The following is a 144,179-nucleotide window of genomic DNA, read 5'->3' on the forward strand; positions in this document are numbered from 1 at the left end:
TGAAGCCAGATTTGAACTCAGGTCTGAATCCACGTCCGGTGTTCTATCCACTATGCCACCTTGCTACCTCCATGGTCACATATAAATGTATGGAAAATAAATACAAGATAATGTGTGCCAGGGAGGCCTTAGCAGCTGGAGGGGGAGGCGTAGGAAGGATGAGGGGGAAGAATGAAAAGAGAATCAGGAAAAGGAGCTTGCCAGGAATGGCTTCTTCAGCACTTCAGAGACTTTGAAAAGACTTGTGACATCATCAGTTTGGTACTCCCTTGACACATGCAAATTGCAACCCCTTCAGACCTTAGTGGATGATTTCATGAGTTATTGTAGCCAAAATATTCATTACCTGGTGGCCAGCCTTCAGATGACAGATGTCATCCATCATCAGATCCATACTTGTCCAGCTTGGCTGGTACTGCCAAAGATGACATCTCCTTGGTATAGTCTTTAAAAAAACCCAGGCTCACCTCCATCCTAAAATGAGACACCTGAAAATGACTTCTTTTCCCCTTCTACTTAATATATTTGTTTTCTTTATAAACCAAGAAGAGAGGCAGCTAGATAGAGTGGATACAATATTGGACTTACAATCAGAAACAGCAGGGTTCAAATTCTTTGATGCGTATAGATTGTGTGGCTTTGGGCAAGTCATTGGACTTCTCTGTGTCTCAGGCAACTCCTTGGTACTTTTCTACTAAACCATAATGGGTTGTTATGATCTGCATTGGTGGAGGAAATTCCCACACTGGGAAGTCCCCAGAGTTCAGGAGACTGTTCCAAACTTCTCTCAACAAACAGCTCACAACTCTTCCCCCTGCCGCCCCAGCCAGGTCCATTCCCTCCCCTCTCAGCTGAAAACTACTGATAAAATGGAAGCTATTCCTAGTAAGCTCCTTTTCCTGATTCTTTTTTCATTCTTCCCCTTATCCTTCCCACCCCTCTTCCTCCAGCTTCTAGGGCCTCCCCAGCACACATTATCTTGTACTTATTTTCCATACGTTTATATGTGACCATGGGGGTAGCTGGGTGGCACAGTGGATAGAACACCTGACCTGAGTTCAAATCGGGCCTCAGGCATGTACTAGCTGTGTGACCCTGGGCAAGTCACTTAATGCTGTTTGCCTCAGTTTCCTCATTTGTCAAATGAGCTGGAGAAGGAGATGGCAAACCACTCCATTATCTTTGCCAAGAAAAACCCAAAGGGGGTCATAAAGAGTTGGACACGGCTGAAACAACTGAACATCAGTAAAAGCAATAACAACCTGTGTGACCATCTAACTTCCCTCTATAGAATATTAGCTCCTTGAGGCTCAGGGGTTGTTCTTTTTTGTTTGTTTTTGAATCCCTGGTACCTAGCACATAGTGGGCGCTTAACAAATGTTTGCTAGCTGCTTGACTGACCTCACAATTTGCTCAGGTCCAGACTTGTCTGTGGCTGAAACCTTCATGGGGGGCAGGGGATCGTTCACCTTACACTTATCTTTTTGCTGTTTCTTCCTTAAGCAGGTTCATAGATTTCAAGCTAGAAAGGCTCTTGGAAGACATCTAATCCAGTTGTGTCAAACTCAGGAAGAAAGGAAGGAAGGCTACTAAACCATGCATAAGGATTCCTGATCTTGACTTGTTGCTGATCATTTGTGTTCGACCCTTGGTGACCCCATTTGGGGTTTTCTTTAGCAAAGATACTGGAATGGTTTGCCATTTCCTTCTCCAGTCTTTCTATTAATTCTAGGCAACATTGTTCAATTCCCTTCCCAACCTCCCCATTGGTTCCATACCTGGTGTGTCAACCATTGGCCCTCTGGCCGTATGTGGTCCACAACATTCCCTAAGTGTGGCTGAACCAGATTAAAATATAGTTCCTGTCTGATTTTAATTTGTTGATATATTAATAAAAAAGGAAAAAAGAACATGTATAGTTTTTTTTTAAGTCAATATATGTAGCCTGCAAGGATACTTATGTATGCATAGGTTGGTGGCCTTCATTTCTATTTGAGTTCAACACCATGGTCTGCACCATGTACATCAGCTCTTGATTCTACATTTTCTTACACTCTTCTTTTGTTGTTTCATGTGTCCTCTTCCCAATTAGATTGTAAGCTCTTTGAGAGCACTGATTCTAAGTCACACGTTTAAAGTCAAATTCAACATCTTCCTCCCCAGTTTTCGGCTACTTGTAGATGACCCATGTAATTTACCAAACTCTATCCTCTTCTCTCCACCTATCCATGTTGTGCCCATTCTTCAAGGCCTATCCCTCCATACCACCTAGTGCAGTGCTGACCAGGCTTCAGGGCCCAGTCCGCCTCCTTCAGGAAGCCTTTCCTGACCATCTCAGCCCACACACATTTCTCCTTCTTCCGATCTTTTCTTTTATTGTTCCCCTCATTTGGCACTTTGCATATTCTGCCTGATGCTATTAGTTAACTTTTCGTGGGTTCAAACCCTGGCTCCAAACCCTGGCTCCACCACCAAGGACAAGGATAATTTTTATGCTCCTCTGCATATCTGACAATGCCAACTGCTGTAATAATGCCGGACACTTTGTAGATGCTTAGCTCATTGGTGGATTCGTTATCTATCTTGTATCCCCTGTGATTGTTGGTGTAGTTCTGGGCATGCTACAGATCCTCCATAATTACTTCTTGAATTGATATTGGGCAAGACAATTCTTATTTCTACATCTCAGTTTCTTCCTCTGGCAAAAGAGGGGGTTATATTAGATGATCTCTGAGATCACTCCTGGTTCTCAATTCTCTGATCCTCCAAATTTGATAAAAAAAAAAAAAACAAACAAACCAGGAGGTAAAGCAGACAGGTCCTTCCTGAGCTGATCAGATGGTGTGGATGTCGGCCCTGGAGCTGATGAAATTCATACTGGGTCTCCAAATGTATTCAGAATCAGGGAATTAGGAGACAATGGAGGAGGCTGCCAAAAAGAATTTATCTCGGAAGTGGAGCTCAGGGAATAGCACTAATATTTTCGGAAATTGAAGCCCCAGCCATGAAATTGCCTATCATTTATCATACACGGCTTCACAAAGGGGAAATGGAGAAGTATTCAGTCTTATTGCTTTTTAAACACATGATCTCAGAGCACCCAGATCCGGGCTGAGTTTTTCAGATATGTATCTCCTGAAAGGGACTGTCTGAGTGGGAATGATGAGAACAGTTCCCCCAAGCTGCTTTTTGCTCAACGCTGCTCTCTAAAGGATGGAAGAGCTGGGGAGCTGGGTTCTTCAGGAAAGCTTGTGACCCTGGGATCAGGACTGACTGGTTTGATATAAGCAAATTAGGAGACCACTCATGTGGTATGGTGTCAGTGACGTCTGGAAGAATCTAGGCCTTTCTTCTGCCCCGAAGCCTTAGCAGTGGCTGACTGGTGTCTGAAATGGGACAGTTAAAGAAGCATCCCTTTAGATTAAGCCTTGGATACCCGTTAAGAGGCTTGTCTCCATCCCTGCCTCCAACTGCTTCAGGTGTTCCATTTAAAGTAGTTATTGTTTGTATTTTTGTGTAATTGGAAATTGAAATAACTAGGGATATTTATCTTGAAGAAAAGACTAAGGCATGGGGGGTGGGAGGAATGATAGCTTTCTTCAGTATTTGAAAGCAGGAGTGGACATGATCTAGAGCTGCAAGGAACCTCAGTGGCCATTAGTCTGACTCCTTCCCCACCCCCAATTTACAGCTTTAGAAACTGAGGCCTAGGGCGTTTAAATGAATTGTTCAAGGCCACACAGGTAGTAAGCAGGAGTCAGAGCTGGGAGAAACCTTGCGATAATACCCTCCACATATTTTCTGACTTTATCCTCACAAGGATATCCTTGTGAGGTAGATGTTATTATAGTCATCCCTACTTTACAGATGGAGAAACCAAGGTTAAATGACTCGCCCAGGAAGGCAGCCTGATACAGTGGGAAGAGAGTAAGCTCTGGAGTCAGAGGACCTGGATTCAAATCCCAACTCTACAGCTTACTACCTTCTGACCAAGCACTTCACTTCCCCAGGTTTCAGATTTCTTGTCTATAAAATGAAGGGCTTATACTAGATGGCCTCTAAGGACCTTTTAAGCTCTACATCTATGATCTTTGTTGTTCAGTCATGTCTGACTCTCCATGACCCCATTTGGGATTTTCTTGGCAAAGATCCTGGAATGGTTTGCCATTTCTTTCTCCAGCTCATTTTACAGATGAGGAAACTGAGGCAAACAGGGTGAAGTTACTTGCCCAGGGGCACACAGCTAGTAAGTGTGTGAGGCCAGATTTGAACTCAGGAAGATGAGTTTTCCTGACTCCAAGCCCAGCACTCTATCCATTCTGCCACCTGGCTGCCCAATGACCAAGTAAATCTCTGAGGCAACATTTGAACCTAGGACTTCCAGATGCTGAGGCTTGCGTTCTACTCTCTGTCATGTTGCCTTGTGACTACTTGGGTGGCTCAAGTCCTGGAAAGGGATGGTCAGAGCAAAGTTTAAATTGCATACAGTTGGGGACAATTGTCCTGGGCCTTACTGCCCCTGGGAAGGACCCATTCTTGGAAAGAGGCCACCAGAGGGAAAAACCTTTTTTTTGTTTCCAAACAGTGGTTTAAGAGTCAAGATAACAAATGCAAAAGCAACTCATATTTCCAGAAACTTTAACATTTACTGGTCATTTTTCCCTGCAACAACTCTCTAAGGTAGGTTGAGTAAGAGTTATTATTCCCATTTTATGGGTGAAAAACTGAGACTCCTAGTGCTAGAACAACTTTCCCAAGATTGCATAGCTAGTAAATGACCAAGCTGGAATTTCAACCCAGGTCTTCCTCTCTCTGAAGTCCAGGGGTAGAATCACGTTTTACTCAGGTGTTCGATTTCAAGTGCTTAGGGTGAAAACGATATTAAAAACACCCTTGAGAACGTCTTAAAGAGCTCATAAAGGATATCATGGTATCTTTAAATGGTTCTAATTGGGAAGGGGGTGGGGTCTGTATCAGAGAGCAGATGAATCTGAGATATTTGCTATGAAGATAATGAAATACAAATTTTATTTTTCATAATAATCAAACTATTGATTAGGAGGAAGGCACGAATCAAAACTTCTACTCAAATGGAAGAAAATAGAAACAGATAAAGATTGAGCTGGCAGGAAAACTTGGGACTAGGAAAAAAATGATCTTGAAAAGACTTCATATTTAAGTGTGATTCTATTAAAGTGTGAACATACCACCAAATAACTGTTTCTTTTTCCTGTTTCACCATGAAATCAAGAGAAGAGGATAGGAAGAAGTCAAAGAGAACACCAAAAGGGCCTTCTAGGAAGGTCCACTTAAGGTTTTCCCTATCATTAACTCTCCCAGCCTAATCAGAGAGTTTATAAGCTATGAGGGCCACTTAGCAAGGGAGAAGAGACTCCCTTAGTGAAACAGAACAGTAAAAGGTGTTGGTGTTGTTGATAAAATGCTTAGCTGTGTGATATGGAGTATAGATGCCAATGGAAATCCTTAGAGACTGAGATCAGTGTGACCCAGTACAATCTAGGAGGGTTCCGTAGAAGTGACAGGATTTCAGTTGGTCCTTGAGTGACAGAGGTTTGGATAAATGGAGGGGACAGGGAAAGGTTGCTTGGTTAAAAGTTACAGAGAAGGAAATAAGCATGGCAGAGGACCTTGAGGAGACCAGCCAACACAGAAGGAGTAGAGGTTGGGTGTTGGGAAGGAGAAAAGAAGGGTAGGGTAGCTTTGAAAGTCAGGCAGAGGAGTTTGTTTTTATGATATAAGCAATGAGGAACCACTGTTTATTCTTGGGTAGGGAAGTGATATGATACAAGTGATGTTTTAAGAATATTAGTTGGGCAAAGATATGTAGGACAGATTGGAGAGAAGAAAACATCATGCAATATACTGCATGTGGTCTCTCTATCTGGTTATCCTGTTTTTGGAAGCAATGTTAATAAATCAGTTTATTCCCTGGCTTTTATTTATTTATTTTTTGGTTTCTAGTCCTGTAATAGGTGCTGTTGGTGACACACTAGAAGGAGCCATCATGATCCTTGTCCCCAAGGAGTTTTATACAGATAGCCTAAGATCAGATACTCTCTCCTATAATAATAAGTACTATTTGGTGCTCCCATCAATCAAGTTCTCCCCCTCAATGTTCCATCATGAGCCAGAGATGGCCCTGAGCTCCTGCAGGCTATGTCAACTCTCTGGTTCTGCCAAATGTTTAAAGTGCAGTCCTGGTAATAGAGAAAGCATGATATATGAGGATTAACCTAGCTAAGTGCAGAAAGGTTCAGTCCCCTCTTGTAGTTTGGCAATTAGGTGTTGGATTCATTGGTCATGGTGACCACTTCACAGATGAAAATACAACATGTCCCTCAGCCCCAAGTGAACGTGTTCTTGGATCTGCAGAGATGGTGTCAGAGTGGCAGAAGGGACTGAGAGAAGGCTCCCCAAATCACAGTTTTTAGACTATCTGCAAGAATCACTTAACTGTTGATACTTTGAATGTTGATACTCTGAAGCTTAAATACTTTGCCCACATCATGAGAAGATGGGACTCATCGGGAAAGACCCTGATGTTGTGAAAGATTAAATGGGGATGGCAGAGAATGAGATGGATAGACAGCATCATGGAAACAAGGAACGTGAACTTGGAGAGACTTCTAGAGTTAATGGAGAATAGATGAGCCTGGCGTGCTATGGTCCATGAGGTCATGAAGAGTCCTACAGGACTGAATGACTGAACACCAAACAGCACCATTCTCAATGTGAGTGGCCATGGAGGTGATATACTCCTGGAGGAAATGAGCCACATCTGTCTTGATATTCTTACTATAAATAAAACCAGAAGATATAACAAGCTTGAAACGGAAAGGAAGGGTGATTTACAGGTCCTCTTTGGAGAGGAGGATAAAGGCAAGGAGAGTAAGTTTCATTATGTGCCCAAGGGCACAGGAAACATAATTTCATAAGACACATGGTTATCTCACCTTGCCACGCTCATGATGAGTGTAAACACACAAATGCCCTAACAGGATGAAGAAATCGAAAAATCCTGTGAATAAGCTGAGAAACTCCTCCAAATTGAGTCAACATATACTTTGATACTTGGTGACACTCCTGCAGACATAGGTAGAGGGGAGGATGGTGGAAAATGTTAGAGATTATGTCTCAGGATTAAGAAATGAAAGTGGCCCAAGGCTTATAAATTACTCAGAAGGCTGATGTCTGTACATCATGAATAATTTATTCATGAAGAGAGTTGGAAGGCACTAAATGTTGCAAGCATGGAATAATATCACACAAACAAAATAATTCACTCTATCTTTTGGTCTGTGATTTTTATCAGTGTAGGAAACTCCCTTGTGTGGAAACTTCCTCCACTAATGCAGATCAACAACTTCTCTGGAATTTATAGGCTTAAAGAGTTGCCTGGGAGTGTGAAAGGTTAAATGGATAGCTCATAGTCAAATGGCTGGTATATACCAGAACCCAATTGTTCTTTACTGCAGGCCCAGCTCACTATCCCTTACCCTATGATGCCTCTTAGCTGTAGCTTAATAAGAAATGGATGGTTACCCAGACAGTAGTCATTTCACAATCGGCTGTCTGTGCAGTCAAATCACTAGTGTTCCAGGTGTGCCTAGCCACATCCTAATGCTTCCCCAAAAAAGAGTGGCTTTTCATTTTAATTTAATTGCATGATACACTCTATTAATTTTAAAATATGGATTGTTATATTATACAAAAGGCATCAAATTGTATAATATAGATGTTGTAGAAATGTATAAAAAGCCTGTCTTCCCTGGGAGGATGCATGCTGGGGCGCTGATACTGCTCATTGGCCGGTGGGATCAGGAAAGTGGTTTACTGAGGTAATCATGTGGTGGACAATTCATTTATTGGATTCAATTGCAATGAACTAATTGTTAATTTTTCTCTTTTTAAAAATTAATTGATTTTTAGTTTTCAACATTTACTTTTATAAGTAATTTTTCACTTTTTAAAAAAATAAAATTTAGTTAGGCTTTAATTTCTTTAGTTTGATGAATAAAAGTATTATCCTTTATCACTGAGTATTCAATGAATGTTTGCTCTTGGTGCACACATTAATGAAATATTTTGTCCTCACCTATGAGTCAAATCATGGACTGATTAGAGCAAAGGTCGGAAATCAAAGCCAAATTAGAAGTAAGGATAAAGATAACAAGAAGATACTGCATGCAATTTCAATAGTTTCAGCCCAATCTTTTAGATTGAGCCGTTAACTAAAAAATGGGAATGAGATAAGTCACTGACTCAGGATCATTATTTCTTAAGGAAGTTTAATTGATGTAAAACACTATCTACTAGGAGGGGGTCAAAAGAGCTCATAAACTAAGTTAAGGAACACTTGATTTCCCGACAAGGGGAGAGAAATGGCAGCCTAAGGAAATACCAGTTTATCACATGAGCTCATTTATAAGACATTATAGAGGAGAATGCTGTGAGCTTATGAATGATATTGCCTCACAAAATAACACAAAGGAGCACAGGAGAAACTGAGCTTATAGAATAATTCACTGGCTTTGATATTTAAGTAGAATGCCGTGCAGGAACTTACGTGACTCACTTCTTCTTTCTCCGGTGATCTTGCTGTATCAGGAAATCACCTTCTTTCTCTAAAAGGTCCAATACCCAAACTCTTAAATGTGGGATCTCTCAAAGCTAGTGCTGTAAAGGAAATCCCCCTTCTTTGACTAATAGGCTAGATTCGAGGATCAGGCTGCTGAAGGAATTCAAAATTCACTGTCCTCCATGTAGAATTTTGGGGTTCAAGAATATTATCCATGTTCTAGCCTTTAAGGCCTTGTGAAAGCACGTGTCCATTTCTGCCATGTGCTTTACTGTGCACTCCCCTACTGATGGATTGGGTAGGAAACTTCACATGGGTACCAGTTCCTCTCTCCCTTTTCCTCCTGACCACAGGATATGGGTTTACTCTGCTTCGTACTGCTCTGTTTTCTCAAAGAAACCAAGAGATGGAGGACGCATGAGCTGCTTTTATAGCTCACAACGTGGGGCGGCTCCTCTGACAAGAATCTGTCTTCTTGAGTTCCAGTCAACAAATCATCTCGATAATAATACTAGTCACAGGATTTATATATGTCATCTAAGCAGGACATAAATGGGCTTGTCCACTTTAGTTGGGAAATGCCCCCCTCAGAGTTTTTCCAACAAAAGGTCATGCCCTGTCGTCTCATCAGGTTGATTGAAGGAGAAGCTAATAGGATGATAGCTTTAGTTATTGATTAGAAACTCTTCCTTTACAATTATAATCAATGAATTGGGAATAGAATTCAGAACAGGCAAGGTGGGGATAGAAATAAGCAGGACAAAGCAAATGAACACTTTTTAGAAAAGGGAGTCATAAATGAACTTATTCAAAAGTGTGCATGGCAGGTGGGGAGAAGGAGGACTTTGAACTGTTTGGGTAGGGTGAGAAAGGGGTAGGAAATGGGAAATGGATGAGATCAGTCAGTGACTCATAGTCAGTATTTCTTAAGGAAGTTTTTTCACTTTTTAAGGGGTAGGAAGAAAGGAAGGAGAGGGAAAAAAGGAAAGAAGTGAGACAGTAAGAAAAAAGAGAAAAAAACCTAGTAATTTAAGCAAACTCAGGGAATCTGGGATATATGAGTTAATGGAAGTGGAGGGGAAGGCTTTGAGAAAATACTAGGATCAAATTAGTATAGGCAAAACTAATCAGAGGGACACTGTAGAACAGTAGAATAAACACTGCCTTTGAAGTGAGAAGACACGAATTGGGAGCTCAGCTCTGCTGATTTGCTACTTGTGTGAGCCTGGGTAAATGCCTTTACCTCTCGGGGCCCCATTTTCCTCATCCCTAAGATTAAGGGGTTGGACTGGATGACTGCTGAGGTCCTTTCTAGCTCAGAATCTGTGACCTAATAACCCTTCTACCCAAAATGATATAGGGAATGTATATGTTTATGTGTGTGTATGTATATCTATACATATACATACATACACACACATATATGTGTATATATATATATATATAATATATATATGACACTAAATATTGAAACAGGAATTGTCAAGTGATCCCGCCAAATACATGCAGAAGAAATCATTGCTGAACAGAACACACTTTTAAAGGCAATTAGAGATGACTTTCAAGAGATCTCAAAGAGGGAGGAGATTCTCCCAAAGTGGAAAAGATCATTGATGGTATTGATGTCATTCTTCAAGGACTCCTTGATGTCATCAATATTTAGAGTACTGCATTTGGAACCAGAAGAACTGAGTTTGAATCACTTGGCTCTACCACTTAGTTTCCTTGTGACTTTGGGCACGTCACTTAAATTCTGTGAGCCTCAGTTTCTGTAGCTATAAAATAAGATATTTTAGACCAGGTGACCTTTAAGATTCCCACACCTCCACTCTATCCCACTGATTCCAGCTTTAAAACCATTCTTCTATGATCCTCTTTGTATATTTTTTGCACTAATGGAGTACAAACCCCTCTTACCTGTTCATTGCATGTTATTTTTGTCTGTGTTGTTACATAAATCCTTCTTAGAGAATTTTTCCAACGTTCTAAAGGTCTCCCCCTGGGTTTTTGATATTTTATAGATACCAGTTCAACATTTGGATTGGCCATATGGTGCCCATCCCTCTTACTCCATGATGGGACTACCTCCTTTCCTAGTCCAGTGTGCCTTTGATGATATATTTTATAACACTTGTTTGTAAATCATTGTTGACAATATGCCACATACCCGCACCCCAGCTGTGGGTCACCTGCAATTTTGATTCTTTCAAGATGTTGTTGCTCCTTGGTTCATAACCATTTAGCATCACTGAAATAGACTGTGAACATTTCAAAAGATGCTTGGGTGTCAGGGAGCAGCTCAGTATCATTGACAGTGTGGTACAATTTCTCACATCTGTTCCGGGCTACTTTTCTCCTCCTATTCAATTCTGGGCCCAACTGATTGTTTATCTGCAGTTCCTGTCCAAGATGGATATGCTGATGGGATAAGCCAATGGGCTACAAATCCAACTGGTCATGGACAATATAATAATAATTGCTATGGTTTTTCCAGTAGTAATGTATGGCTGGGGGGTGGGACTATAAGGAGAGCCGAGCACCACAGACCGAAGCTTTCAAATTGTGGTGCTTGGAGAAGACGTTGGAGAGATCCTTGGACAGTAGGGAGATCAAAGCAGTCGATATTTAGAGAAATTAATTCAGGCTATTCATTGGAAGGTCAAATACTGAAGCTGAAACTTAAATACTTTGGCCATATAATGAGAAGACAGGACTCACTGGAAAAGACCCCAATCTTGGGAAAGAAAGGTAAAAGGAAAAGGAAACAGCAGAGGACAAGATGGATAGATAGAGCATGGACAGACGTCAGGAGATAGTGGAGGACAGAAGGGCCTGGTGTGCTATGTATGGTCCATGGGGTCACAAAGAGTCAAACATGACTAAACCACTGAATAACTGAACAACAACATTTGCATAGTGCCTTCAAGTTTACAAAGTGCTTTGTACAAGTTATCTCATTGGAGTCCACAATCACAATCTTGTGAGGTACATGCTATCTCCACTTTACAGATGAGGAAACTGAGGCTGAAGGAGGTAAAGTGACATATCCAGGGTCACACAGCTTGTAATTCATTATCTAATGTAGGATCTGAAGTCAGGATTTTCTGACTCCCATCAACTGTGCCACCTCAATGCCTACAGACCTAGCAAGAGTATCCTTGATGAACATAAGAGAATGGAATTGGCAAGCCTCTGTAGATACCGTTCTATAGCAGAGTACATTTTCAATCACTGAAAGGGATATTCCAGTGCCTCTATGTTACTTGTAAGATCAAATAGAAAATCCTCTATTTGGCATTCAAAGACCTCAATAGCCTGGCCTACCTTCCCATCTTCTTACATTTTCCTCTCCTCTGTATAGTGTGCTATCCAATGACACTGGCCTCCTTGCTGTTGTATGAAAAAGATGCCCCATTTCCCAACTCCAGGCATTCCCAGTGTCTGTCCCCCATGCCTGGAATGCTCTCCTCCTCATCTCTCCCTCCTGGCTTCCCTGGCTTCTTTCAAGTCTCAGTTAAAGCTCTATTTTCTGTTCGAAGCTCTCCTGATCACCCTTGATGTTAGTGCCATCTCTCTGTTGATCATCTCCAATTTTCCCTGTGTACATCTTGTTTGTACATGGTTATTTTCATGTTTTCTCCTCCGTTGGAATGCGAGCTCCTTGAGAGTGGTGACTGTCTTCTGCCTTTCTTTGTATTCCTAGTGCTTTGCACAGTGTCTGGCACCCAGCAGGTGCTTAATAAATGCTCATTGATGGACAGATAAAATATGGATATTATATCATAATGATATGATTTTCTTTTTAATTCCAAAAAAAGTACTGGCTTTGGTAGAGTAAGACTCTATGTTAAAGGTTCTCTTCCAGTTAGTCTACCATATGATAACATCCAAGATGTGTTGCTAGAAGCAAGCACAGAGATATTTTGTTAATGATCCTCTGCGAATCAGTATCAAGTTGGGCATAAAACGGGAAGATATATGCTTGGCAAAGGTGTTTGCCAGTATCATCGAAGACGTGCTGCATAAAGTATGAATGGGAGAGAAATTCTCAATTGTTTGTGAAGACCTAAAGATCTTCTGTTTGCAGATGATACACTGATTATATAAAGCTCCTGGAAACTATAGGACAGGGGTTGATAACCTGGGATCTGTGAACTTAAAAAAAAGTTTTAATAACTGTTTCAATATAAGTGAATTCCCTTGTACTCCTTTATATTTTATGCATTGAAAACCATTATTCTGGGGAGTCCATAGGCTTCATTAGACCACTAAAGGTTAAGGACCCTTACTATAGGACCTCCTAAAAAAGAACTATGGCTAATCGAAAGTCTCCTGCCTAGTAATCCACTCAGTGAAATAAGTGGTTGAAAAATGAATATTACCCAAATTATGACACACAGTTGAATGAGGTATTCCATTAGTACCCATATCTTGGGCAGATGTTACAGGCAGACAATAGCCTAGTATCAGAATTGACTAGAATGAGATCATTCTATATTTCAGAACTTCTGCAGGGCTTATGATGATCCAAACTCGATCCCTCTCTCAAAAGACCATTTAAAAAAAGATTGACCAGTGTCCTCTCAGTGATACTCTCCACTTACACATGATGAAACACCATGCTCTCTGGAGAATCTCAATCATTGTAGACCCAGAGGGCAAAGAAAGATTCAGTGCCACCATTGGTACAGAAAATGCATTTCAGTCTACCCCCTTGTGGCTTTACTCACTATTCCATTAACTTTTCCCTCTATTAGAATCTATGCTTCTGGAGGGCAGGGATTGTCTTTGCTTTTGTATACATACACACACATACACATGTACATACATACACACACACATACACATATATACATATCCACATGCATACACGCACATATAATACATGCACATACACACTTACATATATGCATATGCACATATGTATACATATGCACCAACACAATGCATATATATGTGCACAACACAATACATATACACACATGTACATACAACATACAGAACAATGCATATATACATGCACGTATGTGTATACAATACAGGCATATACATACATATACATAAATACATGTGTGCATTCATATATACACATGCACACACATATATACACATGGACATATACATACACACAATACAGACATATACACATATACATATGTACATATACACAAATACATATGTACATACATATATACACAAGCATACACATATACAGACATATATACATACACACATGTGCACAATACAGACATATACACATATATACATACATACACAAACACATATATACAGACATATATACACATTCGCATGCATACATACATGCATGCATATATAATGTGCGTGTATTTAGTAGTTATCACAGCGTTTGGCTCATTGTGTTGAATACACTTTTTCGTTCATTCGTGTTGGATGTGAGTAGGTCATAAGAAGTTACCACTGAAGAAGTGCTTTCCAGAAGTGGGATTAAGACTTTAGAGATGATCTTGTCCAGTTCTCTCTTTTTAAAGATGATGAAGCTCAGGCCCACAGAGGTTATAGATATAAAAAGTGGCAAATCAGGGAACCGAACCTGGGTCCTCTGCCTCCTCCCGAGCTGACTTTAGTATATGACATGGCGTCATCGAGGACACAGACACCTGGGAAAGATGGTGGGCCGGTCACATAGTGTGAGCAAGGGATAAAAGATGAACAACCCGAGTGTTTTGCTGGTACCTATGAATTATTAAAAGACAGAGAGGAAGGCCTGCAGCTGGTTGGGCAAATCCTCTGTGCAGGATTTATGGAAGAAGATGGAATGATACGCACAGGATGATGAAGCATAGGTGTACTGTTACTGGCACTGGTGGAAGAAGGCCCATGGGGTAAGACTGGATCCATCTACCTGCGGTAGTTCCCCAAAAGGGCATCTCAGGGTGATCTGGCAGATGCTGGCAGAGGCTTTACAGAGAAGGTAGGGCTTGAATTGGGCTTTGAAGGACAGGGTTAATTTATAGAGGAGGATTGCATTGATTTTATCTTTGTGGGCTCTGTATAGAGCCCAAGACTTACTTTGTTTCTCATCTCTCTAAAACGCTAGTCATACAGTATAATGTACTGTGTAGGACAGTTTTATTGTTGGTGTGTTTTTCATTAGCTCCACTCTCCCACTAGCTTGTGAGCTCTATAGAGGCAGGGACTATACTTCACTTAGAATTTGTAGCTCTCATATTTGCCTTTTGCTTCCAAATCACAAATTCACATCTAAGATCCAAGATCTTGTATTCAAAGCTGAAATCCTCCCTAGGCCTAGAGCAGGTATGGCCTGGAGGCCACAGGTTCCCCACCCCTGGCCTAGGGTATCTTCTCTTCTCCTATAGAATTCTCTCTTTCCCACCCCACCCCACTTTTCAAAACCTGTTTTAAAAGCTCATAGGCCAGTAGATAACAAGTCCCCCACCCCTATCCAGGCCTTTGATTTGTATCTCTACTGCTCTAATTACATACCACTGTATATTAGAATCATGTCTATGTATCATATTCACCCAGTAGACTGTGAGCTCTATGAGGACGACCATGTTTTTCCCCCCTGAACTTTGCTTCTTCTCCAGTGCTCTGCACACAGTTGCTGCCTGACAAATGTTTGCAGAATGAATGCAAGCTCAGTCCATGTCAGAGGGTGGTTGGAGGGCTTAGTTTCCATGGAGCATCAGTCCTGGTATCCTCAAGGTCACCCTCCTAGCAGGATCCCAGCATAGCAGGTGGGAGCAGTGCTGGGTTCTAGGGTAAGGAGCCAGTGGGCGGTTAATTTCCAGGCATCACATCCCTAACAGTTGGCAGGCTTTGTGTTTGATCGGCCACCCAGAGTTGTAGCCTCCGCCCTCCACTCTGTTGATCATTTCTGCAGGTAAGAAATTAAAAATTTCGAGGGCTATTGAGCACTGGAAACATGTTTCATGGCTTGGCACAAGACTTCTGAGTGCAGGTGTTTCAGTAATTGTGATACATGGGGAGGATTTAGCCTGTGGCTGGGGTCCTTGGATTTCTGCATGGGTGGCTGGTGGAGGAGGTACGAATATTCTGGTCCCCGGGAGGAGAGCAGACAGGAGATATGAGCAAAGGTCATGGAGGAAACTGAAATCCTCAGAGATTAGGTGACTTGCCCAAGGTCACATGGGTAATAAATAGCGGAGTCAGATTTCAAATCTAGGTCTTCTGCCTGGTGCCTTTTCCACTCTACTGTACTATATTTCAGGACCCCTGGAGATGACTCTATCTAGACCTCCCTATCTTCAGGAAGGTTATTTTTTATTATCTCTATTTTACAGTGAAGACAACTGAGGCCCATTGAGATTAAGTGATGTGCCAACTTTCACAAAGCTAACAATGGAAGGGTGCAAGAACTCAGGTCTCCTATTTCCAGTCACACAGTTCTAAACAAGTGTCCCAAATGTGTAGATACATGGGCCAGGGCTGGTTAGGAAGGTGAGAGATCAGTGAGGGCAGGAGTTCTCAGTTAAGGCTTCTTGGAGGAGCTGGGAATTTAGCTGGGCTCTGAATGATGGATAGGCTTAAATAGAAGCAGAGGAAGAGAGAGGAGAACAGCATAGAGGGAAAAGGAATATTGTGAGCAAAAACATGAAGTCTAGGATGAGGATGGCCTTTTGAGGGGAGCAGTTTAGAGAATGGCCCCTTTACTTTGGGGGATCAGTGTGAACTGGCCCCTTTACTTGGGGGGGGTCAGTTTGGACTGGCTGCTTTTCTTGGGGGATTGGTGTGAACTGTCCATTTACTTGGGGGGAGTCAGTTTGGACTGGACACATTACCTTGGAGGATCAGTGTGAACTGGTCCCTTTACTTTGAAGGGTCAGTGTAGACAGGCCCCTTTACTTTGGGGGAACAGTGTGGACTGACCACTTTACTTAGAGGAACATATTTTTTAATCCTCAAAATATTATAAAAGTGAGATACGGAACTTTGTCTTGGGCATACTTTGTGTGTTGTCTTAATGCAGGTCTATTTGCCCTCCATATTTAGATCAGAAAGTCCTCAAGGGCAGGGGCTATCTCTTCTCCTTTGTCCCTTCAACTTCTCCTGTGATCAAGGTCAGTATATTTGTTGTTATTCAGTTGTGTCTGACTCTTCGTGATCCCATTTAGAGTTTTCTTGGCAAAGATACTGCCATTTCCTTCTCTAGTTCATTTTATAGATGAGGAACTGAGGCCAACAGGGTTAAGTGACTTGCCCAGGGTCACATAGCAACAAGTGTCTGAAGCTGGATTTGAACTTAGGTCTTCCTGATTCCAGGCCTGGCTCTCCATCCACTGTACCACCTACCTTCTCATGCTCTCTACATAAGGACCTTCAATTGAAGTCTCTGATCAGCTATCTGTTGCATACAAAGAGGTGGGAGAGTTAGTTCCTGCAGGGACCACGTAGGAGAAAAGAGTGACCCTTGGGACCCTGGAGAAAGTGATAATTGCAAACCTTATTTGATCATTCAGCTTTACAACCTGAATGTATGAGCAAGTCATTTCTCTTATGTTAGCCTCAGTTTCCTCATCTGTCAGATGGATGGGTTGTCCTAGGTGATCTCCAAGATTCCTTCCGATTTTAATGTTTTATGATCTTAATGCCCTAGATTTCAATTCATGATTGAGGCTTGGAGATACACGAACTCAAGGTTAGTTTTATACAGAGAGTACAAAAAATGACAATAGCTTTTATTTACTGATACAGATAAATATGGATGTATAGATACAGATATTTATGAATGTGGCAGTTATTTATAGAGTGCTTTAAGGTTAACAAAGCACTTTCCATTACAATGATTGTCACCCCCATTTTATAGGTGAAGACCAGAAAGGCCGCATGATGTGATGGAAAGGCATTGGATTTGGAGTCAAGAGGAACTGGTTTGGAATCCAGGCCTTAATAGGAACTGGCTGAAGGGCAGCTAGGTTGCACGGTGAGTAGAGTATCTGCCCTGGGGTCATGAGGACCTGAGTTCAAATCCAGCCTCAGACATTTACTAGTTGTGTGACCCTGGGTAAGACACTTAACCCTGATTGCCTCCAGAAAAAAAATTATTTAATTTCAATCTAGTGCTTCATTTCTTCCTCCATACAATTAGAGGGTTGGACTAAATGATCCCTAAGGTCTCTTTAGGTTCTAAATCCTACAGTCCCAAGTGACTTATCCAAAATTATAGAGTTGGCGCTGGTGAAGGCAGGATGTGAAGCTAGGTTTTCTGAACCCAAACCTGAAAGGCTGTACCCATTCACCATACCACATGGCCTCTCCCTACCATTGGAGAGAGGTCAGAATCACCTCCAGCATCTTGAAAGTGCCTGAAATTGCCTATTGGAAATGGATGTTTGGTATAAAGGATCATTCCTTTGTCCTGAAGTTCTCGAATATTTCCATTCCTAGTTCTATTCCAAATGAGTTGTCTGGCAATGGGCCTTCTGCTTAACTTTTCCTCAGTTTCCACATCTGTACACTGGGGATACTATTGAACACTGTTTACCTGCTTACCAGGTCATGAAGATGAAAGGAAAGAATCGAGGTTAAAGTGTTATAAGAAACATTAACCGTGGCAGGAATCCAAAACGGTGCCATTATAAAAATGCAAATTTTTTTCGAGGGGTTAACACATTAAGGTTATTATTAGTCGTTAACATATTAATACGAATTAATCTATCGGCTCAATTTCCAAGCATAACAGCTGGCTAGGGGTATCTTTTGATGGGGGTTTGGGGAGAGAACAGAAAGGATTCCAGGAGGTCAGGTCTTTGTGGGGTACTGCCAGGGAAGGGGTATTTCTGGAGTTAGCAGGGGAGATGGGAAAACAGGAAAATACTCTTTGCCTCCCTGACAATGTGTTCTGGGAAGAGGCATCCTTACTAATCCCTCTTATTAAGCATTACTTTAGGAATCAGAAGGTAGGAGAAGGTTTGCCTGTTAACAAAGGAGACCCAGGCATCCTCTAGAGTCAGAGGTTCATAGATTTAGAGCTAAAAGGGATCTTGGAAGGTATTTTTTCCGACTGACCCATTTCACAGATGACAAAACCGAGGTCCAGATGAGGACCATCCTAACTGATATCAAGATCATCTACCTTCAGTTAAATCCAGCGAGATGCTCATAGTTTTCCTCCACTAACCACTAACCTCTTCCTCTGAAGGAAATCTCTGAATCTGTCTATTCCATAAAAACTCGGCTCAAGCCTCATGTGCTCTGTCAAGCCTTCCTTGACTGCCCCCGCCCAAAATGATCTAACTTCCATTGACTCCCATACTCATCTCTCGGCACTTAGTACTCGCAGCTCGCACTTACTACCCAGCCAGACTATAAGATCTGTGAGGTCAGTGCCCTGAGACACAGCTCTCTATCTCTCTTGCACTAAGCATGATGCTTAATGAGAATTAGCAGCTTGAGGGGTGATAGGGAATTTGTTTCTCCAGCAAACCCAGGTTTCATAACGTATGGTGTGGTATGATGGAAAGAAAGCCCTGTATTTTGGTTCCAGGGACCCAGGCTTGAATCCCAGCCCTGACACTTTCTACCTGTATGACCTTGGCTAAGACATCTCACCAATTTGGGCCTCAGTTTCTTTACTTGGAAAATGAGGGAGGTGGGCTACTTGGGCAGCTAGGTGGTACAGTGGAGAGAGTGCCAGGCCTGGAGTCAGAAAAACTCATCTTCCTGAGTTCAAATCCAACCTCAGACACTTACCACCTGTGTGACCTTGGGCAAGTCCCTTAACCCTTTTTGCCTCAGTTTCTTCATCTGTAAAATGCGCTGGGGAAGCAAATGGCAAACCATTCCAGTATCTTTGCCAAGAAAACCCAAAATTGGGTCAGAAAGAGTCAGATGTGACTTAAACGACCGAACTAAAGAAGTACACAACCTCTAAGGCCCTTTTCAGCTTTAAATCTGTGATCTGATGAAATTACAACACAAATACACACTTGCACAAAATAACTAGATGAGCTCTAAGGTACCCTCCAGTTCTAACATTCTGTGATCTGTATCTGATCTCTCTTGATATAGTAGACTAAGAAAAGGTCATCTTGAAATAGGGTCACCTCCTCTGTCCCAGCCCCGCCCAGTTTCCTATGCCCAATGTCATGTTATTTATTGTTCTGCATCCCTGACATGGCAAGCATGGATCAGAATTATCTGTTCCTTAAGAGCAATCTAGTCTAACCATCTTGCTTTACAAATGGGGAAACTGAGGTCCCAGGAGATTAAATAGCTTGACAAAGGTCACAGGTAATAAATGTCAGAGGTGAAGTTTGAATCTGGATCCTCCCACTCCAAATCAGTGATTATTTTATACTCTACTGTTCTGGCCATGGGTAGGCCCTCTGAAAGACTGATGAACGCAACGGGGGATGGCAATTTTTAAAAACTTTGCTTTTTTGCATTGCTGAGACTTAAAGAGGTCAGGAAGGGAGCAAGAACCTTGGACCTCCTACTGGTCCATCCTGAGAAGAACTTTGCTACATATATGATTTTTGAAAGTCCTCTCCTCTTCGATGATCCGGGGGCATAAATTATCCAGCGCTGGCGAGGAGCAGGAGTGTTGCATGGTCCCTTAGCAGCATCAGGCTGAATAGCTGATGATTAGTTAAATCATAACATCGCTCATGCCATGCATAAACGATGAGCCAACTGGTAGAGATGCCCCAATGAGATGCACTGTACTCGGCTTCTGACGAGTCCCACTTTGTAGCCCCAAAGAAACCAGCTCATCTCTGCCTTCTCTCTCTCTCTCTCTCTCTCTCTCTCTCTCTCTCTCTGTGTGTGTGTGTGTGTGTGTGTGTGTGTTATCTGGCGCATCAAGCAAGGCGACAATGAATATATATTGACCTTATTATAGCAGCCGGCTGCTTGTGCCAGAAGCATCCAGGCATACTTTGCACAAATTAAAGCTGTCAGCGTGTAATTTATGGTTCATTGGGAAAGAGGAGCCCAGCTTGGAGGGGGAACAGCGAGGCTGGGGGGAGCAGGCAGGTAGGCAGTGAAACTGTATGATAAAATATCCCCGCTAATGATGTGATGCTAAAGCCGAAGTATCATTTCCATTCTGCTTGGCACATTCTTTGCTCCTCCTTACTGTAGAAGCCACTTCTCCTCCCCCCCCCCCACCCCCGAAGTCCCCCTGCCTTCAGCTGTAGGTTTTTTTTTTTTCCTTCTGAGGCAAAATTACTGGTTATACCTGAAAAGCATAGAGTAGGTATGCTTATTCCTGGCCCAGGAGAGAAAGCAGCCCTGTTCTGAGCTGTCTCCCAAGCCTATAATGCGACATCATTTTCCCAACACACCCGAGAACGACTTGACACCTCGAGTTGTGTGTGTGATTAAAGTTTTACTCCTTTTTCTGCCCCCCCTCCCCTTCCTAGCGTGGAGAACAGATTAAACCCTAAGTAATAGATCTCGGTTTTCGTGCCAGCCTATTGATATACACAGTACACAATTTGACACAAAGAGTAAGTTAGACATCACAAACAACAGGCTCCGCTCTCTGCCGCTCTGAATTCATTTGCAGTTCACTAAAGCGTCTCTGCCTCCTCCAGGCCCATTTTGATCTTTTTTTTTTTTAATTTTGCAGAGAGGAGGGGGCGAGGTACATGGGAAGAACTCATCCAGAAGGCAGGAAGGGGGGAGGTAAGTGAGTGGGCAGTGCACCGAAGCCTGGGTGGGGCTAGTGGGACCTAGGCCAGCTCTAGGCTCCCTGAATAGCGGTTCAATTCAATTCACAGCATCCTAGATTTTTTTGTGCTGGAAGGGGCCTTGGAGATCATCTGGTTCAACCTCTCATTTTATAGATGTTTAGTCACGTGAGCACTCCCAGGTGCTCGGTCCAACGCCCAGAGCTGAGGGAGACACAGAAGGGGAAGAAGGCCCGGTCCCTACCCTCAAGGAGCTACAGAGTCTGGCTGCAGTTCATCGGTCATGTCTGACTCTTCATGACCCCGTTTGAGGTTTTTCTGGCAAAGAGGGGTTTGCCATTTCCTTCTCCAGTTCATTTGACAGATCAGGAAACTGAAGCAAACAGGGTTAAGTGTCTAGCCCTGGGTCACACAGCTAGTAAGTGTCTGAGGCTGGATTTGAACTCAGGTCTTCCTGACTCCAGGGCCGGCACTCTATCCACTGGGCCACCCATCTGCCCCTTTGGCTGCAGAGGCAAGATATAAACATATGAAATAATCCCTTTATATTCTGCATCATGCTCTCATATCCATTAACTGCTCTGATCCTTACAACAGTTACATGATTGTAGATACAGAACTGGAAGGGACCCTTGATGTTATCTAGAAAATTTTACAGATGAGGAAACTGAGGCCAGAAAGCTTCACTGAATCGTGGATTTAGAGATTAAGCAACTTGGCAAAGGTCACACGCGGCAGAGTCAAGACTCGAACCTGGGTCTTCTGACTCCAAATTCAGGGCTATTTCCCCTGCGCTGCGCTGCTTCACGCGTGAGTTACGTGTATTATCATTCCTGTTTCATGGCTGAGGAGACAGGGCCTAGAGAGGCGAAAGGGACTTGGCCAATGCCCCAAGGATGTTGAATAAGCAAGGCCAACACTGGATCACTCCTGCCTGAGACACATAGGCTAGGAGCTAGAGCATGGGGGCACCGTCAGGGAGGACGACCATGAAACTGGGGCAGGGGGAGGCATGTAAAGAAGAAAGTAGGGGCAGCAAGGTGGTGCAGCGAGAAGAGCACTGGCCCTGGAGTCAGGAGGACCTGAATTCAAATCTAGCCTCAGACACTTGACACACTTATTACTAGCTGTGTGACCTTGGGCAAGTCACTGAACCCTAATTGCCCTGCCTTCCCCCCTCCAAAAAAAATTTAAAAAAAAGAAGAAAAGCAGTTGAAGGAGCACCTGGATCCAACTTCATGCACTTTGGTGGATCCCAGGGACTTTCTTCCACCGCTTTATAGCTGGTTCCTCTACCTCAAGGGCTCCTCAGAGGCCCTTGATAAGTGTTCATTGCTTCTGCTACAGCTGAAGATGACTCGGGGCTTGCCAAGGACCAGGTGGGAAGCGATTGCTTGCAGCATTCCTAAATGATCAGCTCTCAGCCCACCTCTTTCTCCTGTCCCCCGCCCCTCACCCCAATGCTTCCACCAGCAGCTGCTCCTCAAGATGGCAAGCTGCGAGGTGGGTGAAGGTGATGATGAAGGGATAACATTCCTGGAATAATGTGACATTTGGAAGTCTGCATCAGCTGGTTAATGGCTCTTTTTTTTTTTTTGGCTTACTTCCCCCTTCCCTCTACTGTTCTTTACAAGAGTTACCAAAAAAAAAAAAAAGACTAGGACTTACCACTCATTTGGTTCTGGGGATTTGAGCAAGAAGAGAACAAGATTTAGAGCTGGAAGAAACCTTAGAGAGGACCTAGTCCAGTCAAGGGGTAGCTACATGGCCTAGTGGATAGATCACTGGGCCTGGAGTCAGTAAGACCTGAGTTAAAATCCAGCCTCAGATACTTACTAGCTGTGTGACCCTGGGCAAGTCTCTTTACCAACCCTGTTTGCCTCAGTTTCCTCATCTGTAAAATGACCTGGAGAAGGAAATGGCAAATGATTCCAGTATCTGTACCAATGGATGTAAAGGCAGTAAGACAGAAGATAATATGACAAGTTCAGGGAATAGTTAGTAGGCTGGTTTGGTTGTGATACAGAATGTATAAAGAAGGAAGTAATGTGAAAAAAGACTGGAGAGATAGGTGAGAGCCATTTTGTGGAGGGTTTTAAAATGCTAGGCTGAGGAGATTGTATTTTTGTCCTTGGGGTAATAGGCAGCCATTGAAGATTTTGAGTGATAATGGAGTGATCTGGTCAGACCAGTGCCTAAGGAATATTAATTTATAGGAGGGAGAGTGCCTAGAAACCAGCAAGGAAGTTGTAATAGTCCCTGACGGAGGTGAGAAAAGACCCATTCTGCTCTTTTTCCACTGTATTATAGGGCCTCCTGCAAATGCCCCTGGAAAGGGCTTCACAAATTTTCTATTATCCAACGACCAGAATACTTAAACATTTGCTGAATTAGAGTAAATTTAATGATGAGACACTTTAGGGAAATTTAGTTGGCTCCTAGATAGTGGAAAGGTCCTCTAGGAATGAGATACAGGAGAAATCTTAGGCATCTTAAAGGGGCCAGGGAACACCAGTAGAGGACAGAGGGGGACTCTGAAAGGGGTGGAGTGGGAAGTTGCCAAAGGTGCAAGTTGCCTCCTCCCCCTTCCATTTTGCCCTGAGCCAGTCAGTCTTGCATACACATCTCTGCCCAGCAGGATGCCTGTCAGGGCAGAGTAGCAGACAGGGGTGCCATCAGCAGCATGAGTTCAGAGTAGAGAGCTGCAGATGCTTGTCTTGGTCATCAGCTCACTCTTTCATGCTTCTGTGAATCGAGAGCAAATGAATCAGAAACACAGAACCGACACATGCAGCCTCCAGCTTGACTTGGGTTTAAAAATAGGTGGGGAGAGAACTTGGCAAACTGCAATTTGGGGGCTGGTATTTATTTATTTCTCCCCCAGAAGCCCATAAAGGTGTGAAAAGTAGATAATGGCCTTTTCCTAGATCCAGCAGGGAGAGCCACCTATGACTATGTTTGGCTAAATTACCTAGAGGTCGCTGGGCGAACATATCTACCATAGGCTACCCTGTTGGTTATCTTCATTTCCCAAACTAGAAATGGGGTGTATGTGTGTCAGGGGTAGGATGGAAGGGCAATATTATCAACTGATGACTGAGCTATTGTCAGGCAACCTTGCTGCCCTTCATAATCAAGGCCCTTCCAACTCATGGGGAGCCAAGCTAGCTCAGCATCTTCACTAGGGGATGGTCACTTAGATTAGAGCCTAAAGGAAATTTCGTCTGAGTAGGTGGGAAGGAGGAAGGGACTGAAAGCCTTCAAGAAAGTGCTCCATTTCAGGGGCCAGGAGGAAAACAGCAATGGAGCTTCTACTGAGACAATACAACACTAGAAGTCAGGATCCTGGGTTCAAGTCTCAGCTTTGCCATTTAATAGACGTATGAGTTTAAGCAAGTAACTTTAAGGCTTAGTTTCTCTAGCTATAGAATGAGGAGGTTGGACCAGACTGTCCCATCCCCCACCTCCTTTTAGCTCTGACATTCTTGGATTCAGAATTGAATCAGAAGAACCTTCTTGGAGGACATATAAGGTATGTTTGGGGAATGGTTGTTACTTTAGTTGACTAGAGGATCATGTGTATAAAGAGAGGCAGCAAGAGTTGAAGTTGGATGGGTAGATTGGGGCCAGATTGCAGAGGGCTAAGGAGTTTGGTCTTCATTTGGTAGCCAATCAGGAGCCATTAAAGGTTTCTGATGATATGACTAGGCTCGTGTATTAGAACTGTTAATCTGGCGGTAGGATATAGGATGAATTAAAGAGGAAATAGATTAGGAAGGCCCTTTGGGTCTCATTTCCCTTTCACTTCTAGACCAGAGTGCAGTAAGGGATTGGGGATGGAGCAGGATGGAGATGAGAGGACTTCTTTCTCCCTTCTCCTAGCAGTAATGGTACCTTCCAGTGAAAGCACATGACAACGTGCTTGCCCAGATAAGTCTGACATTCAAGTCACTAAACTTCCCAATTTGGAAGAACCATCTTCTGCCTTTCTATTTCCTTCTCTGAACAGAGATCAAAGGCTAGATTCTCAGAATGGGTATTTCCATCCTTGGGATTTACCTTATAAGTAGTCCTGAGTTCAAGAGTTCCTGAATCTGAGAACTGGGAACCAGCTGCCCAGTGGGAGAAAATTCCTGTGAGAAGGTGCTTTTCAGAGGAGAAGCAGATCAACCAATAAAAGAATCCTGTAACTGCTCCTTACCGCTATCTGGCTGTTATCCTCATCTCCTTCCCAGTGTCCCTGGGTGTCAGCTATGAGAGGCAGCTTTCTTTTTTTGCCTTCATGCCACTTTCTGATCATTTCCACGCCATGTTACCATATAAGCATCCATTCCCCTCCCCCTTCTAGCTCCCCTTTCTAGATTATCTGTCCCCTTAGAATGTAAGCTACTTGAGGGAAGGCACTAGATGCTTGCTTGTATTTGTCTTCCATCTGCTTAGCACAATTCTTGACACATAGTAAGTGCTTAATAAATGCTCTATATCTGTATGTATGTATGTGTCTGTCTGTTTATCTATCTGTCTGTCTGTCTATCTACCTATCTGTTTCTCTCTCTCTCTCTCTCTATTTACCTACCTATCTATCTGTCTATCTGTCTCTCAGTCTGTCTGTCTGTCTTTCTATCTATATCTATCTATGGCAGGAAAAGCCATTAGGAAGCCACTGAAATAGGCTAGTAATGATGGCCTGAACAGGGTGGTAGCCGTATGAATGATAATATAGTGACAAATGAAGGAGATTGTGGAGGTAGAATCAGCAGGACTTGGCAACTGGATGGCCTTGGAGATGAAGGAAAGTTTTTAATGGGTTTGGAAGGTAAGGAAAATGGTGGTGCCACTGACAAGTCTCCCCTCCCTCCATTCAAAAAGTAGTCACTGAGCCCCTACTTTGTGCAAGCCACAGGGGTAGGTTGTAGGGATACAAAGAGAAAAGGAGGAAAAAAAGACACTTGTGCTTTCAAGTGGCTTACATTCTGCTAGGAGAGGCTATGACCTGTATATTACGTGACAGCCAAGATTGGCTCAGAAAAGGAAATATAATTAGCTTGTCATAAACAGATGAATTCTTCTTTTATAACTGAGAATACTCCACCTAGTATTCAAACTAGCCTCAATATATGACTGGTTAAATATACAGGTATTTTAACTATGCAAAAAAACCAAATAGAATTTGAAGTGAATAATAGTTTTTAAAAAAGAAATGTAAACAGAGAATGAGGATGTTAATGAGATTCTATCTTAATTAAACAAGACCAGCCTCCACCAACTTTGGTCACTGTGGCCACTCAGGGCATGCATCTCCATTCTAGGGAGCAGGACTTGGGAGCAAGAGTGAGGAGCCCTTGGAAATGGGAGTATCATTTGAAGGTTGGGAGGGAAGGGTGGAAACTTTTCCATTGCTATTAAAAGTTCTTGATTTATCTTGGTGTTTTCCTGGACGCCAGACCAGGCCAGGAAGAAAGAAAATTAGAAGCAGAGATGGCATGCTCCTGCTCTCTCAGCAGCCCATAGGCAGGAGAACAACAAGAGTCAAAGTCAAGAACTCATCTTCTGGATGTCTCGCCTACTGTTTCTGGTCCAATTAGATCACATGCTCATGCTCTGGTCCCCTTAGCACCACCTCCCTGGAGGGGATGCATTTATCTACATGGAAAGCTGGACCAGAAAAGATAGTTCTTGTGGAAGGACTATTAAGCAAACAGAGATCCATTTCCTTCTACTGCATTAAATCAAAAGGGCTCTGCCATAAGTTAATATTTTAAAATAGATTTTTATTGGTGTCTTTTTTGTTATTTATATCACCATACTCACCCTTAGTATTTCTACTCCTTACCTGCTCCCTTCCAGAGAGCCATTGCATTTGACAAAAAGTATTTTTTGAAGATAAGAAAAGAAGGGAAAAAAATGAGAATATTTGATTAATACCATGAAAAAGTCTGCAAATGTGTGCAATGTGCAACACATATGAACCTCCCACCTCTGCAAAGGGGTGAGTTAAGAGTGTCTTCTTATATCTCCTCTTTCGAGCCATGCTTGTCTATCATAGTTTTTCAACATGCACTTTTGATTTGGGGGTGTGGTTCTTTCCAATGACATTGTTGTAATCATGGTATATATGGACTTCTTGGTTCTGCTTATTTCACTCTGCATCAGCTCATATAAGTCTTCCCATGTTTCTTTGACATCCTCCTTCTTGCCTCCTCTCTTAAAGCACAATAATATTTTGTTGCATTCATATACCATAATTAGCCATTCCCCTCTCAATGGGCACTCACTTTTTTCTACCACGAAAAGTGCTGTTCTGAATATTTTGGCATAGTCTATCTCTGGCATATTTCTGTCTTTGACCTCTGTGGGTTATATGCTCAGAGAAGGACCCCTGGGTCAAAGGGCATGAATAGTTTAGTCACTTCTTTCACACAATTATTGTTTTCCAGAATGAATGGACCATTTCATAGCTTTACCAACAGCATATTAATGTGACTCTATTTCTTCAGTTCCCCCCCTGCAACACTGACTATTTCCATCTTTCACTCCTTTTGTCATCTTTGCAATTTACTGGGTGTGAGGCGCCATTGACCACTCGTGGGATGGGGAATTCAGTCAAGAAAAAGGGAAGGTGTGGATATGGAGTTGGGGAGGTGGGAGAAGATGATTAGTGTATTTGTAATATGTAGAGGGGGAAGTGGCAGTGAAACATCCAGGTAGAGAAGTCCCTTAGGTCATTGGAAGTGTGGTTCTGGAACTTGGAAGAGAGATTGAGGCTAGAAGATAAATGGATCTGGGAATCACGTGTATGGAGAGGAAAGAGTTGGAACTGTGTAGATAAACGAGATCACCAAGAAAGAGGGATTAGATGATCCCAGGGGTAGCTTTCATCTCTAACACGGTTTTATGATTTGTACCTACACTCATAGGGTCATACATTTAGACTTGGAAGGAAGCTTCAAGTCCAATTCCTTCATTTTTACAGATGAGGAAACAGGGGCCCAGAGACAGCCTCTCTTGGTCAAATGTCCAAGGCCATACAGGCAGGCCTGAAAGTTTTTGTCCCATGGTAAAGGAAGGAAGGCCAGGAAGCAGTTGGAAGGTATTTACTTATTTCCATTTTAGGGATGCAAGGAAATCACTCCTTTTAGGCAACTAAGTGACACAACAGATAGAGTACTGGACATAAAGGCAGGAAGATCTGAGTTCAAATCTGCGCTCAGGCACTAATTAGCTGGCAAGTCACTTAACCTCCATCTGCATTATAGGGGGTTCCAAATACACGTAGAAGAAATTTCTTACTGGAAGGTCCTTACAGAGCTTGAAATAACAGGTCATCAGTAAATCATACTACCTTTTCTCCCCCGTTTCCCCCAGCTCCCCCCTCAAAAAAAAGCAAAATTCATCCTGACTACCTACCACAAAGTATGATTGTGACGATCAAATAAGAAATTTGAACCAAAGTCTTCCTGACTTCATTTGTCTGCCTACTACACCGTAGTCAACTCTGAAGTATGAGATGAAGTTCTATATTTGTTTATGCTTTATCTCCACAACTAGACTATAAACTCCTTGAGGGCAGGGACTGGCTCTCATACTTCTTTGTATCCCCCACAGACCCTAGGAGAAAGTCTTTAACATAATAAGCACTCAATAAATGTGTTGAATGGATCCTTGAATGGATGGCAACCTCTTCAGGTCTTATCTTCACTCTGTAAAACAGAGATAACAACTCCTGGACTGGTTATATCTCAGGGATATTTGGAGGGCTTCAGTGATGTGACGGTTATAAAAACCCTTTGAAAAATCCTAGGGCTCTGCAGAATGGCCTTGTCTCTGAATCTGCCTGCCTGCTAGTGAAAATAGGGAGGATTCAGGAAGGCTGGGGAAGGCATCAGTAGTTTCTTCTAAATTCCCCTCCATCGCCACCCTCCCCCATGCCTTCCACCAGCACTCTAAGAGGGATACGCGGGCTCTGTGGCCTGAAGAAACACAGAAGCTCCGGAAAAACCCATCAATATGTTATCAAGCACTGGGCTGTTCAATAATTAATCTTCATCTGGGAGTGGAGCTTCTATTTCAATAATGGAACGCACCTCAAGGAGAACTATTGACAGGCTGGAGCCAACCATGGGGTGAAGGGTGAGCAGGGAAAGTGCCTTCTCTCCTGCTTCGGCATTCAAGCTAGAAGGGGCCTGAAGGAATGCCAAGTTCAATCCTGTGCATTTGACAGTTGACAGAAGCGAGATTTAGAGAGGAGCGATTTGCTTAAGGTGATACAGAGCATATTAGCAGAGGTGGATTTAGGACCTGGGTCCTCTGGCTCTCAATTTACTGTCTTTCTCATCATATACCATGCCATCCTTTAGGTAAGAGTTAATTGAATTTTCATGTGATACACGAGAAGCAATCAGAGACCCTCAGACCAGCTTCTTTAGACTGTAGATTTGCCCATCTATCTCTTTGGGACAGAGACTCCTCCTTTCCTCCATCCTGGGTCAGAAGAGCTCTAGTGTTGTGCCACTGTGTAAAATTGTAGGCCAACTATCATGTTAATTCCTGCGTCTTTTCCTTGTGTTTTCTCCCATGGCTAAAATGCTTCCCAAAGGCCCTAATGGTCTCTCATGGCATTCCCCCTCAGGTCACTGAGGTTTGCTGCTCTACCATACTTACATGATATGGTGTTCTGTACTTACATATAGGGGCAGCTAGGTGATGCAGTGGATAGAGTGCCAGCCCTAGAGCCGAGAAGATTCATCTTCCTGAGTTCAAATCTAGCTTCTTACTAGCTGCGTCACCCTGGGCAAGTCACTTAACCTTGTCTGCCTTAGTTTTTCATGAGCTGGAGAAGGAAATGACAAACCACTCCAGTATCTTTGCCAAAACCTCAAATGGGGTCACTAAGAGTCGGACACAAATGAATAACAACAAAAATACTTACATGTGTCCGTGTCCTGGCTCCTCACCAGACTAGGAAGGGACTGGGTCTTATTTAAAATTTGCATGTTTCTCAATAACTTGATCTGAGATCAACAGACATTTATTAAGCGACAACTATCTGAGAGGCGGCATGGAGAAGTTGGAGAGCAACTATGTGGTTTCTTTCCAGCTCCATGTTTTCTTTGGGTTTCTCTTTTTTATCAGTCATCCTGTTGTGACCTTTCTAGAACATTTTCCCTGGTAGAGGAAAGAGAAACAAAGGAAGAATTCAGTAATCCTGTCTTCTCTTCATTACCTTCAATCATCGTCCCACCTATTGGCCATTGTAGTCCCAGCTCTTCTCCAGTGTCTCTTTTCTCCGTAATAACTAGAACAAAACATTGCGGCTGAGTAGAAAGAATTTGATTCTGGAGTCAGATAATGTGGGTCCAGATCTTGGCTCTTCTACTTTCTATGTGTGGAACCTTAGAAAAGGCCCCTAAACATTCTCCATTTCAGTTTTCTTATCTGCAAAATGAGGGAATTAGACTATATAGTCTCAAAAATATCTTTAACAGTTCTGAGTCTTATTTTTTTTTTTAGAAAAAAGCTGTTTGTTTTCCTTATCATTTATTATCAGCTTCTGTTCATTCTGAGTTTGAATGTCCCTGATTTTATTCTTTTTTTTATTTTGGAGTTAAGTGACTTGCCCAGGGTCCCACAGCTAACAAGAGTCAAGTATCTGAGGGCAGATTTGAACTCAGATCTTCCTGATTGCAGGACATGTGGTCTAACCACTGCACCACCTAGCTACCCCTCCTGTCTTTATTCTTATATATTTTGTGTTCATCCTCAGCTACTTGTCTTTGCCTCTATCCTCTCTACAAGTCTTTTTTTTTTTAATTTAATCTAAGCTAGCTGCTAAGGTCTCCGTGCATCTGCATCTATGTGTTTTTTCTTCCTCATCAAAGTAATTTGTTTGTTTCCAGGGAATTCCATTCTTGTTAGTATCTTGGTCTTCTTGGGCTGACATCCTTTGTAGAATTCAGGCCATGGAATCCCATCTATCTTTCCTCTGAATTCTTAACAAAAAAGTTTATTCTTTTAAAATCTGAGTCTCACAGAGAACATCTCTAGAATTCTCTCCCTTTATCTATTTATCACCTGCTTTAAGTTTAAGTGGTTACTTCCTCCTAAGGCTTGTGTCATTTCTGTCACCGTCAAGGTCAGACTCATGCCAAAAATAGCAGTTTTCCTCATCTTTCCTGAAGCCCGAATCAGATTAAAATGTAATTGTGAAATACTTAACAAAAGAAACAAAAATATGGTAATGAATAGATAATGTGTGGTTTTCTAAGTCAATGTGTTCCCTCTCAGGCAGGTTTCCATTTGAGTTTGACTAGTCTAGGCAACTCTCTAAAACTATGAAGTTGCAGAGAAGGTGCCAACCTGTGTTGGTAGAAGGGGTTTCTTCATCTTGGAGGTCCCTATAGCTGTGAAATCCCAGATCACATAGCTAGGAAATATCTGAGGCAAGATTTGAACTTTGGTCTTCCTGACTCTAGGCCCAGTCCTTTGTCCACTGTGCTCATCATGTGCAAAATGGATTACTATACTGTTTGGCCCCAGAAAGTAGAACTGGGGTAGAAATTTGGCCACGTAACTTCTATTTCAAACCTTTTCTCGCCTTGTTCTCAAGCTTTCCACAACACCTCTTCTGCTTCTCTTTCTCTAAGCAGATAATCTTGCTTCACATATTCTACTGAGAAAATAGAGCTATTTGCCAAGAGTTTCCTTTCTTTATCAATTCTACATTTTATAATCCCCTGACATCACCCTCCATATTTTCTGCTTTTTACTTCAGTTTTTCCTCTCCAAGGCAAGCTCCTCTACTGATCTTTCAACTCATTTGGTCCCCTGGCATCTTGATCCCACAATCACCCCACCTCTCCCTCCCTGCTTCCTTCCCTTCCCCTCTTGCCCCTCTCTTTTTCTTTCTCTTCCTCTCTCCCCTTCTCTTTTTCTTCCTTTCTTTTTCTCCTTTTCCTCCCTCCCTCCCTGCCTCCTCCTTCTCTCTCCATCCCTCTCTACCCCTTTCTCTCTTCCAATCTCATTTTCATTCTCTCCCTACCTACTGGCTCCTTCCCTGTTCTCTACAAACATGCCCAAGTCTTCCTTGAAAAACCTTCACCGATCCATCCCTTCATCTGTAGCTATTGTCCTATAGCTATCCTCCCTTTTAGAACAACACTGAGAAATAGGTATTGGGCCTCTGACTTATACTTTCTTCTTGTCTCCTCACACATTTCTTAACTCTCTGTAATCTGGCTTTGAACCTCATAACTCAACTGAAAGCATTCTCTTTGAGATCATCAGTGATCTCTTACTTGGCAAATCTGATGGACTCTTCTTGATTCTCGCCCTTCATGCCTTTTCTGCAGCCTTTAATGCTATTGACTGCCCCCTCCTTGTGGATACTCTAGCCTCCCTGTGTTTTCTTGACATTAATCTCTTGATTCTCTTCTTTTTTTCCTTAAACTTGCTCCTTTTCATTCTACTTTGCTGGATCACCATCCAAACTCTGTTCTCTATGTGGTTGTACCCTGCGCGTCTATTCTGGACCCTCTCCTCTTCTTACTCTATACAATCCCTCAACTACCTTCCTAGAGCACAGGATGGGGGTGCCAGCATCCTCTAGGCACACCAAGTCTAAGCCCTGTGAACAAATATGTTCTCTCTCTTTGTGGTCTCATCAACTCTTGTGGGTCCAACCATCATCTCTAGACAGATAACACCCAGATCTATATATCAAGCCCAGTTGTCTCTCCTGAACTTTAGTCTTAGATCAATAACTGTTAGGGGGAATTTTGACCTGGATATTTTGGAGACACTCTAAACTCAGCACATCCAAAGCAGACCTGATTCCCTCCCTTCCCCCAAACTTTCCCTCTTCCTAACATCATGATTTCTAATGAAGTACTCACCATCCTTCTAGTCATCCAAATTCATAACATCTGAGTTTTTTGACTCTTCCCTTCTCCTCCCTCCCACCCCTGAATGTAAGCAGTTTTCTAGTCTTGTCAATTCTACCACCAAACTGTATCTCTCATCTGACTCCCACTCCAGGACTCTTTTCAGTGACATTATGTTACTTCCCTTGTAAAGGAAAAGAACTGAATTTTCAGTGTGCAACAATTCCAGATGATTAATGGGCATATGGAAGACTTGTTATTTACATAAATACTGCCATCCTTCAAAGGCTCCTTCCTCTAGGAAGCCTTCCTTGATTCCTGGAGTCTTCACTGATGTCACAGTTTCATATACTGGAAGGGAACAAAGAGGTCATCTTTCTCCTGAATTCCTGCCATATTTGAGGTTGTACAGCATACATGGCTAAAACCTATCTTGTTTTAGTTTCTCATTTCATGTTTGCCAGTCAAAGGGCCACAGTACTTACAGCTGGGCAGGATCTTTTGAAATCACCTAGTCTAAACTTCTCATTTTACAGATAAAGAAACTGAGGTCTGGAGAGCTAAGAGACTTGTCAAGGTCATGCCACTAGGAAGCAACAGAAACAGGATTGCAATCCAGGACCTCAGACTACAGGTACAGTGTTCCCCTGTATTACATCCCATTGCCCTAGTTTTGGTTGATCAGATTGTAGGGTCTTTAAGGACAGGGACTACCCCTTTCCCTTTTCTTATGCCCATTGCAGCTTAAAAAACAGGGTTGGGCCAATGGTGATCACTCAGGAAAAGCCTTATTGATTAGTTAATTGGTAGCCTGTTGTTTTTTTTTTTAACCTCACTTGTACATTGGGTATTGTTTTATGGACAGTCTCCAAGAAAGAATGTTCTCCTAGTGTGGTCTGATGGATAGCGTAACAGACATGGAGTCAGGAAGGCTTGGGTTCAAAATCTGCCTCTAATGTTTACTAGCTGGGGACCACGAATCAATCAATTACTTTACTCCTCTGAGCTTCAATTTCCCTCTTCTGTCAAATGGGAATAATGGTTCCTTTAGAACTCACCTCACAGAGTCGTTTTGAAGTTTAAATGAGATAACATGTCAAGAGCTTTACAAACTGGAGATTGCTGTATAAATGTCAGTTATTATTTTTATCAGGCTGGACACCACAGTCTTGGAAAAGGCTCTAAGTTTCTCCTCCCCCACTCCCCCACCCAGTGTGGGGGCTTGGATTGGAGATATAAATACTTAGATGTGTGTGTGACTCTAACTGCCTCACTCGAGATGGGTTTAAGACATGAAAGCTGTGTTTAAAATGTTAACCCCGACACTCCTCCGGGGTTTATTAATAGTGAGAATCGAGATTGTGTTTCTCTGTCATCCCCAGACGCAGAGGAGGAAGGGTGACCTCAGTGTGAAGAAACTTGATTCTCCCCTGCCTGTCGATTTATGTTGAGAATCCGCGGCGTGATTAGCACCTATCATCAATAACTATAGAGCTCGGGCTGACAGTTGCTGAGTGGAATGAAGAAACCCTATGAAGCAAATAGCTACAAATTTCCCTGACAGGCACGGTTCGATTACAGGGGCGTCAGCTGCCAAAATACCCGTTATTACAGTGGTGGATTGCTGTGCATTGCGCAGTGGAAACTGGCGAAGGCAGTGAGGCACCGAGCAGAGGACTCACGAGGCTCAGCCACAGTGTTCCTCCTCCTCCCCCACGCACCAGGGCACTTAGAGATCATTTATTTCCAGCCGCTTGAGTTTCCGACAGCTCAGACCCCCACATTGCCTGTTGTATCCAAATAGATTTTCCTTCCTCTATATGACATGCAGACACTCCAAAAGAGAGATCCCCATTAGCTCCAATGGAGTGGGGCAGGTTACTTTGGGTTGCTGTTCCGTCTTCTTATTGCTTGTGGCTTGGGGTGGCAGCTCCCACCAGGCTGAATTATTGCTATTAAAAACAATTGCTTGATTTGGATGGTGCTTTTGACTTTTCAATAGGCTTTCCCATGGGTTATAATAAAGTCACAGGTGTCTTGCCCATTTTTTGATAGGGGTCTTTTCCTCACCCCTGTTTGCAACAAGACTTGGGAAAGATGACTGTCAATGACCCAGCATGCTGCTACTCATTGTTATATTACAGGGTCTTTATCTAGTACTACTTGTCAATCATGACTTGTCATTTATTAGCTCTAGCCCCCATCCACTGGCCACTCCTATTGCTTTCAGATCCAGTGTGTTTCAGTCACTCAAACCTAAATGTCGAACAGGTTAATTAGATTAGGGAAAATACATAGTAACAGCAAAGAAATGTTTTAGTAGCAAGTACTCCTATTATCCATGGCCCAAACAAGTTGCTTTATCTCATTCCAAGACTTTCAGGGGTGGAAGTCTGGGAGTCCAGCCACCCCATCCTCACAGCCATAGCCCTAAGATCAATAAAAAATAGGGGTTCTTAACTTGGGGAATATGAACTTTTTTCTCTCTCTTACTTTACTTCTTCTCAGTTACATGTAAAAAATTTTTAACTTAGATTTTAAAATTTTTGAGTTCCAAATTCTCTCCCTCCCTTTCTCCTCTGCCACCTCCTTAAGAAGGAAAGCAATTTTACATATATTATACATGTGAAATCCTTCAAAATATACTTCCAAATTAGCCATGTTGTGAAAGAAAACACAGACCTATCCCTCCCCAAAAATAACCTCAAGAAAAATAAAGTTTAAAAAAGTGTGCTTTGATCTACATTCAGACTCCATCAGTTTTTTTCTATGGAGGTGGATAGCATTTTTCAAGTCCTGTGACATGGTCTTGGATCATTGTATTGCTCAGAATAGCTAAGTCATTCACGACTGATCATTGTACGGTATTGTTGTTACTGTGTAAAATGTTCTGGTTCTGCTCATTTCACTTTGCATCAGTGCATCAAAGTCTTCCCAAGTTTTTCTGAAACCATCCTGCCCATCATTTTTTATAGCATAATGGTATTCCATCACAATCCTGTATCACAGCTTGTTCAGCCATTCCCTAATCAATGGACACCCCCTCAATTTCCAATTCTTTGCCACCACAAAAATCGCTGCTATAAATATTTTTGTACATATAGGTCATTTTCCTTTTCTTTTTATCTCTTTGAGATACAGACCCAAATCATTGACATTTCTACATATTGTGACCAAGTCCAGCAGCAAGAGATAGAAAGAGAAGCTCCATTTAAAATAATTGTAGACAGTGGTCAGTGGTATTGCTGGGTCAAAGGGTATGGATAGTTTTATAGCCTTTGGGGCATAGTTCCAAATTGCTATTCAGAATGGTTGGATCAGTTCACAACTCCAGCAATGCATTAGTGTCCCAATTCTCCCACACTCCTTTCAACATTTGTCACTTTCTTTTTCTATCATATTAGTCAATCCTGATAGGTGTGGGGTGGTGGTACCTCAGAGTTGTTTTAATTTTCATTTCTCTAATCAATAGTGACTTAGAGCATTTTATATGACTATAGATAGCTTTAATTTCTTCTTCTGAAAACTTTGTTCATATCCTTTAACCATTTATCAATTGGACAATAACTTATGTTTTTATAAATTTGATGTAGTTTTTTACATATTTGAGAAATGAAGCCCTTATCAGAGAAATATTCAGTAAATTTTTTACTCAGGGTTCCTGCTTTTCTTCTAATCTTGGCTGCATTAGTTTTGTTTGTGCAAACCTCCTTTTCATTTAATGTAATCAGAATTATCCATTTTACATTCTACAATACTCTCCATCTCTTTTTCGGTCATAAATTCTTTTCTTCTCCATAGAGCTGACAGGTAAAATATTCCATGCATCCCTAAATTGCTTATGAAATCATCTTTTATGTCTAAATCATGTACCCATTTTGATCTTATCATGGTATATGATGTGAGATGTAAGTCTATACCTAGTTTCTGCAAAACTGCTTTCCAGTTTTCCCAGCAATTTTTGTCAGATAGTGAGTTCTTGTCCCAAAAGCTTAGATCTTTGCATTTATCAAACACTAGATCACTATAGTCACTTACTACTATTGTACTACTATTGTCACTTACTATATTGTGTACCTAATGCATTCCACTGATCCATCACTCTATTTCCTAGCCAGTACCTAATTGTCGTGATGATTACTTCTTTGTAATACAACTTGAGATCTGTTATTACTAGGCCACCTTCCTTTACAATTGTTTTCATTGATTCTCTTGATATTCTTGTTCTTCCAGATTAATTTTGTTATTGTTTTTTTTTTCTGGCTTCATAAAATATTCTTTGATAGCTTGGTATGTCACTGAATAAGTAAATCAATTTAACTAGAATTGTCATTTTTAATACATTGGCTTGTCCTACCCATAAGCAATTAATATTTCCCTGATTGTTTTGATCTGACTTTATTTATGTGGAAAGTATTTTGTAATTGTGTTCACATAGTTCCTGGGTTTGTCTTGGCAGGTAGATTTTCAGGTATTTTATATTGTCTACAGTTATTTTAAATGGAGCTTCTCTTTCTATCTCTTGCTGCTGAACTTTGTCAATAATATGTAGAAATGTCAATGATTTATGTGGATTTATTTTATATCCACCAACTTTGCTGAACTTGTTAATTATTCCAACTAGTTTTTCAGTTGATTCTCTAGGGTCCCCTAAGTATACCATCATATCATCAGCAAAGAGTGATTGTTTTGTTTCCTTATTACCTATTTTTATCCCTTCAATTTCTTTTTCTCTTCTTATTGCTGTAGCTAGCATTTTTAGAACAATATTGAATAATAGTGGTGATACTGGGCATCCTTGCTTGACCCCTGAGCTTATTAGGAAGACTTCTTGCTTATCCTCATTACAGATAATGGTTTCTAATGGTTTCAGATAGATACTACTTATCACTTTAAGGATAGTTCCATTTATTCCTATGTTTTCTAGTGTTTTTAATAGGAATGAGTATTGTATTTTGTCAAAAGCTTTTTCTGCATCTATTGATATAATCACATGATTTTTATTGTTTTTGTTAATGATATGGTCAATTATGCTGATAATTTTCTTAATATTGAACCAGCCCTGCATTCCTAGTGTATGGTCTTTGTGATATATAGCTGTAGTCTCCTTGCTAGTATTTTATTTAAAATTTTTGCATAAATATTTATCAAAGAAATTGGTCTATAGTTTTCTTTCTCTATTTTTGCTCTTCTTGGTTTAGGTATCAGCACCATATTTGTGTCATAAAATGAATTTGTAGGACTCCTTCTGTGCCTATTTTTCCAAATCGTAGTGGAATTAATTGTTCTCTAAATCTTTGGTAGAATTCGCTTGTGAATCCATCTGGCCCTGGGGATTTTTTCTAAGGAAGCTCATTTATGGCTTGTTCAATTTATTTTTCTGGGATAGGATTATTTAAGTATTCTATTTCCTCTTCTATTCATTTGGGCAATTTATATTTTTGTAAATATTCATACATTTCACTTAGATTGTTAGATTTATTGGCATATAATTGGGCAAAATAGCTCCTTAATAACTGCTTTAATTTCACCTTCCTTGGAGGTGAATTCACCCTTTTCATTTTTGATACTAGTAATTTGGTTTTTTCTTTTTTTTAAATCAAATTAACCAATGGTTTATCTGTTATTTGTTTTTCATAAAACCAGCTCCTAATTTGATTTATTAATTCAAAGATTTTCTTATTTCAAATTTTATCCATCTCTCCTTTGATTTTCAGGATTTCCAATTTGGTATTTAATTAGGGTTTTTTCATGAACTTGTTTTTTTATTTTTAAATATTTTGATAGCTCTATTTCAATGTAAATAGGTTTTCTTTGTAATCCTATGTATTTTATTTTACACATTTAAAACCTGTATTCTGAGAAGGGCCCATAGGCTCTACCAGACTGATATAGGAGTCCATGACACACAAAAAACATTAAGAGCTCAATCTAAAAGGACTGGAAATATTGGAATTATAACTTGTCCAATACCACAAGAACAGTGAGCCTTCAGGATTAGAAAATTGTAGTTCCTGGACAGATACTTGGCTGGACACAGGAGCTCTGCTCTCATACACAGATGGGTGGTCCACCTGTAGTCTGGGAGATTAGAGTCCCCACGAATCTACAAGCCAGGCATCAGTAGGAGAAATGAGGCTCCCTAGTGCTTCTGATTACAGGAGAGCGATGTTGTTCCATTGTCTTTCAGTCATGTACATGACCCCATTGGGGATTTTCTTGGCAGAGTGGTTTGCCATTTCCTTCTCTAGCTCATTTTGCAGATGAGGAAACTGAGGCAAACAAGGTTAAGTGACTTGCCAAAGGTCACGCAGCTACTAGTGTGTCTGAAGTTGGATTTGAACTCTCTCTGAGGTCAGATTTGAACTCAATAGGTTGATATCAATACCCAAAGTGGGACCTTGCTGAGAAGAGAGGAGAAACCTCAAAGACTGGATTAAAAAAAAAATCCTACTCTTTTTGACAGAGGTGAAATCTGTTTTATAAGTACATAAAGGACAACATTAAAGGAGAAAAAGAATCCAGTCTGCAAAGGGCAACCTGGGGTGGGAATGGGGTATATGGATTTGAGGACCATTCCCCTGGGATTGGGTAGGAATGTAGTAGATGGGTTTGAGGACCATTCACTTTGCCTTGGGATTGGATAGGAATGGAGTAGATGGCTTTGAGGACCCTTTGTTTTTCCTAGGGGTTGGGCAGGAGTGGAGTAGATGGCTTTGAGGACCATTCATTTTGCCTTGGGGTTGGGTGGGAATGGGGTAGATGGGTTTGAGGATCATTCACTTTGCCTTGGGATTGGGTAGGAATACAGTAGATGGCTTTGAGGACCCTTTGTTTTTCCTTGGGGTTGGGTGGGAATGGAGTAGACGGCTTTGAGGACCCTTTGTGTTTCCTAGGGGTTGGGCAGGAGTGGAGTAGATGGCTTTGACCACTATTCACTTTGCCTTGGGGTTGGGTGGAAAAGGGGTAGATGGGTTTGAGGACCCTTTGTTTTTCCTTGGGGTTGGGCAGGAATGGAGTAGATGGCTTTGAGGACCATTCACTTTGCCTTGGGGTTGGGATAGATGAGCCTCAGTCTTTGTTAGCATCATTTGGCAAAGCCTTCTCAATCCTTTCTCCTATCTTTACCTTCCCTGAGTCATTGCTTAGCACCAGCAGTACCACCTGCCTTTTCCACTCACCACTGGAGATTTTGAGACCCAAGGCAATTGGTGACACTGGGAATAATACTGACTAGAGTTGACTGAGACCCAGGAGGAAATGTTTTGGAATCATCTTGATGTACATAGGGTCATAGAATTAGAACTGGAAGGGATATTTTATAAATGAGTATTTATGAAGACCAAGAATCTGAGAGGTTGAGTTATTTGCACAACGTCACACAAGATAAAAGTATTAGAGTCAAAATTAGGAACCAGGTCCTCTGATTCCAAAGCCAGTGTTCTTTCCACTGGGTTCTATGGCCTCTATCATCTGCCTAGGTGCCCTTCAATCTATGGAGCTTGTGGTGCAGGGAAAAGAGTACTTGCCTTGGAAGCAGAAGATTTGAGACCTTGTCCCTGCCATATAGCCATATGCTATTATAGGCAACTGGGCAGCTAGGTGGTGCAGTGGATAGAATGCCATGCCTAGATTCAGGAAAACTCATCTTTAGTAATTCAAATCTGACCTTGGACACTTAGTAGCTGTGTGATCCTGGGCAAGTCACTTCACCCTGTTTGCCTCAGTTTCCTTACCTGCAAAATGAGCTGGAGAAGGAAATGACAAACTACTCCAGTGTCTTTGCCCAGAAAACCCCAAATGGAGTCATGAAGAGTAGGACACAACTGAAAATGGCTGAACAGCAATGATTATAGGCAACTCAGTCTACTTCTCTAATCCTCAGTTTTTCATATCTGTGAAATGGGAATGTAACTATTTGCATATTTACCTCCCAGGATATTTGTGAGGAAAGCTTTTGGTCAACTCCAAAATGTTATGTAAACATGAGCTCTTATTACCTCTGAGATGGGCAAGAGCCAGTTCGCTTGTCACAAGATCTAGTGGCCTCCAGACAAAATTGTAAAGTCAACAACCATTGTCTGTGGTAGTATGTGCCTTCCTTTTCAGTGAGCCTCTCTACTCCCACCTTGGAGCCCTTTCTCCTCCAGGCTCCCCAGTGCCCTCACAGTAGCTACATAGTGACCCACCCAAGAGTCCCCTTCCTGGATAGTGTTCCCTGCTCTGCATAACATCCGTTACCCTTTACCTACTACCAACATTTTTTTGTTTTATTCTGTAGGGAGCTGCTTTCAGATCATTGATAAGATTAGAAAGGGACTAAGCAACAAACATACTCTAAGGTATTAAGTGCTGGCTGAGGTTAATGTATTATAACTCCTAGTGCGAGTTGTATTTTAAGAGGGAACAATTTGTTAAGCCAAAGAAAGGAATCTCTAATGGTGAAATAGCAACATTATGTGAATCCTGACATTAGATTTTGTTTGTGAAGGGAGGAAGGTGTTGTGAGGGGTTGATGGCTTTTCCCAGAGTCTCTCAAATCATTCCACACAGAGCATCACATATTCCACCTACCCTTAAAGAGGAATCCTGGCTGCATAGTTTGTTTCTTTACAATAGTCTTGGCTCTGGTCAGGGACCTGACTTTCAGTGGGCAGTGATGATCAAAGCGTTAAAGTTGTAGAGCTGGAGGGGGCCCAGAGTCTATCTACCCCGACCCCCCTTATTTGACACGAAGCTCAGGGAAAGGACGTGACCAGGACCACACAGGCAGTGTCAGAGGTGAGTGCTCTGATCCCACTGGTCCACTTTGGGCAAGGAATTCTGTTTTTTTCAGGCCCAGCCATCATTCATAATAAGGACAGGAAGGAAACCTGGCAATGCTCGGAATCTTGTGCCACTTAAGCATCCTAACCACACATTCAGCTAGCTGATCATGTTCTGTCTTGTGGTCTTTCTAATTCTTTGATGTTTGTCTGGGCTCCTTAAACATATTACAGGCCCCTGGGGAACAAGTGTGATAGATGGGAAGGGGAACACATCTGACTTTTTTTTTTTTTGGTAGCTTCCAGCAGCTAGGACAGGGCTAGTAAATGAGATGCTAGACTGTTTGGAGAGACATCAGGAGCACAGGAGCAGGAAATAGGAGATACTGGTTCTAATAAGGAGAGACCTGAGTTCAAAGGCTGCCTCTGAAAATTCATGGATGACCACAGGAAAGTCATCTCATTTCTCTGAGCCTCAGTATTCTCATCTGTAAAATGGGGATAGTACGACGGGGTTGTTGTGATAGTCAAGTGAGAAAAATGTGTGTCAACCATTTTCTATACCTTAGCTGCTGTTGTTCGGTCATTTCAATTATATCTGGTTTTTCGTGGCCCCGTTTGGGGTTTTCTTGGGAAAGATAACTGGAGCGCTTTGCTCCTTCTCCAACTCATTTTACAGATATGGAAACTAAGGCAAACGGGGTCAAGTGACTTGTCCAGGGTAGTAAATTCTAAATAAGCACTTTTGACTGCCTGCTTTATGCCCCTCCCATTCTGGATGAAAGCTTATGGACCCTGAAGCTGAGAAATCAAAACAAAGACAAGAGAGACACAAGGGGAGAAAGATCCGGGCCTCTGATACTGTAGACAAAATGGCTGTGCTGTTCTACTCAGGTTCACCTCTCCACCTACATCCACTCTCAGCACATGCTCCGTTCAACACCACATGCTGTGAAAACTAGTCTGATCCGACCTAAGCCAGTCCCATCCTCACTAGATGTATCCCCTCAATAGCCTAGCATCAGCCAGCACCAGGACCATCAGCATCCACTTCATTCGTTGTTGTTGGGTCATTTTCAGTCATATCCGACTCCCGTTTGAGGTTTTCTTGGCAAAGATACAGTGGTTTGTCATTTCCTTTTCCAGCTCATTTCACAGATGAGGAAACTGAGGCAAACAGGGTGAAGTGATTGTTTCAACAATCCGGCTAGTGGCTGTTGTGGGGGTGAAAAACCAACACAAGCCCAACAACAAGAATGCTGCCAAAGCCCAGGTTCTTTTGATCTGCTTTACTAAGGAAAGCAACATTAAGGGGTTAGCAAGCTTATTTTAATCCAGCATATAAATATCACTCACTTAGTTCAGGGGAAAAAGCCAGCACCCTGAACTTCAGAGCAAACAAGAACAAATTACAAACATCGACAGACAGACCTTGTCTGATTCAAATCCCAATACGTAGTTCCCAGAGTTTAAAAAAGTCCCAATGTCTGGGTTTACGAGCTGGAGGGCTTCTTAGCTACAGCTGCCCAGAGTCTCTAGCCACCAAGAGTGAGCCCTCCGCAAATGGCTCTGTCTTCTCTTCTTATACTGTTTCAGACATCATCAAACGTCATCTGAATGACCAGAACTTAGGCTCCTATGATTGGCTCTTGAGTTCTAGCTCCTTCCCTTAGGATCCTGGGAGCTTCGCCCGCATTGGCTTAGCACCTAATAGGGGTTTGGGCCTGGGGCTTAGTACCTAGTAAGACTCAATGAAATACATTGAATTAATCAAAGGAAACAAAAGCCAAACTCTTCAAGGACACTTGGTTGAACTGAGTGCTAAGAGCCCATTTTGCTTACCAACACAGTGACTTGCCCAGGGTCACACAGCTAGGAAGTGTCTGAGCTTAGATTTGAACTCAGGAAGGTGAGTCTTCCTCATTCCAGGCCCAGTGCTCTAAACCCTGTGCTGCCTAACTGCCTCCTTTACACCTTAAAGAACTATATAAATGATTGTCATATTTTTTTTCAGGATGATAGGTGGGCACTGCCATGCCCAGCTTTGACATGAAGATGGATCGTGAGCACCCTGTGGAGAGTAAGTGGTCTCATTACCAAGAATGGGAGACGGAATGAAGAACTGGTGAGAGCGAGGATGTACTGTGTTGACACCTGAGAGGGTGGCTTGTTTAGTTATCAACTAATTAATTAATTAATAGGATCCTAGGACTTTGATCTGGAAGAGAACTGAGAGATGATCTAGCTCAGGGGTGGGGAACCTTCAGCCTTGAGGCCACACGTGGCCTACTAGGTCCTCAGTTATGGCCTGTTGACTGACTCCAAGTTTGTTTTTTTTTTTTAATTATTTCTTTAATTAATTTATTTTCAGTTTTCAACATTCATTTACACAAGATTTTGAGTTTCAAATTTTCTCCCCATCTCTCCCCTCCCTCTACCCCAAGACAGTGTGCATTCTGATTACCCCTTCCCTGAATCCAAGTTTTACAGAATAAATCCTTTTATTAAGAGGATTTGTTCAGTGGAGTTTGGATTCAGTCAAAGGGGACCTAGAAGGCCACATGTGGCCTCGAGGTTGCAGGTTCCCCACCTCCGGTCTGGTCCACCTCTTCATTTTTACAGGTGAAGAAAGTGAGGCCCGGAGAGAGAGAAAAAAATAAAAAATTACTTGCTCAAAGTCACACAGATAATAATAATTACTGAGTACTTTGGAGTTTGCACAGTAACATATATATGTGATATCATATGAACTCCAACACAGCCCTCTGATAGAGTTACTACAGATATTATTATTCCCAAATTACAGATGAGGAAACAGAGACCTAGAGAAACTACGCGACTTGCCCGTGGTAACATGACTATTAAGTGTCTGAGGCAGCATTTGAACCCAGCCCTTCCTGACTTCAAATCCTACGTGTTTTCCCCTTCAGGTAGCATGAAGCAGAGGCATGATTGGAACCAGGTCCCCTTACTCCAAATCCAGTGCCCTTTCTTTGGCATCATGCTTTGTCTTCATTCATTCATTCGGTGGCTAAGATGTGGAAGGCCCTGTGCTCAATCCAAGCAGTCACAGAAATGATTAAGAACCAGTTCCCAACCGAAAACTTGCTATAAAGTCTAGCAAGCTGAGCCCCGTATACCCTAATCTCTTTTTTATTGAGGGGGAGATGAAGCAATTGGGGTTAAGTGATTTGCCCAAGGTCACATAGCTGTCTGAGGTTGGATTTGAACTCAGGTCCTTCTGACTCCAGGGCTGGTGCTCTATTCCTTTCATCACATATACCCTAATCTCAGCCCCATTGGGAAGGAAGGAAGTGTCTTCTGTTCCCAGCACTTCAGTCAGTCACAGGGGCTGGGACATACCTCTGGTTGCCTGGGGTTGCCGGGGGTTGCCGTCTGTGCCTAAGCATGGCACTAAGATGACAGTTTCACTTTACTAAACATGACACTGGAGCTGCTTTGAATCCCGCTCCTCCCTCCCCACCTTGCTATGTGGAACCTCACCTCTGCTGGTCTCCCCGGATGGGACTGGCCAACTGGTCAGGTTTCACTTTGCTCAGTTGTCCTTTTAAAATAATTAAAGTGTCAGCTTGGGTTCATGGGCTGGTCAACACTTTCATTCCTCCCTAACTTTATAAGGCAATTTCATGAATTATACAGCGCAGTAGCAGAAGGAGCTAAATAAAGATCCAACACTCCCTGGGTTTAATAAATACACTCCTTCTATCCTTGGAAGGTATTTGCAAGTCAAAAATATGGCGCATGATGAGCTAGCTGTCGATGGCAAATTTCTGAGATTTCAGCTTGGTCAGCACTCTTTCATGCTAAATTCCATAAACTAAAAATAAAGGCAAGGGGGAGAAGAGCAGGGGTTTGGGAACAGGCCTCCCTTGGTTGTGGTGAGGCACCAATCTACTGCAATCATTTATAAATGAGAAAGCTCCTATTGTTTTCTCAGATCAGCTCTTTAGAACCTCTCAGAGAATCAATAGCCACGGTTAGCAGGGAGTCACGCGTAGCACTAGCATAATGCACGTAAACTGCTGCCCAGGCTTCCCCCTGTTTCTTTATTTATATAAATGTGGTTTGCAAATCCTTTCACTGTGGCATTAAAAAAGAATGCATACAAAAGAAATGTGCAGGGAGTTTGTGGCATGCGAGCTTCTCTTTGCGGGGGAGGGTGGTTGGTGCCAACCACCTGCTCCAGCTGCCCATGACTGGAGAGGTGGTCTCAGTTGCACTTATCCACCCTTTGGAAAACTCCAGAGTAAGGGGTGACTTCATTTATCCTGAATGCCAGGTGTATTTTTGGAAAGCCTAAAGTCCAAGCCCATTGCAATCAGTTATTAGGGAAATTATGCCCCCCCCACCCCCCAACTGACAGTCTTTTATAGACTATTAAATGGACATCTTTCAGGTGAGAGAAAGTCCACAGATCCAGAGAAAGATTGATTTCACGCAACCAGACAAATACTTATTCCTCACTTGTTTCTGTTGGGGAAGATGCAGAGAGGCATGAGATCCAGTCTCTACTTCAGGGAGTGATCTTATTAGTAGCTATTAGAAGACACCCACATGGCTATGACTGTAGGTTAGATCCTCATCACCTCTCAGCAGGACTCCTAATTGATTTTCTTGTCTCAAGTCTCATCTGATTCCGATCCTTCCACACAACTGCCAAAGTGATTTTCCTTAAGCATAAATCTGACCGTGCCCTTCCTCTACACAGGTACCTGCGGTGGCTCACTATTGCTTCTGGAGCAATGGTTGTTAGAGTCCTTCAGATCCTGGTCTGAACTTCTCATTCCAGTCTCATCGAACACTACTTCCTCTCAAGCTCTTGGCATTTTAGCCAAAAAGACAGTGAGTGAAGTGAGCAGAACCAGGAGAACACTGCACACAGTAGTAACAGCAACACCGTTTGATGGTCAGCTATGGTAGACTTAACTCCTCCCAGCAGTGCAATGATCTAAGACAACTCCAAAAGACTCATGGTGGAAAATGCTATCCACATCCAGAGAAAGAACTATGGAGTCTGAAAGAGGATCAAAGCAGACTATTTTCAACTTTTTATTGCTTTTTTGTTTTTTTGTGTGGTTTCACCTTTTGTTCTTTTTCTTCTTTCACAACATGACTAATGTGGAAACATGTTTAACATGATTTCACATGTATAACCCATGTCAGATTGCTTGCCATTTTGGGGAGGGGAGGAAGAAAGAAAAATTTGAAAAAAAGAAAAAAGGGGGAAAAAAAAGGAGGAACAAAAAAAGAATTAAAAAACAAACAAACAAAAATGAAAACCAAAATGACAATGTTCTCCACCCACAGCACTCTATCTCCCATCTGGTTACCGTTGCACTAGCCATTCTCCATGCCTCACCTCTGTCTCACAACATCCCTCTCTTCCTTCAAAATTCACTTCAAGCCTTTCCTGATTCCCCCAGCACTCTCCCTCCCTAGCAACCTTGCTACTCTAAATGTGTTAATATTATTTTCTTGACAATTATTATATACATGTATATATAATATATATATATATTCTTATATATGCACTAGTTGTCTCTCTGGTCAGAATATAAACTCTGAGAGTAGGTATTGTTTTATTCTTTGTATTTGTATCACCTCTGTTACCTAGTACAGTATATATCTGGCACATCATAGGTACTTAATAACAGCACAGTGCGTGGCATACAGTAGATATTTAATAAGTTCTTATTGGTTAGATTGATTGACTCCTGTTTAGGTTCACTGAGTTTGGATGATGGGAGTTTAGATTATAGCCTCCCAGGGATGGTATGGGCGTGTCCCTTGGACAGGTCTACTAGAGACTTGTCAAGCACAGACCCAATTGCAGGAGGGTTGTGGAAGCAGATTAAAATGTAATTGGGAAATATTTAACAAGATAAATTAAAATTTGAATATTATAATTAAACATTATTCAACTATATTAATTTATTGTTTATAATTATTTAATATTATATAAATATAATAGAATTAAAATAATATATTCTAATATATAACAATAAAATGTATAATAATAGATAAAACAATATCTAATAAATAAAATAATTATATAATTATAATATTACAATGGGCAGCTAGGTAGTGCAGCGGATAGAGCTCTGGGTCTGGAGTCAGAGACATCCCTCTTCTTGAGTTAAATTTGCCCTTAGGCATTTATTTGCTGTGTGACCCTGGGCAAGTCACTTAACTCTGTTTGCCTTAGTTCTTCATCTGTCAAATGAGCTGGAGAAGGAAATGGCAAACCACTGCAGTATCTTGGCCAAGAAAACCCCAACTGGGGTTACAAAGAGTCAGGTGTTACTGAAGAACAACTGAACGACAGCAATATACTAATAGTAATTCCTAACATTTATGTGGTGCTTACTATACAGCCAGGCCCTGTGCTAAGGGCTTTACAGTTATTATCTCATCGGATCCTCACAACAAGCTTGGGAGGATGAGGAAACTGAGATAAGCAAAGGTTAAGTGCCTTGACAGCTAGTAAGTATCTAAGGTTACATTTGAACTCGAGTCTTCTTGACTTCAGACCTACGGCTTTACCCACTACGCCACCTAGCTGCCCTAGTAATAATAAGAGAACACATATAATGTTTTAATATGTGATTTTCTAAGTCAACATGCAGCCCACCAGGATCCTTTATGCATGGTTTGGTGGCCCCCATTTCTATTTGCACCTGACACCACTGTACTAGAGGATGGGTCTTGGTGATTGTGGATGAATTGATGATTGCTGAGGTACAAACAGCTCTTAGGTACGTGCTGCAGTGCTGAGTTAGAAGTCAGGAATCCCAGTTTGGCCACCAACTGTTGCTTTTGTCCTTCATTCTTGAAGAGGACCATGACATCAGGAAGATGATGTCATGACTTGTAAGTGAATTGGATTTAAGTGAGGCAGGGCTGTGCAAAGTCACCAGCCTCATTTTCTCCTCCAAGCCATCTGTGTCCAGTGGCAAGATACAGAACAGGACAACTGGAGATGGCCTTGGATGCAGTGGGAGACTGGGGCCTTTTTAAGCTAAGGTCTTTCCCAGGCCTCAGTTTGTCTGAGGCAACACTCAGTGATTAAGGCTAGGCAAGAAATGAGGCAAAAAATGGCCTCTTTTACCTACTAGTCCTGTGACTTTGGGCAAGTAACTTCCCTGCTCTTGGCCTCTGTGACTTCATCTGCATAGTATGGTGATTAGACTTTATCATCACTAAGGTTTCTTCCAGCTCTAACATTCTGTGGCTCTGGGGATTCATCTGCATGGAAGAAGTGCCTAAAAGAACCCCTCAGAGCTGCAGGAATGTCAGAGTGTTTTGAACGTGGGAGTTAGTAGCTTCCCCACAAACAAGGAGGCTTGGAGGAGATCGTTGCCTTTCCGCACTCTCTGTCTTTCAGTCTGGGGGCTTGGCTTTCCATGGTAAGTGACATCAGCAAGAAGTTCACTAGCTCCCCAGCTGGAAAACCCAGGCTACCGGGACCCAGGCATCCTCCCCAAAGCATATCCACACCATGTACACTTCATTTTTCTCAGAGATAAGCGGATACTAGCCCTAATGCTAAGATGCACATGTGTCTCATCCATTCTTCCGCTCCCTTCCTTCTTCTTGCTGCACCTTGGTCCAACAGAAAGAAATACAAATCTCAGGCAGGTTTCCAAAGCCTTCCACATTATAACCCTACTATCCCTATTTAACTGCATCTTCATTTTCTACATTCATGTGTGTGATTTTATGAACTGGAAAGAATCTCAGAGGCCATCTAATCTAACCCTCTCATTTCACAGATGAGGGAAGAAAGGTCAAACAGCTTGCCTAAGGTCACATAAGTAGTAAATGTCGGAAGTGGGATTTAAATATGGGTCCTCAGACTCTAGAGACAAAGCTTTTCCCATTGTCTTGGGAGTTGTAAGGTTAATGGGGAATAAGAAGTTCCCTGTCCATCAATAGGCCTCATGTGGAGCCTGTTAAAGGAAGGCTTATGCACCTTTTGTTAATTTCTAATTAGGCTGTGAGCCTATTAGCTGAAAGAGTATATATTCTGAGAGGTGAGCTTTTGCTTTGGGGGCTGGCTTAAGAGAAAGATGTTGTGATTCCCTGGTTGAGACTCTGAGTGGCTGTATGTTCAGAGCTACCTGACTCCTCAGAGGTAAAGGCTCTCTCGATTCAGTGGTGGATGTAAAGTTTTGATTCAGGCAATAGATCCCTATCTGTTGGTCTTTATTTCTCTTCTCTGTATTTCTTGTGTTTGTATTTTATGTAATTAAAAAAGAAAGATTGTTAACCTCTAAAACAACTATCTTTCCTTAGTAAAACAGATAAAAGAACCTGCCCTAGCAGCCATCCTGGGTATGCCAGTGTGTTTCCTGTTACAGGAGTTAAACTTTAGTTCAAATGATGACTCTACTAACATCACCTGTGCAACACCGAATATCTCATTTATCCCCTCTAGACTGTGGCTTATCTGGAAAATGGAGAGTGAGTAAAGGTGTAGGCTAGTGAATGAAAAAATGTTTGAGGGACAATTAGACCAGTACAGCTGGACTAGAGTCTCCATGCAGGGGAAGAAGGGATTGTGGGAATAGGAGGAGGAAGGGAAAGTAATAAGTATTTATTGAGCGTTTACTCTGTGCTAGACATTTTACAAATATTATCTCACTTGATCCTCATAATGACCCTGGAAGATAGGCACCATCATTATCCCCATTTTACAGGTGAGAAGACTGAGGCAGATAGAGATTAAATGATTTGTCCAAAGTCACACTGCTAGGGAGTGTCTGAGGTCAGATTTCAACTTGGATCTTCCTGACTCTGCCCACTACACCACCTAGTTGTGCGAGTATCATGGAAACATTAGAGGGACAGCCTCCGTAGTAAGACATACTGATGCCTCATTTAGATGGCCCAGACAACTTCTGTCCGAGAGATGTACCTATAACCATCCACTGGAAGCTACAATCTAAAGTCCTGAACAAAGGCTTCCATCACATAAAGTCATCCAGTTGACCGCCCTCGGCTCCCACCCATAGTCAAGAGACCAAATGCCTTCGTATCTTCCCTTGGACAGCTCTTTGCTATGTCTTACCTAGGTCCGCCCTCCTCATCCCCATGATCTCTAGGAGTGGGATTCAAACCCAGGTTGTGTGGTCCCTGGTCTACTGTCCTTTCTACTAGACCAGGCTGATCCTACAGGCCAAGGGAGGATAGAGCCTGAAAGTCTTCCTGGGCTAAGAACTCCACTATCCCTTTAAAAGAGAAATAAGCAAGTTGTGCTTTCCATTTTTTTATGTTTATTACAAAGCCTGAAGCAAAACTGGTGGTTTTGTACACACATTCCAACTCTTCTTCTCTGATTACACCCCTTCCCCCCATACACACACACACACACACACACACACACACACACACACACACACACACTTCCTATTTACAGTAGTTTCTTATCTGGTGGAAATGCTCCTTTGGGGAAGCCTGAGTGAGCAGCAACTGAGGCAGAACTGGAATGTGCATGAAAGCCATGCTTTCTTAAGTCAGTGACATCAGCCTTGGCACCTAATCAAGCAAGCCCACTTTTTCCCTCCCGTGCACCCTGAAGAGCGCCCAATCTCATTTTCCACAAGGGCCTTGGAAACAACATCTGGAGCAGGGAGGGAGGAAACCAGCATGAAATAGCCTTCAGTCATTGATTAGGGGCATGTCATGTGTTTCATTTACTGCTGGAAAAGCAGCTGCTGGGTATTGGAGTAGGGTTGGGGCATATTGATGGTACAAAAACTTTGGGCGAGGTAGGGAGGGAAGGAGGGAGGAACAGCACTGTGTTAACATGCGGCGGTGACAGTTAAATGGGAAATCAATTCTGTAGATTGGCTTAAAACAGAAAAAAGATAATAAAAGAAAGTAAGGGGTGTCTTTTATTTAAGGGAGACAACATCATGGAGTAGAAAGAGCAACAGACTGGGAATTAGGAAGCCCAAATTCTGGTTCCACTTCTGCCACTGCCTAATTCAATTCCCTGAGCCTCAGTTTCCTCATCTGTAAAGTGAGGAGACAAAATGACTAGTGTATTTGTGGAAAAGGTATGGAGTCAGAGGAACAGGGTTAAAATCTTGACTCTGGGCAAGTCATTTTACCTCTTTGGGACTCAGTTTCTTCATCTGTAAAATGGGGAGTTGGACTAGATGGTCTCAAAGGTCTCTTCCATTTCTAAATCTATGATCTCTAAGTTACCTTTCAGTTGAAAAACAAAAGTCCTTATTCTAAGGTTAATTTCTTTTTTTTTTTTGGATGGGGGGGGTGGGCAAGGCAATTGGGGTTAAGTGACTTGCCCAAGGTCACACAGCTAGTTAATGTCAAATGTCTGAAGCTGGATTTGAACTCAGGTCCTCCTTACTCCAGGGCTGGTGCTCTATTCACTGCTCCTCTAAGGTTAATTTCTTGTAGGACCTTAGACTATGTGCTGAATTTATCATTGCTTAAACTTCCTTGTCTATCAAATGGGGGATACCAACCTCACTGCTTTGTTGTGAGGGTCAAGTTGGAGAATAGACATTTTCTTTGAGCGATATAGCGTGCCGTGTAAACACACAATATGGCGATCTTCGCTCTGGTCTCCAGTCTCCAAATTCATTTGGAATGAATGTTGCTGATTTCATGCTCTGTGGATGGACAGATCCCCGCCTGTCTCTCCCGAGTCAGAGCTGCCAGGCTCCCTCTTCAAGAACTTGGACTGGGCCCTGGGAGGAGCTCATCAGCTGCTCCCAGACTCAGTGGCACTCAAGTGCCCGTGAACTATTTGGCTCATGTTCCAGAGTCACTCCATCTCTGAGCGGGCCTCCTTTAGAAAATCCATTGTGACTAGTCACTCTCCTAGAGCATAATCAGATCACACTTGGTGAATTTTTTTTATGCATCAAAACCTTAATCTACTTATGAAGCCACAATAGAGAAAGCCTCAACCATCAGAATAAATGAGATTTGCACGGGGGAAGCTTCAGTTTGGGGCTTGGGGAAACACATGCTATCGATGTTATGGTTCTCTCCTCACTCCCTCCCCCCTCCCCACTTTTTTTTTCTTTTCCAAGCTGTTTCCTGGAACATCCCACACTCATTATGTCTTTCTTGAAGTCTCTTGGCCTTCTCTCCTCTGCCTCTTCTCCATGAATAGGAACATGGACTTCAGAGCCAAAAGGGACGTTAAGAAAATATATCTTCAGAAACTTTTTTTTTTTGAACCAGAATTCCAAATTTGGGAGGTGACTTTTAGGATCATATATCTATCTAGAGCTGGAAAGAACCTTGTTGCTATCTGCTGTTTTTCAGTTGTGCATGACTCTTCATGACCCCACATTTGGGTTTTTTTTAGCAGAGATACTGGAGTGGTTTGCCATTTCCTTCACTGGCTCATTTTACACAGGAGGAAACTGAGGCAGACAGGGTTAAGTGACTTGCCCAAGGTCACACAGCTAGTAAGTGTTAGGCCAGATTTGAACTCAGGGAGATGAATCTTCCTGACTCCAGATCCAGGGCTCTATCCACTGCACCACCTAACCATCCCAAGAAGGAACCTTAGGTGACATTTTAGGCCAACCATCCCATTTTCAGTTGACTAGTCTGAGGCCCAAGGAACTTTAGTGAATTACCCAAAGCCCACCTAGATAGTGAGCATCACAAATGAAATTTGAGCCCAGTTTCTCTGACTCCAGACCCAATATTCCTTCCGTTATACCGAACTGCTTCCTTCTCCAAGGTCACACAGGTCTGAAGTAGCAGAATCAGGCTTTTCAAATCCAGATATTCTCCCTTCAGATCCAATAATTCTTTCTGCTATATTATGGTACTGCCCCCCGCCCCCAAATACTAAATTCAAGTGATTTCCTTTGCCTAGGGTGGCGATGGTGACTGGGAAATGGAGCCTGGCATTTTCATTGATCACCTCTTCTGCTCCCCTTTCCTGTCCTTCCTCCTGAGCTGAGGGTTTGTAACAAATTAATGGTCCCCTTTTTAAAGATCCCCTGTCCCAGAAGAATTGATAGCCTGGCACAGTGAAATAGAACTCAGTTTCCCCTCTACAGAATCTATCCTGAATACCACACCCTTCAGTGATAGCCGACCCTGGGGCTTTTAGGTGGCGTAGTAGAGAGAGTGCCAGGCCTAGAATCAGGAAGACCTGAGTTCAAATCTGGCCTCAGACACTTGCTAGCTGTGTGACCCTGAGCAAGTCACTTAACCCTAACTGCTGAAAGAAAAGAAGGAAGGAAGGAAGAAAGAAAGAGATAGCTGACCCTTCAGTCCTCTTGTGGCACATTGTGTGTCTGTGTCACACTCACTTGGCAGTTATCACATGCTACCTTTCTTGCTACTTATGTTTTTTGTATGTACATCTAGTTCCCCTAATTATAGGTTTCATGAAAAAAGGACCGTATCTTGTTTATCTGTGGTATACAATAGAAAAAGCACTGGCTCTGGAGCCAGAGAACCTTGGTTCAAATCCTACCACCTCTGTGACCTTGGGCAAGTCATAAGTCTCTGGAGCCCAGGTTCTTCATCTGTAAAATGAAGGGGATGGACTACACAGCCTCAATATATGATCCTATGATTCTATTACCTGTATGGGTCTCAGTTTCCTCATCTGTAAAATGAGGCGTTTAGATTAGATGGCTCTGAAGATCTGTCCAGCTCCAAATATATGACATGACTTATGACCTTCGTGTTCTCAGGGCCACCTAGTAAATGTTGAGGGATTGATTGCAGCAATAAAGATAGTCATAGTGACACCACTTTATGTTTGTCGTTGACTCGGGGTGTTCATCTTTCCTTATAGTCCAGCTCTCCCAGCCACACATGGTTACTGGAAAAAACCACAAAATTGACACTTGTGATTTGTGGTGCTGGAGAAGACTTTTGAGAGTCCCTTGGACAGCAAGGAGATGAACTCAGTCAAGATCAAAATCAAGGAAGATCAGATACCGAAGCTGAGGCTAAAATCCTTTGGCCACATTGTGAGAAGATGCGACTCTTTGGAAAAGACCCTCCCTGATATTGGGAAAGATCAAAGACAGAAGAAACAGGGTATGGAAGAGAATGAGATGGATGGACAGTGCTGTGGAGGCAAAGAACATGAACTTACAGACTTCAGGAGATGGTGAAAGAGAGAAGGGTCCCACGTGCTCTGATGGATGGGGTCACAAAGAGTCAGACACAACTGAACGACTGAACAACAACAAACAAAATCTTATTATAAAGGCAGGGCATATAGCTGCCCATATGGTAAGATTTGAAGGGTTTTGAGAGAAATCCAAGTATCTCCCCCTTACTGACCAACTGTTGATGCCTGAAATTCTCATTATTAGAATTTCATTCTTTTGGAAGAGGATATAGTCTCTTTCAAAATGTAAATCCTTCTTCTAATTCTAAAATGCTTACTTCTAACTAGGCTCAGCTTCTGAGTCCCCAGACTTCTACACCTCCACCCCATCTGTCTTCCCCAGCTGGAGATGCCTCCACCCTTGTGGCTTCCCTCCTTCCGCCTCCTGCATCAGCACGTTCTTGCCCAGCACCTCTATGTGAAAAAGTCCTTGGCCAGCCATGCTCACTTGCTCACTTGGAACCTGGCTCTGGTTTTGACTCTCTTGATTTTTACACCTCCACTTCCCCACACACACTCCTTTCAGTCCCTTTTTATGTATTGTCTCTTTACATTAAAATGTAAACTCCTTGAGGGCAGGGACTTTTTTCTTTTTATTTGCATTTTTATGTGCAGACTAAACACAGTGCTGAACAAGTGCTTTATCTAAATTAATCTTTCTAATCTAAATCCAAGGGTGAACTTTTAAAAGCTATTAGTAGTAATAATACTTTGCTTTGATTTTTCAGTGCGTCCCTGATCTCATTAGTGTAGGCACCTAAGCAACTCATACAGGTCCTCTTATCACATGTGGTTATTGTCCATGACCTTCCATAAGTCTTGCAATATGCTATCTGTCCCCTGTACTACTCATCTATCATCCTTCACTCTCAATACATGACGGGCCACCTTCTTTTCTGTTCAAATATACATTTGAACATGTCCTTGAAGATATATCTTAAATTCTTTCTCATATGCCTATCATCACTGATAACATGTTACAGCCTACACACACTCAACGTCTTTTCCATTGCCATATGGGTCACTGGTGGATTTTGGTTCTTTGGAGATCATAGTATTCCAAGATTCACAGACATACAGCATCATTGGGAGAATAGAGATACCCACTGATGTGTACTTTTGTGACAGAGGCAGCCAAGGATCACTGAAAGTGCCACATGAGCTCCCAAAGGCCAAGCTCATTGTTCAATGACTATCCAAGACATGTATATACATTTATACACAACATAAATTATATATGTATATTTATTTTGACTGGATTTGTAATTTCATTACTACATTAGCATAAGGAGGTCCTAGGAAGGAACTCCTCTACCAATGTCAATCAGTACCTGCTCTACAGCTTATCCCTGGGAACACTGGGAGATTAAATGACTTGCCCAGAGCCTTTGTTGGTAATAGAGTGGCAGTTCCCTACACCAATCACAGGTTCAGATCACCTCTTTGCTTTTTCCCATGTTGAGTATTAGTCCTACACATTCTGTTTCATTTATTTGAAATTCTCCTTTTTCATTTTGGATACTGATAATTTGGTTTTCCTCTTTAAAAAAAAATAAATCAGCAAATGGTTTAATGTATTCTATTGTATTAAAAAAGTTCCTTATTTTATTTATTAATTTATTTTGCTTTCAATTTTGTTAATCTCTTCCTTAATATTAAAATTTTCTATTTTGGTATTTAATTGAGTTAAAAATTTTATCTTTGGTTTTCTAGGGTTTTTTTTTTAGTTACATGCTTAATTTCTTAATTTGTTCTTTCTCTCTTTTGTTGATGAGAGTGTTTAGAGAAACACATTTCCTCCTAAGAATGGTTTTTGCATTCATATTAAACATATTTTCACATTAGTCATGATGTAAAGAAGAATTAGAACTAATGGGAGGAACCATGAGAAAGAAGAAACAAGACAAAACAACAAAGAAAAGGAGAGCAAATAGTAGGATTCCACCTGCATTCACACTCCAAAGTTCTTTCTCTGAATGTGGATAGCATTTTCTATTGTGAGCCTTGAAGTTGTCTTAGATCCTTACATCGCTGAGGAGGGCTCAGTCTATCAAAGTTGGTCATTACACAATATGGCCGTTACTGTGTACAATGTTCTCCTGGTTCTGCTCACTTCATTCAGCTTCAGTTCATACAAGTATTTCCAGGTTTTTCTGAAATCTGCTTGCTCATCATTTCTTATAGCACAATAGTATTCCATTACATTCATATACCACAACTTGTTTAGCCATTCCCCAATTGATGGGCATCCCCTCAATTTCCAATTATTTGCCACCACAAAAAAAGCTGCTATAAATGTTCTCTTCTGTATCATGAAGTATACGAGACTCTCCACATAGAAGGTAGAAGAAGTAAACCATTTATTCAGACACCAGAGAACCATATCCCATAACCAAATGCTCAGCTCTCACAGCCAGTCAGCCCACTTTATCAGAACAGCAAGGAACTTAAAACACCACATCACAGGCTGGAGCCTGACCATTCCAAAACCTCTCCAACCTGCTGTTAGGGTCTTCCCCAAAACAAAGTTGTAGTACAGCTAAGTCAGCCTGTTCGGTTCTAACAATCATAAAGGGGCCATTAGCAGTCACCAGCAGCCATATTGTCTTTCTCTCTCTCAGAATTTCTGTGACATAACTTCCTTTTCCTGTCAGGAAGCTCCTCCTACCATGTAACTTAGGCTTCCTGTGAGGTAAGCAGGTCCCATGGCCTATTAATGGGTGGGAAAAATCTTCAAATCAAAATTGCTAATACAATTTGTCACCATAATAATTGTTTATAGTGGGACATACACACACACACACACACACACACACACACACACACACACATATACGTCAAGCCTTACAGGTTCTGTGCCCTTCTGTAATAAATATATGAGTATATGAGCCTCTCTTAGTCTTGTTTTGTATTATAGGGTCCTGTTGCTTCTTTCTTCACTTACTGAGTGCAATATTCTTCAAGGATCTCAAAGAGCCCCTCAGTCTAAAGACCTGCAAGCTTCCAATGCACCTGAAGCTATCTGATCTAGGGCAACATCTGATTGCTGCCATCCTGGTCTGAGCTTTGAAAACTTCTGATTCTGATTTTTGTCTGGGCAATACAACTATGGGCTTACCTCAACTGGAGGTCCAGCAGACTGCTACTGTCCCGCTCACTATCAGCCAGCTGAAAGTCTCTGCTGGTTTAGGAAAATAGAACTGCAGGTTCTTCCTTGGTCTGAGCCCCAGTTATTCAGTTACAGACTTCAGACTATTCTCAAGGCTCAATTCAAGACCCTGCTCCAGGATCAGAATCATATAGTCACTATTTGCTTCTGTTCCAGGCCTAGGATCACTCCTTGCCAAGATGTAGCCATAGGGCACCTACTCTTAGGCACAGGTCTTCTCAGTCTCCACTGGATCTTTGACTCACTTTTGAGCCTCTTTTCTATTCATACTTTGCATAGGACATTGTACCTGATGAGCACCTTAATAAGCAAATCTCCTTTTTTATGCCTTATCAATATAGTGAGTCAGAGTATCATTAAACAAAGTTATCTCAATGGTTTTATCTATCAATGAATCTTCAATGACTTTAAGATATACATGGAAGAGAACATTTATGAGTGTTGCACTTTCCTAAGTCAAAAGCTTTTTTTAAAATGAAAAATACTAAACACAGTGTGACTTTGTATTTTTTACAACTCACAGTCAGTTGTGTTACTGTGAAAATAGCAATCTATTTGAAAAGAAGACTATAGACAATCATCCGTAAAAGTAGGAGTGTCCACAGTTATGGAACATTACATTTATTGTCAGATTTTTTTTCCCCATATATTGATGGATTCTACTGATAATTTTTTCTCTTTTTCCTCTTTTTCTGTTTCTAAAAAAACCCCTTTGTTATATAGAATGGCTTCCTGGGAAAGGGGAGGGGAAAAGATATAGAGGAAGATTTAGGCAAAGTAAAAACAAAACATATCAATACAATTTTTTTTTAAAGAAAATCTTTTGGAAAAGTCTGTACTTCTTTCTTATTTTCATTAAGAACATTAGTGTTCATAGACTATCCTCATAAAGATTTCATGGAGGTGAATAAATCAGCGTAGAGGTCAGTTATTGCTAATGTTTTCTCTGTCATCTTTTTATTTTGGAGTAATAGGATATGTAGGACTGTAGATCTAGAGCTGGACCTCTGATGCATTCTAGGCTGACCTCTTCATTTTACAATCGAAGAAACTGAGGCCCAAGCAGGGAGAGTGACTTGCCCAAAGTCACACAAGTGGTATGTGACAGAGGCAGGATTTGAACCTTGATCCTCTGACTCCAAACACTTTATTCTTTCCCCTTCAGTGCACTGACTCCAGTCTTCCTCAATGCCTGTGAAATGGTCTCTTGTTGCTTTTGTGTTCAGGACAAACCAATCCCACTAACATACTCATTCACCTCTTCCATTTGGACACCATTTCCAAATGCACATATTGTCTTCTGGATTGTCTTTAGATATTTTGTTTTTAGATATTTCAGTCAGAACATCAATACTGATTAAGGAAGCGAAGTATCATGTTAACAGCATTTGATTTAGAACCTGGGGCCCTCAGTTCAAATCCTGGCACTTACTGCCTGCGTGGCTTTGGTAGAGTCACAACTTTAAAAGGAGAAGGTTTTGAGCTATGATCTCTGAAGCCCTTTTCATCTATAGAGCTGTGATTGTTTCCTGGGGAAACAACCTTCATTTAGAAAGGCCAAGGTCACCCATTGCATCCTGGGCCATTGCCGGTGGGTCGCATTGACTTTTGTCTTTCAGTTGGACTCTGACGCCTCTAGAGGAGAGAGTGGAGCTGGTAGCTTTTCAAAGCTCTCCCTCACTCCAGTCCAATTCATGCCCACGTCAGAACATTACTTTGTGATATCATTGGTCCTCTTCAAAAACGAAGAATGAACAGCAATAGGTCCTGTGAAAGTAGTTGCCTAGGGGGTGCTGAGAAGTTAAGTGACTTTCCCAGGGTCATACGGTCACCATATGTCAAAGGTAGGCCTTGAATTCAGGTCTTCCTGACTCAATGGCTATCTCTCTATTCAAGCTGCCTCAGATGTGTCTAATGTATTAGAACGAATTAATATTTCAGATCCCTCTGATGTTAATACAACTAAAACAGAATGAAACAGAAATGTGTGTGTTTGGAGAGTAAAGATGTTCTGAGGCAAGTCTAAGGCATGGGGTACTGCTTGGCAAGGCCCACTTTAGTGTAGCTCTGTTGACAGCATGGGTGATCCAGGAATGGGTGTGGTTGGGTCATGAGGAGAATGAGGATTATTCTTTCTTGGGCTCTCCTCCTGACTCTCCACTCACCAGCAGCCTTATTTTTTTTTTGGAGGGGGGAAGGCAGGGCAATTGGGGTTAAGTGACTTGCCCAAGGTCACATAGCTAGTACACGTGTCAAGTGTCTGAGGTCAGATTTGAACTCAGGTCATCATGACTCCAGGGCTGGTGCTCTACTCACTGTGTCACCTAGCTGCCCCCTACCAGCAGCTTTCTTACCTTGGCTCCTGCAGCCCCCTCCTTAAAAGTTTAATTAGCCAGTTCCTCCTGGATCCTCCCTTTTAAGAAACATGCCCAAGCCAGACAGCTTTATTCCTTCATTTCTCTCTGGACCTCTCAATTACTTGAAGTATGCTGTACGTAGGTCTATTGCAAGTAAATGCTTTGGGCGAATCCTAAGGAGCTGTAGGGGATGATGGCTATCTGCTGGTTTGGGGCTGCAGATTCTGTGTGTTTTCCACTGGTCATAGCTCATAGCTTTAGAGCTAGAACAGACTTTATAGGTCATCTTAGTTCAACCTTCTCATTGTACAAATAAAGAAAATTAGTTTCATGGAGGCTAATTGACTTGCCCAAGGTCACAAAGGGAATAAATGGGTGGAAACAAGTGGTAGAGACTTGACTGGAGCCCAGATATTGTCTCCAAATCCAGCAATCTCTACTCTAGCCCTTTGTGGCTCATTTTTTCCTTCTCTTCCCTGCTTGTATCTCTAACATTCTGATCATCTGTTTCAATGCTGAGTAGGAAACTGGCCACATGGGGTTCAGTTGAGGGTGAAGCTGTATATATGTATGTGTGTTTTTAAACTGCATTATGTTACAACCAGTCCTTACTCAAGGCAAAAGAGCAAACTATTTTTTTTTAAGTATCAGCAAGGCTGTTAGCTCTGGGGATTAAAGGTTGGGTATTAACAGTTAGGGATATTAGTACAGAATTAGGTGAGGCAGCTTAGGTGAGGCCAGGCCAGGTCAGGTCAGGCCAGTTAAGGGCGTGGATGCCAGCTCCCTGGTGGCAACTTGGCTTGCTGACTGAAGACAGAACTCTCCTAACCAGTGATTTTGCCCCCATAATTAACTCAATCTTCTTAACAAAAGGAAGCAGAAAACCTTGTTCCTCTGTTGGAACTGACTGTCTCTTTATTACCATCTTGAAAAATGGCATTTGAGGCTGAAGCTTCTGAGCAAGGCCTATGAAACTGGACTCTGCCCTTCCTCTGGTTGTTGAAGACCCCCTGACTCCTTCCCACAGAGGGCTGGCTGCTATTAAGAGGTCCAGCTTACCTACCATTGTCCAACCAGCGGGTATTTTGGTTTTTTACATTTTTTCTTCACAGCAGACATTCTGCTATACGCTATCTGTATTATAGGTCCGGGCCTATAGAGAGAGAGAGCTAACTCCATGGAGGAATTTGAGGAGCAAAGAAAGGCTGCCTAGTCACAAACTTCTCCTCCATAGGGCTTCTTCAGGTGCCTATAACTCCACATTTCTTTGAATTAAGGCTTTAATGTAGCAGTTAAAATGCAAATATATTGAGTGGGCAGTATAACAAATTAAGCCATTAATACCTTAGCATGAATTGGCTTATCAGACTAGCTAATTATTACCTAGGGGGATGAACCATGGGATCATAAGATTCTTTTTCTTTTCTTTTCTTTTTTTTTGGATTTTATTGATGCCTTAACTTTACAGGTAAGAAAACTGAGGACCAAAGAAAGGCCATGACTTTCTTGAATCACATAGGTGGTAAGAAACAGGGCTAGGATTCAGATGTGGGAATCCATCACTCTTAATACAATATAAGAATTTACATAGTACAGGCAGGTTCAGTTGGCAGATTAGGAAACAGAGTCCAGGAAGAAGGATTACAAGACTTATTTGTGTTCCACCCATCTCAAGATTGCAGACTAAAAGCTGGAAGAGACCCCAGAGACCATTTAGTTCAACATTCTCATTTCACAGATGAGGGAAGTTAAGTAACTCACCCAATGTCAATCAGAGGCAGGATTTGAATGCAGGTTCTTTGACTCCAAAGCCAAATGTGCTCTTGGCTTGACCAAGAGGTAACACAAGACTACTAGCTAGGGGTGGAAAGAGGAGTCTGGGGTTTAAAAACAAACCTTGGGCTAGACTTCATCCAAAGGGGATGTATTGGAAGAGGAAAGGGAGGGACAGGAAGGGAAGAGCAGATGTTTGTTAGTGGTCTCCGTGCCCCATCAGCCTTGTTATCCTGAAAGATCTCTTCACCTCTATGGCTCTTTTCCCTGATTGGTTGTTTCTTCTTGGAACCTACTTTTTAAGGAAGGGTCCTCAGACTAGCCTTGTTCACACCTACATTCCTCTCTTGACCCCATTCCTGACTTTCTGGACTTCTTTCTTTACCACATCCCCATGGGAATACCTTCCCCTCCCCTATTTCCAGTTTTCTTTTATATGTTGCCTTCCTCCATTAGAATGTAAACTCCTTGAGGGCAGGGATTGTGGGATTGTCTTTCTTTTTGCTTCTATTTGTATCCCCAGCATTTAGTAGAGTGCCTGGCACAGAGTGAGAGTTTGATAAATATTTGTTGATTTATTGACAAAATCCTCAGGATTTTAAGGAACCTCAGACAACAATCCATAACCAAATAGGAATGTCTCTACAACTATCTCACCAAGTGGTAATTTAAAATTTCTAGTCATACAGAATTTACTATATCCCAAGACAGCCTATTCTATTTTGTTAGGGATTATTAGGAAGCTTTTTCTTGGATCTAATCTGTCTATTTCTTTGCAACTTCCAATCATTTGACCTATTTCTGTCATCTAGTGCCAAGCAGAATGTTTGTTCCAGGTGACATCCCTCCAAATACTCAGACATTATGTCTTTTCTTCCTGAGAAGCCTGAGGCCTACTATGGTGCCTTATTTTACCTCACAGCTCCCCAGCCCTAGTACGCAGGAGATGCTTGCTTCGTAGATGCTGTTTGTATGAATATGGAATAAATGTGGTAACATTTGATCTGAGCCTCATATGTGTCAGGGGCCCTACAGAGGTAGCATGCTACAGGAAAAAGAACAGTGCCTTTGGAGTCAAAAGGACACAGATTCAAATCCTGCCTCTGACTGACCTTGGGCAGGTATTTAATTTCCCTGGCCTCAGTTTCCTTATCTGTGAAATGAGAGGGTTGGACTAACTGGTCTCTGAGGTCTCTTTCAGCTTTCAATCTATGATCTTGAAGTGGGTGGACCCCAAATAAATCTTGCAATCCTTCTTCCTGGGGTCTCCTAACCCCCCTAGCCAGGCTCCTACTCCCCACCCTCCTTCTGCTCTCCAAGTTCTTCTCAAGAACAATTTGCTGGAAGGCAGCCTGGCGTGTTTGATTTCCTATGACTGCTGAACATGCTCCACACCAGATAAGATTCCTTCACAGGGAGGAAAATTGGAAAAAGCAGTAGGTTTCTGTTTGATTGTGGCACTGATTCATTTGGAGGAGGAGAAACCCATTCTGGAATGGGGTGAAGACATAATGAGAAAATGCATGAGATGCCTTCAAAGCTTAGCAAAATGAGGTTGCTAACAGTTTTGCTTTGTTAAGTCAAACTAAACACAGAGAATAGAGGGTGAGCGCTACAGAAAGAGTAAGTTATTACTAATTAGTTATTACTAATTTAAGATTAATTTTGAGTAGCCTTGAAATTTACCATGAGGCATATAGTTTTGCCTTTGATGGTCAAAGAAACTTTTGCCTTTGTTCTTTTCCAAGACACTCCTTTACCCCCTCGGTCCCCATATCAATCTGTAGAGCAAATTAAGCAGCAGCTTCAGTGGGTAGAAATTCCAAGGGAAAGGTCAGACTAATTGTTGGGTGGAAACTAAGAGTGATGAGACACGCTATGGGGTGTCATATTTTTCTGGCCACCGAGGATAATGGCCAATCATTACCCCTCAAGAATGCTTTAATTACAAAACAGAGCCAGCAGTCTCCAAGGGCATAAACATCTATCAATCAATGTGCACGTATTGAGTCTGTAAACAAACATTTACTAAGCTCTTACTATGCCAGGAGCTATGTTAACCTCTGGGGACTAAAAAAGAAAGGCAGAAACACGGTCCCTTTTCTCAAGGGGCTTACATTCTTTTTTTTATTTTATTTTATTTTATTTTATTTATTTATTTTTTTTTTTTGCTTTTTGGCAGGGCAGTTGGGGTTAAGTGACTTGCCCAAGGTCACACAGCTAGTACATGTGTCAAGTGTCTGAGGCCGGATTTGAACTCAGGTCCTCCTGACTCCAGGGCCGGTGCTCTACTGACTGCGCCACCTAGCTGCCCCAAGGGGCTTACATTCTAATGGGGGAGGGGAGACAGCATGCAAACAACTGTACACATTTAAGATATATATATATAGTATAAATGAAAGAACATTTCAGAAGGAAGGTACTGGTGGTGTAAGTAGTTTTTTAGCAGGGTAGGGTTGAGAAAGACTTTCTTCAGTAGGTGGGATTTGAGCTGATACTTTAAGGAGGCCAGGGAAGCCAGGAAACAGAAGTGAGGAGGAAAAGAATTCCAGGCTTGGGGGACAGCCAATGAATCAGGAGAGAATCGGGCACAGAATCAGGAGATGGAGTGTCCTTGTGATGAACAGTAAAGAGACCAGTTTCACTGGATCACAAAATAGGAGAGTAAGGTATATGAAGACTGGAAAAGTAGGAAGGGGCCAGGTTGGGAAGGACTTTAAAAAGCAAGCAGAGAATTTTATATTTGGTCCTGGAGGATATAATAGGAAGCCACTCAAGTTTATAGAGTAGGGGCTGTGACATGGACAGATCTGCACTTTAGGAGGAAGATTTTGAAGCTGATTGGAGAATGGAGTGGGGAGAGACTTAAGGCAAGAAGACCAAGCATCAGGCTGTTGGGATAATCCAGGCTTGAGGTGAATGCTTGCATGGGGGTGGTGGTGGGGACTCTTTGAGTGGAAAGAATCATATAAGATAGATGTGAAGATAGAAATAACAAGACATAGGGTGTGGTGAGGATTTGAGGACATAAAGGTTACTGAGCCCTTATTATTGGCTAACCCTTTGAAATCCCCAGATAGCACATAGTCTTGTGGGGTGTGGGGGGTGGTGGTGGAATGAGACTTATCCAAATAGCTAGATAACACAATAATACAAGATAAGTGAATTAGAGACTCACCTTTGTGAGTTTGAATATGACCTTAGACACTTACTAGGTTTGTGACCCTGGGCAAGTTAATTAATTGTTTGCCTCAGTTTCCTCATCTCTAAAACAGGGATGATGAGAGCACCTACCTCTCAGAGCCGTTGCAAGAATTAAATGAGGTAATATTGTAAAGCACTTTGCAAACCTCAAAACACTATATAAATTATTATCGTGGCCATTATTATTATTACAAGATGAGCCCCGAAGGTTATCAGTCCCTTACTGGGAGAGGCCCACTGGGCCAGGTTTCTTGTTAGACATAGAATCAGAATCTCAGATTCAGAAGGGGCCCATAAATATAAGTAAATGATGAAAGCAAAAGTATCAATAATGATATAACGCTTTAAAATGTGTGAAGAGCATTACACATATTATCCCATTTGATTCCCCTCAACAAAATTTTGCAGATGAAGAAACTGAAGGTTAAAAAGACTTACCCATGGTCACATGACTAGTTTGATGTCGTATTTGGATTTGAATTTGGATTTCCTGACTCAAAGCCCAGCCCGGTGGCCTCTAGACCAGGGGCTGGCGAACTACTGCCTATGGGCCAAATCCAACTCTCACCTTTTTTTGAGTGTCCTACGAGCTAAGAATGGTTTTTATATTCTGAAATAAAGTTTGATCGTATCTGAAAATGTAAAAGCCATTCTTAATTCATGGGCCAGTACAAAAACAGGTTGCCTGCGGGATTTGGCCTAGGAGTAGTAGCTTGCCCGTCCCTGTTATAGATGACTCTACTTTTCACCAATACCCTTGTTTCACAGAGGAGAAAACAGAGGCTCTAAGTGGCTGTAGGGTTTGTTCAAGATGGTACAACTAGTGCTAGAGTGATAGTGTTCATCTCTTGACTCATGTAAAATCCGTTGATCTTTCCATCACGTCAGGCTATCTTATGGCAAAATTTACCATGGTCTTCTTTTCAACCCAAATTTAGAATCAGCATTTAGATATTGAGCCCAACTAAGAGGTCACATGCACTTATATCTCTTTCAAAAGAAGAGAGAAAGAGAGAAAGGCAGAAAAAGAGAGAGAGAAAAAAGGAAAGAAAGGAAGAAAAAGAAAAAAAGAAGAAAGGAAGGAAGAAAAGAAGGAAACAAAAAACTGAATTCATGTTCTCGAGGCTGAAATTGAAAAATTTATACGATGCCTCTCACCACAGTTACTGAAATGTGCCTGCAATCTAATTAGGTTAATTTCAATTTCCTAGGTTTAATTACTTTTAATTTAATTAATTTAAAATGCAGTATACAAGGTGATTAATTAGTAAATGTTGTTGAGGGACTCTGAAGGTGAAAAGTGATATGTAAGTCTTTAAATATTATCACTGCCAAAGCCACTACATTTTCTCTGCAGAAGGGCAGGGTTGCCCTTCAGGGTCATAGGAGGAGAGAATTAGGCTTGGAGAGCTTTACCAAGGACTGGTTGTGGGCTCCTCGATAGAACAAAGGTACAGAGTGCTCAATGAAGCTGTAAGGACATGCTTTGTCTTTCAATGGAGCTGAATAAATTCTGGCACAAATAGTTTTCACTGTGTTATTTGGAAACATTGTGCTCAATGGATTATGGATCAATCAATAAACATTGATTAAGCACTTACTATTTGCCAAGACCGGTGCTAAGTGCCGGGGACACCAAAAGGACAAAAGTCAGTCCCTGGCCTCAAGGAGCTCGCAATCTAATGAGGGTGACATAAGCAAACAAAGCTATATACGGGATAAATAGCAAATAATTTAGAGAGAAAAGGCACTAGAATTAAGAAGGTTGGGGATGGCTTCCTATAAAACGTAGGATTTTAACTGGGAAAGGAAGCCAGGGACAGTCAGAGAAAATGCCAAGAGATGGAGTGTCTTGATTGTGAAACAGCCAGGGGCCCAGTGTCACTGGATTGAAGAGTATGCATCAGGGAATAAGATGTAAGAAGGCTAGAAAGGTGGGAGGGGACTAGGTTCTGAAGGGGTTTGAATGTCAAACAGAACATTTTATATTTGCTCCTGGAGGCTATAATAAAAAGTCACTGGAGCTTACTGAGAGGGTGGGGTGGGGTGGGGTGACCTGACATGATCGGACACTTTAGGAAATCACTTTAGTGGCTGAGTGACGGAAGAAATGGGGAAAGACTTGAGGCAGGAAGACCCTGCAGCAGGCCAGTGCAATAATCCAGGTGTGAGGTAATGAAGGTCTGTACAGGAGCAGTGGTGGTGTCAGAGGAGAGAAATGTCAAATTCAAGAGATATTGCAAAGAACTTGGTGACTGATTGGAGGAATAGAAAATTTAGAGCCAGAAGGGAGTCTAGACATCAACCAGGCTAGCTCTACTATTCCCCTCCCCCCAAATAATTTTACGTATGAGTAAACAGGACCAGAAAATGGCATTCACACAGGTAGGAAGTAATAGAACAAGGATTTAACCCAGTTCCTCTGACTTCAAATCCAGAGCTGATTCCATTATACCGTATGCCATTCCTTGGTCTGTTTCTCTGAAGAAGAAGTCTCCAGTGTGTGTGTCTTTAGTCTTCTAAGCCTGATCCTCTTCAGTGGCTTCCCATCCTACTACCCACCAGAGCTGACCCTACACAAAATTGTAAAGCCAGAGAAGTTTATCCTCAAAGTACTTCTCCCTCAGTGGCCCTCCCTCGTGGCATTCCCTTTCATTTCATTCACCTAGAATTCTCATGCTTTCTCTGTGACTCCCAGAGCCCCAGAATGCATTATTCTACCCAGGCCTGGCTGACCTTCCCAGCACTGGAAACTTCCTGTTCTCTCTTACTAGCTAACTAGCTCTGTGACTCGGGCCAAACTACTTCCCTCATCCGAAAAATGAGTGAGATTGGACTAGATGGTCTCTAAGAACCAGAGAAGTCAAGAGATTTGTCAACACAGGCAGGTTCTTTCCAACTCTAATTCATTTATTCCTTTGACCTCCCAAATCCCACCAAACTAATCACTCTGAGACTTGAACTATGTGTATCTCAGGACTATATGGATCAAGAACTCTATGTATCTCTTGAACTATATTTATATCACCTAAAATGAAAAGGAATGATAGCTGATGTCAATACAGCATTTAAGTCTAGAGAGTACTTTCAGATATATGTTCAAGGATTCCTGATTTCCATGCCATGGATGTTCCCTCCACAGGTGCAGATTGTAACACTGGGCTTTTGTAGACAGCTTCATAAGTTGTTAAAAGCATATATATGTATATATGATATATATACACACACGTACATATATGTGTGTGTGTGTGTGTATGTGTGCAGATTGTAACACTAGGCTTTTGTAGACAGCTTCATAAGTTGTTAAAAGCATATATATGTATATATGATATATATATATATATATACACACGTACGTATATGTGTGTGTGTGTGTGTGCAGATTGTAACACTAGGCTTTTGTAGACAGCTTCATAAGTTGTTAAAAGCACATATATGCATATATATATATATGCACAGATTGTAACACTAAGCTTTTGTAGATAGCTCCATAAGGTGTTAAAAGCAACTAGATAGATAGATAATTAGATAGATAGCTATATAGACACATATAAATCATTTGGTGGCCAACATGCTAGTGATGAGGCTCTGTAAATTTAGTTTAATTGGTCCTCAAAAGAAAGACATACAGTTCATCACTGAGAACATATGGAAAACCTTCCCAGCCTGGTAGAATCTTCCAGAGCTTGTGCTCCACTAACATAACATCCAAGAACCTGGGCTCATCTGCATTCCATTCTCTGAGACAGCAGAGAAGTGGAAGTCAAACGAACAGCCTCATAGCATGACATATATTTAGGAAAGGCCTAATTTTTTGGCAGGGGGAGGAGGGAGAACAAGTGGTCTGAATCTGTGACTTCATTCATTCAGAGAATGCCTTCAGTGAGAAGAGGAATTGTGAATCTGGACCTCCCATCTGACTATTTGATCACGTACCTCACAACTCATATTACACTTGCTTTCAGACTACTCTTACCATTCCACCAAAGCTGTTCTCTCCAAAGTTACCACTGATGTCTTAGTTGCCAAATCCAATGGTCTTTTCTCCATCCTCATTTTCCTTGACCTCTCTGCAGTCTTTGACATTGTCGATTACTTTCTCCTCCTTGAGACTCTTTTTCGCTCTACTCTTTAGGGATGCCACCCTCTCCTGCTTCTTGTCCACTCTTCTGCCTCCTTTGCTGGATTCTCTTCCAGATCATGCCCTCTAACCCAGGTGTGTCTTAAAGTTCTGTCCTGGGTCCCCTTCTATTCTTCTTCCATCCTACTTCATTCAGTAATCTCACCAACTCCCCTGGATTTAATTACAATCTCTGGGCTGATTCTCAAACCTACCTATCCTGCCATGAACTCTCTGCTGACCTTTAATCTACCATCTCCACCTGCCTTTCACACTTCGGATGTCCAGTTTGTCGTCGTTGCTGTTCAGCTGTTTCAGTCATGTCTGACTCTTTGTGATGCCATTTGGGCTTCTCTTGGCAAAGATCCTGGATCGCTTTGCCATTTCCTTCTCCAGCTCATTTTATAGATGAGGAAACGGGCAACCATGGTGAAATGACTTGTCCAGAGTCACACAGTTAGTAAGTGTCTGAGGCTGGATTTGAACTCAGGAAGATGAGTCTTCTGGACTCCAGACCCACTGCTCCATCCACTTTGCCACCTAGCTGTATAGTAGACATCTTAAACTCGCCATGTTCAAAACTGAAACTCATCTCTCTCCATAAATCCTCCCCAGTTCCTACCCTCCCTATTACTATAGAGGACATCACCATCCTCCCAGCCCCTCAGGCTCACAACCTAGAAGTCATCCTGGGCTCCTCACTATCTCTCACCCTCTCATGCCCATTCTGTTGCCAAAGTCCACTGATTTCAACTTTGCAACCTGTCTCTAATTTGCTTCCCTCTCCTCTAATATTGCCACCATTCTTGTGCAGGCACTCATCACCTCATGCCTGGACATTATGATAGTTGACCTGCCTGCCTCCAGTCTCTCCCTGCTCCAATCCATCTTTAATTCAGCCACCACAGTGATTTTCCTAAAGCATACATCCAATCGTGTCACTCACCTGCTCCATAAGCTCTAGTGGCTCCTTATGGCCTCCAGGATTGAATACAAAATCCTCTAATCGGAGTTCAAAGCCCTTCACAATCTAGCCCCTTCCTACCTTTCTAGTCTTCTTATATCTTACTCCCCACCAAATATTTTTCAATCCAGTGACACTGGCCCTCTGGTTGTTACACAAACAGGACACCTTCTCTTAGCTCTGGGCATTTTCTCTGGCTGTTTCCCGTGCCTGGAATGCTCTCCCTCTTCTACTCCATCTACTGACCTCGCTGGCTTCCTTTGAGTCCCAACTAAAATCCTATCTTTTACCAAAAGCCTTCCCAAACCTCTCTTAATTATAGTGCCTTCCTTCTGTTAATTGTTGTTGGCGTTCAGTTGCTTCAGTCATATCTGACTTGTTATGACATCATTTGGAGTTTTCTTGGCAAAGACACTGGAGTTCTTTGCCATTTCCTTCTCCAGCTCATTTGACAGATGAGGAAACTGAGGCAAACAGGGTGAAGTGACTTGCCCAGGGTCACACAGCTAGTGAATGTCTGAGGCCAGACTTGAACTCAGGAAGATGAGTCTTCCTGACTCCAGGCCCCTACACTCTATCCAGTGTACCACCTAGCTGGCCCTGACTAGTAATAGCTATTTTAAATTGTGGATAAAGAAGCAGGGTATTAGTGAACAATCCATGTCCCACTAAGAATTCGCTTGTGTACCATCTTTGATATGAAAAGGAAACTGAGGCAATGGGACCTAACAAGTGTAGCCAAATAGCTTTTAAACCCCTTTTTTCCATCACTCACACATAGCACACATAGCTGTTTGGAGGTCATTGAGAGGCCAGGGAAGAATGAGGAAAACCAAGTTTCTGTACCTCATGCCTTGTCCCAAGCTCTTTGTGTATCTTGGGCCTACAGGGTCCTGTTAGAAATGGAGCCAAAATACACCCTCCACTCCATTCCTCCATTTGAATTTCAAGCCAAACATTTCCCTGTTGTTTTAAGGCCAGTTTCAATTTATAGCGAGAAGGCTATCAACCCCCAAAAGATTAACTTACTGTTACCCCCCATGAAAGCAGATCTGTGTAGAAAATCTTGTTAAGAATTTTTTTTTGGGGCCATCTCACACTTCTGGAGATTTAGTTGAAAGCTCGATGCTAAGTTACAGTGATTTATAGGAATGTGGAGAGGCTGGGTTTTAAATGTGAGCTCTTTGGGATGCTGGCAACCTCTCTCCCTATAAATCTCAACTGGTATTTCTTAGCCCTTCCATGCCAGCAGTTAGGAGGCCTGCAACACCTTTTCCATGCAGTAGCCTATGAAAATATTGAAGCTGGGCCCAGACAAATACCACTATGGGAAAGGGGGAACTTTGATGTTTTGGAGTTATTTTCAAATGGGCTTTGCCAGATCTTAATTTTTCCAGTTTACAAGTTAAGAGTTTCAGACCATCTGTTTGCTGTCAACTGGTGTTTGTTTGGATGGGGATTTTATTACTTTTTTCCATCTAACACTCCTGTTCTTACAAGTAGTTTATTGAACTTCATAAATGTCAGCTTTTGCAGGAGTTTTGTAAGCAGCTTATGATTTAATATTTAATCAAAATTGAGCAGCCTATGTCTGTAATCAATCTGAGCCTGGAACACCAAATCCTCAAGCCCACAAGCCCCACGATCATCTAAATGCACATCTCCTTTGAATCCTCCTCTGGCCCACGCCCTGTCAAATTTTCACAGGAGCTGATTTTCTACATAACAGAAAGAGCCCAAGACTTATGCTGGGAGACCTGGGTTTCAATCCTGTCTGTTTCTTACCAGTTGTGTGACCTTGGAAGGATGTGTGAGCTCCTTGAAGGACAGGGACCATTTTAGCTATTGTATCCTCAGTACCTAGGACAGTGTCCAGAAGCACTCCTTGATTGGTTGAACTGTCTTATCCCCTCTGGATCTTCATTTCCTCCTGCGAAAGGAAGGAGCTGGGCTGGATGATCTCCAAGGTCTCTTCCAGCTCTAACATTTTCAAGTTATTGAGACCTAGAGAAGCACAGAATGTTGAGACAGATCAATCAATCAACCAACAGTTTGTTCCATTTATTAAATACCTACTAAGTGCCAGGCAGGCACTATACTAGGCTCTGGATATATAACAAATGAAACTATCTCTACTCACAAGCAGAACACACACACACACACACACACACACACACACACACACACACACATACATATACATCATCTTTCTCTCTTTCTTACTTTCTCTTTCTCCCTCTCTCCCCCCTCTCTCCCTTTCATATACATGTATATGTGTGTGTATATAGATGTATATATGCATGTCTATATACGTATATGTGTGTATGGTGTGTGTGCACATGTGTGTGATTGTATAATAAATCTAAATACAGGTAGGGAGGGAGTTCAGGAGGGAGGGTATTAGCAGTTGAGATGATCAGGAAAAGTTACACATAGAAGAAAGATATCCTTGAGCTGAGTCTTGAAAGAAGAGAGAGATTCTATTCTATGAGGCAGAGATAAGGAGAGAATGCATTCCAGGCACAGGCGACAGCTAGCATTAAGGCACTGAGTTGGGAGATGGTGCATCATGTGTGATGAACCAGTTTGGCTGGGTCAAAGAGTGTGGGAGAGTCATGTCCAAAGAGGCTGAAAAGCGAGATTGGGGGCAAGGTTGTAAAAGACTTTCAAAGATAAACAGAGCAATTTACATTGGATTCTCAAGGCAATAGGGGGCCGATGGAATTTATCAAAAAGGGAAAAAACCACTTTAGCGGCAGCATGAAGATGGACTAAAGTGGGTAGGGACTTGAGAGAGATTGATCAATTAGGTGATTATAGTCATCTAGGTGAAAGGAGATGAAGTTCTGACCTGTGTCAACTGCGTGAGTAGAGAGACAGGGCTAGATGTTTTAGGGGTAGAAATGGCAAGATTTGACAACTTGAGGTGAGTGGGAATGAGGAGTTGAGGATAACTTAAAGGTTGTAAAGCTGGGAGACAAGAGGAAGGAGCCAGGGAACCAGGGAGAATATCCCTCATTAGGGGTTTGATCTGGATGATAAACCAACAAAGCCTCCTCTAAAATGGAATCCAATTAATTTTATACAAACAGAAACTAAAATTTTTCAAGGATTGCCCATGCTGGGATGAGAATCCACCTCTTCAGACTCTGAACCCAATGCTTTTTCCACTATCCCCACTTACCCCTTTTGGAAATCATCATTTGCCCTCCCTCCCAAGACTTTAAATAGGAATTTATTGAGCAGTACACAGATGCAAAAAAACAAAAAACAAAAACCTAAAGTCATTATTCTGGCAAACTCCAAAGCAAAATAAAACTTAGTGGGATGTTATAGAAAGGAGAGGGAAAGGGAGGAGATTTGGCTTCTTTTTATTGTTAAGAATGTCTAAGGCCCATGGCCATTATCATTACATTTTAAAATTCCTTGCTTAGTGAAAGCTTTATCTAATTAAATATTAAAAGTAAAATGTGTGGTCCGAATAGCAGGATGACAGGAATTTCCCACAGGCCAATTCTATAAAAGCAAATTGGATAGCCAATAGCACCAACCCAACTCTGTACCCCCCCTCCCCCTTATACTTGCCTTCCTCTCTAAAACCGTAGGAAGAGTAGGAACCTAGAATGATCATCTAGTTCCTTCCCCTGCCAGCTAGACTGCAAAGCAATAGAATTGCCTTGTACATTAGGTGGGTTCCAGAAAAAAAGATATGAAATAAATTGAAATTTTGTCAATGAAATCCTATTTTCCCATTGACTAACATTATACAGTCAATAACATCTGATTATGCTTTCTGATGGATCATCACAAACAATAGTTCTAATTTCTAGAATCAGAATATATAAACTATATGCTGTAACTATAAAATTCTTTTGTTTACAACAAGCCTGTTGTATCATTTCCCTGCAATTTTTATTGGTGTTGTCTGGGTTCTATCATAGTCCTGGTTCTGCCACTGTCTCCATAGGCAGGACATTTTGCTGTCATCTGCCTCAGTTTCCTGATTTGCAAAATGAGAGATTTGGACTGGATGTTCTTTAAGGTCTTTTCTCCTAGAAATATTCTATAATTTTTATAATTCTATCTTTCTGCTAAGCATTAATGGTCTATAAACACCATATAAATGTTCTCAAGGAGTGACTATTTAAGGAGACCTGTAGTGAGCCCCCTTTAAAAGTTAAGTTAATCATGTGGAAAGCAAATAATCACTGCTTTAATTCACCAGTTCTGTGAAAGTGGTTTCTATATAGCAGGACCTTCTTGTATCTGCTATGTTTAGGGGAAAGTTGCCTGTTGAATACGTGTCTGTTTGACATCTAGTCCCTTGTACCCCAATTCTATATCATCAAGTTAGTTAATGGCTTTACTCCTATCACATTTTGGTTCACCTCAATCAATAAGAATTTATTGAGCATCTACCTTATGCTAGGCACTATGGTATGCCCTAAGGATTCAAAAAATAAATAATTCCTACTCTTGAGTAGCTTATGTTCTATCAGGGAGAGGCATCATGTATGAGTGTATATGATTGTACATATACAAACAGAATAAATTAGTATCCCCATAATAAAGACAACTGATACAAGGTAGTGTAAAGAGGGAGGACATTAGAAGTTGGGCATGATCAGGAAAGGCTTCACATAGAGGGTGGAACTTCAGCTGCATCTTAAAGGAAGTAAGGGATTCAATGAGGTGGAGGTAAGGAGGGAGGCATGAAAGACGGCCAGTGCAAATGGCTGGCATCCTATGTATGAGGAACAATAAAGTCAGTTTATCTAGACTATAGAGTGTTGGAAGGGGAGTGACGTGTAATGAAGCTGGAAAAGTAGGTTGGGGGCAGGTTTTGAAGCGCTTTAGAAATCAAGCAGAGGAGTGGTAGAGAGTCATTGCAGTTTATTGAGGAGGAGAGTGGCACAGGTAGATCTGTTCCTAAGGAAAATCACTTTGGAAATTGTGTGGAGACAGTTCTGTGGATAATAAATACAAATATACACAAAGTGATTAAATATAAGGTAGTTAAGGAGGGACAGTATTAGGAGTGGAATTGGAATGCGGTGACCGGAACGGTAAGATACTTGAGGCACGGAGACCAATTCACAGACCATTACAAAAGGCCAAGTGAGAGGTGATGATATCCTGAGCTAGAGTGGTAGCCATGTGGGTAATGGGTATAGAACAGATATAAGAGATATTGTAAGCGTTGAAATGTTGAGAGTTGGAAACTGATTGGCCATGAAATGTGAGAGAAAGTCCAGGATGCCTGGGAGACTGGAAAGATGGTGGCGCACTTGTTGTTCATTCTTTGTTCTCAAAGAGGATCAGTGACATCATGAGGATGATGCCATAACTTGCACTTGAATCCGATTTGCTCCTGACAGAAAAAGGGAAGCTTCAAACAAGGGTAGGTTGCTAGGCTGACAAATATTTATTAGATCCCTACTTCATTCAGAATACTACATTGAGGGAGATATGAAATTTAGTTAAGACATGACTCTTGTCCTCCTGGAGATTGTAATCTAGAGGAAACATAAGGTAAGTGTAGATAACTATGAACCATGGTGGTATATGATAAATGAAACAAAGAGGTACAAACCAAAGGGTGGGGTAAGGTTAGAGGAGAAGTGGCTCCCAGTCTTAGAGGAGCTGGCTCTTCTCCTTGTCAAGACTAATACTCTACAATTATCCCTTCCACATCATGACTTTCTCCATCGAAGCTTCCATATATTGTGGGTTGGCTTAAGAAAGTAAATGGGAACTTTTTGGGGAGTTTTTTGGAAACTGTAGATGACATGCAAAGGCCAGCAGACAACATAGAAACAGTTTAGAAACTCCAAAATGCATAAAACATTTTATAGTACTATGTAATATCAATGTATTTTATCCTTTAATATGACAACAATTCTGATTTCTCTGGTATGAAGGGAAGGCCAAAAACTTTTATGTGAATTTTCCAGATCACAGGGGTGCCATGCCCTTAGCCCCAAGATGTGAAAAGGATAATTGTAATTATGTCCGTGATCCCATCCCCTTCTGCCTTCTCTGGGACTTTCTGCTTTCTCCCTCTGTCTCTCTGTCTCTGTCTGTTTTTCTCCTCTTGCTTTCTCTCTAATTTTCAATCCTTCCATATCCACTGGTTTCTTCTCTGCTACCTACAAATTTGTAGCCCCTCAAGCTATATATTTTTATATATATATATATAATATATATATATATATACAAATATTTTTTTCCCTAGTGTTCTCAACCAAACTCCTAGAAAAAATTATCTACAGTCATTCTACTTTCTCACCTCTCACTCAGTTCTCAACACCTTATGATCTAGTTTATATGATCAGAAACTGCTTTCTCTTGAGGCAGCTAGGTGGACAAGTGAATAGAGCACCAGGCTTCGAGGCAGACAAACCTGAGTTCAAATCTGGCTTCAGACATTTACTCCTATGTGATCCTGGCCACTTAAGTAACTTAACTTCTGCCTCAGTTTCCTCAACTGTAAATCAGAGATAATAACAGCACCTACCTCCCAGGGTTGTTGTGAGAATGAATGAGATAATATTTGTAAAGCACTCGGCATAGTGCTTGGCACATGATGGGCACTATATGATTGCTTATTCCCTTTTCTCTCTCTCGCTAAAGTCATGGATGGTCTCTTTATGGCTAAAGTCAAGCCTCATCTTCCCTTATCTTCCTTGACCTCTGTAGTGTTTGGCCCTTGACCATCCTTCCCTTCTGGATCTTGTCTCCTCCCTGAATTTTTTGAACTACTCTTCCTACCAGTCTTGAAGATCTTTCTTAGTCTGCAGGGTTATCATCCATGCTCACCCCTATGTGTGGGTATATTCCAGAGCTCTGTCTTGGGCCCTCTTCCTCTCTTCTCTTTCTCTACTCTTAGCAATCTCATCAGCCTATGTGGGCTCTCCTTGACTCTTTCTTTCCCCCCTCTACCATTTATCTGGGGCCCTATTAGTATTTTCAGTGGCTTAAATTATTTACCATTAATGGATTATTAAACACTGGTTTCCTAATGGACTATTATTGACCTGGAAAATGGCAAATTGTTGACTGCGGTTTAGTTGCACTGTGAAAGAAAACTTTGCTTGGTGGAGGAAGTCATCAATGATTACATCCTCTTACCAAACCAATGGGCATGTCCTCAGAGGGTGATACCTCTTATTCTATGGCATTCCACATTCTTTTTTTATCCTTCAGCAGGGTAGGTGGCTACCCACGTGGAATGATTTAAAAGTTTTCAGTCCTTCCCCACCCCCCCCCCAAAATAAACTTCCTTTACTGTCATTATACCTATGATTTTACCACCAGAGATTTATTCATAGGATCATAGATTTAGAGCAAGTAGGGATTTTAAAGGTCATTTAGTCTAATCTTATTTTACAGAGGAGGAAATTGAAGTCTAGATAGGTGGAATGACTTGCTTAGTGAATGGCCATAGCTGGAAGGGGCAGGAGCTGGAATTCAAACCCAGATCCTCTGACTCAGCAGTCTTTCCCCTGCCCCATGCTTAGAGGACAGTGGGCTGCTCCAGTTAGGACAGGGCTCCCCACCAAATTCAAGACTTGGATGATCGTTTCTTGGGGACATTACAGAGAGCCCTGATTCAGGTATGGATAGAACCAGAAGGCCTCTGAGGTCCTTTCTAGCTCAGAGATCTCAGTGATTCTCTGACAGCTTTTTGGCCACCAGGAGACTCTAATTAAAAAGAAAATTCCTCTGGCATCAGAAAACTTAAACTCCTATCAATTGGCACCATAGAGGACAGAGTATAAGAAAAAAACAGGTTGAAATGAGACACACAAGGGATTTTTAGGGGAGAGGAACGCTGAAAGGAGGAAAAGGGCATGGAAAGAAATTATACGCTTGTGGTATATGAGCTGGAAAGAATTTTAAAGTTAACTGTTTTACAAATGAGGACGCTGAGACCCAGAGTGGTGAAATGAATTTATCCAAGGTCATACAAGTAATAAGTGGACATGTCAGGATTCGAACTCAGGCTCTCTGTTTTGAGATTAAGGGTTCTTTCTACTATACCAAGAGGTAAGAATGTGCCAAATACAAACTTCCTTGAGGGTAATTTAGTTGAGAGGCTGCCTGGAATAGGCTAGATTCTACAAGTGCCTGGAGTCAGGAAGACTCATCTTCCTGAGTTCAAATCTGGCCTCAGACGCTTACTAGCTGTGTGACTCTGGGCAAGTCACTTCACTCTGTTTGCCTCAGTTTCCTCATCTGTAAAATGGGCTGGAGAAGGAAAGGGTAAACCATTTCAGTATCTCTGCCCAAAAACCGCAAATGAGATCATGAAGAGTCAGACACGACTGAAAAATGACAGAACAGCAACAACAAAGGTGCCAGGCACTGGGCTAAGGACTTTTCCTAATAGATGGGCTAAGTGGCACATCCTTGTACCTCCTCTTCTCCCACACCTTTTTTGTTATGCTGCTCATTTGCTCTTCATAGTTCATCTAGGTTCCCTTAGCTTCATGCTATCACTGGATTCAGGCCATCTCTATAGAGGAAAAAACCAGCAATAAAACCAACTCACGTGCAAGACTGGATAAGGCTGACATTCAAGACTACCATGGTAATGGAAACAGTCAATCAATAAACATTTATTAAGTGACCAGGGACTTACCATTATCTTTAACTTGTGCTTCTTGACTCTGTTTTCAGCCCTAGGGGGAAATGTCATGTTTTTGTTGTTGTTCAGTCATGTCCAACTCTTTGTGACCCCATTTGGGGTTTTCTTGGCAAGGATACTCGAGTGTTTGCCGTTGTTTCTCCAGCTCATTTTACAGATGAGGAAACTGAGGCAAACAGGGTGAAGTGACTTGCTCAGCGTCACACAGCTAGTAAGTGTCTGATGCCAGATTTGAACTTGGGAAGATGAGTCTTCCTGACTCCAGGCACTCTATCTACTACATCAGGGCTGTCCAACCTTAGGTTTTTATTGAAACAATAGACAACATATTTTGATTTGCCATTTTAGTGAGAGCTCTGTGGTAGCTCTGCTTCATTTACTAAAGCATTTATATAAATTTTTATGCTTGTAGGCAGGCTGCATAAATTGCCCTGTGGGCCACATGCGTCCACAGGCCACATTTTGGACAGCCCTGTACTATATCACCTAGCTGCATCCCCTAGATTGGGGGTGTATGGGGTATTCGGAAGGACTAGCACCTCTGGTATGAAGGCTAGCTGAGTTCTTTTCAGGGCTGCTTATCCATTTCTGATGCCCATTTGATTCACCCAACTCTCACCTTTGGCTCCAAGAAGCTATAGTATATGCATTGGCCACACCCCTGCATAGGCAGACAGGTTGAGGTTAACCAACAGGCCTTAACCCCATCAATGAGTTAAGGGGATAACTTTCCCAAGTATGTGAAGACTTTCCCCGGCAGAATGGGTGGATGACAACAATTTGTTGGAATGGGCAGATGAGAACAATTTGTCCTGACAGCCATGAAGGTAGCTGAAGCAGGCAATGTGGAGCGCTTAGAACTTTGTTAGACATCAAAAACTCCAAGATCACCCACTACATCCCCAGTCACCACCAGCCATCTTGACTTTTGTCTACCACTGGACTTTGATGACCAGGAAGAGAGAGGGAGGCTGACAACTTTGTGCAACTCTGTCTTGCTTGTATCTAATTCACCAACAGGTCAAGACATAACCTGTGACGGCATTGATCTCTTCACAATGAAGCACAAACAACATTAAGTGACTGTCATGGGCCAGACACTGCAAATTACTGAGGATACAAAGAAAGGCAAAGAGCTAGCAGCTCACAATCTAATGGGACGAGACAACATGCAAATAACTATGTACAAACAAGCTACCTATGGGATAAATTGGAGATAATAGGCAGAGGGAAGTCACTGGAGTAGAGGAAAGTCCTCTGAATCCATGACTGTCACTAGCCGATGAGTAGTAAATCCACCCCAGTGGATGGTGCGCTCACCCTGACTTCCTAAATGGACCAACTTAAAGATGACCAACAATATTAACTGTTTTATGAAGCTGTCTTACGTAGATCATCTCTGTAGGAGGGACAGTGGGATGGTTGCCCCTAAACCTGCACTCTGGAGTCCTGCCCACCAGTATGATTTTGCCTTCAAAGGGGAAGGGTCATTCTGTGTCTTGGGCTGCCCAGCACAGGTCTATTGCTTTAGTCACCCCTCAGGAAGGGAAATGGTCAGCCTCTCTGAGAACATTTTCCTTCAACTGCTACTCTTTATTTTATTTTATTTTTTGGCTATGGATGAAAGTATTGTTCACATCCCCCTAGTTGCTACTTAAGGGGACTTTCTGCTTACACCTGGCTTGGTGCATATTTCTGCCTTCTGGATGCAAAATCACAAAGCTCTTTCCCTGCTGTTAACACAGGTAAAATAGTGGAGAGAGAGAGAGCTGGGGAAGGTAAGGGATAAGCTCCAATGAATAGGGGTTGTATCTTGGGATCCTGTCCCAACTGCCTGTCCCTAGTTACCTCCCTCCTTTTGTGCCCTGAAATACAGTTTACATCCCAGAGTAAACATGGAAGCATGCCTGTCCCTAGTCTGGAGGGGAAGATGTTGGAAAACTATGTCATGTGCAAGATGGGGCTTTTTTCATAGGTAGAATGGACAGCTGTCCAGTGATATGATTTGGGGGGCACCTCTGGTAAAATGGAAATAACACTCGATCTGGAGTCAGAAGATTTGGGTTCAAATTTTACTGGTGATGTGTAGTACCTGTGTTACCTTGGGCAAGTCACTTAATTTATCTGGACCTCAGTTTTCCTCAGCTATAAAATAAAGGGATTGGATTAGATTGTCGAGAGAGAGCTTCCAGCTCCAGAGCTATGGTCCTTTGATGAAAAATTTCTCCTCAATCCATGAACTTTGGACTCTGAAATTTAGTCCCTCTTTAAAAAAAGAAAAAGGTATAAACTTTTTTTTGGTAACGGGATGGGGGAGGGTTACTTTAAACCTATTGACACTTTCTCATTAATCCTCCAAATTAGCTTTTGAGCAACAAGGATCTGAATGGATGGGACATAAATGGAAATTTTGATTGGGGAAGGGATTTGGGAAAGAGTCTGGAATCACTGGGAGGGCAGGCAGGGGGGCAACCTGAGAGTACAGAATATCCAGTATAGGGATGGTGTCCAGCAGCAGAGTAAGGCAAGGTCATGGCTAGCTCACTGCTGGCATAAAAGAATGCTATTTTGGATAGAGAATGCATGTGAAATAAATTGGCTATTACTTTTCTTTGTAGTGTGTGCTCCAGGACTTTTTGCTGATGTGGTCTAACTTTAGGCCACAGTTACACAATATTCCTCCTATGTCCTGCTGAGCCCATTGGATTTAGTTAGCCTGTGAACCCATTACTGAGTTCTAGCTGCCTTAGATCCTGGGTTCCTCTAGTCCCTGCTAACTAGAAGAAGAACGAAGCTTCTCTTTCTTCCCCTTTCCCTGCTCCCACAGTACCTAGGGAAGACCTACAAAAGAGGAGGAGTCTACAATAGGAATAAGGGTAGGACTGGACTCATGATTTCATTAGTATTGGGAACTCTCCAAGCATTAAACTCCCTCTACCATTTCAGAATGATACCATCTCTGCAACTTATAATCTTAGAGGGTTGTCTAAAGCTCTAGGAGGTTACATGACCTGGATAGGGTCATGCAAGGTAGAAGGTGTAGAGCAGGGGTGGGGAACCTGCGGTCTTGAGGCCAGTGTGGCCCTTTAGGTTCTCTAGTGCGGCCCCTTAATAAAAGGATTTATTCCATAAAACTTTGATTTAGTCAAGAGGCCGTACCCAAGGACCTAGAAGGCCACATGTGACCTCAAGGCCACAGCTTCCCCACTTCTGGCATAGAGATTTATACATTTCAAGGCTGATTTTTTTTCTAATATGTCCTTTCCCCTTCTTTTTTTTTAAATAAGTTTTTTTATTGATATTTTTTGTTTTTTACATCATTGTAATTACCCCAAGTACCCCTCCCCCTCTCCCTCCCAGAGAGCCATTTCATTTACACACACATATATAAGTACATATGTATATATACATATATATATATATATAAAACATAAAATATAAAAACATGAAATAAAAAAACCATAAAATATAAAAACATATATACAAACATAAAATAAAAACATAAAATATATAGTATATTTAGAGAGAGAAAAAAATCAGCATACCTTACTGATACATTGAAAAAGTAAAAAAAAAAATGTGGAATGTGTAACACCTGTAGACTTCCCCCTCCCACCCACAAAGGGGTAGATTGAAGGTGTCTTCTCACATCTCATCATTCAAGTCCTGTTTGATCTTTATAATTTTGTTACATTTGCTTTTGGTTTTCTGTTGCAATGTTATTCCTTGCATTCACATTGTTGCAGTTTCAGCATATATTATTTTCTTGCTCTGCTTACTTTACTCTGCATCAATTCATATTGATCCTCCCTTGCTTCTTTGTATTTATCCCTCTATGCCTATCCCATACATAATTTCTTTCAGCACAGTAATATCCCATTACACTCACTTACCACAATTTCTTTAGCCATTCCCCAAATGAGGGGCATCTACTTTGCTTCCAATTCTTAGCTATCACAAAAAATGCTGCTATATTTTGGAGAACATATGGAGACTTTCTTCTTTTTGATGGCTTCCTTGGAATATAAGCCCAGTGATGGAGTCATTGGCTCAAAGGGTATAGATGTTTTAGTCACTTTGTTTGGTTGTAACATTTCACAGCTCCACCAATAATATATGAGTGTGCCTCCCTTTTCACAACCCCTCCAATATTGACTGTTGTCTTTTTTTCCATTTTTGCCAATTTGTAGGGTGTGAGGTAAAACTTCAGGGTTATTTTAGTTTATATTTCTTCAATTAGGAATTTGGAATATTTTTGAAAATGTGATTGTGAATGCTTTGTAGTTCTTTTGAGAACTGTAAGTCAGTATCCTTTGACCATTTATATCTTGGATACCAAACCCTTATCAGAGAAATTTGATACAAAGATTTTTTCCTCTTTTGACCACTTGCCTTCTTATCCTAGATGCTTTAATGTCTATGCAAAAGCTTTTTAATTTTGAATAATCAAAGTTATATATTTTATCTTTTGTAATTGCCTCTCTGTGAGGATCTATTTCTCTTTAAAATTTTTATAGTGCCATCTTTAATATTAAGGAAATTAATTTTGGAAGTATTTTCATTTTTATTATATTGGCACAGTCTAGCCATATGCACTGGATATTCTTCTAGCTATTTTAAGTGGCTCTTTATTTCCTTAAGGAGCACATTGTAATTGAATATACACAACTGTTTTGTATGCTTTGGTAGGTTGACCCACAGATATTTTATGCATCTGTAGTTATTTGGAATGGAATTTCCCTTTCTATTACTGCTTCTTACATTTTGTTATTATTATAGAGAAATGCTATTGATTTTCGAGGATTTACTTTGTAGCCTACAACTTTGCTGAAGCTATTAATTGTCTCAGTGTCTTTGCTAATTCCTTAGGATTTTCCAAGTAAGCCACATATCATCAATAAACAGAGATAGTTTTAGCTTCTCTTTACCTATTTTTATTCCTTGTTAATTCTTTTTCTTATCTAATTGCTGTTGCTAGCATTTTCAGAACAGTATCAAATAATAGTGAGGAAAGTGGGTATCCTCACTTTACTCCTATATTTATAGCGTACTCTTATTGCATATGGTGTTTACTTTTGCTTTTTTAGATAGATGCTTTTTATGACATTAAAAAGATGTCCTCTATGCCTAGACTTCATAGCTTTTTTTTTAATCATAAAAGAGTGCTATACCTTGTCAAAGGCTTTTTCTGCATTCATTGAGTTGACCATGTGGTTCTGGGTGTTCCAGTTTTTAATATCATTCATTATATTGACTGTTCTCCTAATGTTGAACCATCCTGGCACCCTTGGTATAAATTCTACTTGATCACAGTCCTATCAAACAGACCACAGTGATATCTCCAAGAAATCATTCCTTATGATCAAGTCAGTGTTCATTAATGATATTGATTTACAGTTCTCTTTCCTTGCTTTTTATTTTTATAAAACAAAAACAAGAGGTGTTCTTTGTCCTGATTGTAACCTCCAAACAATCTACTCTTCAGTTCTTTCCCAGACTATCACTTCAGAATTGTCTAATACAATTTAGTACAATTTCCTAAATCTGATTTTCCAAACCTTCAATTTTTATATGCCCCTTGCTTTTCCTTTCTTTACCAAAACTCTGTACTTGATATAATAATCTAGATCAGTACTGATTGGTATTAGATCAGTCTACAGATATGGGTTCTTGAGATGTATAATTGTGAGAAAACTCCTTGCTTCAATCTTTAGATCTGACTGGCTTTCTGGTCAGCATAAACTAGGTCCTTAGTTAAGGGTCTCTAAGCAACAAGTAGAGATGGTCCAGCTTCCCCGCCATGCAGACCTAGGTTCAAACAATGCAATAAAGTTTTCTTACAATTCTCATAACTGAATAAAGTTTTCTTGCAAGGCAGAAACTGGACTAGACCCATAACTGAATAGAAAGGGGATTGAGCTAGCTCAAGAATTCAGTCACAAGATGAAGTCAGTGTGGTTCACTTAGTTCCCATAGTTCCCTCAATTCCTCCTCTTGATTCATGGGAGAGGGGGCCAGCCCGCTCCCCCCGCCCCATGATTAGTTATCTATGAGCCAAATTTATAAGGTTTTTAATGTGCTGATGTTCACTGTCAACATTATACATCAAGAAGAGACCAGTGGGAAGCATCTTCTTACATCCCTTAGTACAACAGCTAACAGTCTAAGAACAATGATAATTATATACAAACCTTGTTAAATAAACTTTATAGGTAAACTAAGTCAGGCTACAGATCAAACTACTCAGAGGGCTCACAACGGACTGATTTTTAGAGGAGTGATTTACACGTCACCATGAAACAGAAGGCTGATCTAATATGACGATCATCAATATGAAATAACATCAAATCTCCTTGGAACCCCCTCCCTATGTCCTTTTCATCATCACATTTTGTCTTAAGTTCCAGCTGTCTCATGGAGTCATCTGGTCCTTCAAAATATCTCCTCTTGAACATCTGGAATAGACCTCGTACTCAGAACTGCTCTGAAGGGGCTCTGCTTCTCTGCTTCCAAATCACTTGCAGAGATTTGTAGGTAATTCTGCTAAAATCTTCTAGTGACAAGACTTAATACAATTTTAGGACAGCTTCCTAAATTGGTTTTCCAAACTGATACTTTCAGTTTTTGTATAGCCCTTGATGTTTCTTTCTTTACCTAAACTCTGTACCTGACAAAAGAATCTTAAAAAAAAGAAAAAGAGGAGAGAAGAGAAAAGGAAAGAAAGAAAAAAAAAACCCTGCAAGATAGTTCTCTCTGTTATTTCAGCCCTGGCCATACTGGGATTCCATAGATAAAGTCAGATAACCAAAGAAAGGAAAACTCTATGCTGGTTTGTGGGAATTTGTGGCATTATAAATGAATTAGACGTTCCAAATTATAGCAACTGCTAAAAGCATCTTGGTAAATTTTGGAGTTTGGCGATTAAGGAGATTGGAGATCAGTCATTAAGGAGTTTGGAGATTAATCATTTTAAGGTCTCAGGGGAGAACTCCTGGGACTTTGGGTAATTGCAGGAGCACTTAATGAGTTCTAGTTAATTAAATGACATTTTGTATTGATGTATTTTGTTTTGCTATGACGAACACTTCCCAACAAACATCCAAACAACCTACATCCCCCCAGCATGCACGCGTGCGCACGCACACACACACAATTTCCTGGAAACAGTTACACAAGACTGTTGAGACCCTCTCATAGCACATGTCCCATTTCATTCTTGTATTTCTCTGGATGTTAGCAGAAAGAAAGGGTCTGCGTTTTAACCATGACCTTATGGTACCATTACTGGCTGTTTTACTGGACCTAAATTTGCTTGCCTTTTCATGTCATTATTATTAACATTGCTGCAATTGTTACCTGTGTTTGGCTCTGCTTTCTCCACTCTTGCATCCCTTCATACAAATTTTGGCACGTTTCTCTGAGTCCTTCATATTCATTATTTTGTATAATGGAATGACATTATAACAGATTCCTAAGCTGCAGCTTGTTTGGTCATTCTCTGATTGCTGGGCAAAATTCTCTGTTTTCAGATTTTTGTTACCACAAATAATGATGGTATAAATATTTCTGAATGTATGTGTCTTTTCTTGATGTCATTAACTTTCTTGATATATAAACCTGTAATGGGATCTCAGGGTGAAGGACTGTGAACAATTCAGTAAATTTGCTTGAATTGTTGGACCAACATGCAGCCTTACTGACACTGAATTATCCTGCCTAATTCACCATAACCCCATCAATATCGAATTTTCTCATCATTCCCAGCATTACTCATTTGATAGATGTGAGGTGAAGTCTTAGAATCGTTTTGATTCGTTTTTCTTTGATTATTAGTGATTTTGAACAACTTTAAAGATGATTGCTCATTGTTATTTATGAGATTCTTATTTTATTCTGATCCTGAGCACCAGTTACGGGGCAGTACGTATCTGTCTCTGTCTCTGTCTCTTTGTCTCTGTCTCTGTGAATTTGGCTACATCTTAGCTTTCTAAAAATCAGTTTCTCCAATCTTCAATTAGAATATAAGAGTCTAAGACCTGAGTAGGTATATCTTTCCACCAATATTGCCCTTCCACAGTTTTTTTCCTCTTAGATGCTAGTCAAGAAAGATATAAATACCTTTCCGATCCCACTCTTTTCCTTCCTTCTTTTTTTCTTCCCCTTCCCTTCTCTTCCCTCCCCTCACCTCCTTTCACCCCCCTGCTTTCCTTTCCTGCTACCCACCCTGCTTCCAGTCCTAATTTTATGAAGAATATCTCTTTTCCTAAAAGAGCTCCAAATAATCCCACCAATTTGGATTTTAGGAATTGTACCAAGGACAATTGTTTCAAGGATCATTTAAGGATTCTTTGTTCTTAGGTTGTCTCTTGAGTATTCTCTTCTTCAATTTTTTTTAAAAGGTGACTTTCCTATGTAGCTCAAGACCAAATGTGACCAGAGGCTGGGCCTAGCTTATCTTAACAGGCTGCTTTGTAGGGATTAGAACTGAGATGAAGGACTCCTCATGTTCCTGATCTACCATAAGTTGTACTGGGGTTGGCTAGAACCCAGAACCCAGAATCAACTCTAAGAATTAACCCTCAGGCTTGCCATGCCTTGACATATAAAATGACTCTTGGCTCCACATTCAGAGGCTCTTCCTTTCTGCACATACTCACTCAGCAGATACACAACCAATGACCCACACTGTTTGTTCTCAACACTCATCAGTCATCACCCACACAACAAAGACATTGCCACACGATCTCTCATTGACAAATGTGTTCAAGTGGAAATGGTTCCAGGCATCCACAGTCTGTCCTTCTTCACTCTCAGCTACTCTACCATCACCACTCAGAGGCCAGCCTGCCACCATGTGATAACCAGCAGTCAAGAACCAAGAACTCTTTTATAGCCCCAAAGATAATCCATGATAGCAAACAGCTGTGCACATGACTTCTCCCTGAGTCATCTACGTGCATATCTTCACTTAAGACTCCTACCCTTAATTCTTTGTCCCATATCACCCTTCATGGTGGGCATTGGGGTGGGGAAGTGGGGAAGGTGGATTATGCATTCCAGTCCCTAAGATCATATGATCTCTCTTCCCATGATTCACATTCTCTTTTCTGGAGGATCTGCCTGAAATAAATTCTACTAGCTAGACCTTCCTGACTGATTTGGTTCTCAATGGTAAAATTATCACATTCACCTATGCTTTAGACAAGTCTCAGGCCCTGTGGCCAAGGTCATCAGGAATCTATGGACTGGGATCTCTACACTGTGCTTGGCATGGTTTCTTCCTGAATAAATTTATCTATCACTCTGAATTTATACTCTCTGTTGATTCTGCCATAGCTCATAGTTGTTGAGAGTGAAATACTGGGCAAGTGGAGCTGGCAGAGACACAGTAGGGAACTAGAGACATTTTGACTTCTAAGTTACAGATTTCAATCACTTCCATGCTTCAGATTGATGAGTCATTGGTTCAAATTTTGTCCCTTGCTCCCAGGGTGCTATATGTCTTTAATTACCAAAAAACCCAAACGCGGATAATGTTGGAGTATCAATATATTTTCATTCTACTGGTATTGGAAAGCAGAGCAGTTGATCTCTGGCAGTGGAGTGGCGGCAGCTTTTGGCAATAGATCTCATGAAGGTACCGGACTCTCTCCCATGCTGCAGCTGCCTGCAGCCAGCACATAAAATCTAGAAGATCCAGGCCTTCTATGCTGGTGTTTGAAGTCTGGCCAAATAATATTGCTGTTGCAAATTACTGTTTTTGAAGCAGTGAGAGATAGAGAATTGAATGAAACCTCAGCATGGCAGAGTGGAGGGACTACGGCCATGTGGAGGTACTCAGGTGGTTTTCTGTGTTTGTTTGTATGAGTGTTCTTTTGAATTGTGTGTGTCCTTGGGGAGGTCTTATGTGCCAGACTGTACTGTCAAACTGCCTGAGGTCTTTGATACAGAGAATAAAACAGGAACATGACAGTGATGAATCTGTCTTACTAAGTCCACAATAGCTATATTTTCAAAAGCACCTTCTGGGCCAGTCTCTCTCCCTTGGGGAAAGTTGGAGTTGGAGGTTTTGGTACTCTGATAGCAGAGTCAATATAACCCAATATGCACAGGGAACTGATGACTGGATGAATAAATTAGAGGAGCACTGGAGAAAAGCGTTGTTTTGAGTTCATGTTTTTGCCGAGACCAACCTTGGTCTGAGACTACAAGAAGCCATCTACAGATGTTCTCTCTCTATCTCTTTGTCTCTTTCTTTGTCAGTCAGGCAACTGGAATTTATTAAGTATCTATGTGTCAGGCACTGTGCTAAGCTCTGTGAATGTTTTTCAGTCATGTTTGACTCTGTGACTTCATTTTGGGGGGTTTTCTTGGTAAAGATGCTGGAGTGGTTTGCCATTTCCTTATCCAGCTCATCTGACAGATGAGGAAACTGAGGCAAACAGGGTTAAATGACTTGCCCAATGTCACACAGCTAGTAAGTGTGTCCAAGGTCAGAACTGAACTCAGGAAGACTAATCTTCCTGACTGTAGGCCTGGCATTCTATCCACTGTGCCACCTAGCTGCCCTCTGGGAATATAAAAAAAGGTAAAAATATAGTATCTGCTGTCCAGGAGCTCATAGACTAATGAGAGAGGCAACATGTAAATAATTATGTACAAATGAGATATATCTCTTTTAGTCTCTGTCTGTCTGTCTATCTCCGTCGTTCTCTGTTTCTGTCTCTCTGACTCTGTTTCTATCTCAGTGTCTATCTGTTTCTGTTTTTGTCTCTGTTTTTCTATGACTGTTTCTATTCCTGTCTCTGTCTTTATTTCTCTGTCTCTGTCTCTCTCTGACTGTATTTTTGTCTTTGTCTCTCTGTTTCTGTGTTTCTGTTTCTCTCTCTCTCCAGTTCAGACTTATATATTCATGGTCTGTAGCTCATAATCTTAAAAAAACTTCCTAGTCATCAAGAGACTTGGTGTCCAGTATAATACAGCTAATCTTTGTCAGAGTGGGACTTGAATTATGGCTATCCTGATTCCTCCTCCAGCTCTTTGTTTATTATACCATGCTGTCTCTTAGCTTTTAATAGTGGCGGGGGGGGGGTAGGGGGAGGTCGAACAAGATGGCAGCTAAGGTCCCCTCAAGCTTTAGGAGTCTGCGTCTAGATGAGGAAGATAATGTTGCCTTTGCTAAGGACGGTCTTCTCATTGGTAATGTGGTATGTAATCTCTTATCTGCAAAAATGGAAATATCCATTGGTCTTGGACTGCTGGTGCCACTGTGGCCTGCGGTAAGTGGAAATTTCCCAGCCCACTTATGTCTCAAGTCCCACATTATTACCTCATCTCCAGGCTCCACTTACCAGTGGAAAGGCAGCCCACTAACTCCTGCTCAGTGGAAGCCAGAAATACTTCTGGAAAATGTGCCTCTGGGTTAGATTAATTCTACAAAGATTTATAGAATGTTAGAATGGAAAGAAATCTGAAAGATTATCTATTCCAAGCACCTCATTTGATATATGACAAAACTGAGGCCCAAAGAGCTTGTACAAGGGCGTATTTCTAGCCACTTCTTGAAAGAACAAGAACTAGAACCCAGGCCTCTTGCGCCCTGGTGTGGGACCCTTTTCTACTCTACCATACCCCATTTGTCCATTTTTTAAACTTAGTTTATGCCAAACATTAGATTAAAGCCCCATGGTGGCCTGAACCCTAGACTGTGCCGGAAAATAGTATATGGGAAAAGGAATACCAACAATAATAGTTATTATTATTATATCATCTTCTCTCTAGATAGCATTTTTTCAGTCTTTTCACATCTCATTTGATTCTCATGCCATCCACTATGTTTTTCTATTGTTGTTGTTTGTCCTTCATTGTCAAAGAGGACAATGACATCAGGTGGGTGACGTCTTGACTTGCGAGTGAGTTGCATTTAAGTGAGGCAGGGCTGTGCAAAGTCACCAGCCTCACTATCTCCTCCAGAGTCATCAAAGTCCAGTGGCAAGACATAGTTCAGGACAGCTGGAGATGGCCCCGAACCAGTGGGAGATCTTGACCTTATAAAGCTAAGGTCTCTCCCGGGTCTCAGTTTGTTGGAGGCAACAACCACGCAGGAATTAAAGGCTAGGTATGAACTGATGTAAAAGATGGCTTACTTTGTCTTCCCAAAAGAATCAATCAAGAAAGGGAAGACCCTTAGAATTTCTGACCACAACAGAAATTATTGCTATTTACACTCACTCTGAGCCATCAAAACCAAAACAGTGAGCAAGTGAGGCTTGGGCTGGGACCTATTATTGGCCAATCAGTAGGTAGGACAGGTTTTATAAGGAAACCGAGGCACAGAGAGTTTAAGTTAATTGGTTAATGTCATACTATGAGGTTTTTTTTGGTGGGGGGGTGGGCAGAACCAAGACTAGAAATCAGGTCTCCTAACACCTAGATCTTCCTTTATCCTGTTATACCACAACCTACACTGAAAGAAGACTTACGCTTGTCTTGGGACCAAGCACAAAACACATGGGAACAATGGCAGGGCAACAGGAACAACTACTGAAGGCCTTACCAATGAGTAATAGAATTTATGTCAGCTTAGTTCTGTGGTTGTATTTCCATGTGGAGGGGTCTTTGTGGACTATATCTATAATAATCTCAGAGGGAAGGCACTGGGGTGGGTGGGGGGGATGGGGAAAAGCTTCCAACAGAAGGTGGGATTTGAGCTGAGTCTTGAAGGAAGCCAGGAGGTAGAGATAAGGAAGAAGAGCATTCCTGGCATGGAGAACCGCCAATGAAAAGGAGATGGGAGTGTCGTGTTATAGAAATGGTGAGTAGCCCAGGGTGGCCGAATTATAAAAGATGGGAGTCAAATGTAAAGAAGGCTATAAAAGGGAAGAAAAGGGCTCTAAATGCCAAACAAAGGAATTTTATTTGCTCCTAGAAGTAATTGGGGACCAGTGGAATTTATTGAATAAGGAGGTGACATAGTCAAACCTATACTTTAAGAAATTCACCTTGCCAGCTGAGGGGAAGGTGGACTAGAGTCCAGAGACTTGAGGCAAGAAGACTATCCAACAGTCCATTGCACTAGTCAAGGAGTGAGGTGATGAGGGCCTGCACTGCACCAACATGGTGAGTGCATGAGGGGAGAGAAGGGGACATATGTGAGAGATGTTGGAAAAGCAGAAACAATTCGACAACAGATTGGATGTGCCTCAACAGGCAACACTGTTTTATAGACAGTGTGATATGTGGATGCAGCTAGGAAACCTGAGTTCTGGTTGTAACTCTGTCAACAGATCACAGCGGGACCTAGAACAAATCACTCATCTTTTATGGGCCTCAGTTTACTCATTTGTAAAATGAATGCTCAGGAGCAAGGGGGTGTGGGGGGCTGTTAATTCCAGTATATGTCTAAGGGGTATTGAAAGCAACCAGATGACACTATCTGATGGGTGCTGGTGAATGGTAGTCAGAAGGAGTTGGAATGGAGAGGAGTCTGAGTGGGCAGCATAGTTCTTAAAAATGAATGGGAGCAAGCCTTTCTCATACGTAGCTGAGAGTGGGCTGTCCTGCCAGTGACCAGGACAAAGACCACTGATAATAATTCTATAGATGCGCCACAGCTTGCTGAGCCCTGGTCTAACGTGTCACGAAATTGCAACTCAGAGTTGGAAGGAAGCCCACACCTGGCCTTTATCTAAAGACCTCTAATAAAGGAGAACCCACTCACTCTGGAATAGCTCTAATTGTGAGGAAGTTTTTCCTTTGCATCAAGCCTAAATCTGTCTCTCTGCTTCTATTCGTTGAACCTAATTCTGCCCTAATTCCTTTTCTGTGCTTTTCCCCGTGCGCATCAGATTTCCCTAGAATATTTCCGTTGTTCCAAGGTGACCTAAAATAGCTAAAATGATTGGTGTTGCTTGTACTAGCATTTTTTGCTAAAGACTTTAGAAGAGAGAAATAGATAGGAAGGGAACCAATACATCCTGGATCAAGCTGGATCAATACAAAGTGGTGGACTGAGCCAGTAGTGAGATTGAGTAGCACGGACATAGATAAAGAGGCCAGTTGGGGTTAGAAGGTGTCATACAGCTACATCAGCCATGGTGTTGTGGCCTGTTTTCTCTCGCCTTGCTCCATCACTGTGGTGAGTGAGTCTGTTTGTGGGCATCTCTGTTGGTGCGGAATCTTGGCTGCTGCTGCTCCAGAACTCATATATAACATGGACTGGAATTGGAGTCAATAGTGATGAAGACTGGGTTCAGTTCCCAGTCTGGAATTGCCTGTCTGAATGCTAATAGCTGGGCTCTCTCTTGATTTCTCATCCCTAGAGATAGAGGCCCAGCAGAGAACATTGGATACATGGTGTTGGTTTCACTAAAGAACTCAGTGAACTCAAATCTCAGATTTGTGAGGTTCTTTAGCCTGCTCCCCTTAGTTATGGGAAATACAAGGTCTTTCACCAAAACCCTTAGCATTCTGGTCCCTCCCCTGCTCGAACAAACACTGCCACATTACAACACAGTAAGAGTACATTTATTCCTGGTTCCAGGTGACTGGTTCTGCCCTTGCCTTTTACATTAGGGATCCCTAGCATTGCATACACCCTTCCCCTGGCTCCAGGCACCAAGGGGTTAAAGTATTTAAGAGGGTAACAGCCCGAGAGAAATCTATGGAACAAGTAGGAATTTTATTATCCAAACCATCCTTTTCTGAAAGGCTTCCCTGGCAGATGAATGCTCTTGCAGCTGTAATTGTGTTGACAAATAGTGATCAGTTAGTTTAATTACATGGAAAGTACCACCATAATTTAGGTTTGCTACCAGGCCTCTTAGCACAGTGGGGAGCCAGAGGCACAAACTTCATGACTAGACCAAAGGAAATGATTTTTAAAGTAATAGACCATCCATTGCTTGCATTGGCACTGAGGCTGCAGAGCTGAGATGGAAACCGCCCGATCTTCCTTGTGGGCCCTGGGAAAACCTCTCCTTACCACATGGCAGAACTGGCCTTCTGAGGAGGGCAGCCCACCTGGAAGATCTTGTCAAGATTTCCTTGAGGAATCTCCCTGAATTTCTTTGGATTGAGATCAAAATGACCTAAACTCAAGTCTCATGAGATAGTTGAAAACATGCCTGATTTGGAATCAGAGGACCTGAATTCAGATTTCAGTTCTGGTTTTTGCTACCTGTGTGACACTGAGCAAGTCTCTTAATTGCTCCAAGTCTCAGTTTTCTCATCTTTAAAATTAGGGCAGTTGGACTAAATGACTTCTAAAGTCCCTCCCAATTTGAAATCCTAGGTTCCTGTTCCCATGACTAACTCACTGTGTGACCTTACAAGATTCATTTTACTTCTCTCTCTCTCTCTCTCTCTCTCTCTCTCTCTCTCTCTCTCTCTCTCTCTTTTATCTCATCTGTAAAATGGGTGGTAATAATAATGCTCCCCACTCCATCCCCCACTTGCTCCACTTACATTTCAGAAAGTGCATAGGAGTACAATGTGATAATGAATCTGATGTTTCAAGGAAACCTATTCCCTGAGTTTTCTGAAAATAAGAGAAATCAGATTGGAAAGCTAGATCAGCATCCCCATTAGGTGGGATGGAGAAGAAAGGAAGGGGGCTTGTTCTGCCAGTCAGAATAGCCATCAATCAGCCCAGCTCGCCTGGGAGATGGGATGGGGTGAGGAGGAGGGAGCAGCCAGCAGTGGGTATATTACTTCTCTCTCTCTCTCTCTTTCTCTCTCTCTGGCCAATATTGGAATTCCTTTAGTTTCATTAGCATCCTGTTCAATCAAGCTGGGAGATCTGAATTGGAGTAGGTTGTTAAATAGCTTCTGTGTTTGTATATTTCTTCACTTGAAAACTACTAACCACAGACTTCCTCTCGACTCCTGGCAACAGGGGGGGAAAAACCCCAACAACAACGAAACCACAGCAGCTTCACATGCTTAAAAAGACCAAACAGACTCCTTGGTCTAGTAAGCCCAGACAGAGCTTTATTTCCAGCAGAAAATTCTAAAGATCTAGACTGAGACCCTGCTATATCACTGAACTATCAGGCTTCTCAATAGGAAGTCTAGGGGTCATATGTTAAAACTTTACATATTGGACCAATGGTATTGGTCCCTATGCTTGCCTGACTCCCCACAATACACCACCAAAAAGAAATGGCCTAAAGGGAACCCTTGAAGACTTTATTTTCAGCACCTCAAGTCTCTTCTTTCTCTCTTTTGTCCTTTTATTTTCCTTTTAAAATTACTGACTTAAAGAAATCTCATCTTTATTTCTAAGTATATCCTTTTTCGCTCCCCATATAGTCATCTCTGGGAGGCTAGAGAGGGGAGATAGTGAAAGAAAGAAAGGAAGAGAGAGAGAAAGAGAAAGAAGGAAAGAAGGAAGGAAGGAGGGAAAGAAATGGAAAAAGAAAGAACAAAAAAGGAAAGAAAGAAAGAAGGAAGCGAAAGAGAGAAGGAAAAAAGAGAGAGAAAAAAGGAAAGAAGGGAGGGAGGAAAAGAGAAAGAAAGAAAGAAAGGAAGAAAGAAAGGAAGGGAGAGAGAAAGAAAGAGAAAGACAGAAAGAGAGGAGAAAGGTAGAAGAAGAGAAAAAAGAGAGACAGGGAGGAAGGAATATCAGTTCAGCAAAACCAGCCACCATAACACAATCCAGAGCCTATACAATATTCCCCTCCTTTTGCAAAGAAGGAAAGGATGTGCATCTTTTCACCTCCTTCAGGGGACCATATTTGGTCACTATAATTACATAATGCTCAGGCTTTTGTTATGGTTCTTTCCATTTTCATTGCTATAGTCATTGCGTGTATTGTTTTTCTGGTTCCACTCACTTCACTTTGCAGCAGTTCATATAAGTCCTTCTGTCCTTCTCTGAATTCTTCCATTAAGTTTTAGTTAAGGCAAATCTTTTGCATGAAACTTCTCTTGACCCTCCCCACCTGCTAGTTCTCTCTATCCTGAACTACCTTATATTTAACCAATTGTGTATATTTGTATTCATTAATGTCATATACATTTTATATGTAAGTATTAACTCCCATTAGAATGTGAGCTCATTGGAAGTAGGGATTATTTAGTTCTTTGCTCTTGTATCTTCAGTGCCTGGTTATGGTACCTGGCACATAGTAGGCATTTATTATGTACCTGTTGATTGATTCACAGTCAACATTTTTTACAGCAGTGTTATATTTCATTAAATTTACGCACCACAATTTGTTTAGGCATTGCCCAACGAATGAACATCTACTGTTTCCTGTTCTTTCCTTCTACAAAAATGCTGTTATAAATTTTATCATGTATTTGACGTCTTTCATTCTATTTTGATCTCCTTGGGGTATATGTCTAGCTGTGGGATCTCTAATATCTTTGCCTTCCCTTTCAAGATTTGTCTTTCTTTAAATTCTACTTCTGATACTTACAATTTGGGGTGACCCTCCCTGGGCCTTGATTTTCTTATCCATAAAACAAGGGGACTTGGCCAGACAGCCTCTGAAGCCCCTTCTAGCTTAAATTTAGGATTCTGTGCTCCTCGCTGGGTACCACCAGTCTTTTCAAGAATGAGGAGTTGACCTTATGGACTCATTCCTATTAAGGTGTAAGGTTTTTAAGCAATTCAATTAAACCAATACCAAGCACCTACTGTGTATAAAGCCCTATGCTAGGGAACTGGGGGATTTGCCTCAGCAAGGGGTTAAGATACCAAATATATAACAATACAAAATAATGCGTAATAAGTATGTTAGAGAGGTGCAGAGAAATACTAAGTCCTGACTGACGTCTGGAGTAAAAGGCTGTAACTGACTTGGGGGTAAACGTAAAAGGCTTCATGGAAGAGGTGACACTTGAGTTAGTCTTTAAGTTAAGATCCACGGTAATTCAAACACTAAGAAGGAGAAAGGGGTTGATAAGTACAGGGAACAGAAAATAATTTTGTTTGTACATGGAGGGGGAGAGTAAGAGATAAGGCTGGAAAGGTAGAGTGACATCATATTGTAGAGGGCCTTAAATGCCAAGTAAGGAATTTATAAGTCATCTCCCCCAAGGGGAGACAGTGGAGAAAAGACAATGTTTAACCTGATAGAATAAAGCTCTCTCTGATGAAATTCTAAAAGAATTTAAGATACCATGGCAAGACATTTAGAATGTGGAGGCTGAGGCCTACCCAGAGCCCCTCAAAATGTGCCAAATAAACAATTGTCTATTCTATCTACCTGTAGGACTGGCTCTACAAACTATAAAAGAAACCGATTCCCAGTAGAAAATTAAGGCTTTCCCTTGACTTATTACATTTTTTTTCAATGACTTTCCTAAAATGTGTGCCCTAGAACTGGATACTCCAGCTGTGATCAGAATAGAGCAGAGTACTGTGGGACTATCACTTACTTTGTCATGGGCATTATCCTTCTATTAATTCAGTCTAAGATTATATAATCATTCTTGGCTATTATGTCACAGGTGATTTTTATATGTTTGTCCAGTCATGCGTCTTTATCTTGCCTTTGTGCAATTAATTTTTTGGACCAAAATAATGGAGTTTGCATTTGTCCCTTGCTGGATCTCACGTGTCGTTCTCTCTTGCTAGACCTCTTCAGATGCCCATGCTGTCACCGAGCAGGTTAGCAATTGCCCATGTCCATACCCCAGGGCTCCTGACTATTAACCAAGGCCTTTTCTTTCCTTTTCCCTTGTATCTGGGCATCTCCACTTATTAACAATGCAGAAATAGGATGTGACCAAGTGTGAAATTATTCTTTAGGTCCCGAGGTAAGAAACTCCAGGTCCTGATGATTCTGGAGAGCCTTTTGGTCTGTCACATTCCATCTTCTGTTATATAGGTTAAAGGTAACACAGAGTTTTGGCAGGCTCCAAGATAATTTATAGGGGGAAGGTGCAATTTGGCAGAGCCATAGATTTCCTCTCTGTGGTAAGTGCTATCTCTATACTGTTTCACAATCTTCTGATGGCCTATGTTAAATATGACCTGACTGTCCTCAGGCCCCACCTCCCCTCCCACATAGGTCTTATGCCCCCTTCCAGGAACTTCCTTCTCTCCCTAAACCCACAAAGTCTGGCTCCAGTGGACTGGGCTTCCTCCTTTCCTGGGATGAATGCCCTTGTGGTTGGACTCTCCTGCACTGCCACCACATCCCACCCCCTCAACAGAATTTGTCCTTGATTTAAGAATTCTGCAGAATAAAGGTTTCCTTAGAGTGAAAAGGCAGTGGATAGCTGGACTCAGAGTAGGGTTACTATTCAGCTGGAGAAACAGCAGAGTGAGAAAAGCATTGGATTTGGGGGTCAGAAGACCTGGGTTTAGGTCCCAGTTCTGCTATTTATAGGCTATCGAACCCTAGGCCAAATGACTTTACCTTCCTGAGCCTGTGTCTTCATCTGTCCAATAAAGATAATAGTACTTGCTCTACTGACTTCAGGGGACTCTTGTGAAGAAAATACCTTGTAAACTTCAAAGTGCTCTATAAATATGAGCTATTTATGATAGATTTTTCCTTTGGAGATCTCTAGTGTGATCTCAAAATCCCCACTAGATCTGAATCATTCCCAACATTCTGCATTTTGGGGCGATCACAGCATCATAGATTTAGAGCTGGAGGAGACCTTATAGATCATTAAGTCCATTCCTCCTCATTTTACATATGAGAAACTGAGGCATATAGACTTTAAGTAACTTGCCCAGGGTCACACAACCAGCCAGTAAGTGTCTGAGGTAGGATTTGAACCAAGGTCTTCTTGACTCCAGGTACAACATTCTTATCCACCACTCCATGTTGCTCATTCTCTCCATATGACCCAGCGCTGGCCTCATGGAGAAAATTAAAAAAAAAAGTTGTTTTGTCAGAATCGATCTTGTATCTATTTCTTTCTGGCAGAATCCCTCAGTGCCAACCCAGATCAGAGCCCCATGTTAATGATATGCCAAGCTCAGCAAAATGGACATGGGTCATGCAAGCCCAATTAATTGGGGTTATAACTAGAGCAATACCCTGCTGCATAATTAAGAAGTAAAACAGAATGGGAAGCAGCTCACTGATGCATCTGGGCCTAATTAGGCAGTGTAGGGCACATGAATGCCATCTCTGGGGGTAGGAAATCCCATAAAGGAACTTAAGAGACAGATAAACATTTTTAGTGGCAAGAAAAGAGAAATCAGGGACAGAGACAAGGTGGGGATACAGGCTGAGCATTCTTAATAAGGGGGAGCTGGGTCAAGGAACTCACTGTCTATCTCTTGGCCAGTGATTCCTGGTGTCTTTAAGTATCACATAACTAAGTGGCATCAGACCCCCTAAGAGAACAAAAATTTTCTTAATGAAATTATTCTTGATTAAACTCATGTTGTGGGTATCACTATTTGACGTGATAGGCTTTTTCATAAAATCAACCAAGTCTGCCTGTTACGTTCCACACTTGAGGTTGGGAGTAGTAAAGATTTGGAGAAATATAAGCTATATGGTTTTTAATGGAACTTAACATTTTCATTGGGAAGATAAGAATCATAGAAGTTCAGAGTTGGAAGACAGCTCATCCGCCAATTAGCTCAAAACTCTCATTTCACAGATAAGATCTAGACAAGTTAAATGACTTGCCCAAAGTCAATATTGTTAGTGTCAGGGCTAGGATTCAAACTCTGACCCCCTGGAGCCAAGTAAGACAAGCCTAATTCTTTTTCCATCTATTAGCCCTTCAACTACTAGAAAATAGCTATCCTCTCTCTTTTGAATTTTTTTCTTCTTCTAGGCTTAATACTCCTAGTTACTTCAACTAATTATCATATGTCATGAACTGGACATCCTTCACCAAGCTGGTTTCCCACTACTAGAAAGTCTAAAGCTGGGGCAGCTAGGTGGCACAGTGAGTAGAGCACCAGCCCTGGAATCAGGAGGACCTGAGTTCAAATCCGGTCACAGACACTTGATATACTTGCTAGCTGTGTGACCTTGGGCAAGTCACTTAACCCCAATCGCCCTGCCTTACCCCCTCCAAAAAAAAAATCCCCATAGAAAGTGTAAAGCTTTTCAATATCCTTCCTAAAAGGAGTTGCCCAGAAAATCAAATCAATGCTCCAGATGTGATCTAATCAGAGAGCTTATCCTTTCTCTATTCCTGGACAACATGCTTCCCTGAATGTGACCCAAGATTGCACACCATTAAAACCATTAGAAAACAATGAAATAGTCTAGTATAGCATACCCCACAAGGTGGTACAAGATGTGGTAGCTATAAACTTCCCGAGGAGACTGGGGTCGGTGAGAGTTTAGCTGTTGAATTTAAACATATACTTTCAAACTAACATATTTAATCTGTTTAGTTAAAACACAGTGCTAAGATCCTCTTAAGCGCCAGGTAGTTTTCCAGCAAATAATATTCTCTTTTATGGCCATCTCATTCCATTGCACCTATCTTGGTCAGACCATATTTGGACTGCCCAAGAGTATATTTGTGTTCTGTTCTACTTTTTAGGAAAGTCATTGATAAACAAGGTTGTGCCCAGAGGATGTTGACCAGGATGGTAAGAGGAATTAAAAGCATGCTATATAAGGACTGATTGAATAGACTAAGGATTAGGATTACAGATTCTGAGCTGGAAGGGAATTCAGAGGTCATCGACTTGAACTGACTCCCCACAAATTATACAGATGGAAAACTGATTCCCAGAGAGGTTAAGCGATTTGCCCAAGATTACATTTAGTAAATGGCAGAACGAGGGTTTGAACTCAGGTCCTCTGACTCCAAATACAGTCTTCTTTCCAATACATGACAGGGACTTTATGTCTACGAAGGGCTGTTATGCTGAAGAGAGATTAGACTCATTATATCTACTTGGCCCCAGAGGCACAGCTGAGAACAATAGGTAATGTACAGAGAGGTAGGTTGCAGCTAAATATGAGGGAAAATGTTCTACCAATTAGAGTTCTTTCAAAGTGGAATGAGTTGCCTGAGAAGGTGGTGAGTTCCCCATTACTGGAGGGTCTTCAAGTGGAGGTTGGGGGACTACTTGTCAAGAATGTTGTCGAGGAGCTTCCTGTTCACGATTGAAGGTGGACTAGATGGCCTTTGGGTTCCCTTCAAAATCTGAGATTTTGTGATTCCTTGACTTGACTCCTGACCCCAACATTGACTAAGCCCCACTCCTACCATCATTACCAATTTTCTAGTCATCAGTTCATACTTCAGAGTTGTTTTAATTTGCATTTCTCCCCTTATTAATAATTTGGAACAATCTCTCAATGGTTGTTAATAGTGTGTAATTCTCCTTTGGAGAATCATTTGTTCATAGCTTATGATCACTTATCTACTGGAGAATGGCCCTTCATCTTATTTTTTGTGCTAATCCCCTATATAGCTTGAATGTTAAACCTTTATCAGAGATATTTGATAAAAACATATTTCCCCCATTTGACAATTTCCATTGTCATCCTAGCTGCATTGATTCTGTTTGTGCAAAATGGTTTTCATTTCCAGTGATTGAAATAATTTATATCTTTTATGGTCACTCCATTCCTTGTTGAAGAATTCTCTATGTCCCCATCACTGTGAAAGCAGTCTTCTCATTTTCATAGATGAGAAAACTGAAGCCCAGAGAAATGAAGTGACTTGCTTAAGGTCACATGTTTTCTAAGTATTAGAATTGGGATTCAAACCCAGGTTTTCAGAACCTTTTGATTGTTTGCTCTTTCCCTGTAACACCCTCCATCCCACATGCCCAGTGGCCCTTTAAAACGTTGGAGGAAATATGGTTGCCAGTTCTCCATACCCTAATCTGCTCTCCTCCCTCCGTTATTACCATCAAAAAGATTTCTGAATCCCACAGATTGATGCTAGACAATTAATCTTAGCCATCATTTGGTTAATTAACAAGCATCTATTAGGTGCTTACAATGTGCCAGTTAATGTGCTAAATGATTGGGATATAAAGAAAAGCAAAAACAGTTCCAGCTTTCAAAGAGTTCCCATTTTAGCAGTGGAAGCAACATGTAAATAAAGTACTACAAGATATATATGGAGGCATGAATATGTATATGTTCTAATATGAATCATTACTCTGTGTGTGTGTGTGTGTGTGTGTGTGTGTGTAGGGTAGAGGTGTTAGTTGAGTGAAGATTCTTACGCAATTTGTAGGATATTTTTGGTACAGACCCCTAGCATTTTATGGATAACTTTTGGTGTCAGTTCCCAGAAGGTCTGAGTTACTCCCCAAGGGATGCTTTATCAGGGAGAATCAAGGTGGTACACAGGGTCAGGCAATAGCAGATTGTGTATCCATTGGATTTTGACTGAGTGCCTTCTCACAGAGTGCTTCTATTATCTGGGAACAGTGATGATAAGCCCTGACAGAGGCTATATCTGAACGGTCCAATTCTATAGACACCACATAGAAGAGGGGAAAAGCACTACCTGGAGAAGTGAACAACTGCATCCACCATTCTTTTGATTTAAGATTCCTCCATTTTAGGGGCTTTGTTCTTCTTCATCCCATTTGGCTTGTTTCTTGTTGCTTGATTCTGCTTGCTGGTTTTGTTGACTCAAATTCCTGTTCCTTTTTCTGTTTTCTTTTGCTTCCAATGCAGAGTTTTAGTAAACATTTGTCTTCACGAGCTCAAATCTGACCTCAGATACTTACTAACGGTGTGAGCCTGGACAAATCACTTAACCCTGTCTGCCTCGGTTTCCTCATCTGTAAAATGAGCTGGAGAAGAAAATGGCAAGCTACTCGAGTATCTTGGCCAAGAAGATCCGAATGGGGTCATGGAGGGTTGGACAAAATTGAAAAACAATGGGAGGATACAAAGAAAGGCAAAAAAACGGTGTCAGTTAATGTGCCAGGCATTGTGCTAAGCACTAGGGATAAAAAGAAAGACAAAAGACAGTCTTTGTTCTCGAGTAGCTCAGTCTAATAGGGAAGATAACATGCAAACAATCATGGACAAACAAAATTTATACAAGATAAATTGGAAATAATCCATCAATAATCATTTGTTCAGTGTCTGCAATGTGCCAGGCACTGTGCTAAGCACATGGCACATCGACAGACGGAAAGCACTGGAATTAGGGGAGATTGGCTAAGGCTTCCTATAGGAGGCAGGGCTTTAGCTGAGACTCAAAGGTGGTTAGGAAAGCCAGGAGGTGAGGATGAAGAGGGAAAAACCTTCCAGGCATAGGAAAGGGCCAGTGACCATGGCCAGAGTCAGGACATGCAGTGTTCTGTGCAAAGAACAGTGAGGAAAGTAGTGTCATTGGTTCACTGAGTATGTGGAGCAGGGAGGTGTTGTGAGGCAGAAGAAGGCTGGAAGGGTTGGGAGCGGGCAGCTTAGGCAGAGCTTTGAACTGCACACTATCATTTTGTCCTGTTATTTAGATCTATGCAACAGTGAAAGACTGGAGTGTGTGTGTGTGTGTGTGTGTGTGTGTGTGTGTGTGTGTGTGTATGACTGGCTGATGGGTTAGCTCAGCTAACACTTACTTCCAGGACAAGTTGGTTTAGATAAAGGCCACATGTCGGGGGATAGCTTTAATGAATCACAGCATGAGTACCGGGCATTGAGCTGTTTTTCAGGCTTGGTCTAAAAGACCGATCCCCAGTGGGCCTGAAGGCTTTCAGTCAGTGCTTTGAGGCTTTCTGCTCTTCCTCTCAGGGACTGTTCCACCCACAGAGCCAGGCTTGCCTCCCAAAGCCCTTTGTTCTAGAGGATACTTACTGACCCTTCTCTCCTTTTTGCCCCCACATAAACACTCTCATCACACATTCTCTAATAGACTGCAAGTTAATACATTATTTATTTCTTCAAGTTATTGATAACTTAGAATGAATGGGCAACCTCATCAGGAAATGATGGGAAAAGAGGCATCAATATGCAGAGGAAATGAGCACCACTGCAACCAGCTAATTAGAAATGGGCTGATGAGGCAGCACTTTCCAAATAATGGGCTTTCTACTGTTGGGTTCTCAGTCTCTTTCCATCCACTCCCATTATTTGTATTTATGATGACTAGAGCACAAGCTTGGTCATAACTGTCAGTAGGGAGATTGCAAGGTCCAGCGGAAGGACCAAGGCTGGGAGCTAGGAGACCTCCATTCCAGTTCCCCATACTTATCCACTGAGGGACCATAAGCAATTCACTGACCCTCTCTGGCCCTCAGCATCTTCATCTATCATATGGAGATAATACCATTTTTCTTGCCTCTGTCACAGTGGGCTTTTAGGAGGGCTAAATAAAATGTTAGATTTTTAAAGTACTTTGGAGACTATGAAATGCCATGTTAATATAAAGTATAATAATAATATCAGTATGTCAGCTTATTGATTTGGATTCTTAGGGAAAGAGGATAAATTGATATATATGTGAAAAGAATCATAGAACATTGTAACTAGAAAAGACCTTATAGACAATCTCATTCAGCTTTCCCATTTTACAGATGAGGAAACTGAGAACTAGAGATGCTAACCACCTCATTCATTGTCACTCAAGTAAATAGAAATGGATGCAGCACGAGAGCCCAAGTCTCTTAAGTTAGTTCAGGGCTCTTCCCCCATATATCACTCTACCCCACTCTTAAGCCCTCACCTTCATTTTCCTTAGGCTTTTCCTGACCCTATAAGACACAAAGGAAAAACTGACTTCTTAGATAATAGAACCAAGAGTTTATATCAGGGCGCACAGACAGCTGACATCGGTTTCTGTGGCCACAACCGAACAGAAGGTGGGTAGAGAGAAGCTTAGGAGGGGAATGGAGCTGAGGATTTTGTTTTGTTTTGTATTGCCCTCTAACTGCTGTTTTTGTGAGGAGAAAAGGCTCTAACATAGCCAGAGAGCTCTAGAAAAGACCAAGTACCTGATATATTTATGTAAGAACCAAAAAAACCTGTGAGGGGGAAAAAAGAAAGCTGAAGGCCAGCAAATCAGGGTCTCACCAGGGAATGATGGGAATGATTGGATTCTGTCCCTGCAGTCACTGAGTAATTGTTCACTGGTTTAGTGTCACTAATAACAATTGTGGCCTTTGTTTTCAGCATGGACTAGATGAGTGTATGGCCATTCTCCACCACCCTGTAGAGTGTCTGTGGGGACTGGGGGTAGAGCAAGGTTTGGGACTCTAGGGGTGCTCCCATATGAGTGGGACCTAGACTGGAAAGGCTGTAGGCATTTGGTCCACTTGTCTTTTGGGATTCAGGTAAGTTTTAATAAGTAAACAACCTGACAGACACTGCAGGAACTTTGTATGCCTTTCGTACAGGGAATAGGCCTTATTCTCATCACCCCCTACTCAAAAACCTTCAACAACTCAACCTTGTCTCCAGCCTGGTGTCAAATTCAAATGGAAACAGGAACTGTTAAAACATACATAAGGATCCCTGTTATTGTTTGTCCTTCATTCTCAAAGAGGACCCTGATATCAGGGAGGTGATGTCAGGACATGCAAGTGAATTGGATATAAGTGAGGATGCCTGGATCCCTGTGAACAGCATCTTGATTTAGAAAACCACATTGACATTATCGGTACTCTATTGTATTTTTTCAAAATTTTGTTAAATATTTTCCAATTTTATTTTTATCTGGTTCCGGGTCCCAGTTGGGAGTGCAGGCTGAGCATTTGACACCTCTGGTTTACAGGATCAGATCCAAATTCTTTGGCCAGGTATATAATTAAATCCCTTCACTTTCGGACTCCAATTTATCTTTCTGACTTCATTTCTCACTCCTCCTGTATATTAAACCTCTGCTCTATCCACACTGGTTTCCTCACTGTTCGCTGAAGCATGCTTTGCTTATTAACAGCCTCACAGGGAAATATTATGCCCCTGAGTCAGCCCAGTGGGAAAACAAAGGTATGGTCTGGGAAGATTTAGCTCCTCCCCCTTTTGCTCTGTAATAACACTTGCTGATTATAACATCAAAAAGTGAATTTTTTGTTGCCCCATTGGCATGGAAGCCATTCTAATGAGTCCTTTGAGGACAAGGATAAGACTGGGTTCTTGTTTATATCTCTCCTAGTAGGAGAAATAAGAAAAATAAACAAATAATAGAATATATAGAGAGATAGAAACCAAGGGCCATGACAGCATAGACTAAAAAAACCCTTCTGGCTGAGACAAACAGGGAAAACTTTATAGAGGATGTGACATTTGAGCTGAGACTTGCAGGATGGGCAAAATTTCAGCAGGTAGAACTGCGGGGAGTAAGGATGGATGAATACAGGCATAAGAAAAGAGGTGGGAAATTACATTGGCCAGGAGAAATGTCAAACATCCAATTTTCTGGGGTGCAGATTTCATAAAGGAGAGTAGCAGGAGCTGAATTTATAAAGGTATGATGAAACCAGTCCATGGAGATCCTGGAGTCCCAGGCTTATTCTCTATTTTTGCCCTTGTTTCCTCCCTCTCTAATGAATTTTTTTTCTGCTCTTTGCCTATGTATGATAAATTCTACCCATACTTTGATGCCCAATTTGGCACAATTCCTTTGTGAAACCTTCCTTGGCCATTAGTTTGTAAGGTCCTTGAGGACAGAGACTGTCTTTTGCCTCTTTTCGTATCCCTGGTGCTTCATATAATGCCTGGCACATAGTAGACACTTAATAAATGTTAATCGATTGATTCATTGATTTCCAGCCAGAAGTGATCCACTTTCTTCTGCAGTTTGCATCCAACCACTTGTTTGACCTCGATTTACCTGCCACTTTGCATTGAGGTTTAATTTTTTCATATACAGTTATTCCTTCCACACTGAGGAGGTTAGGAGTATAGTACCCCTGCGATCTGGAAAATTCACATAAAAGTTTTTGGCCCTTCCTTCATACCAGAAAAGAAGTCTGAATTTTTTCCTTTTTCTTTTATGGGCTGTTTATAGTACCTTATTGTAAAGTTTGGGTTATACATTTCTAAGTTTCAAAACTTTTTCTCTGTCTGTTGGTCTTCGTGTGTTGTCTATGGCTTCCACAAAATTCCTCCCAAATTCCTGTCTAATTTCCTGCCGACCTGCTCTATCGCAAAACCGCAATGGCGAAAGCTGCAGTGTGGAAGGGATAACTGCATATGAGGTTTCATCTTAGTATTCAATGAGAAGCTCCCTGAAGGCAGCAAACAGTTTTTTCTCATGGAATGGAAGCTTCTTGAAGGCAGGGGCCATTTCATTTTTGTCTTTGTGTCCTGGGCAATCAGCACAATGCTTGATGTGCAGTGGGTGTTTAATAAATGCTTGTAAAATTGAATTTAACTACATCCCCCATATCACCTAGGTACACGAAAGGTGTTCAATTAAAAAAAAAAACCTAGATAGAGGTCTTCTGGTCCTTTCATTTTATAGGTAAGGAAACCAAGCCAGGTAAGAAACTTGCCCAAGGTCACACAGGTAGTAAGTGGTTGAGTTGTAATTTGAACTCAGGTTCTTTGCTAGACATTGTTGTATTCAATGCTAAGTTAATTTCTGATTTAGGGAATGGCATAGAGACAGCAGCATTAGTGACAGAAAATTGCTAATATAATGACAGAAATTGTTAATGCCAAATGTAATATGGACTGCTACTCCCTTAAATGATCCTTGTAATGTCAGAATTTCAGTAATGTCCTTACATTCCTACTCTTGAGATATTTACTCTTTATTAGGTTAAGCTGAACCATACCCTAGGTCCCCCTCCATCCAGGGATTTTGCCTTGTGGGGGAGCCTAGCTCTAGCTGGATCTCAGCTTCTAGTGTCCTTGCCCCCTTCCATTGGGATTCATGGCATGAAGGGCAAAACAGCCAGAATGAAATGGCTTTCCTTGCCCAGATTGCCAAGGGCCACAAGGGTCTCTTGACCAGGCCTTGCTACCTCATACTGCCTCCTCCCTCTTTCTTCCTATAACTGTTTTTTTCTCTTGGGTTGGGAAAACCACTGGATATCTCCCAGGGTGGCAGGTTTGCTACTCGGTTATGTCAATTAAAAATGCTTTATTCCTCAGCTCATGGCTTTGATTTATTTCAGGACTTGACACTACTTTCTTAAGCTTCTCACACTTCTAATTAAAATTCCCAGAAGAGGAGCATAAGCATGGGCAGAAATTAAGCTCAATGTGATTATCCACCCACCCCATTAGTTCATTTTGCCAGGTTCCAAATTGAAGTGGGGGTTATTTTCTGAGGGAAGGTCTCCACCCCTCTGGGTGACTCCTCATGGCCTTGCTGTGAGAGGGAAGCCATATTGCATCATGGAAGCTTGCCATTGGTTGAAACAGCTCATGCCGTTAAGCCTGGCCCATTTGGCTATTAACAAACTGGGAGATTAGTAGCCAGGTTCACTTGGGGAGAACTGCTGGAGCTGTTGATAGGCAGAGAAAATCTGTGATTAATTATCACAGATGAAAATATTAAGTAATGAATCCTCTGCCAGTGCCAGACAAGCTGAAGAATCTCTCACTTTCTTAACGCGCTTGGAAATGGCACAATTCCTTCTGAAATCCACAGTAAACTTTAATAGCGGCAAGTTCTGTGACTCTGCTGGTTTCTGATTGGCTAGAGCATAGGGGCTGCCAATTCTCTGGGGTTGGAGCTAATTAGGATGCAATTTTTCAATTATGGAACATTGAGCAAGCATCTCTCCTAGGTCACCCTCCCCCTCTTCCCCAAATGGATAGACTTAATCTGTCTATTTTCCTTTACTTCTTAATTATTTGATGATATGGCAGTAATTATTTGTCATTTGGAAAAGAGAATTGTCACAGAGCTATTGTGCTCCCCTCTCCTAACCCTAGCTATCTCCTTGCTTAATGGGTATTTTGGAGAAATGTTTTGAATTGCCCCCCTCACTGTTGGTGTGGCAACCGGAAAACAATAGCTGGTGACGTGGCTTTATTCTGATTGAAAATCATTTGGAAAAGAGTCAGAGAAGGGAACTAGCTTTAGTTTAAAAGAGCCATGGTTCCAGGCGCCAAGCCCACCCACGTCACCTAACTTGGGGCTTTAGGCTCTTTTGCACTGGGAACTTGAGTCCTTCCTTTGTGCTAATAAGATGGCCTAAGAATCAAGAATGCAAAATAGGCTTGAGAAGAAGGGGAGGGTGAGGGAATGCTTGTCTCCAGAAATGGAAAAACCTAAATGACTTTGTTTAAATGTCATAGCACTCTCAAAACTCTCTTCTCATATGTATGCAAGTTAATTAAATGGAAAAATGTCAAATTAGTTGCTTAAAATATTAATGGCAGAAATTATCTGGGATTCTAGAACATTCAGAGTCTAGGAAACTGCCCTTTTTAAGCCATTAACCTTTTCAGGGTCTCTCTTCATCTTAAAAAAAAATACACTATTTCACTAGTTAAGTATTAGTGGTCACATAGGCCAATGTTATCTCTTGGATTTAGTGATCAAGGCCCTTTCCCACAGAGACTAATGCTCCAAATATCAAGAGATAGCAACAGAAAGGTCATTGAACTAGAATGCAGAAGGCCTGGGCACCAGATCTTCCATTAACTAGTCGCGCAACCTTAGACAAATTTAAAGATTGTAATAATAACTCACATTTTTTTCTAGTGCTTTAAGAATTGGGAAACAATTTAACCTCTCTGGACCTCAGTTTCTTCTTCTGTAAAATGAAGCAGTTGGACTCTATGGTCATTGATTTAAAATTAGAAGGGTCCTTAAATACCATCTAGGCATTATGAAGTGAATGTTGAAAACTAAAAATAAATAAATTAATAAACTGGGGGAAAATACCATCTAGGCTGTAAAATACAACAAATATTCCATTAAGAGCAGGAAAGCCCAATCTAAAGTTCCTTCTAGAACCAAGATTAGGTGGTTCTGTGATGATCCGTAGGCAGCTTTGGAAAGTGGGCTCAATCTCTTCATCAGGCCTGATTTAGCTTTAGTGTATAAAGGACATGTCTATGCATATTTCCCTTCTGAACCTACCTTAAACACAAGTAAAATAAGCACTTGAAGAAATGGTTAGTGATTAAAGGATATGTCAATTACAAAGACCCCAAATCTTTCAAGATCAGGTCATGCCAAACTATCCTCATTTCCTCTTTTGGCAGGGTTACTAGATGGGTAGGTTTAGATTAATTTTTTTTTTCAGAGATGTAGATAAAGACATGGAAGGCTTGCTAACCAAATTTGTACATGACACAAAGCTCAAATCCCAAGAGATCTCAATAGGCTGCAGCATTGGGCTTAATCTAAAAAGATTAAATTTAATAGGAAGAAATGTAAAGTCCTATACTTTAAACAATCAATTTCACATGTACAACATAAAGGAGGTTTGACAAGACAGTAGATAACAGAGAAGCAGCATGGACTAGTGGATAGAATAATTGACGAGCAGTGAGGAAGAGGAGGATGCAAATCCCATCTCAGGCATTTACTACGATCTGACCCTGCGAAGGTCACTTAACTTTTTTCAGCCCCAGTTTCCTCATCTGTAAAGTGGGCATGGTGATAGCACTTATCTCATTGTGATTTGCCTGTCCATTTTTGAAGAGTACCAATGACATCAGGAGGGTGATGATGTCTTGACTGGCAAGTGAGTTAGATTGGACTGAGGCAGAACTGTGTGAAGTCACCAGCCTCACTTTCTCCTCCAGAGTCATTGGAGTCCAATGGCAAGGCAAAGGTCAGGACAAGGCTCCAGATGCAGTGGGAGACCTTCGCCTTTTTAAGTTTAGGTCCTTCTCGGTTCCAGTTTGTCTGAGGCAATGCTCATTCAGTAGTTAAAGGCTAGGTGAGAACTGAGGCAAAAGATGGCCTAGTTTGCCTTCACAAAGAATCAATTTGAGAGGGGAAGACCCTCAAAGTTGGGCAGCCAGGTAGTGCAGAAGGCTCATCTTCCTGAGTTCAAATCTGGCTTGAGACACTTACTAGCTGTGTGACTGTGGGCAAGTCACTTAACCTTCTTTGCCTCAGTTTCCTCATCTGTAAAATGATCTGGAGAAGGAAATGGCAAACCATTCTAATATCTTTGCCAAGAAAACTCCAAACAGGGTCACAAAGAGTTGGTCATGACTGAACAACAATAGTACCTATATCATAGGGTTGAGGTAAAGATCAAGTGAGTTAATATCTATAAAATTCTTTGCAAACCTTAAAGTGCCAAACAAATATTAGCTGTTGCTATTAGTTTATCTGGAAAGGATCTGGGGGTTTTAGAGACCACCATCACATTATGAATCAGTGATGTGACGCTCAAGTAGTCAGATCTGTGACCTCCTTGATTTGAGTGTTCTTGTTTCCCCCAGTTAGAAAGATTGCAGCCCATCTATTCCTTCACATCCTTTGTGACTCTTGCCCTCTTCCTCATATTAAGTTCTCCTTACAGAGTCTATTCAAAGTAATGGAGGCCTTTCTCACTCTGACATCACAAAGGTACCAGGGCAACATGCTCTCTGTTCCCTTATCATGCCTTGCTTTTTGCTCATGCTCTTATTCTCCCTACATTTGCCTGATAAAATCTTTTATTCTTGTTCTTCGAAGCTTCTCATTGGTTATATGTTGAAACCCATTCACCAGGCACTTCTCCATCATTCTCTCTATGAAATTGTTTTTTATCTCTCTGGAGACTATTGTTTTCCAAGTCTAAGAAACACATAACAGCAACAGGAGAAGATTGGTATTAAAAAAAGACAAATTTTTCTGAGTGTAGATTGAAACACACTTTTTTTCATTATGTTTTTATTTTTTGCAACATGGCTAATATGGAAATATGTTTTGCATGACTTCACATGTATAATTTTTCTTTTTTCTTCTATTTTTTAATATTTTATTTTTCCCAACTACATGTAAAAACAGTTTTAACATCTGTTTTTTTTTAAATGCTGAGTTCCAAGTTCTCCTCCCCTTCCTGAGAAGGCAACTATATATATATATATATATATAGACTATACATGTACAGTCATGCAAAACATATTTCCATATTAGCCAACATGTATAATTGATATCACATTGTTTACCTTCCCAATGAGTAGGGGAGGGAGAGAGAGAATTTGGTAACGCTCTTTGGAGTAATTACTGATGCCTTTCAGGTGTCCCCAGGCTTGATGCAACCAGGAGAGTTTCATCTGTGTGTGGATGCATATAGAGGACTTCACTGTACACAGTGAATTGATCTTTAACTTAAGTTCTGAGCTGGATTTTCTCCATCATGGTAGGGAACACCTTCGGCAAGTATATTTTAAGCCTCACCTGATGTTTGTGGTCAGATAGCTGTTGAATAAATTTGTTTCTGTGGTCCTATCTTTCCAGCAATCTTGAATTAATTTTCTGTTTGGATGGGGAAAAATGGTACCTGTTAGAATAAGAGGTTTTAAGGTGGCTTTAGATCATGTGCAGCTGAATCTTGTAGAGATTTTATTTAGATGGGAAAGTAGGCATATAGGTCAGTGGTTGTTACTGTTCTCTTTTTTCAAAATTAATAAGGTCTAAAGAGTTTTTTTCATATTTTTGGTATCTTCTTCCCCTTCACATACTCTATGAATTAATTCCTAAATACATACAGAATTTTGTTACCACTGGCCCTTACTTCTGTGTTTACACTTGGGTCAATCTGGCTGTTTTTCCCATCTTAGTTCTCTTTGGTGACATTTCTACCTTCCCTCTAACGCACATATGGGACTATGATATTAGAATCCAAGTGTGATGGCTACATTGTCCTTAATGGGAAAAATAGTTTATTATAAAGATCTTTACAGATATTTTCAATTTTCATTCTGTTGTCTTCCTTTCATTTCTATCTTTTTTTTGTTTCTTTGGATGACTTTGCTTAATTGGATCCTTGCTAGGCTCTTAAACTTTGGTTTTGCCTTCCCTTACTTCTTTTTTGTTTTATGAGATTCTGCCACTGACAACCATCTATCACTTTCTATCTAAGATTTGGCAGCCATGTATATGATCTGACTCAATGTTGCCTTTGGTTGCCATCTCTCTTCTCTTGACAAGTAAGTCATGAGTTTGCGCCTTATTTTTGCTACTGGACTTTGTTGACAACTCTTTCTCCCAGTGGTTCTCCTTACTCTTCTGTATTTTCATTTTTTTTATGATTCCTTTTACCTCCATCTTTGAATTTTAGACATTCACTCATATAAATGCTTCTCTTTCTTCTTCCCCAGGGTAATGACTCCTATTCTAGTGAACATGTTCATTCTTGGGTTTTTTTTTTTTTTGTTCATCAAGATCCTAGTGAAGTAAGAATCAAGCAACCGACTTCTCATCCCTATATTAATTGGCCTCCCCTTTTCCCAATATTTACAACAGCAATAGAAGACTTGTATGATTTCTTCTTGGTTGAGGAAGAAAAGCTAATTGTGGAGAGAAGAAATGAGGAAGAAAATCTAGCGGGGTGAAGAGAAGTTAGCAGAGTAGAATTTGGAAGCTGGAGCAGAGTCTGGTTGGCTTTCTTAATGCCTTTGATATTATCTTGCTTAGATGGCTACCTCTACTCCATCTATGTCTATCATGCCATAGTGAAACAAGTACTGGAATACTTGGCTACTTTCAATCCATTTTGCTTTCTTGGCCTGTTTCCTTATCTGTAAAATAAAGGGCAAGGGTGTTGGATAACCTCTGAGATAACATCCACCTCTAAATCCTATAAGCCTAGCCCAACTATGGCAGATTAAGCTCTATCTTCTAAAGATCTTAGCAATGAGGCAGGATTGGGTTGTGATTTCCCCTTGGGATCTTTCCCAGTTTTACTTCTCTCTATAATGTAATCCCCCCTTTTTTGCATCTTTTCTCTTTTTCCTTCCTGGCAATTCTATAATTCCATAAATCCTCTTCCTGCTTTACACTCTTGTATCCATTCCCTTTTCTCTACTCACAAGGCTACCACTCTAGTTTAAATCCTCATTATTTCTCCCTAGACTATTGCAATAGACCTCTAATTGGTCTCCATGCATTAATCTATCCTGTCTTAAATCTATACAATATACATAGATACCAAAGTAATTTTCCTTCCTTCCTTTCTTTCTCTTTCTTTCTTTCTTTCTTTCTTTCTTTCTTTCTTTCTTTCTTTCTTTCTTTTTTCTTTCTTTCTTCCTTCCTTTCTTTCTTCCTTTCTTCCTTCCTTTCTTTCTTTCTTTCTTTCTTTCTTTCTTTCTTTCTTTCTTTCTTTCTTTCTTTCTTTCTTTCTTTCTTTCTTTCTTCCTGGCAAATATGGTAAAGTGGCTTGCCCAGGGTCATACAGCTAGCAAGTGTCTGATGCTGAATTTGAACCCAGGTCTTCCTGACTCCACAGCTGGTTCTCTATCCACTGTGCCACCAGGCTGTGCCCAAAGTGTTTTTCTAAAGCACAGGTCTGATTGTGTCACTCCTCTGGTCAATAAATCCCCAGCAGCTTCCTACTACTTCCAGAATCAAATATAAAGTCCTCCATTTACCACTGAAAGTCCTCAATTTGGCTTTTATGTACTCTTCCAAACCTATTATACATTGGATCCCTTCATACACTCTCTACTAGTGTACCCACACTGGTCTGCTTGCTGTTCCTCAAACATGTCCCTCTATTTCTCATCTGTATGCCTTTGACAGATTATCACACATGCCTGAAATGGAAGCCTTCTTTACCTCTTCCCCTTAGAATTCCTAGTTACCTTCAAAATGTTCAAGTGCCATCTTCTTCACAAGGCTCTTCTTGATCTCCCAAGTTTCCAGTACCCATCTCCCTGTCCTGCCTCTAAACAAACTTGTAATTATCATCTACATGCTTATAGGCATACACGTTGTCTCCAACACTATAACGCAAGCTGTCCGAGGGCAGAGATTCACATTTTTGTCTTTGTGGCCCCAGTACCTAGCACAGAGCCTGACACACAGTAGGCACTTAAAGACTGATTACAGTGGAGCTGATTGTTGTCTTTTGTCTTGGAAGAGGACCAAGAACATCATGTGTGTAATGTGTTGACTTGCATGTGAATTGGATTTGAGTGAGGCAGAGCTGTACAAAGTCATCAGCTTTTCTCTCTCTTCTAGACTCATTGGAGTCTAGTGGCAGGACAAAGGTCAAGATGACCATAGATGGCCCAGGATGCAGTAAATGACCTTGACCTTTTTAAAATTAAGATTTCTTCCCAGATCTCAGTTTGTCTGAGGCCAGCCCATTCAATGACTAAGGACTAGGTAAGAATTGATTCAAAAGATGGCCCAATTTACCATCCCAAAGATGCCAGTCTGGAAGGGGAAAGACCCTCAGAGTGTCCGGTCAGAACAGAAAACAATTGCTATTTACACTTATTCTAAGCCATCAATATCTAAATGATGAATCACAGAGGTCTGCGATGGGCCTATTATTGGCCATTCAATGAAAGCCAGAATTATATGGGTTTAAAGGTGTAGTGAAGTAGCTCCATTGAAAACACAATGGGTTTTTTTAAAGCCTGTTTTTCAGAGCTATGTTTCAAGAAATCAAAAAAGGAAAACTGCAAGACAAAGTAAATAGTCCTAGGTTTTTGGGAAGAAAAAAAGGAGGAGGAAGAGGAGGAAGAAGAGGAAGAATAGGAAGGAGGAGGAGGAGAAGGAGAAAATAACAGCATTTCCAACTTCTGTTTCAATTGGCAGGCTGGGTACCCAAAGGGCAAGCTGGTATGTATATATGTGTATATACATATATATATATAATATTTTATTTTTCCCCAATTGCACGCTAAAACAATTTTTAACTTTTTTTTTAAAGTTTTGAGCTCCAAAGTCTATCCCTCCCTCTCCCTCCCCTGAGACTGTAAACAATCAGATATAGGTCATACATGTGCAATCATGTAAAACATTTTCATATTAGTCATTTTGTATCAGAAGACTTGAATTTATAAAAAGAAAGTGAAAAATTGCCCGCTTCGGTCTGTATTCAGACAATATCAGTTCTTTCTCTAGAGGCAGACCGTGTGCTTCATCATTTGTCCCCGGGGTTATCTTGGATTATTGTGGTGTTGAGAACAGCCAAGTCATTCACAGTTCCTCGTCCTACAATACTGCTGTTACTGTATACAACATTCTCCTGGTTCTGCTCACTTCACTTTATGTCGACTCATGTAAGTCTTTTCGGGTTTTTCTGAAATCATCCTGCTCGTCATTTCTTATAGAACAATGACATCCCATCACAATCATATATCACAGCTTGTTTAGCTGTTCTCCAATTGATGGGTATCCCTTCAATTTCCAATTCTTAGCAACCACAAAAAGAGCTGCTTTAACTATTTTTGTACAAATAGCTCCTTTTTATTTCTTTATTTTTTATGTCTTTGGAGTATAGACCTAGCAGTGGTATTGCTAGATCAAAAGGTATGCACAGTTTTATAACCCTTTTGGCATAGTTCCAAATTGCCCTGCAGAATGGTTGGATCAGTTCACAACTCCACCAACAATGCATTAGTGTCCCAGTTTTCCCACATCTCCTCCAGCATCCACTATTTTCCTTTTTTGTCATATTAGCCAATATGATGGGTATGAAGTAGATGGTTAATACAAAACCTTCTCTTAAGAATCTGGTTCACTCCTTCCCACAAAGTACCCATGGGAAGAATAACCTTAAACAAAAACCATAATAGTAGCGTGGCACAGGTTTAAGAAACACGTGTGACAAGGTTTAACTCATATCATGTGCTCTGGAAGTCCTTCTCTCTGTGTAGTGTCCTACAAATGGCTGGAAGATCCTTTTCTGGCTGTTTCTGAGCATGGGCTTGAATAAGGTCTCCTTCCAGTGCCAGATTTGCAGTTCCTAAAGGCTTCCCTGGGGTCTCCTACACATATACATCCTGGATCACAAGTATCACAATGATGAGGAATCAGGCACTACCACTTTGCCTTCTATACTCTCAGATATTACCATCTACTCTCGCTATACCAGCTGGAAGATGCCTTGATCAGAGCAGACTTCAGAAGGGATAATGGCCTTGAACTGAGCCTTCAAGGACAAATAGGGCTCAGACAGGTTAGACAGAGAGGATCTAGAGAAAAGAACAGACATTCCAGGAGGTGAGAAAACAGCAGGTGCAAAGGTGGGAAAAATGGAGAAAAGAGTACACAATGCATGTTGGGGGTGGAGTAGGGTAGGGTGGGATGGGCAGACCCTGGACAGAAGACTCAGCCCATCATAGTATTTGGGAATTAAAGATTACCTCACTCACATCTTCTCCCTCCCTCTTTGAGCCAGGATTTGAACCAGTCCCCTAATTCCAAAGCAAGTATTTTCCACTCCACTCTATTAGCCAGAACTGAACTTTGCCCATGCCATAGTCTCAGCAAGGGCTAACTCTGGGTAAGAACGATCAGCGAGCCCAAACCAAAGGGACTCTCACGAGTCTACCAGTTGCTGAGTTCACCTGGGCCAATGGATAAATTCACCGTAAATGTTTCAGATATGGCCATCCCAGACACAGAGACAGCTTCCAAAGCCAAATCTTAGAGAAAGCCTTTAAAGAGTGTAAAGGATTCTGAACGTTGCTCTGGGGAAGAGATTAAATGGGTGTTTCACCCTCCTTGCTTTTCTCACTATCAGTATTAGATGACTGTCTAGCTTGGGAAATTACACACCAACGGAGGACTCTTCACAGGTTCAAACACTGACCAGAGCCTGGGGTTGGCAGGAGAACCATAGCTATTGGACACACACATAATTAGTCCATTTCCATTTAACATGTTTTAAAGGCAGCCATTACAACCCAATAAAAGGAAACAATAGCACCATAAATCCTGAGATCAATAGCCAGGAAAGCAGCCATTGTTTTTCACTGTCTTCCACCCAAATGATTCTCAGTGCTTTGCCGAGGGAGATAGAATCTCTCCTACTGAGAATGAAGGAAAATGGGGATATTTCTGGCTCCTTTGCAGCTCCCCATTATCTTAGGGAGTCATGTCTCTCCCTCTGGGCCTCAGTTTCCTCACAGGTCATTGAGCCAGAGCTGGAAGGAACCTCAAAGATCATTTAGTCCCAGTCACTCACTTTGAGCAAACTGAGGGTGAGAATAGTCTACACGTAGGTAGTAAGTGGAAGAGGCAGGATTCAAACTAAGGTCTCCAATGTGACTCATAATCTAGTCCTCTTTCCACTCTGTGATCTGTAAAGTGAAAGGGGTTGGAGAAGGTAGTGAGTTCACTGTCACTGACTCTAACTAGCCCAAACTATAGAGAAGTAACAATCTTTCTGTGTTGTTGTATGTTCAAAATCCATGTCCCTTATTAGGCATGTCCCATGCAGTGATTTGTTTGGTGAATTATCTTTGTACACCTATGTCCTGTCTCCCAACTTGAATGTAGATTGTAAACCTTGTATTATTCTCAGTCATAGTTCACATTTCTCTATAGCTTTCTAATTTACAAAGTTCTTTCTTTACACCAATCTTGCAAGGTACATACTAAAAGTGTTTTTTTTTTTCAAGGCAATCAGAGTTAAGTGACTTGCCCAGGGTCACATAGGTAGTAAGTGTCTGAGGCTGGATTTGAACTCATGTCCTTCTGACTCTACACCTAGTGATCTATTCACTGTTGCCACCTACCTGCCCTTCTACAAGTCTCATTATCCCCTGTTTTACAGGAGGGGAAACTGAGGATCAGGAAAGTTGAAAGACTCACCCAAGAACACCCAGTTAGTCGATGATAGACCAGAATTCAAACTCAGGATTCTCAGCTCCAACTCCTGTGCTCTTTTCACTGTCATGAGCCAGTTGGAGTTGGAAGGGAAGAGAGAGGATTTCGGAATCATTTCAGTGAACTCTCTGATTTTACACAAGGAGAAACCGAGGTCCAGAGAGGGAGAATTACTTTCTGGAGGATCCACAGCTAGTTAAGTGGCAGAGCTAAGGCCAACACCCAGGCCTCCTGATGCTGAGTCTAGGTTTTTTTGGTTAATGCTCAGCTCAGATGCCACCTCCACATGAGGTCCTGATCTCTCCAGCTGCTAGTGCCTTTCACCCTAAATTGCCTCTGGCTTATTCTGTATATATTTCCATCTATTTTTATGTATGTTATCTCTTCCAACACCAACTCTTAAGGATAGAGACCATTGAATACTTTTTCTTTCTATACCTAGTGTTAATTTGTTGACTGATTTTCCCATTGTTATCTCTCTGTTGCTCTTGTCTCTATTGAAGGGAACCTAGCATCGTGCAGTGCTCCAGAGATCTTGGGCCAAGAGCTAGGAGTAAGACAGCCTCCAAAAAAGCAGGTTTATACAGTCTAGGAGATCTCCTAGGAATATTGCTTTAGTCTAGAATGGTCAATATTAATAGCTAGAATTTATATTGTCCTTTAAGGTTTGCAAAGAGCTTTTCAAATATTATCTTTTTTTATCCTCACAACAACCCTGGAAGGTAGGTGTTACTATTATCTTCAGTTTACAAATGAGGAAACTGAGGTAAACACAGATTAAGTGATTTGCTCAAGGTCATACAGCTAAGAAGTTTCTGAGATTTGAACTTAGGTCTCCCTGACTCCAGGCAGCTAGGTGGCACCATAGTGCACAGAGGAAAACTCATCTTCCTGAGTTCAAATTTGACCTCAGACATTTACTGGCTGTGTGACACTGGGTCAGTCACTTAACCCTGTTTGCCTCAGTTTCCTCATCTATAAAATGAGCTGGAGAAGGAAATGGCCAATCACTCCAGTCTGTTTGCCAAGAAAACCCCAAATGGGATCACAAAGAGTCAGACATGACTGAACAACAAAACTTCCTGACTCCGCATGCAGTGTTCTCTCTAGTGAGACACTCACTGAGTTCAGTGCTAATGTAATATATATCCAATGCTAATGTGACCAATAGTAATTCCTGAACTTGGTATCTGTATGGGTCAGTTAGTTTTCCTCCACTCCCTGGCCACGGACTGACTAAACCTCTAGCTTGAGCGCATGAAAACATGATATTGGTCACAGGAAAGAAAAAGGAGAATTTAGATGGGTTTAGTGCATTTTAAACAGATTTTAAAACCCGTGTCCTGTCCTGAGTACAAATCTTCCAGCTGCACACTTCTTGGTTCTCTGTTTTCACAGGGTATCCTCCATGCTCCTTCAGAGAGCTGGCAGCCAATCCCCTCAGAGGACATCCACAGGAGGCGGCTCCTGGGATGCTCTATGGAGCCTTTTGCTTATTTGGAGGCTGGATCTGAGTGGCGACATTGTGAATCTAAAACTTGGATTTATTGCGTTGGGTAAGTTGCTCTGCACATGTTTTTCCTAAGCCTGAGGGGACACCCAAGCCCAAGTATGGTTATGTGTTTTCTGAGTCACTTGCATGATCAAGGCTTTTGCAGATGGCTAAATAATTAAAGGAGCTTCAGTTACTTCACCAAACATTATTGCTTCCATGCTATCATAAACAGGATCACATGTGGTCAGGGACAATATTTGGTGCCTTTCCCTTTTTCGGGATCTAGGGCTGGCATTGAACAAGGTCTTTCTTTGACCCTTCCCCAATTCCTTTTTTTGTTCTCCCTTCCTATCAGCTAGGTGGTGTAGTGTATAAAGTGCCTGGACTAGAGTCAGAAAGACCAGAGTTCAAATTGGCATCAGATAATAATTGTTTGATCCTGTCTGCCTCAATTTCCTCATCTGTAAAATGAACTGGGGCAGGAAATTTGCCAAGAAAACCCCAAAATCAGGTCACAGAGAGTTGGAGGTGACTGAACAATAGCAACAGCCTATCATCCCTGCTGGAGTCCAATGTGCCACCATTTTCTTTTCTTCCACCCCAGGTTGGTGGCCTTGGAACCTTTAACCTTGTCAAGGGAGAATTTCTGAGACACAGTGTTTTATGGACTTTAGAAATCATCAACTACAACTCCTTCATTTTGTGGATGAGGGAACTCAGGCCAAAGTGGTGAGGTGATTTTTTCAGGGTCTGGCAAGTAGTAAGTAGAGGAGCTCAGATTTGAACCTAGGTCCTCTGACTTCAAATTCAGTTCACTTTTCATGATACCTCACACATCCTCAAAGATTTTTTTTAGCTTATTTTTTAAATTAATTAATTAATTCATTTTTAGTTTTCAACATTCACTTCCATAAGCCTTTGAATTTTAAATTTTCTCCACCTCCCTCCCCTCCCCCTCCCCAAAATGGCATGTAGTCTGATATAGGCTCTACATATACATTCTTATTAAACTCATTAAATTTTCACATTAGTCATGTTGTAAAGAAGAATTAGAATGAATGTGAGGAATCATGAGAAAGAAAAAACAAAACAAAACAAACAAAAAAAAGGGAGAGCAAAGAGTATGCTTTGATCAGCATCCTCAAAGATCTTTTGCAACTGAGGCCACCTAGGACTTGAACCTGGAACTTTTCGCCCTCTGTGAGAGAATCATACTTTTAGACCAACAACCCGCCTCTCATAAAATGGCAAAAATGGAAAAAAAAACCCTCTTTCGGCTTTTCTATGACCCATCAGAGGGTATGACAAATAGGGTGGATTCTGTATTAGCCAGACTTGTACAAAACAGGATGCTAAGTATTTGCTGGGCATGAGGAAACTTGAGTGGCAAGTCATGTTCTATTAAAAAAAAGTAAAAGAACTAAATGAAACCTACTGATGATGGCGATCACTCCTCTGCCTATAGCACTTACTACATTTTCCAAGTAGTTTCCAATCTTTTATTTTAGTCATGAAATACAAGAGCTGGGAAAAAGGGCGTCTACGATCATCTGCTCCAACTACCTCACTTTTCAAAGAAATGAAGTGAGGCTTAGAAAGGGGACAGGATTTGCCTTAGATCACACAGCTAATAAGAGACAGAGAGTAGGGTTTGAATGCACCCATATGTCCCAACTTCCAGTCCAGAGTTCTTCTCCCCAATGCCACACTCTCCTCTCCATTACCAGTCTTGCAGACAGAGCTTCTAAAGTGAAGTGACCCTCACAGGCTGGTACCACTGTTCCCCCATCTTCTAAACTTACTTCTTCCAAGAAACTCTCCTGATCTAATCCTGCTTTGCTACTCATCACTCCATTTATTCCAACAATAGCCTCAAAACTGACACGTGTAGACCTGGGAGGCTGTAATTTGTCATGTCCTTGTTTTTATGATTGGGATTTTTTTTTCTTTTCCAACATTTATTTATCATGTATTTTTGTCTGTTCTCTTAGGCTATAAGTTCCTGGAGGTTAATAAGAATTGTAATTTCTACTTTGTGGTGGTATAGAAAGAAGAGTACATTTAGAATCAGGGTACCTAGCTTCTGGTCTTGGTTCTGAGAGGCCAAGCTGTGGGACTTTGAACAAGTTATTTCTTTTCTCTGGGCTTCAGTTCCCTCCTCCCTAGATGGGGCTTGGATGTTTAAGCTTCCTTCTGCCTCTATGATTCTCTCTTTCCCTCATGGGCTCTTTTCTCAATCCTTACTTCCACTCCTCTCCCCAACCTGGCACATCTATCCATGTAAGTGACTGTTGCTGCATTTTCCAAGAAGGGTCCCCAAAGTAGGAAGGGGTACTACTCATAGAAGAGACCAGCTCTCTACAAGAAATCTGGTTATCTGGCAACTGACAAAAGTTTAGAGTGAGGCTCTTCCTGAAAGCTTGGCTTGTGGCCCAGAGTTTAACCTCCAACCCCGACTATGGGTCTAGTTAGACTCATGGGCTCATGATGTTACTAAAATGCCTGACAAGGGAAATAGGTGAGGATTGTCAGAAGTTCTTATCTTGGGATTTATGGGACAGATAAAAGCACAGGAAATGGAACAGAGCCCAGTTCTGTCCTCCTGGAGAGAGTTTTCAGGGATTTATTTCCAGAATCTAATGAATACAGAATCATAGAATGTTAGAGCTGGAAGGAATCTGGGAGATCATCTAAAGTACGTGAAAGTACCCCTTCATTTTGCAAATGAGAAAACTGAGGCCTAGAGAGGGAAAGTGAATACCCCGGAGCACGCTGCTGATCAACAGCAACGCCAAGAGTTTCAGAACTTGGGTGTCCCCATTCCTATTCTAGTGCTTTTTTTTCCCCCTGCTATACCCTGGCTTTTGAGGTATGATTTTTAGGGAGGGAAGGTTCTCCCTTCCTGGATCGAAGTGCTGTAGTAGATAAAGCATCAGGGTTGGAATCAGAAAGAACTGGGTTTGAATACCACCCAAGACCCTAGCTAGCTAATTCTGGGTGGATCATGTGACTTTTGTGAGTGTGTCAAAAATGGGAGTGATAATGACACTTTTCTGACAGGACTGTCTTAAGGATCAAAAGTCAGCCCTTATTAAGAGCCTACTATGTGCCGGTCACTATGCTAAGCACTGGAAATACAAAGAAAAGCAAAAAAAAAAAAATCTCCATCAATACACTAAGGGAGGTTAACATGCATACAACTATGCACAAAGAAAATATACACAGGAAAGTTTGAAATAATCTCGGAGGGAAGGCACTAGCATTAAAATGAGACTGTGAAAGCTTCTTGTAGAAGGTGGGGTATTAGCTGAGACTTGAAGGAAGTCAGGGAAGCCAGCAAGTAGAGACAAGGAAGGCGAGAATTCCAGGCATAGGAGACAGCCAGTGAAAATTCATGGAGCTGGGAGATGGAGTGTCTCATGTGAGAAACAGTATCATCATCATCATCATTACTACGATTATTAATATTAGGAATAGCAAGGAAGTCAGTGTCATAGGACTGTAGAGTCCATGGCGGGGAATAAGATATAAGAAGACTGGAAAGGAGGTAAAGGACCCGCTCATGAATGACTTTGAATGCCAAACACAAGACTTAATATCTGATCCTGGAGGCAGTAGGGAAACCCTGAAGTTGATTGAATAGGGTTGGAGGTGGGGTTGACATGGTAAGATCCAAGTTTTAGGAAGATTATTTTGATAACTACATGTGATGTAAAGATTACATGTGGTCAAAACCCATTAAGGATGCTATAAAATAAGTTGTTATTATTGCTTATGACATTTTTTTTTTACTTCTATAAGGCACTTATTGTGGTCTAGTTTGCATATAGTTACTTGTGAACATTCACTACATCCCTTTTCCTTGAGAGGAAACTCCCCGAGGGTAGGGTCTACGTCTTATTTACCAATGCATCCCATGCAGTGTCTAGAATGAATCTAGTATCTAGTATCTAGGAGTCCCCTTCTGATTTTCCACAGGACACCAACCAGCCATAGAGCATAGCTAGAAGAACCACAGAAAAACCAGTGAGACTAGAGTCAGGAGCCCTGGTTTCAAGTCCTTTCTCTGCATTTGGGAGGGGCCATTTCCATTCTCTCAGGCTATTTCCTTATCTGTAAAATGGGAAGTAAGATGGCCCGCCTTACCTATTTCACAGGGTTGTGGTGAAGATCAGACAATGGATGGGAGAGTGCCTTGCCAAATGTGAAGCATTGCACAAATGCCAGATATTATTTTTGCAAGAAGATCTCCAGTGTTTTTGCTTAATTTCAATCTAATTTGCATACAGTCTGTTCTCTTGCAAATTTCAAGTTGCAGTGTTAGAAGCTCTCTCGGAAGGGCATCCTCTCCTGTTTGTTCTCTCCGTTCCTTATCTTAGCCCTTGCTTCCCACCCCTACCTACAACCTTTTGCCATGAAATAATATCCTCTGTGAGGCAGAAAGGGCAGAGTCTGAGAACGAACGGTGAAAAACAGCTATCTGCCCTGGGAGAAGTCACCACATGCTCACTGATAGAGATGCAGTTCTAGATGGCCTCAGCCTGCAGAGAGTGGGCAGTTATTATTCACTTTTTAGAGAAAAGACTTTCCTTATTTTAGATGAGTCGGTCAAGACTAGCCCTCTGTGGGACTTTGCCTGCTCCTAGCACCTTCCTGTGGAATCAAAACTAGTGATAATTATGGTAGATGATAATAATGGTGGTTATGCCTTACGTTTGACTCTTCAAAATTAATTACAGAACATTTTCATCTATGTTATCTCATTCGGTCCTCAGAAGCAGCAATGGTGTAGTCAGCAGAGGATCAGTCTTGGAGCTAAGAAGGCCTATGTGGAAGTCCCGCTTGTGACTATGGATAAGACATTTAACTTGTCAGTGCCCCCCAAGAAACCCTGGGTTTAAGGTTAAAAACTGAAGACAAGTGCCAGTGTGGGTCCAGCAAAGGGGCACGTTCCACACTGAGAGTTCCCCATACCAACAAAATCAGAAGTCCAGACCAATCAACAACAACCTCTCTGTGAGGGAGATAGAGAAGGTATTATTACCTCCCCTACTTTACAGATGAAGAAACTGAGGATAGAGAGATACTGAGACATGGGGTACACAGGGGTACACAGCTACTAAGTGTAGGGCAGGAATTTCACTGCTAACCCCAATTATCTAACTCTATTCTTCCAGGAAACTCTGCTGGTCAGACACCACTTGGAGTGAGATTTCAGTGCCAAGCTGGTTTGCATTAACTAGCCCTGAGGGGGTCTTCTTGCTCTCTACTTGAGTCCTTTCCCTCCTTTGCAGATGGTGGATTGGAGGCCCTACTGGCCTAGGCCAGATGAGCAGACCAAAGGGAGTGGGACGCCTGGCCAGGACATCCCCCCTTCACCGCTTTCACAGAGAAAAGATCTGTGGCAGGGTGGGAACCTGGGATTGTTGTCCCAATATGTGTATCCTTTCCCTTTTTCCAGTCATTACAAGTTTGGTGGCTCCCAAGTCTTCAAGGAGAAACCTGCTTTTCATTAAAGCCCAAGGGTGCCGCCGGCTTCAGTTTTCAGAAGTCATGTTACCATATGTGGTGCCCTCGCCTTTGGTCTGAGCGCATCTTGTCAGTATTAACTAACCACTTCTTGCAGTTACATCACAACAATTCTTTAGATCTTGGAAGCAGAGCTGTAGATATTTGCATATGTGTTTCTTTAGTTTTCACAGAACAGGCTGCCTGGCAGATGGAGGACCCAAACCATCCTCCAACATTTAGCTGCAAGTTAAGCCGTTTTCCTGTGTTGTTCACCACATAGGAAACTAGGCGGTTTTTAACCACACTGTGATGCTGCCAGAGCTCAACCTTAGAATATTTTCATGGGGAAAAGGAAAAAAAGGGGGGGGACTTAACATGGTTTTCCCCACCCCCTCCTGCCTTCCAACCAGATGGCAGATGGTATGGAACCAATAAAATGCAGACTCAAAAGTTTGTTTACTTAACATCCAACAGAGTATGCCTTTGTGGTCCCTGCTGTAGCAAGGCATCTGAGGTCTTTCAACCAAGGAAACAACCAGACTGAGTCAACAACTCTGTGTGGCTAGAAAGGTAATCTTCCTACGGAGGACTGCTTGTATAGTTATGAAAGAGAGAGAGAGAGAGAGAGAGAGAGAGAGAGAGAGAGAGAGAGAGAGAGAGAGAGAGAGACAGACAGAGAGAGAGAGAGACAGAGAGAGACAGAGAGAGAGAGACAGAGAGAGAGAGAGAGAGACAGACAGAGAGAGAGAGAGTCAGAGACAGACAGAGAGACACAGAGAGACAGAGACACAAAGACAGAGACAGATACATACAGAGGCAGAGATGGATACAGACAGACAGGTACAGAGAAAGGCAGAGAGGGAGAGAGAAAGAGACAGACAGACAGAGATACAGAGACAGGCAGACACAGACAGAGAGAGAGAGGGAGAGAGAGAGAGAAATACAGAGACAGACAGACAGACAAAGGTAGAGACAGACAGACAGAGAGAGACAGAGACACAGGGAGACACAGAGAGAGACACAGACACAGACAGACAGAGACAGGAATACAGAGAAGGGTAGAGAGAGAGACAGACAGACAGAGACAGAGACAGAAAAGAAGGAAGAAAGAGGAGAAAGAAAGAAAGAAGGAAAGAGAAAAAGCAAAATAAGGAAGAAAGAAAGAAAGAGAGAAAGAAAGAAAGAAAAGAAAAGAAGGGAAGGAAAGAAAGAAAGGAAGAAAGAAAGAAAAAAGAAAGAAAGGAAGGGAGGAAGAAAGAAAGGAAGAGAGAGAGAGAAAGGAAAAGAAAGGAAGGAAGGATGAAAGAAAGAAAAAGAAAGAAAGAAGGAAAGAAAGAAAGGAAGAAAGAAAGAGAGATAGAAAGAAAGAAGGAGGAGAAGGAAGGAAGGAAAGCCCATGTCATCTTCTGGGGTCTCACAGTGACCCTTGGTTTCATCTGGCTGAGGTTAGGTGGGCAGCATGGGGTAGTGACAGGATTGCTTGGATGAGGAGTCGGGGGAGCTGGGTTGAAATGTCATCTCTGACACTCAGTAGTAAGTGTGGGATATTGGGCTGGTCACTGAGCCTCTTTGAACCTGTTTCCTTTTCCACTAAACAGTGCTACTTACACCTAGCCTAGTCATCTCACAGGCTTATTATGAGGAATGGGCTTTGTAAACCTTGAAGTACTATAAAAATCTGAGTCGCTATAATAGAGAACATTTATATAGTGCTTTAAACTTTATAAAGTAGTTTATAAATATTATCTCATTTTATCATCAAAACAGCCCTGGGAAGAAGGTGCTATTATCATCCCCATTCTACAGATAAGGGAACTGAGGCAAGCAGAGACTTACCGAGGGTCACATAGCTAGTAAGTGTCTCCGGTAGGATTCAAAGTCAGATCTTATTGAGTCCAAGTCTAGCATTCAATCCAATGTGCAACCTAGTAGTTCATATGTTGTCATAATGCTTTCTGGTAGAAAATTTCCCCCACGATGTGACAGCAATAGTGTTGCTTAGTGGATAGAGAACTGGAATTAGAGTGCAGAAGATCTGGCCAAATTTTGCCTCCAACATTTATTAGCTGTGTGATCCTGGACAAGTCAGGTTCATGTCTGTGAGCCTCAATTTCACCACCTGTAAAATGAGGGTAACAGCGGCCCCCCGAGATCACCTTTTATCTATATCGTCTGTGTCTTGGATGTAAAATGTCTTCTGTCTGTTGTTGCCACCATTAGAATATGATCTCCTGGAGGGCAGGGACCCGATTTTTGCCTTTCTTTGTATTTTTTTTTTTTTTGCTTAGCATAGTGCCTGGAATGCAGTGTCAATAAATGCTTGTTGACTGAATGCCTAACCGCCCAATTCAACAGTTGTGTAATGAACTTTGTAAACTCCGAAGTTACAGAAATGTGAGCGATCCTTTTTATTTCTGGTGCCAAGTCCAGTCTAGGCTTGGGGTAGGGACTGGGCCTTGGGTGCCTGCGACTGGCAGTGTAGAAGTCTTTTTAAAAGTGGGAAAGCCCACCTCCAACTATCCTGCCACCTATCCTGCTCGTCCCCTCCCCAGTCCCCTCACACTGAAGGCTGGCCGGTCTGGCTGACCTTGAGGTGAAGGTGGACAATCAGAGAGTGACCTCCTTATTGGTCTATATAATAGCAAGAGAGGGAAAATCCCAACCCTCACCAAACCTCAAGACTCCGGCTAAGTGCAAAATCTGCCATCTATTAATGTGTTAGAAGTTGACAAAAGGGACTTTGATCATGGATTGTTTTTTCCCCCTTTCTTGAGTTTCCCGATGACACATAATAGCCCATTTCAGCTCTAGGGCCGGAAGTATAGCCATCATTCTCTGCAATAAATTCAGCCCTGGCAGCTACCCCTCACCCCCAGCCCACTCTAGCCCCGGATATTAATTGGCCTGTAAGTGGTTACATGTGTTGCTTTTATGTGTCATTCAGAATCTGGTACGTCAACTTCACAGCTATTTGGGAAAATCTAAGTTTTGTTCTAAAGTTGAGCTGGAAAATTGATCTGCTCGATTGTCCCTTGAATATGCTAACTCTTAACTCCCAGGCCTCACTCATTCCATTCCCCCTGCCCAGAATATCCACCCCACCCTCCTCCTCCTCCATCCACCTCCGGGCTTTCTGTCAAGCTCGACCTCCTCGAATCTTAGCATTTTAGAACTGAAAGGAATCTTAGAAATGACTTAGTTCAACTTTGTCACTTTTACAGAGGACAGTGAGGCCCCCAGACCTCAGGTGACTTGTCCAAAGTCACTTAACCCGGGTGATTAGAGAAGGAGCCTGGGACTGAACCCCTCCGGCCACTGCACTCCTAGTCAGTGGCTTCTCCATGATGCCATGCTACCGTGTAGAGTTGGAAATTGCTTCCAGATCACAGAGTCCAGCCTTCTCGCTTTTCAGAGGATACTAAGGCCAAGGAAGGAAGTGACTTTCCTAGGCCATACAGGTCACGAAATTGCATTTATAATGTTTTACTTGTGGAATAAAAGAGTCCCTTGGCTTTTGCTGCTGTTTCTGGTTTTTTTTTTTTTTTGCTTGAAGTTAAAGATGAAAAGAAAATTGTTCCTGTATTCCTCTTCCCGGTTGTTTACCAATCTTACACAGTCGTTGGAGATATGCTACCTAGGGCCCTCAGAGTCCCCCAGGAAGTCCAGTGTTTGATAATGTTTATTGGTTGAGAGGAGGGGGTAGGGAGGGTGGACTCAAAGACGGTCTCCGGTTTTGATTTTTGCTTTCTAGGGACTATCTCCATGCTAAAATGAAGACAATGGAACTGGGAAGTCATATGTCTTTGTAGAGGCCTAGTAAAACGGAGCTTGGACATTTCCAACTCTAAAGAAAAGTCTTCTTGTGAGAGTCAATAATTTCTACCCAGGGCTAGGGGGAAGATCAGTGTAGATAAAGAAAAGATGAAAAGGTCAAGCAGGGCACCCCATGGCAGTGCCTTTGAACCGACTGCCTCCTCGTGCCTGGACCACCGTCTTTGTTCTCCTCCGCTTCTTAGAATCCCTTGGCTTTCTTCAAGACTCAGCTCAAGCCCCGCCTTCTGAAGGAGGCCTTTTCTATTCTCCCCAGCTGCTAAAGCCACCTTTTCTAAGGTTATCTTCCCGCTACTCTACGTATCTCATACATGCCTACTTATACCTGTTGTCTTTCCCGTCAGAATATAAGCATCTTCTTCATTTCTTTTTCCCCTTTCTCTGTATCTGAAGCACTTAGGAAGTGATTAACAAATGTTTGTTGATTGATTGGGGAAAGAAATGGGGACCTGGTTGTGGAGTAGAAGGATCAAACAAGGGCAGCAACCAGATTAAAATGTAATTGGGAAATATTTTTTTAAAATACAATAGAACATAGATAATGTTAACTGTGGTTTTCTAACAAAGCCTGCAGGGATCTTTATGTACTGTTTTGCCCCAGTTTCTATTTGAGTTTGATGCTGCTGGTGCTGAGTATACATCCCAGAAAAGGCCCAGAGAAGCAGAGAAACCTGGCATGGCCCAAAAAATTGCAATAATCCTGGAAAAATGGCTAGGGAGATTCCATTTGCTTGTGTATAAGAGGATGATAATAGGCTTGGAAGGGAAGGAATATTCTCATCCTTCAAGACCAAAAGAGACTTTCTTTTCAAAGGACAGAGGAAAGGTGCAAAACATTTTCCTAAAATCAAAAAGGAAAAGGTGTTAAACAAATCCTGGCCTGGAATCATAGAGAGATTTATGATTTATAATGTGCTATCATCATAGTAACCCAGTGTAATACAATGATATCATATTTTACAGATGAGGAAACTAAAGCTAAAAAAAAGGCAGTGGGTGGGGGAGGTTAAGTGATTTATCCACAGTTAAGATTCAGAACTCGAACCCAGGTTTCCTTAGGGCCAGTTCCCTTTCTGAAGACCTGAATTCTCTTTCCTCATAGACCTACTAGCTGTGTGACCACAGTGTCCTCATTCATCAAATGCCAATATTGAACTCTATGGCCTCCAAGGTCTTATCTCTGATCTTATGATCCACCATACCATGCTCTGGGGTAGGAAAAAAGGGACATGGAGTATATTGTGGAATTTAAACTGGCCATGTCTAGGGGCAAACCCTGCCTGGAGTAAGGAGTCCCACTGCTATTCTGAGTTCTATATGTGGAGCCAGCTTCTCTCTGTAAGAAATTGCTGTTAGGCAGTGAGGTGGCCCGTTGGCTAGAGTGCTGAGCCAGGAACCAAGAAGACCCGAGTTCAAATCCAATCTCACTTATTAACTGTACGACCCTGAGCAAGTCATTTAACTTTTGTTTGCCTTAGTTTCCTCGACTGTGAAATAGGAATACAAATAGTTTCTACCTCTCAGGGTTGTTGTGATGATCAAATCAGATAAAATTTGTAAAAAATGCTTAGTCCGGTGCCTCACACATAGTACGTGCTTAGTAAATACCTATTTCCTTCCCTTCCCTTCTTACATAGTGGATAATGAAAGTCTTGCACAACCCTACTGGTCTGAGAACCTTAATTTCAAGTCTTGAAATGGAAAAACCTTTAAACTCGGATTTTTAAAGTTAAATCCTACAAATATGTTTAAAATAGATTGTAAGTACTTGGAGGACATGGATGCCAGTCTTGATGTTCCCTTCCTCAAATCCTCCTAGAGCACTTTGTCTGAATCTCTCCTCCGACGCCATCACATTCTATTTTGGATCATACTTAGCTGTACATGTCATCTTCCCCCTATTTGAGTCTAAGTTTTGTGAGGGAAGTGACTTGTTCCCTTCTTCATCTTTGTATCTAATCCAACAACGGACAGAGTACTACATATACTACTTCCCCTGTAAGGCATAGCTATGAGAGAAGTTGGTGTCTTTGTTGCTTTTGAACCTAAAACAATTTCCCCTAGGCCAACCATGTTTGGTGAGGCAGCTAGAACACGTAGAAGACAGCAAATCTTTTGTTCCTAAGGATCAGTTTGGATGACTCTGACCTTCCATGATATTATAAGAAGTATAAATGTACGGTGTATAGAATGTGGCATATAAATCCTAGCTCTCCATTAGAATGTGAGCTCCTTGAAAGGCAGGGACTGTCTTTTGACCCTTTTTGTATCCTCAGCAGTTATCGCAGTGCCTGGATCACAGCAGGTGCTTAATCGATGCTACTTGCTACCTGGGTGATCTTGGGCAGGTAATAGCTTTTCTGGGCCTCAGTTTCCTCATCTGCAAAATTAGAGGTTGGTCTAAACCCAAGGTCCCATCCCATAAATCTAAGGTCCAAACCTATGATCCTATGTCTCATTGAAATGAGCAGATTTTTTTTTCACAGCTACTGTGTTCAGCATGAGGGATAGTGGAACAGCAAAGAGAGAACATTTACTTTGTGCCAACCACACACCTCCCCTCCCGCCTCCAATCTTGAATGGAGATGCTGAGAATCTATGTGTGATGTTGTAAAATGGTCTATGTTGATTTGAATGTACCTATAAGGAACTTACGTTGCTCATAGACTGTCTTTCCTTTAGAGGAGTATATATATCTTCTTTTTCTTCTTCTTTTCCAAGCAACTATTTTCAGAAGCTGAGACCCCTTCACTGTTGGCAGAAGGAAAGTATACCCCACTTAGATGATGCAGGATGAGAAGCCAATGACCTCTTCCTAGTTGGAAGACAAGGAATTCTCAGACTGTGTCAGGTAGGAAGTTTTGCCCTGGGCCTCTAAAGTATTGGAATAAGGGAATGTTTTGTTTATTGGCTCTAAGTTGAAAGTAAGATTGGGAGGTAGTGTCATTATGCTTATTTTGTTGAGAATGACTGAAGTATAGCTAACACATATGTTTAAAGATAGGCAGCTTGATTTAGTGAAAAGAGTATTAGAATGGAACTTGAAGATCTGGGTTTGATTTCCCTGATCCATTTCTAAGTCTTGAATTTTCTCATCTGTAAAATGAGACCACTTTTATTACCTATCTCACAAGATTGTTGTGAGGAAAGTGCTTTGTAAATTGTAAAGAGACGTATATTCACACACTTGCGGGCACACACATATTTTCATTTATGTCCATATGTACATGTATAGGAGCTATTACTAATATTGTTATTATTTTAAAAACCATAGGAATGCAATTAAGGGACTTTGGAAAGAACTTCACCATGTGAAGAGTCATAGAAGAGATCCTTGGGAAGCAGGAGGAGCTGGTAATTTGAGGAATTTAGAGCTGAAAGGGATTTTTGAGATTGTCTAGTGGCCTTTAATTTTACTGATAAAGAAACTGAGGCCTCAAGAAGAGAAATGAGGTCATAGAGGGTGAAAACCACACTCTGAAATTTGTCCTTGGGTCTTCTAGCATTGAATCCAGGGCTCTTTCCACCACCATCTCCAGTCAAAGAGTTTTGGACGAGTTGTGGCAAAGGTCTAGGAAGCAAGTCCTGCAAGGCACTTAGCGTCCCAGGAGACCAGGCAGCATCAGCCAAGGTCTGCCTTGGGCTACAAGACCTGCTCAACAGATGTCCAGAGAACAAAGTTGGATTTGCTCTTTGGCTTTAGTCCTTGGCACTGTCCAGTAGATTCCTTTGGTCATAGCCTTGGACTAATGACTACATTTCTGTTCTAAATTTTGACTTTTTAATGACTGATTTAGCCAACTGGGCCACAATGTTTAACTCTTCATGGTCCCAATGATTAACCTTGTGTCTATGTAACCCTTAGGTAGCACCACTCACTAAATGACCAAGGATCCAAAGTACCATGTGCACCATGGGTATTTACTATTTGTTTATTTTTATTGTTACTATATTTTCAGAGGCAATCAGGCTTAAGTGACTTACTCAGGGTCACACAGCTAGTAAGTGTCTAAGGCCAGATTTGAACTCAGGTCCTTCTGACTTCAAGGACAGTGCTCTATCTACTGTGCCTCCTAGTTGCCACTTAGTAATTGTTTATTAAGAAGCAAAGTGAAATAGAGATTATTAGTAAGTGTTTGTTGAGAAGCACAGTGGGCTTGGAGTTGGGACGTGTGAGTTTGAATCCTGATTCTACCACTTACTATCTGTGTGGCCTTGGGTAAGTCACTTAAACTGGTCATGCCAAATTCAAATAGAAATGGGGCCCACTAATCCATTATTTAAGGATCCCTGAAAGTCTTATACTGATTGTATTAAAATGTAATGTTCTCTAAGTTTTGCTGTATTTTTATCTATCTTGCTAAATATTTCTCAAATACATTTTAAAAAAAATTATAAGTTTATTTTTTCTTTTTAGTTTACAACACTCAGTTCCACAAGCTTTTGGGTTCCAAATTTTCTCTCTCTCCCTTTCTTCTTTCCCACCCCCATCCCCACAAGACAGCATGTAATCCAATGTAGATTCTACATATACCTTCACTCTCAATTACATTTTAATCTGGTTTGAGCCTCATGTAGGCCATGTGTTTGACACTATGACTTTAAAAAACAACAACCACACAGTGCCTCAGTTTCCCCTTCTGCAAAATAGTGAGAATAATAATTCATTATTTATCTGACAGGGTTTGTAAACTTTTAAAGACTCTATGTTTTCAGCAGTGCTGATAAGGAGCCTTCATCCTATCATACACAACCCACCAATCTAGTACCCTACAAAAAATAATAAAATGAAATTAATATGTTAGGACTTGCTCTTAATGAAGTTTTACTCTCCCTTTGCGAACACCACTTCCTTTTCTACATGTTTACTTACATCTAGAATACATTATAGAATTTCACCAGCGATCTCAGTCAAGTTCACTAGCCTATCATTTGCAGATGTAATTTTCTTCCCTTTTTTTGAAGATGGGAACATTTTTCCTTCTCTACTCTTGAGGCATCTCTTCCATTCTCCAGAATCTTTCAGAGATCTCTTTCAAAGTTGTTTAGCAATCACAAGCATTCAGTTGAAGCTTTAAGTCATAAAAGCTGTAATGATGACATTTCAAGCAATTGCCAATGAATGTGAGAAGATTTGGGGGTGAGTGGGAGAAGTAGAGGGCAAATAGGTTCCCTTGGTATCTCCCACATAGACAGCCTCCCACTCTGCCTGGGAACAGGGCCTTACTTGGAAAGTGGATGATTAAAAGCTTGAAAGGGACTCTGGCATCCTGTTTTGATGGTCTTGTGGCAGTAGTTACCTCAGAGCTTGCTGGCATTTTCCAAATTTGGACTCAGTAGACGCAGATGGGTGATGGGTACCCTTTCCCAGGGCAGCTGATTAGATCAAGTCAATTAGGGGAAAATAGGATTCTAATGTATTTGATTGGCTCAAATACACTAATGAATAACTGTCACCTTTCCAAAGCAGGCTGTACATTAGGGTTAGTCCTAGTCCTTGGATGAGTCCATTAAATTTGCTTAACTTCAAGAAGTATGTAATCAAATACTGAACTTTCTTTTTCTGTTTTTATTTCCTTAAAACCTTCACTAAGATCACAGATGGTAGGAATTCTGTGAAGTTTGAGAGGGATTATTAAGTGATTGTCACTTATTAAATAGTAATTATATAAATGATAATAAATATGTAAAAATAAAAATATTAATTACCCCTGCTTCCTTGGAAAAGTGCTTACCTTTTCCAAATTCTGTGAGATATGTTCTTACATTGACCATCTAATAAGGTGATCTCAAAAATAAGTTACTTTCTAAAGACAAAAAGCTTTAAAATTACAAAATTACAAAAATGTATTTGATTCTGTGAAGTACAAAGTCGTATGAGTCCAAAAATGTACTCAATATATCCATCCTTGGCTTCCATGAAATTTGAGGAATGATATTATAGAATCATAGATTGAAAGCTAAAAGGCCCTAAGAGATCATCTGGTACAACCCCGTCATTTTACAGGTAATGGAACTGAGGCACAGAGGGCAGAAGCTACACACTTAAGGCAGTAAGCAGAAGAGCTGGCTGATGAGTTCAGAAAAGGAAGATGGTAATAACCACAGTGGCAACCTTTGAACTTTGCTCTAAGTTTGGTCTGTCTCTACAGTGGCTCTCTCAGGAGTCAATCTCTTTACAACTTGCTTATAGTTACAGATCTCCTCCACCCCATGGGTCAATTCCAGACCCTGTGCCTCATTGTACTCATCTGGGTGAAGAGGCTGAACTGGGTAAACCTTAGATTCCAGCTCTTGCATCCTACAAGTCACACAACCAACAATCAGACATCATTATCATCAAATGGGAGGTGTGGTGATACTACATATGGCACAGAGAAGGGGTGCCCAGGCAGAATAGAAAAAATATTGGGGGAAACTTTTTGAAGGAGATGGCACTGGAAGAACGGGTAAGAGTTAGATCATCAAGCTCTGTGTGTGTGTGTGTGTATGTGTGTGTGTGTGTGTGTTTGTAACAACTCCTCCAGGGCTACTCCCCCAACCCCTACTTTTCATTCACAGATCAGGTTTCCAGAGGGGTAACTGTTACTCTCAAAGTTCTAGGGATAACCCTGTGGGGCTGAACTAACATTGTAGTTCCTGAGTCTCACTGACTGGCAACCAGTAGACCTAATTAGCCTCTAGCCAAGACATTTAATCAAATGACATAGCAAGAATGATTGGTATAATAAAGCATTCCCCCTGAAACCTGGAATATACTTTCCCACAGATACCCAGTGCCAATGGGAAGAGTGAGCCCTACAGTGGTAGTCAGGTGCCCAAAGAGCAACATAACCCCTGGTCTTTTATGATCTGGACATTTTTTCTTGAATCCATAGCTACCATAGCTTCTTTGGTGGAAAGGGTCACACTGCCTGTATCTGTAGCTGTATCTGTCCTCTGTGTGTCTCCCCCAGTCCTAGACAGATGCTACTGGTCCTACTGGTCTAATCTCTCTGATGTGGATACTTCCCTTCCTGTCATCTGCTGTTCTTTCTCCTTGAAGGTCTCCCAGGACCTTCAGACCTTTCAGAGCCCCAAAGGTTGCTTCCTGGAATATCTATCTTGAGGTTGCTGCTTGGTTGGGTGGAAAATGGTGTCAGTTTCCCTCCTCCAACTGGATCATGGAAGGCAGCTCAGGCCAGGCTCTTTGGGAGAAACCTTCTCTAGAATGATTATGCCTAAGTGAAAATGACTTGTACGAAAGACATCAATGGTGCAATGACTGAAGGCTGGAGATATGATTCTGGAAGCCTTGCTAGCACTCCAAATGAACATAGAAATCTGCCCAGCAGTTCTGTGGTATCTCCCTAGGTCACATCCCTCCCATTTTCAGGCCATACTGTCTACACACCAACCATTTTCCTGACCCTCCTTGTCACCGGAACCATCTGGACTCTTTTCCTGGGTCTTTGGCTCTGATAGGTGAACCCCAAACCAGTCTTATGAGTCATTTTCTGTCCATTTCCAAACAAGTTTCTGTCACACACATATCCTCTCTCTTTCTAGCTCTTCTTCCACCCCACTCACTCCTATTACCCATTAGAGTATAAACTCCCTGAGAGAAGGTTTTGTCTTGCTTCCAGGGCTTAGTATGGTACCTGGCACAGGGTAAGTCTGTAATAAATGCTCTGTGATTCATACATTCCACCCCCCTGCCCTAATACTATATTTTGTTTTGTGATGTTTTATTTTGGCCAAGCTTGGCCAAAATGTGCCCAAAGCTCCTCTTAAAATAATTTACTTTGTAGCCTAATTTGGAGACATTTCCATTTAGGAATGATTCACCTCAGGGCTTGCTTTTTGAATAGGCCAGTCAATTTGGATAGGTCAATCAACTGGCCAAATTTAATAATATGCCTACTATGTGCCAAGCACCATGCGAGGACCTGGGGGGCACAAAGGCAAACATGAAGCATATCCTGCCTTTAAGAAGCTTACATTCTTGGGTTAGGTGTGCTTATTGAAATTGATGCCAGGTGATTTGGGAGGTGGACGGGTAGAATAAATAGTGTGGCTTGAACACCATTAAGGGGGACATCACCTGATCCCTAAATACCCCAACCCCCTCCCCACTACACATACACCAACATGCCATAATTCTGGTATTAGGAATCTGGTTCTGTGGATCTCGAACTTTTTAATTTTTTCCTGCAATGTAACTGGGCAGGGGATAACAATTTAAACTATTGGCTGTCATTTTGGGGGGGGATTTTAAGAGCCAGCTGAGCGTAAGGCCCTTTGGGAACTGTGCACAGAGCTCGCTGGCTGGGAGAGCTGGGGCAGGGGGGCTGGGGGAAAGAGGCCAATGGAAAGTACTGGAGAAACAAGGAGGAGGAGGGCAGAAGGGGAAAAGGGGGAAGTGGAAAAGTTCCCAAAGGCATTTTGCTGATTTCATAATGTTTTTCCTTCACCTTGTCGGATCCTGTCACGAATGTTTCTAAACCTTTAATTATCTAAGCAGAGCTGACAGGAAGTAGAAGCAACTTAGCACATTTAAGAAAAATAGAAAGGGAAGCCCCCACCTCACATGCTAAACTTGGTCTGGTTATTTTGAAAATACCTGTGACCAGGCAGGGTTCCATTTCTCTCCATTAACCTTCCAAAATAACCCTGAGTGAAGAGATAGGTTAGGGGGAGGGGGTGGGAAACTTATTGGCAAGTTGGTGACTAATTAGGAGAAACTGTTCTGCCTCGGTGGTTCGCCCCAAATTTGTTTTGATCCTATTTCCTTATAGCATTCACACCCGTACCCCAATTTCACTCTGAGGATTAGGGTTTTCCCCAAAGTCCAGAGTGAAACACAGACAAACCAATTTTGCACAGTTGTGGGAAGAGATGGGAGGATGGGGGAGGGGGAGAAGGATGGGCATGAGGGAAGAAAGGAGGGAAGGAGAAAAGAGAAGAAAGGAGGTTGTGAAAGACAGGGAATGAAAATTATTTAGGGTTTTATTCAAGGTCTTACGGTTTTCCTGATCATTGCTGGGCACCTTCCTTAAGAGCTAGTCCAGAAACAAAAAACAAGACTGATTATCTGGGGACTCCCGGCACTTCTGTTCAATATACTCCTTTTCCCCTCCCTGGCCTTCCACTTTCCAAGGGCCTAGGAGTGTAGGTGCCTTCAGAGAACAGGCTACTAATAACCACCAGAGCCTCCCCAACAACACAAACTCCTTTTTTGGAGGGTGTGGGAATGATGAAGATGGGGGGATATAAGCATTCAGAAGTAGAGAGCCTTGAAGAGAGATGTCAATGATATTCTTACAGGCCCTGTAAAAATATTGTCAGAAGAGCTGAGCTTAGGTGAAGCATAAATGTTATATATATACATATATATGTTATATATATAAATGTTATAGATAACAAAATAAGCTCTTTTAAAAGGCAAGGGAAAGGCGAAAGAAGGAATAAGAAGACTGCTGCTTTAGGAGGATAGAATGTTGAAAATAGACAACCTCATACTGCCAAAAAGATTGGTAGATTTAATGTAGAGGATATAGGTTCAAATCCCAGCTCCGCCATTTGCTACCTCTGTATATATGACTTTGGACAATCAAATTCAATTTAATTCGAGCATCTATATCTATTAAGTGCCATTTTTTTCTTCAAAAAATCTATAAAATATTTTGTACTAAGCAAATCATTTAATCTCTGTGAACCTCAATTCCCACACCTGTAAAATGAAAGAATTGGAAGATGGTCTCTAAGGTTTCTTCTAGCTCTTAAATCCTATGATCTTGTATGAATTGGGAGGGATGGGGGCTTGGCCTGACCTCACTCATTTTGCCTTCCCTTTTACTTTAAGAGTCTTTTCCAAGTTTCATTCCCACGAAGGTACCCAGTACTCTTTACTTAGATCCAGTTAGAAGTAGAGGAGATCTAGTAAGCCACTAATATTTTAGCATAAATTAATTTAATGTATGAGTCTCCCAGCAGTTGGTAGACCTTCCACCTCCTTTCCTCTTTCTTAGTCTCTCCCCCATCCTACCTCAGATGTCTTTTATGTATTCGTCTCTTTTCCTAAGACACCTTCCCAACCAAGGGTGTACTGGAGCCAGTTCTTACCCTACAATTGTTACCTTTTTAAATGTGAGTATTTACACCTAAGAAATCAACAAATGCTACAAATCAGGGCTAATTTGTTGATTTGTTCATTGTCTAGGCTTAAGAAAATGTTAATAATGCAGATTAAACTTGAAAGTGTCTTGAGCACATCTGGAGACCCAGTTGTTAAACACCACGGTCTTGCTCCTAACTCAATCTTGCTAAGGTTAATATCTTATAAAAATAGCTTTGGTGTAATGGAAAGAGCACTGAACTAAGAATTGGCTGCTTTGACTCTACATTCTTATGTGGGCTCTCTGATTTATTAGCTGTGTGACCTTAAACAACTAACATAAATTCTCTGACCCTTACTTTCCTTATCTATAACATAGAAATAATAATAATACAGTGCATGCCTACCTCACGGGATGGTGTGAGGATTCTAAGTACAAAAAGTGCTTTTGACAGATACAGTATTATGGGAATAAAAAATATTATAATGAAAATAATGCACAAGAGGAAAAAACCATACTGCAAGGAAGGAGAAACCTAGAAAACACTGATGAGGATTTCGGAGTCCTGCATAGTGGGATACTGAAGAATTTAAGGGCAGAGGTGGGTTTTTTGTAACTGTTGTTGAATAGACGAAGAGGTGTCAGAACTAAGGGGGGAAATGGGTAGGTGCAGTAATATTGAGGTAAAAATCAGTGGAGAAAGAAATAGAAGTGATAGTGTTATAGGACTCTACTGAAGACCACCTGGGCAGAAGGAGAAATTCGATGAAGAATTTGAGGAACTAACCTGGAATGGAGGCAAAATGCAGTAATAAGGGGTGATTTCAACTATTCAAAACATCTGGTGAAGTTCTTTGTTTGCCAAAAGCAGAGAAATTAATGAGATACTATCACTGTCATTTTATCCTTCAAAAAGTAAATGAAGTAAAGAGAGAAAACTGCTCTTTTTGACTTGATTCTCTCCAAGAAAGACTAAGAAGCAAAAGTGGACTGATGGGACCATCATCAGAAGGCGAGTAACCATTCGCATCTTGGAATTCAAAATGAGGGAGAGGAAATCCAGGCCCAATCTCATGTGTGTGTGTGGGGGGGTGCATATCTCAGAGGGTTTCAATAAAGGACAGGAAGCATTTCATGGCCTAAAATTCTAGAGGAGGAATTAGCTAAAGTTTGCAAGGATGACATTGTAAAGACACAAACAGAAATTGTTCCAATAAAAGAAGGATAAAGGGACGCCACAGGAGACTCTTAAATAATTTGGATTTTTTAAAGGCACATGTAAACTAAGAACAACAGTAAGACTTTTTTTCTTCAAACAGAAACTGATATAGAAGATGGAAACAAGGATAGATAATGGATGAGGAATACAAAATGCCCTCCACAATTGTGGTCAGAAGGCTTAAAATCTAGAATGAATTTAGGCTAGTGATAAATGCTATAGTATAGATAGTAACATGAACTTTTTTTTAAGCTACATTAGACACAAGGGAAGGATGAGAGAAAGAATAAGAAGACAGCTGTTTGAGGATAGGATGATGAAAATGGGCATCTAGAGAAAAGACCAACTACTTAACTCTGATTTTACTTTTGTTTTCTCAAAGAGAATGATCTTTAGACAGGGAAAGATAGATTTAAAAAGGGTTATGAGAGAGGTGAAATCCAAGATAGTTAGAAGATGGGAAGAAAATACCTAGCTGCCTTCAATATGTTTAAGTCACCAAGCCAGGATGTGCCATATGTTGAAAAAATGAACAGAAATAATTACTGAATCACCGTTAATTTCTAAGAGATGGTGGAGAATGGGCAAAAGGCCATGGTACTAGAAAAGGGTAAATGTTTTCTTTTTTGTGGAGTTTGATTTTTTTTTGTACTGACAAAGTTCTGGAAACATATTTTTAATATGCAATATTCTTTTTCCCTAATTACACGTTAAAACAATTTTTAACTTTTTAAAAAAAGTTTTGAATTCTAAATTCTATCCCTCTCACTCTCCCCTCCCCTCACCCCACTCCAAGATAGTAAGCAGTACATGTAAAACATTTCCCTATTAGTCATTTTTGTACAAGAAGATGCAAATAAAAGAAAAAGAATGAAAGAAACTGCAGTCTGTATTCAGTCAATAGCAGTTCTTTCTCTGAAGGTGCAGAGTGTACTTCATTAGTCTTTTGAGATTGTCTTGGATCATTGTAATGCTGAGAATGGCTGTCATTCACAATTCTTCATTGTACAATGCTGCTGTTACTGTGCACGATGTTCTCTGGGTTCTGCTCGCTTTACTTTATATCAGTTCATGGAGGTCTTTCCAGGTTTTTCTGAAATCATCCTGCTTGTTATTTTTCAGAGTAAATAATATTCCATAACCATCATATACCACTGTTTGTTTAGCCTTTCCCCAATTGATGGGCATCCCTTTAATTTCCAGTTCTTAGCCATCACAAAAAGAGCTTCCATAAATATTTTTGTACAAATAGGTCCTTTCACTTTTTTTATGCCTTTGGTTTACAGACTTAGCAGTGGATCAAAGTGTATGCACAGTTTTATAGTCCTTTGGGCATAGTGGAACATATTGTTTAAAGGGATAGTTTGCGAGTTTTGAGGAAAAGAAGTGGTGAGAGCCAACATAGCTTCAGGAAGAAAAGATCACATTGATTACCCTCATTTCCTTCAGTGACAGGATCACTAAACTTGGTAGATACGGGGAGTATTGTAGACATAGTATTTCTAGACTTCAGCAAAACATCTGGGAGAAAAAAATTACTCAGTCTGCCCTTGTAGGCAAGATGGATGTGGACTAGTTCACAGTTATAATCAGGTAGATTCAGCATGAAATGACCAGACCCAACAAGCAGGGAAGTTTCCAGTGAAAGGCTCCAAGGCCTTGTCCTTTCTTCTGCATGGTTCAAAATTTTTATCAATGACTTGGATGGAGGCATAGATGGTATGCTTACCATATCTGCATTTGACATGAAGCTGGGAGGGTTAGTTAATATACTGAGTGACAAAGTCAGGGTCCGAAAGTTCTCAGCTGGCTAGAACAATGGGCTGAGCTTAAAGCAATGAGATATATTTGGAATAAATATCAAATTCTACACTTGTATTCGAATATTGGTCTCTATCCCTCCAATCTCTCCCTACTCCAGTTAATCTTCCACACTGCTGCCAAAGTGACTTTCCTCAAGGACAGATCAGAGGGTATACCTCCAGCAGCTTCCAATTGCCCCTAGGATCAAATAGAAACTCCTCTGTTTAGCTGGTAAAGCCCTTTTCAACTTGGCCCCAGCCTATCTTTTCAGCCTCATTATGCATCACTCTCCCTTCAGCATTCTGCCACCCAGCAGAACTGGCCATCTCTTTGCTCTTTCACACATGAAAATCCATCTCCCATCTCCCATCTCCCATCTCCCATCTCCCATCTCTCTGCCCTTCTACTGGCTATACCTCATTCCAAGAGTGCCCTCTGTCCTCACCTCTGTCTGACTAAATCGCTCTCTTCTTTCAAGACTCAGTTTAAGCACCACCTTATATGCGAAGCCTTACCTGATCACAATTTCTAGTAGGCTCCCTCCCAAACTACCTTCTATTTAACTACTTTGTATTTATTTTAATTTATTCTTCTGAATTTTTTTTGAAAAATGAATATACATGTACACACATATGCACCTTGTATGTGTGTATATTATATATGCATACATATAGAGATATACATATTGGGGTGTGTGTGTGTACTTGTCTCCACCATTAGAATGTGAGCTCCTGTTAAGCAGGGACTATTTCATTCTTTGTATTTTTATCCCCACCACTTGAAGCTTACTAGGTGTTTAATAAATACACATTGCTTAGTGCATGGAAAGATGTGGACTGTTTCACAGTAAGAGCCAGGTAGATTCAGCATTAAATGACCAGATCCAACAAGCAGGGAAGTCTCCAATAAAATGCCCCAAGGCTTTGTCCTTCCTTCTGCACTATTTGATAACTTTATCAATGACTTGGATGGATGATCCAGGGTTAGGGGTGGGAATTAGCTAGATGACAATCTCTTTGAATGAGATATTGATGGTTTTTAGCAAGCACTGAGCTCAATGAACCAACAGTGCATATATGACATGGCAGCCCTACACACCAGCACTAGGCTATCTTCCACTAAAGCAGGCATAGTTTCCAGGACATGGTTAATGGTAGGTGTATTGTTCCCTACCATGGACAGATCATATCCGAAATACTGTGCTCCTTTCGGGGTGCCACATTCTGAGAAGGCGTTGATAAGTTGGAGTGCATCCAGAGGAGGATGTCCAGGATGGTGAATGACCCAGAGTTTCTACTATATGAGAATGGAGTCAATGAAGTCAGAGGAAGACTAAAGGAACTGGTGATGTTTAGCATGGAGAAGAAAGACCT

Source organism: Trichosurus vulpecula, chromosome 8 (genome assembly GCF_011100635.1).
Source record: "Trichosurus vulpecula isolate mTriVul1 chromosome 8, mTriVul1.pri, whole genome shotgun sequence".
NCBI lineage: Eukaryota > Metazoa > Chordata > Mammalia > Diprotodontia > Phalangeridae > Trichosurus > Trichosurus vulpecula.